Source organism: Sander lucioperca, chromosome 16 (genome assembly GCF_008315115.2).
Source record: "Sander lucioperca isolate FBNREF2018 chromosome 16, SLUC_FBN_1.2, whole genome shotgun sequence".
NCBI lineage: Eukaryota > Metazoa > Chordata > Actinopteri > Perciformes > Percidae > Sander > Sander lucioperca.
In genome coordinates, this window is record NC_050188.1 from 22,595,177 (window position 1) to 22,739,355 (window position 144,179).

Consider the following 144,179-nt stretch of genomic DNA (forward strand, 5'->3'; position numbering starts at 1 on the left):
TTGCACACCTTATTTTTCATGAGCCACTTGCTCCAAATGCTGGCGGTCCAAATTAAGAACTATCAAGTCGATACCCTATGGTTGATACACTTAATTTGATGTGATATGGATAAAAGTAGAGCAGAAACAATTAGTCAAATTCTTTAGTTGACCGACAGAAAATGAATGGTTAAGTTTCATTTTTGCAAGGTACTTACAACGTTTACATTAATCATAATCATCACAACTTTTCATTGAAATGTATGTCATATGAAAGTAAGAAGTGACAGGGCGAGCACATCTCACCCAATCATAGCTCAGTTTACTGAAACATCTTCTCACTGCAGTCACCCTGCTTTTGTTTTCAGTCGGCCATAGTTGCTTAGCATGTTTGTTTGGCGTGATATCTGAAAATCAAAACTATTTATCTCACTGTCCAAGGATAACAAATGTGTATAGTGTGCTGCCAGTTATCCTGAGAAAACCATATATTCTTGTGACATATCAAACATTGTTTTTCCTCATTATTATGGCTTACATTATTTTGAGATGTTTATATTCATATTTCTCAAGATCTGAAGTCTTTTTAAAGTCTATCTATCAGACTTACAGAATTGACACTCTCACAGCGAGATAGCATGACTGATGAACACATTCCATTTCAAATCTTAATAACTGAGATCTTACATCAGTATAAATGACATTGTGTCTTACTGTCAAGTCTCTGTTAAGAGGAAAATAGCCAAATGCAGTTAATTACATTATTTCACTATGATAAAACACTGAAGTCACAATGAATTATGCAAATCATCACAAGAAAACATCTTGTCAACATGTCTGACATCTCATTAACAATATAACTAGAATCATATCCCTTATGGGTTTAAAATTTTAACTATTGGCACCGCATAATGCTATCTCTTATGTCCAGATAATGAGATAAATAAGCAATGATTATGAGAAAACACTTTGCTATGTTAAGAATGAATGATGTGATCTTGAGATAAAGGTCCTAAACACATTGTGTTGCTCTGGGCTTTAAAACATTGGACGTTAAATATTAAACCTCCTGTGCTGTACTTAGGAGATTCAAAGGTTTCAGTACTCTTGAGGGTTTAGACACCCATGAATGAACTCTGCCTATCCTTGTGTCACAGGGCCACCCCACACATCTCACCAGGGTGGAGTTTTTGGATGTGCCGCTGAGATCTATAAACTCTGGCAGTTGACTTTATTTATTCTAACCTGATTGTTTGGGTTTGGGGATTCTGTTGCTCCTGCTGTGAAGGAAATTGCTCTCTTGCCTGCTGGTTCTGAAACGGAAAATGGTTCTTTAAAAGTGTAACAAAACAAACCTAAACGTTTCTCTGTGTTTGCGAAAGATCGCCGCTCTCATTGCCCGGTCAGGACTGGCTGGCCGAGACGAGTCTGTCAACGAAAAGGAGAAGAAAAATAGAATCTGAATCGTTGAATAGCTGGTATAGTGATGAGCTTATCAGTGGAGTACAAATCTCTGGGTGTGTTGTTTTTTTGCTGTTTGCGTACAGAAGATTGGCAGGATATTGGTTTAGTTAGTGGCCAAGGAAATTGCAGTTGCAAAGTGTTTGTCTTTGCACCTTTGAGATTGTAAATGAAAGACAAAGAGGAATAATAAAGTTGGTTTCTGGGACTCACTAAAACCTTGCATTAGCTTCATAATCTGGAAGCTTGGCTTTAACTCAAAAAGCAGACCCTATTGTTGGTTTCTTGCACATATCCAAGAAACTTGACTTGTGACACAGTACATAGATGCATATTCGCGCACACACACACACACACACACACACACACACACTGCAATGGAAGTATTTTTGTTTGAGATATAGCAGCAATGTTGCACTCTGGAAACAATTAACAGGCAATAATCTTCACATTCTTTCATCCCACCACCAGCCCAGCTGATTAGGATATCCACTGGTACGCAAGACAAACCTCAAACACGCTCACACACATGCACTGTACAGTACAGTAGGCGCTCTCGCTCCTTTGGTTACGGACCAAACCTCTCCTATTTCTCACCCACCCACCTGACATCTGATTCCAGACTGATGATTAATGACCCTCCAAGTCTTTCAGCAGGGACCACCCAGGGTCAAAATAACCTGCCACAAATACAGAAGCAGTAAAATACCATTCAGTCGCCACTCTTCTATTTACACACGCTACATCGTCTCGCATGTGTACGTGTGTGCGTGCACGTAAGTGTATGTATGTGCCAGAGCAACAAAAGGTGGACTAGTTACTGTGGAAACACTTAAAAAATGTGCAGCCCCCTCCTCCTGTCTTCAATCATTTGTGCATGTGTGTGTGAAGAAAGTGGAGGGAATTACAGTGCTAACACCTTTAAAAATGCACAACCGCCCTCCTGTTATTCTTTCCTGCAACTCTTCTTCTTCTATTTCCCCCTCTTCCTTCCTTTCTCTTTTCCCCAATCTTCTCTTACCCCGGTCCAACAGATGGAAGAATTACCCCGGCTGTCCTCTAATCTCTCCGGAGAGCTTTTTCCCAGGGTGGAAACACTGCCATCCTTTTTCTCTCCACTATCCCTCCTTCCCCCTTTTATCAGTGTCAAATGATTACCCGAGGGGAAACTGAGCTCGGCAACAATATGTGCCACGTTAGCCAGGGGGAGTCCGGCCAAAACACATCTCCTCCTCTACCTGCTCCATCTATCCATCCATCCATCCATCCATCCATCCATCTAACTCCCCTCTCCTCTCATGCCCTCCCATCACCCCACCCACACTCTCCGCCCCTGTGCCAGCTGAGGGCGGTGGCAGAGCCCCAAGCCCATCTCAGAGGAATTTCCCTGTTGAAATGCATATCAATTTCAGAGGCCTAAAGTTTTATCCACAGCGTGTGAAAAGTCTGAAACGCCCCTCTCTCTCTAGCATTCACTTTCCATTCCTTCCTCTTCTTTAAATGTGTCTCTCTGTTCCTTTCTCTGACTGTCCTCTCCACAACCTTCCCCTTTTCTTCACTTTTGTCCTGCTCCTCAACTATGTATCTCTTCAAATGTCCTTTCCTTTTGCCTTTGCCCCCTCTCCTTTACCTCCTTCCCTCACCACCCTTTTTTTCCGCTCTCCTTAACGGCCCTGTGTCGGCACAGCCTGGTGAATGCCAGGCATTCCTTTGTAAGGTTAGACAGACCAAGGTGGACCACATCACCTGAGAGAAAACTTTTGAATCGTCACCCGAGGGAAAGAGAGGCTGATAGCGAAGAAAAGAGGGACTATAAAAGCAGAGGAGAAAAGCGAGAGATGGAAGAAAGGAACACCTGTCCTCTGCTGTCCTCACGTGAACCTTCAACTCTGGCCTTTGTTACTTGATATTGATGCCTTGTTTGAATAAAAGGGGCTTAGCTAAAGGAAAGTGCATTAGGTGTAGGTGCAAACCTTCAATCCAGTATTGAAAAGTGGGAGCTTTTAAAGGCTTTTATTGTGCCTCAGAGTAATGAGATTAAACACTGTCAAAACCACATTAGCTTATGCTATCAACTCAATTACCACCATACAATACTTTACTCAGAGAGTGACCACTAACTCGAATAAACAAGCTCATATTGCAACCCAAAAGTTAATTCCAATCAAGCTCACAAACACAAACAACTCCACCCTTCAACACACTGACCATTCACACAACCCACTCACCCCACCCTAAACACACCACCTTTGAGAAGAACAGACCCCATACGTTAACACATAGTGGGTTTATGTGTGGTGACGCTGGGTGTGGTGTAGGGTGAAGTGTATCGGTGACGCCAACCTGCCCTTCACGGCTTATTTTTGGGCTTTTGACGAACATCAAGGGCAAAGCAGGTCTGTGTGATGCAATGCAACGGTTTTCCAGTCACTTAACGGCCACTGTTTGTTTTTACTCTTACTAATGGAACGGAGCGAAGGGGAAAAGTGGAGTGAAAAAAGAGAAACTTATGACGACCAGGTGTTTTTTCCCTCTTCTCGGGAATGTTTCACCTTGTAAAAGCAAGCGAGTGGGAGGGGACTTGTGTACCTTGCTGAAGTGAATGGTTTGGGGATTTTTCAAGGGGTGTGTGCCACTGACCAAAAGCCTACGAGTGAGAATGAATGTGCGTTGTGTGAGAGTATCAGAGGGTGAGCTGAGATTTCTTAGGAGCCTTAGGCAAAATTCTTCAGTGGAACTATAGCATAGCCATGACTGGAAGAGGAGGGGGCTTTCTCGTGTTTGTGTGCAAGTCTCCACCGACCAATTTTTTGCCTCATTGAACTACAGAAAGCTATTGCTTTTGTGGTAGGGTGTGATCAACAACACACATGCACGCATGCTCACGCAGAAACACACACACCTGGGGGATGAATGAATGAATGGCAGGCCCTGACTACCACACAGGGCTCCTATTGATGACATCATTGCTGGGCATCTGGTCACTCCACCCTTTCCAGAGAGCCATTCAGTCAGCTTCAATTGCACCATGGCTCTTTCACAGACATGACGCCTATTGCTTATTTTCAAGTGATTATTCAATTTAGCCGGCTCCAGTCGTGAACTAAATACTTTTCTGACGGCACAATCAACAATTGGCCAGTTTATGCCCTTCCTTCAGTACAGTCGTCTATGAATAGAAAGAAATGAAGTCTATTCCTCCAATGCATGTTTAATCACTTTGCTATCTTGATATTGAGGGATTTGCCAAAAGAGAGCAAAAGAAACACATAAAACCCCATCTGCGTCATAAATTTCACCATATTGACAATCTTCAAACAGCGGGTCCAATTTAATATAATAGACATTACCCAAATATGCCCTTGTTGAGACGTTGCCTATAGTTTCTCATGCAAGGAAAGGCTGAGTTCAGTCTGACTTTGGTTCTAATGTTTGGAAGATTACACAGTCTGGGGACGTTTATTACTCTACATGAGCGAAACATGAATGGCAGAAGTGCAGCAGGACTGCCAGCTTTTGGTAAATAAATGGAATTTAAACAGTGATTGAAGTAATAAATGAGTTGATGTTGCTGAAATGACGGGCCTTTTAATAAATCAATCCCAACTGGCACGACGTGATGATGAATAAAACCACACAAAAAATACTTGGACAAATGTTGGAAAACAGGGTTTTCTTGATTCTCTTTCCTCTCGCTATAGCGTTTCAAGATCGAATTGGAATCACAGTCTTTATCTGATATCTTACTCAGCCAATGGCTTAAGTCCCAGAAGGTCTTTCAGGAAAAGGCTAGGCCAGCTTTTCTCTGGCTCGTCCAATCACAAGCACGGAGCAGTTTTCTCTTCAAGGTCCACTAGCATAGCACAGGGCCAGCCAAAACTGTGCCAATTAAACACTGAATGCTAAGCCTGTACTGTTCTTACTAAACCTCTGTTGGAAGTCGCCTGGTGAATGATAAGGAACAAATGTAGTTCATCCAGATTGTTAGCTAACATCCAAACCATGATTTCCAAGTACCCATGTTTATGAGTATTTATGCATTCTCCCTGCAAATGCTTGGCACATTTTAAATGTAAGGCCTATTTGATACTCGGAATACATCTTATAGCAATGAATAGCCGTGCTGTAGTAGCGAAATGTGAACCGTGATTAACCCCAAGAGAGTGCTATCATGTAATGATTATACCCTAAGAGCAGCTGGTTTTAAGCGGCAAAACAATGCCCCTTTATGAATTACACTTATCCAGTGTTATGTCTTGCATAGAGATTATTAATTGGCCGTTGGAGCTAAGAGAGTCGTTTTATGGTATTAAAATCTCTTGGTGTGTTTAATCCAGGGTTTCCGCGGAGTCTTAAAAAGTCTTAAAAAGTCTAAAATTTCAAAATCTCAATGTAAGGCCTTAAAAAGTCTTAAATTTAGTGCAGTATTACTTTATTCTTTATTTCAGACCCAGGTGGATCCATATCATATTGTGTTTAGTGTAATTTTCCTACTTCCATGTAACGCTACATCTAATGCTCATTGACATGCTCCCGCAGCGCTTTAGAATGTTTTTTTTATTTTGATTCCGTTGTGTTGTCGTTCTTTCTTTCGCTATTCAAACTATAATCTGCTGTATTACGACCACAAATAAGACGAACATGCAACTTACATTGCAGCCAATCAGCTTTCGTGGTATTATTACGAGACTGTACCACAGATATACCACATACATAAAACGGATTTTATTCTTCAGCTATGGGGAAGTGCAAGTTTAGCGATACTTGTCTTGAAAAAATGTTTCAGACGATGTTTCAGGACTCTGACATCTGACTTTTTTTTGTATAATGTCGTGATATAGGTCTTAAATTCCATTCATAATGGTCTTAAAAAGTCTTAAATTTGACTTGGTAAAACCTGCAGAAACCCTGTTAATCCCAATATCTACATGTTGAGATTGATTTTATTTGATTTGTGTGTTTGAATAGCAAATTGATAAAGGACAGGGTGATTTCTTGGAAGTTAAGTTTTGGAGGGAGAGGAGGGTTGGAGGGAGGCAGAACATGAGCAAGAAGAGACGCCTCCGAATTCCCCTCTTCTCGTCTCTTTTCGTTCCCTTCCCTCCTCTTCATCCTACCCCACCCCTCTGTGCGCGGTTGCCACCCCACCCCATCCTGCTCACTCCCCTCCTTCCTCAGTGCAGCCAGCCACAGACACTTGCTGTTTGTATGAAGGGGTTTAACCCAATGAACAATTCGGTCTGTCTTTCCCAAAATAAGCCAGTAGGAGAGGGATCGCAGAGTAAGCCAGGGAGATTGGAGCAGCGAGGTGCACAGCCCCTGGTTATAAGTCCTGGGAGTGCTGCTTGGACCCACAGCCTTTAGCTCAATATACACTGCCTTGCTGCCTGCCTGACTGCCTGACTGACTTGACTGACTGACTGAGAGTCTCACTCTCTCTCCCTCTCCTGTCCTGCTCCCTCGCTCCTTCCCTCCTACTTCCCACCCTGGAGAGCGAGAGCACACAGATTGGGAAGGTGCTCCTCAGACCTGCTTCTGGACAGCTTGAAGACGGCACAGAGAGGACGTTTCACTCTTCTCTCACTTGCTCTTTCATCCTCCCTCTCAATTTCACCATCTCTGCCACAAAGCACATGGATGGACTTTTTTGCTTTTTGCCAGAGGCAGAAAAATAAAAGTTAAACAGATTATTTACTTCACCTGCAGTTGAAAATATCTTTTTTTTTTTTTTTTTTACTTTTTTTTGTTGTTTCCCCCCTGTACTTGTGAGTAGCACTGGACCAGGGTGCAAGCTCTTTGTCCAGGAGGGCACCATTCCTCTTTTTTGGCTGCATGTTCATTGAATATCTGATGCCATCGCATCCCATGGGAGACACGCGTGGCTGAAGCAAGGAGGGAGGTAGAAGAGAGACCCACCTGAAGCTCACACCTACTGCTGCCCTTACCCAGTGTGACTCCCCTGCCCCTTATCACTCTGAGGAGAGAAAGGTAAGCCATACCTGCCCTCACGTTTCTCTGGGGCTCTGTTAGCATCCTCATGTCCTGCCATCTCTTGTTTTTCTCACTTTTCTCACATGTGGCTGCAGTGGCCGTAGCCAAAAGAAAAACGAAAGGAAAAAAAAACAAAAAACAGACGGAGCAATATCTTAGTCATGGGACTTGCATATTTCTCCTCAGTCCTAAGCTAGTTCACAGAGTAATGGCTTGCAGATTAAAAGGAACCGGTGCAGTTTGTTCAACAAGCTCCAATAATACTAACTAAATGGACACTGATTGCAATATTAAAGTAGTAGCGGTGCATCATATATTAATCTACTTTGAGTGTCCTCACTTTTATTGTAGTCATATTAGCAATTTTCTGTGTGTTTTTGACCTGATGAGCGATGGTATTGATTATTGATTCAGGTGTAGGGCTAAGACATCGCTGATGCATCCATACAGTACATCTGGGACTTTTGCTGATGATGTTGAAGTGGGCGTGGTGTATATTCGGAGTGTGTTTCGGGGTGGGGCAGTGTGGTAGTGGAATATGTACACTGGGTTTGGCTCAATAACAGATATTCTGAGTATCATCTTAAGAGGAGTGTCCTCCATGTTGATGGTTCTTGTGTTTGTGTATGTGTATGTGAATGTAACTGCTAATCATATCCTACGTTCGGTTGGCATGGACTGCAGCTTGTTTGATGCTTTTTGATAGATGTGTTAGTCTGGGAGGTTAAGGTCATATTGTGAGTGTAATGTATTAAGGTGAAGGAATACTGCAAATGGACATATGGTCCTATAATTTTTCATCTTCTCTTCTCTCTTCTCCTCATCCCCCTGTTGCTTCACTCTGTCCATCCACTGTGACGCCTCTGGCAAGCGACGCTGCATTCCATTGTAACGACATCCCTCCGTCGTGCACAGAAAGAGGACAGATAGCCGTGACTCTGAGTCTCCAGGTATCCCGCATGAAAAACTAACACAGAAAAAGGAAAAAGATGAGCAAAAATGAAAAGGGAAAAGACCAAGAGGAACACATTAGAGAAGATTCCAAAATGCATGCTTTGCTGAGGAGATACATTTTTCGATCACATGTGTTTCAATGCACCAACGCCAGGCTTTCTAAGCAAAGGAAAGAGGGAGTCACTGAGAGAGAGGTGTAGAGAGAGAGTCAGAGAAAGAGAGAGGGGGGAGAGAGTCTGGAAAAGACAGTGTGCTGGAGCTATGAAATCCAAAAACATTTGGCAACATTTGTATATTTCGTTGGCTTACGGCAAGAAAGGTCAACTGGATATGTACCTGTGTGTGTGTGTGTGTGTGTGTGTGTGTGTTGGTGCACGTGCAGCCACACATGCATGCTCCTAGGTGACCAAATCTGTGTGAGTATCAAAGTTTGGTACACAATCCTTCACGGGGAGTGGGTGAATGAATACACACTAAAGCGTGAAGTCTCCCTCCTGGCAGTGAGGTACAGCAGGAGTTCTCAGGTCTGCAAAGCTGCTGGTGCGCAGCAGCAGCAGCAACAGCAGCAGTGTCTGCTTAACTGTTCAAAGTAGTATTTGCTCATAAAGTTCAGGGCCTCTCATATTTAGTGGTTTCCAGTCAGCTTCACACCCTCTCTTCGTTTCTATTAAAGTACCTGTAGGTCAGGGGATTTATGCCCCTCCTTGCTTCACTAGCCTTTTTTTCTTGGCATGTACTTCCATGCCTGGCACATCCATGGTGGCAATATTGTGCTGTAACCATGGCAACCCCATGCCACTGACTGAGACTGTTCTCCAGTGGGTGGTAACCGGTCACTTACTTTGTCACTGGTGGCTACGAGCGGTTCAAGTGTGTTTGTGGTACATTTTTCAACCACAACTAACAGCCTCCAACCAACTGCCCATTCAGGCTTTTGATACAAAGTGCCGAAGCGCGACCAACCATACACCAACAACAGTCACGCTGAATGCACTGCGGCACACACAGCACATTTTATGCCCTGTGCAATACAAACACCTACATGGAATCAAAACACACACATTTCAAACATACTTACGCTGTCCGCTGCCAAACCGCCCGCTCGTATAGCGCTGAGACTCTCACGCCCCACTGCAGTTACTTTATAGGCCAGAATGTGTTGAAGTTGGGACTTTTAAGACTTGTTCTGATGTCAAGTGTAAAGGAACAGGGTCTTCTCTGTAACCTTTTGGTGAGATTTCATCCTCATTAGAGCAGCACAAAACATCTCTCGCTCCTGCTTCATCAAAGAGACACAGGTAGAGTGGATGCATACTTCCACCGGGGATTTAAGATGATTTTTTTCTGAGAGCAGAGAGCAAAAGAGAAAACCTTTTTCTTTTTTTAAAGAATGAAAAGTAATAGGAGCTGTCTCTGCCTTGATGCCTTCTGTTACTCACCCCTCATGGTTTGTACATTTGTTTTTACACTTTGTTGCCACAAGGGGGCAGAATACAAGGCAGTTCACTGTCGCACACAGACACAAACACATGGCATCTTGTAGTAAAGAGAAAACCTTTTACTTTGCTCTGACTGCTTTGTTGAATAATTTTGAGTCTCTCACAAATCTCACAAATCTAATCCTACAACAAATGATGTCATAACACCCAATATATTAAAGGTAGTTTCTTATTCCTCTTATTAATCTCTGATCATCATAATTTAGAGATTCAGTATCTACAAACTTAGCCAAAGACCTCTGTGTCTGTAGTCTTCTTTAATAAAGCCAAATCACTTTCAAATTTCTCTAAACACATTCATCTATAATTTGAATTGTATTCCCTGCATGTTTGCTTTTGCGTGTGTGTGTATGTGTGTGTGTGTGTGTGTGTGTGTGTGTGTGTGTGTGTGTGTGTGTGTGTGTGTGTGTGTGTGCGTGTGTATGAGAGTGCACATGTGCTTCTATTTCTCTCAGTCTAATGCCCGTGCTAGCAGGAAATGAAGGAGAATGCCAATCATTCTCAAGGAATAGTAAACGCCCACTTATTCCTTTACTTCCATGGAACCCAAACACCAGAACACACACGCATACACACACACACACACACACACACACACACACACACACACACACACACACACAAATTTCCCCTTTTGTTTCATAGGTACTTCAGCATAAAGAGGAAAGAGTGTGAAAACAGGGCACTCCTTTATGGCTTCACCAACAAAAAGTGTGTTTTCTTTTCAGCCAGAAGACCATGTCTGTAATTACAGCAATACACACACACAGACATACCGTACGTGCACACACTCTTCAGCACCTATTATAAGGCATGCTAACTGATGCTGCTGATATAATGAATGAAGAATTGCAGTGAAGGGCGGTGGAAACAGAATACAGGCCCTGGTCTTAATCACAGCCTGGACCATAACATTCAAGATTAATAGGCTGCATTTGTTTTACAGCTAAAAGCAGGAGAAGAAAAAGACAGAAACAGTATGAGACAGAAACATTGCTGCGTGCAGATGTATGAAGATTTGCATTGTGTCTCCCTCTACTTGCCTTTGCCTCATCACCAGTAGCCATCTTGGCCTGGACACGCAGCTTAGTAAATGTGAAAGTCACTCAGCTATATGGCAGATTGTGAATCTGTACAAACATACAGCCCTCCAGAGTGGATAGAGCAGCACGTTATTAATCAGCCCCTTGTATTGAAGGACATTGGTTTGGCTCTCAGTCTGTATAAGCAGATCACAGGACAAAAGGAAGAGGAGGAAAACAAAAAACAGTAGAGAGCTTTCTATTATTCTAATTCTGTTTCAAGTGTATTCAAACTCAATTTATTTATTTTTCTCTGTCACTCTCTAATTCGTTTGTCTGTCTCCCTTCCTTTATTTGTGTTTATCTGTCTCCCACTTGCTCTTTCGTTCTCTCATAACTTTGTCTGGACCAGAGGGAGTTTTTCCACTGGGCTGGCAGCAACAGGGGGACAGAGAAAGAGAGACAGGGAGAGCAAGCAGTGGGGAAGCTTGGCAGACGCCCCTTGTTATTTTTCCTGCGCCTCCCATTGACTCTGTCAGCAGTGGCTCAGTCTGAGCAGGGCCTCCAAGCTCAGAAGGGCTCGACAACATGCCCTCTTCGGCTATCAGGGAAAGGAACATATCACAGGCACGCTTAGGAGACAGAAGCACTTTCATCGCATTGGTACTTTTTCCCCTTTTAACGTTTACCTTCTTGACTTTGTTCCAGTTGTCCCAGTTTGTCCCCTTATTTCCATCCTCTCCATCATTCTTTTACTGTTACAGACTGCAAATGCTCTTGAATCAAACCCTGACTCTTTACTGGGCTCAAACTAAAACCCCTGAGGTAAAGCGAACCTTGTTCTCCAACATCAGACATTGCTTTCAGTCAGTGAGGCCTGAACAAGGCGCAATAACCAAGCCGTGGACAAAACATGTATTGAGCAATGCTTCCTGGAGTCAAATCTATATTTTTCCAATGGTGTGCCGGAGCTTTTTTGGGACGCCAGTGCGTGTTTTCAAAGAGACAGGAACAAATGGGAATGAGAGCCTCAGTGCTCATCCAGCAACAGTGCTGTTCCTAGTTAATGGGATGTGACATATTGAGTTTTCCCTGCTTCAATGCTGGATATAAGGAAGCAAGAGTTTCCCCTTGTGTCCTGAGGATATGTGTGTCCTCAGTTGTTTTTTTGTTTGTTTTTTTTTTTTTTGGGGGGGGGGAGTTAAATCCATAACAGTGAGTGAAGCTAAATGAATATTGTTTGATGTTTGGTTGGTTGAGGTAGCTGTACAAATGAGCATGAGTGTACAGTACATGCAGGAACGTTTATTTGCCTTTTGTTTTTTTTCTCTGCTCCCCCTCATTCATTGCCCCTCAGTTCACCGTCTGGCAAGAACATTGTTTGGGGCTTCCAAAAGCAGGACATTTGGGCCAACTCTTAACAGGGGTCACCTCCTCTGTATAAAACTCATATTATCCCTCTTTTCATCTTGTTACAGACATACTTCCCAAGCCAACTGTTTATTTTTATTATTTCATTTCAAATGCAGGATGGATATATCTCTCTCTGATGGGTCAATATTGAGTAAGGGATTAGAAACAGCTCTTCTGAGACCATTTGAAAAGCTCCAGACTTTGTTATTGTTCAGTCTGAGCTTGATTTAGATGTGTGCGTAGGTGTTCGTAAAAAGAGAAAAGAGACTGGGGTTATTGTGGCGTTATGGATCCCTCGGAGCAGGATAATAAAAAGCATTTTATTTCCCAGGGTCAGATTTTCTGGAGTAGGAAATGGATGCTTACTAAGTGACAAATGTATTGTGCTGTGTGCTCACACACAGTGGAGTTTCCCCCCCTCCCACTCTTCAGTAGCAGACAGCAACCTAATATCTACCATCTATCAACGAGTTTTGTTCCACCAGTTACCTCATAGTTAAACTTGCAACAAGGAATAGTTCCACTTTTTTAAAGAAATAAGCTTATGCGCTTTTTTTTGCCGAGTGTGAAGAGAAGATCTATTCCAGCCTACCAGAACCTCCTAATCTCACTAATATATAAGAAATAGTCCGACACATTTGAAGCTTTAACACTTAAAGGTGCTCTAAGCGATGTCACGCGTTTTTTAGGCTACAACATTTTTTGTCACATACAGCAAACATCTCCTCACTATCCACTAGCTGCCTGTCCCCTGAACACACTGTAAAAAAAAAAAAAATGCGGTCTCTGTAGACAGCCCAGGCTCCACAAATGGCGACAAAAACAAACTGCGCCAACCTGCACCACCAAACATAACAAACAGTGTTCCAGCCAATAACCAACTAGAAGGATTTGGGGGTGGGGGTGGGGGTTAGTGCGCGGAAGGGAGGGGAAGGGGACGGGATGAGGAGGAGGGAGGGGCGAGCTAGCCTCCGTTTTGTTTGACAATACTTCAAATGTCAACAAGAAGTGACATCACCCAACATCAGCTTAGAGCACCTTTTAAAAGTTGTACTAATTAATCAAACAAGATATAATGTGACAATTGGTGAGGTTTAGAGGTGCTAATGTTTCAACATAGCCATGCTGTTTTTGCGATAAGCTAACTGACTGCTATTGGTAGCTTCATAATCATCATATTCATATCTCATCTAACTTGGCAAGAAAGCGAATAACTGTATTTCCCAAAATGTGGTATGTACCAACAAAAACCTGTTCTTCTCTTTCAACGAGTTTGATTTCTTTATGCAAATTATGTTGTTGCAGAAAATGGAAGTTGGTCAATATAAAAATAACTGCAACATACATTTTAATTCTGATATTTCTAAACATGGCATATTTAAAACAGCGTTCATATTTTTTGGCCACTTGGGGGCAGCAGAACAAGCTGTAAACACAACATTGACACATTATCACCTTATAAAGTTCATGTGGTGAACAAGCAAACAGTTTAGAATTCATTCTAGCTTTGTGTTTCTGGCCACCTGGTGAATTGAATTGAAGTCCAATATTCACTTTCTTTTTAGCTCTGTTTTCCTAAAGGGAAATATCAGCTGCTAAATGTTGGCGGTGCAGTCACTAGAACTTAATCCAACATATGCTCTAAAAGTTATCAGTGGGAGGTTATTAAAAAAATTATAGAGACAGTTGTTTTAACATTTTATTGTAGCACATGATGATGTCAAAGTGAGTGAGCATAATATGAAATGAAAGCACACAGCACTGTCAATGTTTCTGATGTCCTTTCATATATAAATCACTCTGTGGCCTTTCAATAGCAGGTGACCACAGGTGCCCACCACATGGCCACAAACATCTGTGAGCCCTCATTCTTCCAGCCTTAAACAAACCGGCACAGTTGCCACTTTCTGCCTGGATAAACACCTCAAATTTAGCTTGGCTCACAGTGTTCCTCAAAGAGATGGATTTAAGACATACAGTGGACCAACCAAGGCTCCTGAGTTCTTTTTGGAATTTATTTTCATGTCACACTGTATTATGCATCTCAAGAGCACAAATTACGCCTCCATACAGTCTTTGGTGTACACTGATATATATTTACCATGGCTCTAATGTCATGTAAAGACAACAAATAAAAAAACAAAAAACAACTAATCAGACAAAACACAAATGTAGCTTGAGCCATTACAGTATCCCAGTGCTGGTTCTCTCAGACTTTATGTTTAAATGGCCTTGGCTTAGAGACTTAATCCTTTCTGTTCAGACTTTGAGCCCGTTGAGTAACATGTTTCATAATGAAACGCTGAAAGGCATTAGGCAGCCCAAACACAACCAGCCCTTCAAAGCTTTTCATTTTCGTAATCAGCAGTAAAGCAGTGGAACGATAAAATGAAAAAAGCAACTTTGTGCTCATTCCAGCTTGTTTGAGGTGAACGCTGTGTGAGCGTTGCTTTACTGAGTGCATTCCACATTTTGTGTATGTGTGTGTACGTGGTCTACAGTTCTCTTGTTTCTGTTTATGTGTACAATATATGTAATACTTCCTGGAGTTAGACAGGAAAAGCAATGCAGTTTGGCAGCATGCCTAAGTGCTTAAAGAAACTGTTGAAGAAGAATTATTTCATGCTCACAAGACAGGAAGGGTTGTTGCTTTGCCTTACAATTTAGGAAGGATAAAAGCGGAGTAGAGTTTCATGGAGAACATTTGAGATGCTGCACAGTGAAGACTAAAATAAACAAACACTACTAATTGGATGACAGCCTCACCGTTTGCCTCTCCATCACGCATTTGCTCCGTTTTGTTTGTGGGTAACATAAGCAAGCATGCAAGCATGTATGGACAGATTTTCTTTATAAAAACTGGCATTTCAGTACATGTCCCCCATCACGAGACATATGTACAGTGTATATTTCTGCAGATCAAATACAATATTCAGCTCATGCTAATTTACCCATATACAGTAGGTCACCCTTTTCCATGTATGAGAACAAGATTAGGGAGATTAGGAGTTGCTGTTGGCTGTAGGAACACAGCTGTAGTTGCATAAAGCAACACAGAAGTGAACTGTTTTATTAAAAGGTCAAAGATTTACATGACCTAAGTTGAAATCTGGATGTTCAATAGATGAGAGATTGCAGAATGAGTGGACGGAAATAAAACATCTTCTACCTGACGTTAACCATGCAAGTCTGCAATTGGTTGGACAGCGAAAGCTACAGAAGTACAACCACTTCTGGGAGGATGTTCTTTGGCCAACTAACAAAATACTTAATTACGGAGGGTTTTGAATCAATTACCACTCACTTTCATGTGGTTTGCAGATGGCCACGCACTCTCCCTCCCCACTTTTCCTTCTCTTTCCTTTGCGAGCCGCCAGCAAAAAAGGCCTGCTGTGTTGCCTCATTGCTAATTTGAACCAGAGAAGTGGTCATTTCCTAACAGTGGGCCCCGGCCTGCTCCGCAAGCCGAACCAACAACCAGCCCAATGGAGCCTGAGCTGGACCGCTCCCAAAGTAGGGTAGAAACCACACAAACCCAAGTCTTCCTGACATGTGGTGAAAGTGTGATATGGATATGGGAAACATTGTGAAGGGTTAGGAATGAGGGATGGCGATGGATCTGTTTGGAAGAGAAAGAAAGATCGAAGTGGGACATGATGAAAATTTGGGATAGGAGAAAGGGGTGGTATTTGTGGGAAAGAGGCAAAGAGAGGTGAAAGTACAAGAAAAGATTTGAAGTTAGAAGAAGCAGAAAAGAGAAAATAAGCTTGGTCTGAGGAGCACTCAGTTTGTAGCAACCATATGGCGTCTTTGATCTGGCCGAAGATTTGAACCAGTGTCAGCAGAAACATGCAGGGGCCGCCTGTTTGCTCCCAGACACAGATCATTCCTCCATGAATTACTCTGCCTTAGTTCGCCGCAACCTCTTTACTACTCCAATGTTTGTTTACCCTGTCGGAAACACCCGGCCCATTCCTCAACTTGAGCAACAAGCTCAGTAATACCCCAAAACTCCTGCAATCAGCTAAACCTTCTATGCCGTTAATCTCTAGAGGGAAGCAGAAATCTCGGTAGTTTTGAAGATTTAAAAGATACATTTGAGTCAAACAGTGCTGCCTTTATTCTGTAGGTTATTCAGTAACAGAGTAATTTCTCATTTAGTCCTATAATCCATTCATTCTACTCCAGTCACTGTCTTCCATTATCGGGACGAGGCATGTTCTGTATCCCTGGTAGTCTGGAAGGAAGAGGGAGGGATAACAAGGAGGCGGAGGAGGAATATGAGGATGCAGACATGATCGTTACAGTGAGAGGATGTGTCCTGAATGCTGTGTCCCTGCCTTATGACAGCCTGCTGATTCAAACCTCATGTTTGGAGGCTTGTTCATGGTTGGACTGCAAAAGATGTCCATCTACTAAAGGGCTTTAGTAGCATCAAGAAATCTTGTTTTTCTCAAAACTGCACTTAACAATATTTTAACATGAACTATTGACTATTCTTTTTTTAATTGCAATCTCTTGCAAGTCCCCACCTTTAGCACTTCTTTAATAATATTGTGTATTTTACAATATTAGATAGAATACTATACAAAAAAATAGATAGTTGGACTCTCAATGGGAAAGACTATATTGCATACCCAGATTGAGAGGATATATGTAAATTACTCTTTTACAAATGACTTTACCGATGACTTATGATGGGCATTATTCTGTGAAACCTGCTAGCAGGAAGGCATGCAGATATGTAGAAATTCAATTTCAAAGCTTGAACCTTGTCTTCATTTGGAGTAAAAACAGACATCTGCGTTGTGTGGAAATGGTTAAAATATCCAAAACATAAGGAGAACCATAGATCTGTGTGCTTTATCCCTCTCTGGGAGTGAATCAGTCAGGACATCTCGTCTTGAGGGATGCTTGGAAAGGACAGCTCAGACAAGCCAGGCATAACACAGCAGGGAAACGCACAAGCAGCCATCCACTCTCATGTGGAGACAATGACAAATCCAGACCCCATCAACACTTATGGGGAATGTGCGGAGATACCCCCTCCAAGTCAGTGCAGTACACACTAACAGCGCCCTAATGAATTGAGGGCCTTTCCCTGGTGGGCTGTATACGTGTGTGATCTGAAAACCAGGTTCGCTGACATTTCTCTCTGTGTTGTATCTCTTTCTGTTCCCATGCAGAATTCTGTTGATCACAAGTGTCTTGCGGTTTCCTCTAGAGTTTTGCTTGTCGAATGGCTTCTCTCAGCGAGCAGAAAGTGATGATAGTCAGATTCCAAAAGAAAGATAATGCTCCTGTTGCACAATATGTTACTATTGTGGTCCAGTTGCTCCTGATAATAAGGAAGATTATTCACTATTTAAATGACCATGTTATGTAATGTTGACATCTAAATGTAACATTATATTAAGATCCAGACCTCAGAAACGCTCTACCTGCAGAGATTTTGTAAGCAGGAAGTGGTCCATTTTGATGATGGAAAAAGTGTAAAATGAGAGAAATGCATTTTATTTTTCTTAGCTAAGCAATTAAGATTGATATTCTGAAGACTATGGGCTATGTTGTGTCACTGACTTGGTTACTTTGAAGTAGTGTAAAACTCTAAAGCTGCAATTATTGGACAGATCTATTCCTTTCCTGGAATCAAACTAGACACGTTTTTGTTTGCAGCAACTATGTTAAGAAAGAAACAGCCCAGTATCCCAAGGAATTATGTCCATTTTGAACAATTCCACACCTCACGATTTATGTCCCTTTCCAACATTCATTGCCAAAGCAGAATGTAGTGTGCCCTTTATGTAGAGGGCGAGGCTGAGAGTATGTAGTTTTGCAGAATCATCCATTATTGAGGTTCTTGTCTGGTGTTAGGGTTGGAAGAAAATGGGAATTAGTTCAAGAATCTGATTGGCAGGTTTGCTGTTATCTTTACACACAAACACCATTGATTGTCAAAGAACTACTGTTTGGTGAATCTACGGGGTTTCTCACTGCGGCTTTCCTTCTTGTTCAGTGATACAAAATCAAACAAATGTGTGAACGTTAAGGAATGCACCGCATGGAGTCTGCATTGATTAATCTGCAAATCTCCTCCATGTGACACTCCTCCTGCATCATACCCATTACATTGCTCTCAATGCGATTGTTCAGCGAGGAGGGGAAAAAGAAAAGCTGCAATGCTGCCAGGGTCCAAAATTGTCCAAATAGTTCTCAGCCCTGCCAGACACAACAGCATATTCACAGTCTTGCCTGTCTGTAGATTAAATTCAGTCTGGCACATTTTGATCCCATCCTCTGTTGTGTTCTTTAGCAGTTTTGGCATTTTGCTAAGATACTGCCTACATGTCTTTTTTGTCTATTGTCAAGAGTCGGCATGGCAGCGTGGTTGTTCGTCGTCTGCAAAACACATATAAGCCCTGCTCTCTGCTCAGGAGCTGAAACCTTATGTATCCTCTTTCTTATTGATAGTCTAAGATCCAGGGAGGAAGGAGTGTTGTAATGACTGATCTGTAATCTCAGCTACACCTCATTCTATGTCCTCCCCGCATCTTCTCTCTACGTTTCTCCACTGGTCCATCATTCACTCCATAGAGGGCGTCTGGAATGTGTCTGTAATCACTTTCACTGCATTTTTCTGCAACAAGAGGGGAGCTCAGACAGTAACACAAAGTGTCTATGGTGGGTGGATGCATTTGCAGAGATGCAGACAGGCAGACAAAGTAATGGATGGTGGCATTTGTTCAGTGGCGTAACGAGCCAACACTGGGCCCTTAAGCAGGATTATCAAGGCGGGCCCCCCTACTACAGCACGTGATGACAGCGAAATGTCCAGGAGTAGGCTACCATCAATAGGACAGGATAGGATCATAGAGACACAGCATATAAGAGATGAGATGATAATCAGGAGTAGCCTACGCGCACCACAACAACAACAAAAACACTGGTGAATGCGCACCATAACACATGAAAAAACACACAAGGGCAGTCCCTCCAGGATTTCGCGGCCTTTTTTTTAGATTGTTGCGGCCCAAAATGCTTGATTTCGCGGGAGCGTTTGTAAAAAATTGCGATAAAAGTTGTGATGTGATGAGTTTTGTATGTTTGTTGCAATGAAGTTTTGGAAGACAGTGAAAGTTGCAAAAAAAGTTTTTGTACAGTTCTTTTAAAAAAAAAAGGAAACTTGTTTTGGGGAGAATAATAATTATTAGGCTACTATTAATTAATTACTCTGGGCTGAGATTTCCTAGGTACCTTACCAAAAAGGCTCAGGATGCTGCAAATGTTGGAATAATATAAAAATGGCTAGTGGATTTAAGACAAAAAGTAATAATTCATTGAATGAATCAAATTTGAACATGTGTCAGTGGCTTGTTGATCTTTACATTGTTAGTTAATTTCCTATCCTGGGCTGGGACACACATTCGGTTTGATAAAGTACTTATTGGACTTTAACTTAGCATTGCACTTACAATAACGAGCGTAGCTGTCCTCAATTTAGGTCATCCTGTACGTCTCATCTCTGGTTTTTCCTGCATCCACCGTGTGTGATTGTGAGTGTTTGTGTGTGTGTGTGTCAGTCGCGGGGGGAACTCAGCAGATTGAAACAGCAGCAGCTTTCAGCAACTTTATAGTGAGTTAATAGTTAAAAAATTGTTACAGCGTACATTGATGTTAAAATGTTTACAGGTTGGCAGGACGGTCTGAAATGTTTTGCACCGTCTTTCGCTGTACGTTTTGTTGGTAAATATGAGATGTTCGAGTCACACACGTGAAGAGAACGGTCTCTGAAACAAGGAAATTAATTTGACTCGTTCTCACTCCCGCTTGGTCAGTGGCCAAATGCGATAGGGGGCCCCGGCTGTCAATCAATATCTTCCGGTCACGCGGGCCCCTGATTGGTCCGGGCCCGTAAGCACCGCTTACCCTGCTTAGCGATAGTTATGCGTCTGCATTTGTTGGCTGAGAAAATCATCTGATCTACAGATATAGAAATTAAGACTGGACCGTTTATTTCAAAAGTGTCTTGGAACAAAAAACATCTTTGTTTTGATGACCTATGATGCTTTGGGAAACCCACTTTTAAACCCAGATGGAAGGGTTTTGTCTCCACTGTCAGTCTAGACTGTATTTATTTTCACATCTGTGCTTGTGCGATAAGCAAATTGTTGCCATTACCTTATGAGTGTGAGAGGGCAATTGTGTTGTTGTTGTTGTTGTTGTGTGTGTGTGTGTGTGTGTGTGTGTGTGTGTGTGTGTGTGTGTGTGTGTGTGTGTGTGTGTGTGTGTAGGGGACTCTCGCACACAAGCAAAAATGAGGGTTACCACTGTACGAGATGTGGTGAACATCAAGAGGTGGAGGTGGAGGGATGGGAGGGGAGTGGGTGGGTGAAAGAAATTTGGCATGGCTGATGGAAACGGGGCCTGGAGCCCGCACACACTTGCGCATAAACACACACACGCAGAGGACAGACACCAGCAACCATCATTCAAACAGCATTTTAAGGGCTATTTAAGTCATTCCAATAAAAACTGCAGCCGTTATAATACGTTGTCCAGGGGAGACAGAGGGAAAGGAAAGTTATGGCATGGGTAGGCTCAGGGTAAGGAGTGGTAGAAAGAAAATTGCAGGGAGAGTTAGTCAGACAATGTTTGTTTTTAAGTCTGCAATCTTTTTAATGCCATTCTCCCTCCCTGCTTTTCTCTGTGAGAGGGAGGTGAGTTTTCCAGTCTGGGAAAATGATTTAGTGACAGCAGGAAGGTGCAAAGGGTTTATATTCCTGCCAGTCTTATCAGTAACCAGTTCAGTTCTTCCCGCAGCTAAACGTGATATTTCCTATTGGTGTAGTTCTGTAGCCTTGAAGGCAGTGATGCAACACTGATGCAACTTTGTCCACTGTTCCCAAATACTGACCCCATTGTTGGCAATTTGTTGTCAGGAAACATTTCATGGGACGTTTGACCCCTGTGATGCACCTTACCACCTTTTGCTAGTGCTAATATCGACCTCATGTGTCACCCATCACCTATATGCTGCTGTTGTTTGACTCACCTACCCAGCGCCCTTCCACTTAAGACCGTAGACTACCTCAGACACAGAGATCCTCACCCGAAAAACATGACAGACCAGGCTGACATGTAACAGGAAAGTGTGTGTGTGTGTGTGTGTGTGTGTGTGTGTGTGTGTGTGTGTGTGTGTTTGTGTGTGTGTGTGTGTGTGTGTGTGTGTGTGTGTGTGTGTGTGTGTGTGTGTGTGTTTGTGTGCGTGCGTGCGTGCATGTGTGTGTGTGTGTGTGTTTGGGTGTTTGGGGGGGGTATCTGTCTGCCTCACAACTTTAAATCTCCGTCCAGGACCAACAACCGCACATGCAGCGTTGCATTCCGACGACTGTTATTTTCGGCATTATGTCTATTTGCACTGTTCTCAACTGAAGGTCTGTGAAAAGCCATCTAAACACAGCTCTCATACCACGCAATCCTGGCCAATGTTAGCACAGCGGACTGAGTGCAAATATGGAGCAGGGTGATGGAGATGTCGGATAATCTGTGCTCCTTGACTTCGTGGTGTGTTCTTCTTTTTGGTGTCCTTAATCCTTTTTCGTTTTCACCAAGACAGCAGCATGTGAAGAATGCAAATCCTCATATCTCTTCACCCAAATTACAAAAGACATTTTCTTACTTACCTCTAGTGGTACAGTATCTAGCTATGCAGATAGTAATGGTTTCATTTGTCAATGTTTTGAGATATCCATCTCTGAGATTTTTGCCTCCACTCTAAAAATACAATGCTGGTGAATATAATTTTACTGTATTTGTGATGTTCACAGCAATAATCCACCACATTAACTGTCTACATAGCTAAAATCCACCACACATACGTGAGAAAATTTGTTTTTATAAATAAAATAAATTAAATTTGTAATTTGGGTGAACTTACCCTTTAAACAGCCATGCCCCATTGATGTTGTACTGTATTACGATGGACTTCTTGATGCTTTTTGTGCCCTGTAGCAACAGTATTGCATGCAGATCTATATATATATATATACTGTATATGTACATGCACACACACACATACAGACATGTGCATACACCTACATGCATGTATACAAACCCACCCTCTCAAATGTTCTGAGGCTCAGACCACAGAACATTTTTACAGACCATTTAAAAGCCAATACCTTTGATTTACAGAAGACATATAAGCTTGTTCTCCTTTATACCCATTTACCACAAACCTCACTCTCAACACGCACCACCTCCACCTCCAACATACATAAAGTTTTTATGAACTCATGCTTTGAGCAGGAGTTGATGTCTCCTGTCCCCATCTCGTTTTGTTTTGCATAGTAAAAAAAAAGTGTTGGGGTTTTCAGTCCTACCTCTCCAAACCTAAGTAAACATGCTGCCTTCCAAACCATACAGCGTCACGCTAAAGAGACGCGTCAGACTGGGCCCGGGGAAATGCTTTCTCAGCAGCAGATGAGTGATGAGGAAGGAGAGGTTTTGTGGGCAATTTACATACGTGGGACTTTGAGTCATTTTGGGGTCGTTTGTGGGCTGCAAGCAGCCATGCCTTTAGCTCTGGACAGACCATCATATCTCTGTTTGATGGACTTTATTCACACATGTTCTTTTAGTAACATTCGAGCAAAATCTCACACTTTTAAAAGGGGAAAATGAGAGAAATGTGTTTGGTGTTTCTCATTTGCAAGAGGAGCGAAGAGGGGAGACAATAGACAGAAATACTAGACATACAATCCATTGCCCTCAGAGCACAGATTTCAGATTTGGTCGATGACATCCACCTCGCTCCCTCCCTCTGCGTTGCCTGCTAGCATGGTGCTGCTTAACTGGAAAACAATGGCAGAAGTCCTCCATCTGGTTGCAGTTTGTATCCCTTGCCAGTTTGAGTGGGAGTGATAGAGAGACCTCCAAGGGGCTTAAAACAACAACAACTCGCAGTCGAGAAGGCTGGTTGCATATTTCCAGCTACTGTAGCAATAAATACACTCACACACATATTCATACACACAGAGAGACCCAAGCAAGTAACTATTAAACTGATATAATTCTGAAATCTGGTGACTGATTTCATTCAAGGAAATGGCAGAATGAACAGGTGTTGGAAAGATGTTAAAATGATGAACTGTATGATGAGACAGAGGGAGAAAAAGTATGACATGTATTGGGCCCATGGCAAGTGCAATGGTGGAATGTCCCAGGGTGTTTTAATGGAGTTTGTCTCTCCACACCTGTGGAACTAATAGCCAGCCACTGAAGTCAGATGTCCTATGAAAATATTTAGTGGAATAAGAGAGGGGGAGAAGGGGGCGTCGATCAGATGGAAGGTTCATACCTAAAGGCAGGCGTGTAGTTTGGCTAACGCCTAGGATTTCCATTAAATAGTAGGTTTGAGGAACAAGATAATTGCTCTAGCAGAGTCTGCAGCCTGAACCCCATCTCCTTCTCCATCCCTTTCCTCCTTTCCTCCGTTTCTCATAGACGCACTCTTGCCCATGTGCTGCAGAATCTCTTAGAGGAAAACACAGTGTATATGCATGCTGTTACTGTTTTGATGCTGCACACTTTTCAGATACGGCCATTCTTATGTGTGTGTTAGTGGAAACCACATGTCTAGTCATTTTGATGTGGGCATATTGTCATTGTCAGACAGAAATGTCAATATTCCAAATAACATATTTTAAGTTCAAAGCACTTGATTGAGCAATATGTCTCCTCTGTTGTATAGCCAATTCCATATAAATGCAAAGATTTAAGGCTAAAAACCTTTTTTTTCTTCTTTTTGTTTTCACTCGACTACTGTGATGTGCTTACAAAAGTTGTATGAGGTCAGTGAGGATAAGAAGCCAGAATGCGGTATGGAAATAGTCCTGGTAGTATTAGAGGATTGGTTGAGGGTTTCCACTGATGCAAACACTCCCCCTGTTGCTCCTTTCTTCTGTATTTGAAGTCAGTGATGACAGTAGTTATCACAAATGATGATGTTCCCAAGTCTCTTTTGCAACTGAGGAGTGAGTTTTAGTGGTTACCCTGGGTCTTTTTCAGTGCAAAACACACACATGCTATTATTTATTCTTCTAAATATCTGCCAGTGGGGTGAGATATTTTTCATGTGCATTTCTAGTTGTTTTGAAGGAGATTCTTTGATCAGATGTCATTTCATTGCAGCCAGTGGTGTCAGATAATCTGCCTTTTAAGCCATGCTAGCAACATAGCTCTAGGGATGGCAATGTTGGTCGGTAGTTCGGTCCACCAATTTGGTCCAGATTAAATCTCAACAACTATTGGATGGATTTCCATGACATTTAGTACAAAGTACATATATCCAAGTTGCCCAGTCATTGAATCCTTATGGCTTTGGTGATCTGCTGACTTTTCCCTCTAGCCCCACCATGGGATGGACTTTTGTAGTTTTGACATATGTGATATGTCTCGACACAGATTAATTGTAATAGCGTTGGTGATCCATCCACCATCACCTGGCTGTAGACTCTTATAGCCTTGTTCAAGTGCAAATATACTTTGTCACGTTACTTTGTTGAAGCCAGTGATGTTATCCTGCATTCAGTAGAATTATTACACCTACTTGGGATTTTTTTACGTGTGGAAAAGTACCTTCTAAAGTTACACAGTTTAGGACCTTTTCTCAATTTGTATGGATTTTCTGGAACCCATTTTGAATCCTCTAGCCCTGGCATTGAGGAAAAATGCAGTAAAAAGGGAAGGAATGGGAAGAAACCTTAACATTTGCCTACTGTGTGAAGAATTAAAACATTAACAGATTTTCTACAACAATAAATAACCATTAGGGCATGTTGTGTATTCTCTGGGTGTCAGCTTTAAGGAGTGGTCGTATGTTAATTATCCCCACTTTTAAAATTCCAATCCCTAATTAGCGTAACGCACTCAAAACATACCATAAATGGAAATGGGAATGCTGTGTACATAAATTTTTTGGTGACAGAACCTCAAATCATATGACTAAGAAAGACTTACTTAAAGTGCTCATATTGTGCTTTTTGGCTTTTCCATTTTCCTTTATTGTGTTATATATCTTTTTGTGCATGTTACAGGTTTACAAAGTGAAAAAGCCCAAAGTCCACCCCAAAGGGACTTACCATCTCCAACAGAAAACACTGTTCACAAACTGCTCCAAACAGCTCTATTGTAGTCCAGTCTTTACTTCCATGACGAACGTGCGTCACTTTGTAACACACGTTATAATGCTCGCCTAGCTGCTAGTGTGGCATGCCCTCATACTCTGCAACTGACAAGCTAGCAGTACTTACTGCGCATGTGCGACTCCCAACAAAGATGAAATAGAAGTGCGATGCCTCACTCTGTAGCTAAAACAGAGAGCTCAACACACAGGGTGAAAAGAGGAGCTGCAGCAATGTGCAGTACAACAAAATATGGTGTTTTCTGAAAATTAAACCACATAAACCTATTCTGGTATGCAATGGTGCAATGGTTTAAACTTGCAATCTTGCAACCAGAGAAGACTCAATAAAGATAAATTATGATGAGGATGATTTCACTTCACTTGTGTTGTCAAATACACTTAAACACTGACATGAAAGCTTCACAGTCTCCGTCGTAGTCATACAAAACTATTCTAAAATATGTAAGGCAGTTCCTACTGTAAATACCACTCTTGTACTATGTGATATAGAACCTGCATAGACGAGCTGAGTGACAAGGGTAACAAACATCCTTAAAAATGACCGACGTGGCATTTGACTCTCTGACCGTTCCAACTGCTTTATAATTGGTGACATTTCCTAGGTCACGTGTGGTCACAGTGCATGCTCAGTTGGAAGTGGTTCGAATGTAATGATGCGTCTGGTGGGGATTTGACTGACAGGTGCTTAGCTGGTGGGCAGATGCCGGTTGATAAATGTAAAAATGGAGAGCAGGCTGGAGGTTCAAAGGAAAGCTTAGCTATTGCTTGCTTTTACAGCGCTACAGGGTCACAATCCTTCCAGACACAGACTTTTAAATCGTGAGGTGTGACTGGATAACGGAGTATGCCGCGTATTTATTGAGTATGTCAGCTTGGATGAGAGGAAACAAAAGCCCTCCTTCATTTCCCAGCCATCTTCGGTCACTAGAAAAGAGCGTACGGTGGGCAGACAGAGGGCGAATAACTCTGTGGATCAAACCCCATCTAAAGCTGTGGCAATGTGCCGAGCTGCCCCATACCACGCAACTCTTCCCCTCACCCAGACTTTAATCTTCATTCCACTTTGATATCAAAGACAGAATTGCTAATGTGGGAGGAATGGAAGGAGCGAGGTAGAAAGAAGGGATGGCGGGGTAATGGGGGAATAATTGGGGAATATGGTTTCCAAAGCTGTGTTATTTTTTTATGAAGCTGAGAGACGTATTCAAGTCTGGAGATCAAACGGTGTGGTGCTTTTTATGTTCTCAGACCACAGTGAATGAAGGAGCTGAGGTTTCCCGCAGCGGCCTGCTCTTTGTCACACAAGGAACTCAAACAGCTTTCCCTCTCTCTGTCTACCTATTTTCTTCTTTCTCTCTACTGTCTCTCCCACTCTTGCCATCAAGCTGCTGCGCCAGTTGTTGGAAGTCAGTCTGGACTTCGCTTGGTTCAGTCAAAGCCGTTCAAGTCCCTTAATCAGCCTGCAGATGATATCTTTTGCTGTGACAGTTAAAATGGCACACTGTTAAAACCTGTCTACCATGTAGGTCTGTACATTTTATTTCAGAATAAAATAAAAAAGACTGCCTCCAGAAAGCATCAGAAGAATCACTGAAGAACTGACTGAGTCGTATTCTGTAGCTGTTAAAGTATCAGGTGTTTAACAGAACATAAAGTCTGCTGTGTGTAAAATTTGACAGATCATTAACAAGGGTGTATCCCAGAGGAAATGACACATGTTCTCATCTATGATCTCACTCGCACATTTGCACGTAGATTGGAGGCATCTGCAAAATCACATAGTCGACCTAATCTGAGTCACCGTTACCAACCGGTGTTCTGACCGCACTTGGCCCGGTGTCCCTTCACTCCACTTTGCGCTTATTTGCTAAATGATAACTTGTAAACAAACTCTGTGAAAGAGGTCGCTCAACACCCACTTCTCCTTCTCAAATCCCCTCTTCATCCCTGTCATTCCTTATTTTGGCGGGTCCTTCAGGTTTGTTTGGAGTAATAACACAGCAGAGACTCCCTCCCTTGGAGAGGTTTAGTTCATTGGAAGGACTGAATATGACTTCATGGAGGTATACCTTTCACTCTTTATTAATGTTCCATATTAGACCCTTTATGTGTCACACTGCACAGAAGTTTACTTGTGCTGGAATGAATGTACAGTAATTACGCTTTTTCTGACTTCTTAAACCTGCAAAAACAGATTTTTGGCCACTTGGGGGCAGCAGACCAAGCTGTGAACACAACAGTGACATATTACTTCACTTTTAAATTTGGCTAACCAGCATTAGCATTCATTCGAAATTGTGTTTCTGGCACCTGGTAAATTTAAGTCCAATATTGACTCTCCTTTTAGCTCTGTTTTTGGTCTCCACCAACTCCTGAGGAAAACATCTGGCTGTTTAGCTGCTAAATGCTCCACTATGTTCACCAGCTGCTGTTTGGTGATGAGCAATTCCAGAGTTGGGTGTATAGCAGCTTTAAATATGAAAACTTGTAAAGTTAAGAACAACAGCTGCATCACCCAGATGTTTCAAAGGTCAAACTTTGTTTTGAAGAACTCTTGCACCTTGTGCCTGTAAAGACAACAGTGTCAGTCTCTGCGTCTGTTTTGATTTATTTGCTCTGGATAAGGCTCTTGTTTAAGGAGCCTGGCCTCCACCGCCTCTTAGCATCGCTCCATCCTCCCCCACAGCTCCTCTAGTGTCCAAGGATGTGTCTCATTCTCATGTCTGTGGTGTAAGTTTTATTCCTCTCTAACTCTCATATTCCTCCCACCAATCCGCCCGTCCCCTCCAGCTGCCAAGTGGAGACAAAGAAGCTGCTTCAGCCCTCCTTTGGTCGGGTGATTATCTAAGCGAGGGCCCATCAATCTAAACTAACTCCAGACTCTCAAGAATGTCCCCTTCTTCTGGCTGCCAGGTTGGAGATAAACACATATCAGATCTTGAGAATCAGCCCTTAATGAACCATTAGATGCATGCAGACTGATGTAGCCTCCCTCAGTCTTCATAACCTTCCAAACTGCTGCTCCATCATGCTAGATAGACTGATATGATCTGATTACAGCAGCGAGCACAGATCCCACCATTCAAAAACAGACAAAAATAATTCTTTAGCGTTTTTTTATTTCCACTTAATTTCAGCCATTTGCCACATAATGCATAATGAGAAGGTTATTATTGCGTCTGGCCCTGCAAAGGTTGAATGTGCCGTTTTATTGGCTCTTGGCAGCAATGCAGGAATTCCATGAGGCAGGTGAACAAGGAAATGGAGTTCATTCAACACTACACAATTATCGGAATGTTTGTTGTCATTAAAAGCTCCTTTTTTTTCCCTCCTTCCTGATGAACAGCGCTCAAACTCGACATTCCGGGGAGCAGACCAGACACTTTTACAGCCCATTAACCATAAATGTGTCCTGATTTTTTGGTGTTTACAGCACTAACAGATGTGCAAATAATTCCTTTTCACTAAATTGAATCATACTTATACAGTCGCTCATGTAGCATGCAGGCATTTCAGAGGACTTCATAAGTTATATTCATATTATATAAGTTTAAAATATTGTTGTGCAGCCCCCTTTCGGTCCCCATAAACTGTCACAGATTGACCATGTCGACTCCCGCCGCCTTTGATCGTCGCCGTTATATCTTGTCTCGTAGCAACTGGAACATTCCATCGTGTGTCTCTGATCACCTCCTGATGACTGCACTATGGAGATAAGAGACAGGGAATGAGCAGATCTGGTTTTAATATAAAAAGGAGCCCCGATGAAAATCAATCACACACAAGGGAACTGAGCAGGGAGTCACCCCGATCACGATTAGCGTCAAGAGAGCGGAGGGGTGTTGACAGGACGGGAGGCAGAAGGTCAGAGGGAGATACAGTGTCAGAGAGGGAGAGAGCGAGAGAGAGACACGTTTTTAGGGAGGAAATATAGAGTAAACCCCTGTATCTACAAGGCACGCTTCTCCTGTCCTGCCCCAAGCTTGAACTGATTTATTTGTCTTCTTTTTCTCTGCCTCACCTCCCACACTGCACTGTCCAATTGCTATGCTTTGTCCTCAGTCTCTCATTCTCCTGGGTTTGGTTTAACAAACCAGATAATGCACAGGACACGACAGATGAGAGGGACAGCCAAGACAGTTGCTGCAGTTGTTTTATCTTTACACCATTGTGTGGAGTTGATATAACATATTATGTGGTAAAACGTGCAAGTAAACTTCATTATTATGGCCTGTGTTCGCCAATGTGGGTTGTATCGCTGCCTTTATTTTTTACAACAGTGAGTCCATTATACTGGCGCTGGTCTTTCTGTTGTCTTGGCCCGGCTGCAGATCTGCAGCATCTCATTCCTCCTCTTCAGTGTACAAAGTGTGATTATTGAAACAAGACGCTGTGCTTTTGGCAAACCAACATGTTTCTGTATTGGATCACAAGTAAATTAGCAAACAGCACACCCAATTTGTCTTCTGCCTAAAATCAGGAATATCTCAGCTAATGAATATAAATAATCCAAATATGATTTCAGATATTTTAATGAATATGTTGGCTGTTGCTTGCGTTTTTTCAAATTTTCTTTTGGAGGATTATTGTCACGTTACTGCCAAGATAACATGTCGGCCTGTTTCTAATTGACTAACCTGGAGGTTGTGTTTTACTTCCACATGGAAATGTCTTTATTACTTCTGTGAGGTAGCTACTTGTAGCATTTTTAGTGTGCAGGGGTTATTGAATGAGCCAGAAACCTCATGAGCCTTTGTTTGGTTATTCTTTTTTTCAGATTGTACTTAGTTATTCATTTTATTAATCATTGGGCAGTTGCACTGGGTGACTTTGAGTCAATCCCACATACACCGTCCTGCTGCCGTAAATGCTTACCACTGCACCAAATGTGTATTAATCCGCAACTAAAAATAGTCCCCAACAAATGCACAGGTTCCTCCTGTTTGAGTGACGCTTGGTGAAACTACAGTGCCCAGCTTTTCTATTACATTTTTGAGCCTTTTTAAAAATTAAAGTATATTTTTGTGACCTGTTTTTTAAAGGATTTACGTCTTCAGAGGCTGAGTAGCAACATCCACGGATTGCTAGTACTATGAAAAGCTACATTAATATAACCATGTAATATATGTTATGTCATATTAGATGAGATGTTCATGTTTTCGGTCATTGTCGACATTTTCAAACAGAACACCCTGTTGTAAAAATATATATATAGCCAGTAACATTAGTACCAGTATTAGCAGGAGTGTGAAATAGGACTGGGAATGATCCCAGCCCCTCTTCTTGTCATCCTTCCCTCCCGAGTATTTCACACTTCCCAGAGCTAATACGGTCTGGTCTGACCTGTGCTGCTCTCTGGTGGCTCTTATAGCCTTCATAAGGCCTGGCGTGGGTCCACTGTACACTACTCCAACGGGACGTATTCACTCGATTTTCTCACAGTTTTGACATGGCCCTGTGGGTGCATGTCAGCAGCCAAATAGCTTATTTTATGTGTTTCATACTAGAAAAGCAGACTGATTATGACTGCACAGATGTAGCCATCGTAAAAGTCCCACTTATCACATGCTTGCTCCACTAACACTGCGCCGTTGTTTCAACAACCGTGCTAGAAACTGTTTGGAAATGATTGCATTATATGGGAGAGATGCCTGGACATCAAGAATGTGTTTCCTGTCTTGTACAGCAAGTTGTGTTGGTGGCTCTTTTTTGTTTGTCCAAATTTTTATTACATATTTACAGCTATATAGACAGACATACACATTTAATAGACACACACACACACACACACACACACACACACACACACACTCACAGAACCATGTTTATACAGCCCAGCAATGGATTTGGGAGGTGTGAGGCCAGAACTGGCAGAGTCCTCTTACACAGCCAGCACTATTAGCCAGCAGTTTATAAAGAATTGCATTGATCCTGATGGGTGAGGTAGGCTTCAGCGAGGACCACAGTCAGAGGGGGCTATGCACTGTATGCTGGTGGTCTGGCACGTGTGTGTGTGTGTGTGTGTGTGTGTGTGTGTGTGTGTGTGTGTGTGTGTGTGTGTGTGTGTGTGTGTGTGTGTGTGTTTGAGGTGCTTTGTGGTTTCTTTGCAGCTAGTTAGGTCTGGAGACTGAACCACCCTGTTGGGGTCAGCAGCGTTTTAAGTAAGTGATCAATCAAACAGGGGCCAATGAACAGTTAATGGTCCTCAACTGGGATTCAAACCATCCAATGAATTTCCATTTAAGACATAGTGTGAGGTGGAAGGGGGGACAAGTGATTTCTGAGCAGAGAGGGATTCAGCACATTTCCTTCTGCCCTTGAGAGCAGAGAAAAAGGACGTAGAAGAGTGATGGAGCTGCCCTAATAACCTCAACTATGTTAGGTGTTATATAAAGACTCCCAAGTGAAAATACACACACTACACTAACCCCTGCCTTCACACACTATACTAGGAAAGACAGCAACATAAGAGCTCACAGCATCACTTTATGTCATCCCATCCCACATCCTCATCCTCTGATGGCCCTGCGTCACACTGTCTGAGTCCTCGAGCAACAACAGCTCACTTGCTAGCTCATTTCCTCGTAGTGGCTTTCTTTAAAGCCCACATTGCATTTAGTCAATCCTTTTTATTGTAGACTGTCAAGAGGAAGCTTCGGGTTTCACATTGGCCTGAGTAATTGCAGCTACTCAAATCTTTTCTTGTGTCATTTACTAAGTAATTTCCTCAGTGTGTCTTTTTTTCTTCTGGTTGTGAAGTAATGCTATGTAACTTTTGATAGACAAAAAACACAATCTTCATCTTAAAAATGAAAGGGAGAATTCACAAGTAATAAGATGCACTCTTGCTTATTTGCCATCACGTGTTGACCTTGCACGGCAGCTGGATTCTCGCAGTATCAACAGATCACACGAAAATCCATCTTTTCAGGCTTCAGGTAATGCGCTTGTGTCCGAACAGCAGCGGACCGAACCAATCAATGTCCGGTGAGGAGCTACTAGCAGCTACGGCCGTGGTTTAGGTGTATGTGACGGTTGCGTGTGGCCACAGCGGCAGCTTTTCAACAAAGTTTACATAGAGTTTTAGTAGTCAAGCCAACAGTGGGCCTGTGTTGTGACATCATTTCTTTTTTGGGTGCTGCTTACTTCATGGTGGCTATGGCTACATATATTAACTACCCTTTTACAAATAATCTCAAAAGTGTCACACTTAAAAGATTGGTCCTGATAAAAACAGGTGTTTTTTTATGTACAAGGTTAGGACTTATGTTAAACCTCAGTGCGTCTTTAGTACAGACCAAAATGTGTCTGTATCGAAACACTTCATGTTCTTAAAGTTAGCATCAAATGCTTTGTCTGGTCATGTTAACATATATTTAACGCAGATATGTCTTAATTAAAGTCATAATCTTGTCATGGTGTGTGAATATTTGCCAGTATAGTATAGTATACTTTTTCTTTCTTTCTTTCTTTTCTTTTGAGCAAAAATTGAAAATTAAATATAAAACACAATAAGTGTGTTGCAACACACCAAAATAAAAAAAACATCAACATCTATATAACAATATGTTCAACATGTCCGAAAAGGAGCGGGACGAAGCTGAAGCTTGTTATTTCTCACCCTCACACACCCCTCGTATTATCAAATTAGAAATAGAGAGAAGAGAAACTAATATACAGTATATGAATGAGTCATTGGACATTGAGGTTCACTGACTTACATGCTAACCGCAAAATTCATCAGCGTGGATCCAGCAGAAATCCTGCAGCTGATACTATGGATTAACAAATTGCTGGTTCAATATTTTATGTAGGAATATAGCTCCAAACCATTGTATAGTGGGATTTCTCTCTTCCTGGTCTATTGTCTGCTTTTTTGGTTGTCTGCCCTGCTGCCTGTGCCAGAGAAGCCCATTCAGATGGAGCCCAGTCAGTGGATAGTCCAGTAGCCTCCAGCACGGAGGCATTTCAGCTCCTTCAGGGGGATTTGACCAAGATTTCCTGCCCCTTATTAAATTATAATCTCCCTTCTACCTCTCTTTCTTTCTCCCCTTCTCTCCATTTCGGACAGAAAAAAGGCCTCCCTCTCTGTTTTGCTGCCAACTGATGTGTGTGTTTGTGTGTGCACGACACGGCATGTACGTGTGAAGCTGTTTCGGCTGTCAGCGAAAGGAGTGTGAGAGATGATTGGCGGGGCACGCATCTGAAGTGGGTCAACAGGGAGATCAAGAGCTAAAGCTTTTACTTTCAGCTCTCCTTTCATTTTTTCCCCATCCGTCTCCCTGTCTTTCTTTTTGCCTGTCGTAATGACTTCACATCTCCTTCATGGGTTCTCACTTTCTCTTCCCCTTCCGTTGCTTCAGTTTCGTTTACGGTCAATAGAGTGCTTTCCTCTTTTTCTTCCTCTTCTCCCCATCCCTTGTCACAAGTTTCCATCTCCCTCCATCTCCACCAGTGGCAGCCTTTGACAATGTGATCTGTATTAGCTTTGTGTGTTCATGAAGTGTCAAACTGTGGAATCCTTTGTTAAAAACAGACTACGAGAGGACTTTTCTGGGCTTTTCCCTCCTGGAAGTTAGCTCCAGCTACGTGCAGCTTGGGATTTTTTCCAGTCTTGGCAAAAAGAACGGAACAATTGATGGTGTGCAATTGTTCCGGGTTTAGTCGCCTTATTTAAGCGCCCCAGAACATTTCTCACCTTCAGAGCACTGAATCGTAAATAAACCCATGCACTCACTCTCCACATGGGTTTGACTCCTCGCCACAACCAGCTTTGCCTTTGGATGAACTGCCACCATGAATAGTTTGACACACAGTCAGGAACTAACAAAGCTACGTTGCGGAAAAAACAACAACACACAATTCATTTGTCGTGGCTTGATTGAGCTCTATTCTTTGTCTCACTTTTGTCAGTTTTCTGTGTGCCTGTGTGTCTACTGCACATTTCAGGGGCCCCATTCTGGAAAAAGCAAAGCCACCCACCCAGTGAAAAGAAGAAAGGTAACAGCTACTTGGAGACATGGCACAGAAACACAAGACATAACACAGACCAAGCCCAACCCATTACATTAGAGCCATGCATCCAAGTCCTGCATCCAATCCCTGATCCTGCACCATCCAATCCAGCTCCTGAATAACTGACTCCCAACTCTGTCCCTGAACAGGGATTGTCCGATCATAGCTTTTGTACTGTATCAAGGCACATCAGGTATGTTAAGCATTGGATATCTCCAAATGCCTAGGCTATAATAAGATCAATATACAAAGAGTTTGGGGTATGGTGTCTTTTTCTTAGCAAACACAAAATATAAACAAACAAAAATACAAACAGTAAAGATTGTGTACTCGCCATTCAGAACACAAATATAGCAGCAAACAAATATTTGCTATTTAAATATATAGTGGAGTATTGGCATTCTGAGCAGAGAATGAATTTACACTCCCTTTGTGTGTTGAAATCTTAGCTTCTCTGTTCTTTGTTTTGGTCACTGGTCCGGCCGCACATGCATGTTAGTGAATGTTAGTGCATGTGTGTCCCCTCCGTTTGGCGTCGTTTTGACAATCTGGGAATAACAATGGGTTGTTAAAACTGTTGGCCCCTCGCTTCGTGTTCATGTCCCGCTGGCTGGGCCGGGCTTCTGCAGGAGATCGGTGCTCATCAAAGGTTACCCGCTGATAATGCTGGCCTCCTGGTCGGGATGGTTAACGTTACCGCGGACGAGCACCGCTCTCCCGAGGAAGCCAGGTTGCCCCGGTGAGTGTGTTTTCATGTCTTCTACATGGATCATCAACTGATGATGATTCTGACTTTTTGTCAGCTAGAATGAATAGCTCTGGATGCGGGAAGGGGCCCATAGAGAATGCCTTTCTACAAGGCCCAGAATTTTCGTGCTACGCCTCTGACTGTGATAGAGTGGAAACCGAAGCGTCAGGTTTTACTTCCTGTTGCCTTTGCTGTACCTCACTTCTCCTTTCTCCCATTTTTTCTTTCCTGTTCGTTTCCCTAGACATTTGCTGTTATATTAATTAAGAATAACAGAGACTTGAGTATATGTCAGTACCGGTGGACTTACAGGGAAAAAAGAAACGCCTTGCTTGGTCAGCCCTTGGCAGCACACAATAAAAGTATTCACACCAGCAATGAGCGGTGCGGAGAGCGGGAGGCTTAAGGAGTAGAGAATAAGAGGAACAGGAGAGGGAGAGAGAAGAGCTGAGGTTGCCAGTGGAGACCTACGAGACAGGGAGAGACAGAGTGATCGTTCTGATTTGCAGGAGATTCTATTACTGGGTGTCCTCAAAGTTTTCCTTCTGAGGCAAGGCCATCTCCAGAGTGCCCTTATGGTTATATATTCCAATCCATAAATCTCTATCTTTGTTTGAATTTCTCATTTTTCACATGATGAGTAAATGATAGCCAGTAATGTCAGTTTTTGAGATGTTTGCTTTCAATGACCTGTCTTGCTGAACATGTATTGCTCTGGAAAGGTGGTAGCAGATCACCTTTTATGAGATTATTTTTTTACTCTTTTACCTAGTCAGCCACTCATATTGAGTTAGGTGCACCGAATGGTCAGCCGGAGAGGTATAGCTGTGTCTGTCTGCCTAGACACTCTCTCTTCCTCAGCTCCCCCATACTGTAACTGGCTTCTTAGCAGATCAGGGGTTAGTCTGAATGTTTTACAGACTTTCAATCCATCTTCCTTAGCTATATCTTGATCTGAAATGCTTCACTGAAAGATGAGGTGATAGAGCATGACTCTAAAACAGCTGGGGAGCCAGACTGGCTAATATATTTTAATGAATGCCCTCTCTCTCTGTCCCAAAACTGTTCCTGCTAGGGGCTCAAGAGCAAATAAAGGTCCTATTTAAAACTCACATGCAACTGTACATGTGTGAGGTCCTACAGGTTAATAATTCTGTGACTAATTAGCCTCACTGCTTTACGCTTTGCCCCTGACTACACACACACATACGCTTCCATATGCACGATACATAACCCCCCCATCTTATGATTAGCACGTCTGCTTCTGCACTTAGATAAGTGCCCAGGGGTATTTAACGTGTTCCTCTGAATGAAGTCATCAAGAAATGGAAACCCTCTGCTGACCTCTTCACTCATTTCCCCTCCGCATGGTTTCTTCACAACCTGTCTCAGCCCCCCACACACTTACCTACATTCCCAATTTCCTTTTTACTCTCACTCGATTCCTCTTAAACCACTCCATCAGCATAAACTCACCCCTCTCCGACTGTCTCTCAGCCCTTTCTTCACCCACTTCACCTTCAGGGATATTAGGAAAATGCAGCCCTGCTCCACGGGTGCCAATTCCTGAATTGATGAGACTCTTTTGCTTTTACTTTTACTGTTTAATGAGGGTTAGGATTTTTCTTTACTCCTCTGAAGCGAAGCAAGACCTTTTTCAATCCTGTCTTCAGTTCACCCGTGGTAAATCTTTGACTGTCATCTTTTATTTTGCTTCTTCCCATTCAACTTAGAACGAATACATTTGAAAACCCAGGGTGCTCCATCCTTTATGCTGTAGTATGTTGAAAAAGTAATAAAAACATCTTAATATCGTACAGTATGTAGAAAAAAGTAAAAAAAAAACCCATCATAGTACAGTATGTTGAAATAAGTCAGCTGACTTCCAATTAATTGATGGGGGAAACCAGAGCGCCTGGAGAAAACCCCATGCAGACACTGAGAGAACATGCAAACTCCACACAGAAAGGACCGGGACTACCTTGGTTCGAACCCTGTACTTTCTGGCTGTGAGGCCACAGTGCCAACCATTGGGCGCCCGTAAAATAGTCATCCTCAGGTTGCAACAGAAGACAACAAGCAAGACAGATAACAGACATATAGGCAGCCGTGACAGATTCACAAAAAAAAAAAAACGAGGATGTGATTGTATGCACATGCACCTGCGCTTAAGCATGCATGTGTAAAGTGAAAGAGTGCCATCTGCAGTGTCATCTGCAGTGTAGATATACATCATCATTATTGCTACCCAGAGAGAGAAAGATGGATGAGGTCTGTGTGCTGCGCTGGATGATGACTCTTTGACTCTCATCATCTTCTCATCTTCTGTTTTTTCTCTGATAGTTTCAACAGTTTTCACAAGTTAACTATAACTATTATAACTATTATACTAACTATTGTCTAAAATATTGTATGTTGTAGTTAGTCAATTGACAGAAAACATTTCCTAGTTCCAGATTTGAATTTGTAAGAATTTGCTGCTTTTCTTTGTCTAATGTGATAGTCAACTTAATATCTTTGGGTGTTGGTCAGATAACAAACAAGTCTTTTGAACACGTCACCTTCAAAACTTGTGACATTTTTGTCACAATTTTCTGACATTCTGTGGACCAACAGTTAATTGATCAATTGAGAAAATAAGCAAGTCATAGGCAGCAGCGGTTGTAGCATTAAGATTTCCCTTAACTCAAACTTAAAGCCCTAGCCCAAACCATAAACAACATCAGAGCAGTGGAGTCATACTTGTGGTAAGAGCCCATTTGAAGTTGAATAAAGAATGGACATTTTGGTGTGTATATACTGTATAAGTGAGTTAGTATACTGTATAGTATATTTGTATGTGAATAAGTCACAAACGTGTATGCATCAGCATGTTACAGTAGAAACATAAACAGTGTACATCATGTCTCGACATTAAAAATAATAATTTATAGTATTCCTATTGACTGTTCTATAATTGACTAATGACTCAGTGCAAACACTACTGAGCGAACATAGGAGCTTTTATTGTGGTGGTGCAGAAGTGACAATATTTTCATGAGAAGCAACCAAACAAAACCTTCAACACACACTTTCCAGCTGGTTGCAACTGAAGTAACAGATGTTAATGTCACACTATATATGCATTAGCGTTGTGGCCACTTTTATACACACACACACACACACACACACACACACACACACACGGACACACGGACACGTTATGTCAACAGCCATACTGTTTCCCCAGTGCTTATTTGCACAGTGTTGAGTAATACAGGGTGCATTCAAAGCTGTGACCACTTCTCAAATATTACGCAGTGAGCTGACACCGGAAAGGCGTAATGGTCAAAGTGCCACTGAATGAGGGATTACCTCATTCAAAAGAAGGTGATTCTCTAAATAAAACCCCACACACTCAATTTCCTCTCCCCCTCACACATATATACACACACACACACACACACACACACACACACACAAACACACCCTCAGGCTTAGTAAGAGCTGGGTTGCTTTGGCCGCCAGCATGTTGTGTCACGGCTGTGCTCACTTTCCCTCTTCTCTGTCTTTCCCTCCATCTCTTATGTAGGTATAGAAGAGGGCGTTCACGCAGGTCAATGGACCTCTGTGTTGTCTGGAAGTGATACCTTAGCCTCATTTGGGCCTGTTTGTGTGTATTTTAAGAGTTTTCTTTATGTTTGCAGGTGCATGTGTTTTCACTGCGAATCTGTAAAATCCGTTAATACTCATATGTCTAGACTACAGATTGAATAATAGACCACAGATGTGTAAATTTATTTCATTTTTAGTGTGCCTTTCTTCCTCTCTAGTGCTGGAAATCCATTCTTGCTGTGAAAGGGAAGTTTCCAACATTTGCTTGTTGAATTTACAAGAGGAGAGTTTGATAAAGGAAGATGGTTGTGGTTGAATAAAAGCTGACCACCCATGTGGGTTCATGGTAACAGTCAGGAATGGTTATGGTCATGGTTGTGGCTAAGGTTTGTCAGAATTGTATGAATCAGCGAAAATATGTGGTTTAGGTTTTAAGTGCAGTTCCCTGTGAGACCTGTGGTCTTAACCAAACTATTATGGACCTTGGTTTTTGTTGAACCATTTGGTGTTTTTATAAAAGCTGGTACATGATGTTCAGGTGATGATTCCTTTACTTAGGGAGCGGCTCAAATGTTCACCAGAAAAACAACCGCCCCCTCTTCTCTCCATGACACAGAATCCTCACAATTGGTGTACCTATAATCTCTCTGTGGCACATGGTTTAGGAAATGCCTGGCAGTCTGGATCCACACATGTACTGCTTAAGGGAAGTGGAGGCAGAGCACCTTCAACCTCACCTCCCCAGCGCTGTTGATTGCATTAGCGGGTAAACGGAGCAGTTAGGGAAGTGTGTGCTTGGCTTGAACTCAGCCGCGGTGTCTGTGTCTCTTCTGCCTGTCTGAGCAGGCCACTTGAGAGGCTGCTGAGTTTGGGTTTGGAGGCTGTTGAGTCTGCTTTGGCGGCCCGAAGCCTTCGCAGATTAGCATTTTGTCTCTGTTAAACTGGCATCCAACATATGTTTGAGAAAGACTGAAAGCTTCGGGCATGTGTCTGTGACTCAGATTACCAGGTGGTTTGGAGACAGATCTGTGAGGTGTACTGGTTATGGCAAAGTGGGATGTCTGTCTATGTTCATTATGTACACTTGCCAACATTTGTCTTTGTCTTTGATGTGGGGATGGATGAATCTCTGAATGGGACCAGTAGGCCTTTTTGCTCCTGATCTTTATCAGGGTTTTTTAGTATTGAGTATCTGCAAATCAAATACAATCTAGTGTTTGTTATTAAAATACAGTAACATTAGTAAAGCAATTTTAATCAGTTTTCAGAAGAATAGCTCTGCTTTAAGAAAATAGAACCTGCATCTCAGGCCGTATTTGATGGTTTCCTATAATATTTTGTATAATGGGCTGTAGTATTTTGTGAAATATCTGTGCAGAGGAGTGTCATTGTGGATCTGTTGTGGCAGGACACTTTGGACAGGAGTAAGACAGCCTTCAAGTGCTGTGTGAATAAAATACTGATGCAGTATTTTAACCAACAGCAATACCTGAGTGTATGGTTCACCAGCAAGAAAGAGATGCAAAACAACTACAAAGAGACAAAAAACAACTTTGAAGTGACACAAAATTACTACAAAGAGATACAAATTTTCCACAAACCGACACAAAACAACCACAAAGTGACGCAAAACAACTACAAAACAACTACAAAGAGGCACTAAATGACTACAAAGTGACGCAAAATAACTACAAAGACACGCAAAGTGACCAAAAAGAGACACAAAGCAACTACAAAGACATGCTGACTACAAATCAACCCAAAAGAGTCACAAAACAACCAAAAAGAGACGCAATACAACCTAAAAAATATGCAAAACAACCCAAAAGAGACGCAAAACAACCCAAACGAGACACAAAATCATAACAAACAACTACAGAGACACAAAACAACTATAACAAGACGCAAAATGACCAAAAACGTAAGCAAAACAAGACAAAAGTCCAAAGAGAGACTTTCCTTCAGTCTGGGTGTCTTGCTCTTATGTAGGAGGGGTGGGGGGCCTTACATGTCTTTGTCCATGGGCTCATTTTACCATAATCTGTCCATGGTGTGGCTGTCAGACATAGCACAGTTATTTAACAGCTGTCTGGAAGTGGAAACCGCATAGTGATGACAATAAGAATGTTATGATGGAGTTGGCGGTGCCCTTTTACACCTAAGGGTCAGACTCTCCCTTACCTCCTCAATAATGCTACTTTTCTGTTCTGCTTTTTCTTTCTTTGTGTATTTTCGGATCTTTTACCGTAATGTGTGTGGCGATTTCTTTTCTCAGCTAAATCTGTTTTATATAAAGTGTCACTCGGCCTGCCAGACAAGGTTTTTTTGCTGTAACTCTGGATGCTGCTCATGTTTAATGACGGAGGCTTTGATTCACCATTAGCTCTCCTCTCCTCTCAAACCCGGGGTTTTGTTATGGTTTGTTTTGAATGGACCGATTTTATGTGAAAATGGGGGAAAGTTAACGAGTTTTTGCATTTTCAAGACACCCGGCATAACCACTTACCAGAGCTATATTGTGTTCTCATGCATACCAAGAGTGTGTGTTTTGTTATGTGGGTGCTCTTGTGTGCGAGAGCATGTACTAGTCTCGGTCCAGCAGTGGCTCATGGTGGCCAGCCAGAGAGGATTGCGTGAGATTTTTTAACAACGTCTGCAGAGCTTTTTGACCAAAAACATTTGATAAACAGATTGTGTAGGTCTGTGACCTGCCTGTCTGTGTCTAATCCCTGTTCATGCACGGCTTCTGGGTTTGATGGTGTGTCGCTCTGGTTCTTAAGAGAGTTTGACGCCTGCAGAATGGCACCAAAACCACAGACCCCCATACCAGACGAGCTTCACTGCCAGCCAGCCAGCAAGTCAGCCAACGACCAAACACTGCCCTACCAATACTGCTCTCTCTTTCTCCTGTGTATGTCTTTTAACATTTTTGTCTTGCTTTCTTTATTTTTCAAAGATTAAGCTTTGGTGTGAACATTTGAGAGGTGATCTTTGATTTTTCCTGGCAAAGACTGCAACGACACACGACGGCACCATAAACAAGCATAAACAGATACCGCAGACACACACGCACTTATGACTAATAACAAAAAAACTTCCTCAAAAACCCAGAGAAACACTTTGGTAAATGACTGTAAAACAGGAATTTGACTACACAGCTATGTGGTAGCTAAACAATCACAGACGTCGGTAAAAGCAAAGCTGTAAAACAGACCTCATCTCTCTGCACACACACATCGTGGCAGTGAACATGCCTTTTTCTAAGTACGTGTGAGTTGAAGTCTGCTGTGAACTCCCAGATTACTCCCAGTCCCTGCTTCCAATTAACTGCAGTGTATAATTGAATATAATTTCCAAATTAGAAAAATGTCAGATCATTTTCGAATTAGAAAATGTCAACTCATGTTTGAATAACTGCTGTTACTCACTGTAAACTGAGTCCATGAGTCTGCAGAGAAAAGCAAGCGTTCACACACCCACAATGACAAAATGAGTATTATATGAAGCAGGAGCATAATGTTGGGAGAGATATGAGGAACTAGAGACCTACAGCACCCTCTTCCACCCCTTTTGGCACTGAAGAGTGGCACTTATAATACTGCTGTATATTAAGGACCCACAATAAGTAAGAGGTGATAATCAGAAATTACATTTGCCAGAGTGATGAAGTGTGTCTCTCTTGTGTGTCATTTTGTTTGCCAAATGCCACCTATGCCTGCTATTTCTGTGGCTTTGCTGCATGGTCCTGGAAGTGTGTGATACTGTATCTTAGTTAAATCAAAAAACTCCTGGCAGGCTAATAGAGAGAAACTTGCAGAACGCTTTTCACAACTATACACCCTTTTCTCTCATCCTCACGCAATTTGTATTTTAATATTTGTTATAAATGTGGCATTGTTGGCATTTGGCATGAACCTGAGACTACATTTTGCATCCCACATTATCACAAAATAACCCCTGACAGTCATCAGTCCAAAGATAGCTGACGGAATTTTCAATTCAATCATTTGACCAGTTCTGGACACCTACAGTTGCTCACTTATGACATACAAACACACTAACCATCCTCTGGTGGTTTCCTGTTCGCACCTGACCACGGTTGTAAAAATATTTGGAAGAAGGCGATGTGGTCATTTCTTCCTGAAGTGAATTAAAGTCAACAAATCTGCCTGTCACATGTTCTGAGGGCCATATAGGCCAAATATTAACCCAACCAAATACTGGCTGCATACAGTTCAGCAGCTGAGAGCAACATATGCGTACAAGGTACAGTACATTTGTACGTGTTTGCACCTCATGTTTGGGCATTTATGTATAGGACCACTCTAGTGTAACGTATCCTTTACCAGTGCTGGAGATAGTGTCTGTCTTTAATATATTTGTGCATAGCACATAAAGTAATGTGTGCTTTAGTAGGTGTCAGCCAACCTTTACTCTGTTTATATTTGGCCATTAGTATCTCTCTGCTTTCCGTACTTCTAAGCAAGACACATGTTTCCCTGGCTTCCTTGGTTTCCTTTGGCCAAAATGTATGTGGCTCGCTTGACCATGACACACTATGCTTGTAGACAGACAAACTAATACAACAAAAAACTAATCTTCACAGCAAAAGAGATTTAATATCAGTGCATTACTTCAAATTGCTTGTAGTAGAGTCATTTGCTAATTTTAGCCAATAAGCAGTAAATGCATGTTTCACAATAGTAAATTACTGTGTCATGCAACTTGCAGTATAGTTCCGTATTTCACTAACAGGCCCACACATAATCTGCAGATGCAGAATTACGCAGAATTTCTCTGCAGATTTTAAACAAAAAATGATAACAAAACTTAACACAGCTCCACCCCGAACAGAAAAACGGTCCGCTAAATTCTGCACATTTTCATTCTGCATCGCCGCTGAAAACTGTAAAACAAAATCTACAGATTCCGTTTGGGTCTGCTCATTATCACTGTAGGTGTAAAACGACCTTTGCTTTATCATTCTCTTGTGATGATGCTGCTCATTGATTTAAAAAAAATATATATATACAGGTATATAAATATATATATATACAAAATCATTGCACTGCCATTTCTTCTTGAGTTGCTGTGAACTCTGTCCTCTTTCCTCTTCTGTTTATTCCTCCAGTTCTTTGTGTGTGACATCTGAAGCCTGGGATGCTGTTGACCATGCTGTTGGCTCCTGCCTGTGTGCTACTGATGCTGGGGACGCTTGCTCTTGCTGGAGGCTATCCCCCCATGCACAACATTAAGTACATGCAGCCCATGATGAAAGGGCCTATTGGACCCCCATTCAGAGAAGGCAAGGGACATTACGTTGGTGAGTAATCCCTGTGGGTGTGGTATATGTGTGTCTCTTTTACTTGTATGTCTTACTCTACCCCGCATAAGCTGTTCAACTCAGCAGGTCTATAGGTCATTTTAAACTGATTTTACTTTAGGAAAGTCTTCGTGTTTGTGTCAGTTGTTTCAAATTAAATAGTTCCTGACTCAATCTTATTTTCTACAGACTGTATACTTCCTTTACAGCATCTCCTTGGCACTAAGAATTTGAACTTTTTTCATGCCTATCTAAACCACACAAGTCCAAAACTACACAGTAAAGAACAGAGTCATACACATAAAAAACAACTCCCTCAAAACAAAACAAGTCTCCAACATTGCAGTTAAAGCTGTGATTGATATGGAGACCCTCCCAGAACAGACCTGTATACTAAAGCCACTTGTTTAGTGGCTCTCTTCAGGCAGTTAAAGGGCTCAGTGAAGTGTGTGTGTGCGTGTGTGTGTGCGTGTGCGTGTGCGTGTGTGTGTGTGTGTGTGTCTCCTTGCCTTGCGGGTCCTGCAGCATTTGGCAGGTCCTCAGTTGGGGCCTAATGGAGGCCTGATTGCCCACTGTTTGCTGAGCTCCACTGGCCAGTTGTTTCTCCTGCCATCTGGATGCTGTTACCTCACTGTTTATCACAGATTCTTCAGCAGTGGGATGAAGGAGAGAGTGTGAAAGAAATAAAAATAGATTATATAAAAGGCTCAGGCAAGGGGAACTGGGAAGGGAGGGGGTGATAATCGTCCTGAAAAAATGTGCATGCTGTCATTGCCATCATTATCACATTTGAATTGAACTACCAATACAAGTTCTGGATCACATAAGACGTGCCTTGTGTTAACAGAGGCCCCTTCTTCAAAGCAAATTTCAAAGCAAATGCCGAGCACATTTTCATTTCAGTTCCATAATATAATGTTCGACAAAGACAGACTCCAGAAGTTGTATTCAGAGCACATTTTATGTTGAAATGTTGCGTTTAAATCCCTGACAGAAACATCAAAGACTTTCTAAAAGAGGTTATGCTTTCTATAAATGGGAATTCAAAGAGTAGTAGAAACAAGATTTAGATTTGGAGGAGTGAAACTAATGCTCCCTGTTGCTCATGTGAATACAATGCCTCTACTGCCACCCAGTGGTCATACGTCCACAATGCATCACCATTGTAACAATTTATCAATTACTAATAACTAAATACTATAATTATCATAGTGAAGAAATTACAAATAATTTCAATGTTGTTTTTTGTGATTTGTGATTATATACAGGTTTAGAGTATTTGTATAGTACTAAATATATCAAGAAAAAACTGACCACAGCTACAAATTCCCACAACTAAGCATGAGTGTAATAACTTGAAGAGTCCTTTCTGTAGGTCAGCGAGGAGAATGAAAATAAAAAAAATAGATGCTCAGGTAAAAAATAAAAGGTTAAAGACTATATAATTAACGAACTTGTCATGTTTCTATGCAAAACATGTAATGTGCAAAAGGGCTACCAGTTATGTATCTAGGTTTTCTGGTGCATTCACAAGCATTGAGCTTTGGGTTATGTATCAGTCTTAGCTGGACAGGAGTCAATACTGCTCTCGAGCTTGGTTGGATATTCCTTTAGGTTTGCTCTTACAAGAGCAGAGTTCAATACATTTCTTGACTCTGTCAGTTCAAATGTATTTGAAAGCACAACTTGGAAAACATCGCAACAAGTAATGAAGAAGCCATTATAGTGTGAAGCAACTTATTTCATCTGTCCAGGTGATATATTAAAGTCGTCTACAGTAGAGCTGTAGCTAAACAAACAAAGCTGAGGCTATAATGCTTATTACACACCTGAACGCAATGTTCCGAACAGGGTGGCACCCTTACTGACATTGACAAACCTCAAGACTAGAGATATTATCTAAACCATTTATTTGGGTTTTAAACCTAAACTGAGCTCACCTGAAATCTTCCTGTTGTACAAAACCTGTACAGTGTGGTAAATACCTGGAAGTCAGACAGTAAGCAATATCATAGCATCGGGGCGACTTCTAGCACACACACACACCTATTTCCCAGGCTTCAAACTACATGATGCAGGCCTATTGGATGATATGCTGAACATTGGAACAATCACCACGTACATGACTGTTACAACACGCATAACTGGAATCATACAATACTATAACCCATGCTTATTCGCATCATTAAGCTTTTTCGGTAACACTTTACTTGAAGGTATCGACATAATTGTGACATGTCATAACTATGACATGACACTGTCATGAATGTGTCATAAACGTTATAAATAAACTTTTATGACTTCTGTCATTAAGTGTAATCATTCGGTTTTTGTCATGACAAGTTGACATTGTTTGGGTTGTCTTGATTGTGACAACTTCATATTAATCAAAGTGATATTGCCAGAAGTTGTCTTGGTCATGACAAGTTAACATTAAATTTGTTTGGGATGTCTTTGTAATGACAACTTGACATAATGTCATTCTGTTTAATGTGAAGTTGTCTTAATAAGGACACTCCAAAGAAATTTAATGTCAAGTTGTCATGACAAATGCATCTTCTGTTAATGTCATCCTGGTTAATGTCAAGTTGTCATGACAAAGACATCCCAAACAAATTTAATGTCAACTTGTCATGACCAAGACAACTTCTGGTAATGTCACTTTGATTAATGTCAAGTTGTCATAATCAAGACAACCCAAACAATGTCAACTTGTCATGACAAAAACCAAATGACACTTAATGACAGAAGTCATAAACGTTATGACTTGTTTATAACGTTTCTGACACGTTCATGATAGTGTCATGTCATAGTTATGACAGTGTCATATCACGATTATGTCGATACCTTCAAGTAAAGTGTTACCGCTTTTTCTCATCATTGTGTTTTATTTCAAATACTGACCTTAAAAATCTGCATTCTTGTTAACTGCCAGCAGGGGGAAGGAGTGGTCGATGGTTACATTAGTGGATGTACTGTACATGGAATTCCAACTGCCTTGCATACTTGTTAAAAGGAAGGGGAAATATACTATTTCCCCTATCTCATTTATTGCTGTTTTAGAGGCAGGTGTATTGACAAATCCCAGATTTGGAAGGCCATGCTTCACATAACACTTTCTTTAGATATGATTTAAAGTGCTCATTTTATGCTCATTTAAAGGTTCATAATTGTATTTAGAGGTTGTACCAGAATAGGTTTATGTGGTTTAATTTAAAAAAAACACTATATTTTTGTTGTACTGCACATTGCTGCAGCTCCTCTTTTCACCCTGTGTGTTGAACTCTCTGTTTTAGCTACAGAGTGAGGCATCACACTTCTATTCAATCTTTGTTGGGAGTCACACATGCGCAGTAGCTAGGTAAGCACTACTAGCTAGTCAGTTGCAGAGTATGAGGGCGTACCATGCTAGCAGCTAGGCGAGCATTATAACGTGTGTTACAAAGTAACACACGTTATAATGTACACGTTTGTCACGGAAGTAAAGGCTGGACTACAACAGAGCTGTTTGGAGCTGTTTGTGAACAGTGTTTTCTGTAGGAGATGGTAAGTCCCTTTGGGGTGGACTTTGGGCTTTTTCACTTTGTAAACCTATAACATGCACAAAAAGATATATAACACAATAAAGGAAAGGGAAAAAGGCAAAACGCATAATATAAGCACTTTAAAAATAGGGAGAAAGTATTCACATTACTAAAAAAATACACTGGCTTGAATTGTATTCACAACTGAATATTAGCTTTCAGTAGGGTAGGCTGGCTGAAGTATGAGTTGGTTCTTTGTACATTGCAATTTTATTTGAAAGAGAACCACAAATATACAATGCATTTTAAAATATGGATAGTTGTCATATGTGCTTTCTTATAACAACAGATTCAAGGTGAGCTGCAGTCTGGCCATGTGACCTACCAATACCAGTAACATACAAGCAAAGTGTTGCTAAAATGTTCTACGGACTAAGCTTGTGTTTCTGTTCTGTGTGGCCTGGCTGTGTTCTGCTTCACTCTGCTAAGAAAGAATAATGAGTCATTTTACTGTATGACATATGGAATACTTTTTCAGTCTAGTTTCCTCTTTGTTACATAATCAAAAATATGCATTTTCCAGACACTCTCAAACCCAATATTAAACCCTAAGTCAGTCAGCTGGAAAACAGAAAAGTGCAATTGTACTTTTACACAATAACGGCTAAACTCAGGAGCATATATAAAATACTGTTTTATATATGGATCAGAGACCTGTCCAGAATGTTCCGGGCCTTCTGCTCAATCTGAGCTGAGATAGGCTTTAGCCCTTCATGACACTGAACAAGCAGTTAACAAAACAACTGATTAATGACCTGAATAGTCAGAAAATGACATGCCTTTGATGGATGGAAAAGGCCATCAGATCACAAAAAGATATAAAAGTGAATTCAGAGGAGTCTTTCCAACAGACTAGATGCCCTCTGACATAATGTTTTAAAATTCAAGGTGTCAACAATTTCTAGGTTTTTGTTTTATTTAATTTCCCAGGCAATGATGTTGTGATGTCAGATGTTTCTTGTATGTAGCTACTTAATTCATGATTAATTCCTTCTGCCATGCATTGTTGTTTTTCCTTGACAATGGACATGCACTCAGACACCCCCAAGTGTATTTTTATCTTTTCCTTTTAGTAGTTGTTTCTATATTGACAATGACATTTTAAACTTCAGTGGCTTTAAAACATATTTATTTACTGATAATTACTGATATTAAAACAAAAATAGGATCTACTCTGTCAATCTGTTCATTGGTGCATGCTTTGCTGCGACGACGCTGTCGTCTAGTCAACTTGTTTGACCAAGACATTCTTTTTAACAGTCTGGATCGTTATAGCTTAACTTAGTGCAGACTTTAAATGATTGATGATTTTCTACAACACATGAAGGGTTTGTTGATTGTCTTTTTCTTTTTTTTTTTTAAATTATTTTACAAGCCTGACACTATCCATATGACACCCTTACCACTAAGTGGCAGTAATGTGTAAAGTCCAGTGTTCCACCCATTCATACATGATGATGAAGCAGTTGCCTTCTGAGTAGAAAACAGGTGGTTACCTGAATTTACCGCTAATAGTGCAGCAGCTGCGGGATGCAGTTGGCTGCAATGTAGATAAGACAATTTTTTTTAATCTCCTTGACCTAAAGCAATTTGAAAGATTTGTTTTTGTTTTGCTAAACATTTATTCAGTACACTACACACAAACGCTTTGGTATTGTTCAGTTTTCTACTTTTCTTTTGTTTTAAAATACATCATTGTACTAACAACATGATCTTCTCTTTTTCTAGATATGCCACCCATGGTTGAAGTGAAGGGGGAACCAGGCCCCCAAGGGAAACCTGGACCAAGAGGCCCTCCTGGGCCAGCAGGACTTCCAGGTAAACCTGGACTGGGAAAGCCAGGTCTCAATGGCCAGCCAGGTCCTCAGGGGCCTCCTGGCTTTCCAGGAATGGGTAAGCCTGGACTTCCGGGTCTCCCAGGAAAGATTGGGCCAAAGGGGATGCCAGGGCTTAATGGCGAGGTTGGCCCTCGTGGTGAACCAGGTTCCAGAGGTTCTCCAGGGCAGCCAGGCCTCCCTGGCCCAGCAGGCCTGTCTCTGAATGGGAAACCTGGACTTCCAGGCATCAGAGGCCCCTCTGGGGCTCGGGGTGAACCGGGATTAAAGGGTCTTGCTGGCCCACCAGGTGAACGTGGGCTGAAAGGCGAGAATGGAAACGGGAAGCCAGGGCCTTCAGGTATAAGGGGACCACCTGGGCTAAAAGGCAGTCCAGGACCACCAGGTCTTCCAGGTATAGGCAAACCAGGACTAAAAGGTTTACCTGGACTGCCTGGTCCTAAAGGTGATCAAGGACTCTCAGGGGAACGAGGCGAACCAGGAGAGGCTGGGGCTCCAGGTCTGCAAGGTCTACCAGGGCCAGTTGGGTTAGGGAAGCCTGGACTAGATGGACTGCCTGGAGGACCAGGTCCACTAGGTCCAAAAGGTGAGCCAGGGCCCAGGGGTTCTCCTGGATTTCCTGGGACTCCTGGCTATGGAAAACCTGGTCTGAGTGGCCCAAAAGGAGAAAAGGGCTATGATGGGTTGCCTGGTGTCCCAGGGGACAAAGGAGAGCAAGGAATGGTGGGCCAAATTGGGGAACCAGGCCTTGATGGTCAACAAGGACCACCAGGACTTCAAGGCCCAATGGGACTTCCTGGAAAACATGGAATGCTAGGACAGAAGGGAGAGCTGGGGCCCCAGGGCCCTCCAGGACTGCCTGGCCTCAGAGGTGACCAAGGACCGAGTGGATCCTTTGGAAAACCTGGCATCCCTGGAGAGAAAGGCATCCCTGGGCCTAATGGTCCTATTGGAAAACCTGGACCCAAAGGTGAGGCAGGGCATATTGGCCTACCTGGCAATCCAGGGGCAACAGGTGCTCCAGGGTCTAAAGGTGAGACAGGGTTTATAGGGACTCCAGGCCCCAGGGGCCAGTCAGGCATTCCTGGTCTACAGGGTCCCATGGGTCCCATGGGGCCACAGGGTGTCCCTGGCCTAAAGGGTGAACCTGGACTTCCAGGGGCTCCAGGACTGGGTAAGTTTGGAGAGAAGGGAACAATAGGTCCCCAGGGTCCTCCAGGGAAACCTGGCACTCCTGGGCTTAATGGTAACCCCGGCGTTCCTGGTCCTCCAGGGCCCCCCGGTCCTCCAGGAAATGGTCAAACAGTTGTTGCAGGGCCAACAGATTCACAGTTGGAAGGGGATGAAGTACCAGGGGACAGGAAAGGGCCTGCATACAGTCAAGTCCCACTCTCTGCCTCTGTGGCACCAGCCTTCACAGCCATCCTCACCACACCTTTCCCTCCCTCTGCCATGCCAATCAAATTTGACAGGACCCTGTACAATGGGCAAAATGCCTACAGCACTGCTACTGGCATGTTCACTGCTCCTTTATCTGGTGTCTACTATTTTGCGTACCACATGCATGTAAAGGGAACAAGCCTGTGGGTGGCACTGTACAAGAACAATGTACCAGCCACTTACACTTATGATGAATACAAGAAAGGCTACATGGACCAGGCGTCTGGTAGTGCTGTCCTAGAGCTGAAGGAGGGTGACCAGGTATGGGTTCAGATGCCCTCGGATCAGGCAAATGGCCTCTATTCCACCGAGTACATCCACTCCTCCTTCTCAGGATTCCTGCTCTGTCCCACATAACCCTGTCCTTTTATTCAAACATGTTCCTGTATAGGCACCTCAGAGGAGCCCTTAACCTAAAATACCTGCAGCCATAACAGAAACACAAAACCCATAGGATTCTCAATATTATTGCCATCATCTTTATCTGTCTCACCCTCAGCAACATCAGCGGAAAAAAACAAACTTTGTGAATGAAATATTGAAAGTTTTAAAAGGCAGGGGAAGGAATTTCATACTGTGTTCTTTGTTTCAATGTACTTTAAATGTGTGTTTTGGGTTGTATTTTATGTTGGTGTTTTTAGCTTATATTATTTTAATTATTATATTGTCATAATTTTATTATTTGGTCCTTGTCATCAATGTTGTTGTTGTTGTTTATCAGATTTAGACTATTAAGTGCCTTACTTTGTAATGTGCTAGTAACAGACCTTCCCATGTGACTGCACATCCTGCCCACATGCTCTGACATCACCAGACCCTTGGGGGTGATTGGTTCCTCTGGCTGCAGTCACATCCCCAATGTGTTCTTATTTAAACCGAATGGCAATACTGAGCAACAATAAAACATAGAAAATAGAGACAAACAATAGCAAAACAAGGCATTTTGTACTGTAATACCAATTTCTTTTGTTTGGCCGTTTTGGTACTCTAAGCAATTTCTTGTCAAAAGTCTTTCTTTTTAGATTTGACAATTAGTTGGCATCTGTAGGATGCTTATTTCTCTGCTCTTTTCTAAATTTAATAGGCGACCATTAAAACTAATCTTTATCTTTCTTATAATTTATTGAACTGTCCATAAATGCAATCCAAGAAATACAATCCAAGAATAAATATGACCTCACAGTATTATAATTTTAAAATGTAACTACCCTTTTAAAGAGGAAAATGCCTTTTTTTTTTTTTTTTACTTTTAGGACAATAATAATTAAGGATGATATGTATGCATACAGTTGATGTTTACATAGATACTGAGAGCAACTGCAAAATGGACAGTAAGGACACAACTCTAGCTGGATCAATGGCCTGTTTACTTGTATCAATCTGATTTTTCCCATGTGCACTGCAAATCTCATCACAGTGTCACATTAATTCTCTTTAGATGCTCTAACAATGACATTACTGCTTTCTAATGATATACTACCTATTAACAAATATGTATCACAATAACATTCCAAGTAAGCAATCTGTACTGACATACTATAGGCCCCATTTTGACCACATATTGCTGTGAATACGCTATAATTGTTTTGGACAATAGGGATGACAAACAAAATACATCCACTTCTTTCTTCAATGCCAGTTTCTATGTTACTTTTTGCTGGGGAAATAAGAGCAATTCTGTATCATTTGTGAATGAAAAGAGTTTCTATAAATTCTCAACACCATTGTAAAATAGCTGAATTATTGTTTTTCCTAATGTAACATCCGTGGCTACAAGGACAAGATATTTCAGAACCGAATAATGTCAAAAGTATACAGCTGGAAATGAGAATCAATCTGCATATACTTCATGAATAAGTAAAGGGACTGACTGAGGCCCACGGGTTGTGAAATACAGGTTGTGTAACATTTAACAAACCCCTGCCAGATTTCTGGAAGAGTGTTGGGCCAGAGGTGAGAGTGGTGTATTTACTCATTTATGTTGGATGAGGCATTACAAAATACATGCTGTGTGTGTATATGCATGTGTATGTATGTAGGTGTACCCTTCTGTTGTCACTGTGTCAATGTGTGTGTGTGTGTGTGTGTGTGTGTGTGTGTGTGTGTGTTTTTGTGTGTGTGTGTGTGTGTGTGTGTGTGTGTGTGTGTGTGTGTGTGTGTGTTTGTGTGTGTGGTTCACATTGTCGCCCTGGAATTCAGGTCATGAAAACTTCTGTGAGGATAATACCAAAGTTGAATGAAGTTACAAAACCTTAGGAAGAGCTGCGACACAGTCCTGTTAATGTTCCACAAGTAATCTGACTCCAAAATCTTTCAGCCTGCTTTGGGTTTTTAAGAGAAATTCACATACTCAAATGTTGCCTTTGCAAAGTAAGGAAACAAGTTTATAAATCAGGTAAATGTTAAGATGGTAGACAGAGAAAAATGACATAAAATTTACATGAGATAAGAAGACAATGTTTACTACACCAAAAATTACTGGTTAACACTGAACACTTTTGACAATTTTGCATATTGGTTCAATGAGTGAAATAATGGTGTGCAATAACGTTTGTGTTGCACCAAGTCATGAACAAAAAACTACATTCTGGTGAAGTGTGCAAGGTCTTTAATCAATGGTTGCAGTTACAGAAAAGAGGAGGTTTGAGCAAAATTGAGAAACTTAGCTTATATTACCGATTTTGTGCCTTTACTAATGACACCCAAACACTATCATTACACTGAATTTAGGACTACCTTACACCTTGATGGAGGGATGTCAATGTACAGGAGGATTGTGCCAAATATTGAGCTTTGCAATCAGAATGAATGTATACTGTTTGACTGATTTACAATAGTTTCTATAAGTCATCTACCATGCTGTGTCACTATACATAAACAGTAACTCTTCTGGAAAAGCAGTGCTAGGATACGGCCTAATCAGTATTTTAAGTCTATGCAATGCAAACAATGCACTTGCTCTTGCCCTTTCCGTCTCATAACATAAACACACCTACATCTGCTACGTAGCATTATTGTTATGTAAGTCTACAAGACAGTCCAAGGCTTGTTATGTACTGTATGTTGCCTTTTTTTGTTGCCTTCTATTTTTTGTACATTTGGAAATAGTGATGTGAGTTACATGTGGCTATAACTCTCTGTCCTTGTGTTTTCATACACAATGTCACTTGCTTGCAGAGTTTGCCCTGTGTGCAAATCATTTAAAAAACAAACAAAAAAAAGATTTAAAAAAGCCTTGCTTCCGTTCTTAAGGGATATTTGTTTGTTTTAGTTTCAATAAATACAAATGGCCATTCCCATTTGCACATGAAATTAATGAAGATGTATTTATACATTTATGATAATTTAATAGGGATGCCAAAACTGACCACCGAAGCCTAGAACATATAAATGGTATTTAACAGCATTGATGAGTTAAGAGCATTTACAACATATAGTTAGCATTCTAGAGTTGTTTGTGAAGGATTATTTGTGGACTTTTATTTTCTATTTGCGTAATGTACAATGTATCAACTTATAGGATGTTTTTCATATAAGGCTATTGCGTGCACTCTATGCAATAGAATTTGGGTATAAAATGCACTCTTTTTGATTGAAAATGTTTGTCTGCTTATACAAAATCTACAGTACTTGATTGTATTGATACCACATCAATAAAAAAACCTTCTTGTATATTGGTGTCACGTCCTTTCTTTCAGTCTACTGTATCTGCATGTGGACATAAAGAAAATGTAAAGTCACTGGAACACATAAGAGTCACTGCCATATCTCTAATATTTGTATCATTAGTAGTAGTATAGTAGTAGTAGTAGTTACATTACTAGTATATTTAGTGTGGAAATTTGTTGCAGGTAAAAGGAAGGAACACTAGAGGGAGTTATACAATAGAGTAAAAACAGAGTATCAGGCTTCTAGATTTCAAAGATCCTTGTCTGATCTGCCAGTAGAGATGCATTGATAGGCTTTTGCTTGTCATTTCAGGTCACTTGGTTAACAAGTGTGGATTAGTTAGTTACTTGGAATGTCCATATTGATAACACAAAAAGAGTTGACTTCAAATGAAAATATACAAACAATATCCATATTTGTCTTAGATTGTGCTGTATTAAGATGCCATCCTAACGCACACTCAAAGAGTCCTAGTGGCAAATAATCTAAGGGAGATTTAGGAACAGAAGGACATGTGTCTAACTTTTTCATGCTGTGATACTGGTGTCAGTCTAAAATATATGGTCTAAACATGAATAATGTGACGAATAATGTATAGCCTAAATATGATTACTACGATTACTGTGGACCCACCCTGATTTTGGCCCCATAGACTTTCTGATGGCCTATAATATGCTTTTCTCAAGTGGCTATTAGAGCTACTTGAGATGTGCTTGGATGAAGACATTAGATACATCAATGTTGCAAAACAACCCGTGAGCGCAGGCATGATATTGTGCGGTTATTTTCTGGAACTGTCGTCACCATGGTGAGCTATCATCGTGCACTCGGATTCTTCTTACGTAGCACTGACGCCAGACCTTCCATGCTGCATTCGTGTGATCCCGGTAAACTCGTAGCCTACATCTAATCTCTGTATTTCAGAATACGATTTGACGACCTTCACACACGTGCTCTCGTAGCCAGAAGTAACAGATGCTGCTTTAATTTACCTATCGTTATAATGAATATATTTTGTGTGGTACTGAGCCACATTGTGCCACAGCAGAGAAGCAACGAGAAAAACGCGCATTAAACTAATTTGATGCAAATGTATGTCACCTAAAAAGTTCCAGTTCCAGTTTGTATGCTTCCGTCCAAACGACATAGATCCCACAACTCTTCTCCAATATACTATGCTTGTTCTCCACACGTTTAAAACAACCACAAACACAGATCTGATGAAGACAATGCAGTCAAAACGTTTGTTTATTCATTTGTTTGTTTTAATCGAAATGCATTGCTTGTGCTCACTAGTCTGCACCTCGCTGTGTGCGCGTTCTCAAAATTGCAAAGCACACGTACATTCGTGTGTCAAAGCAAGAGACAGATTTACAAGGTGTTTCCCCAGTGTTGACTTGCCATTAACTTGGGCTGACTCGTCAGTCATTTTTCCGAAAGTCCCTGAAGGTGTCGACAAACGGAGGAGGCTCCTCCCCAACAACAGTTCCCGACCTCCGACGAGAATTCAAGCTGCCACATTGAAGAGGAACAAAAAGGCAACCTGGCACACTCCCTCCACTTTCTCCGGGGTAGTCACGGGATTTCAATGTTCAGCCTGCTCTTTGTAAGTACCATATAACATAACTAAGTTTAACTGATCCAATTGAAATTGTTTCTGATATGATCGTACACGATCGCAACAACACAGATCCACAAGAGCCTGATTAAAAGTTGGGCTACATAATGTTAACGTTAGATGATTAGCACAACACAAGGGAGCTTAAGTAAGTTGCATGATGATACGAACCAGTATGTAGCCAGCTCGCAGAGCAAAGCTTAAGCGGCTAGAATATTGGCTACTTAACGTTACACTGTTCAAAATTGTGTTGTCGTGTATTAATATCAACCCTCATTGTTTTGCTAATCGGCGTTATCCACCCTCAAGTAAGTTAACGTTCCCATTAGCTAATATAGGGAGTCTTGAGTCTATCTCTGGACTGCCAAACGTTGCTGGGAAAAGCAAAGTGACGGAGCTGAGCTAGGCTGCTAGCTAGCTAATGTAGCTACGTTAGCTTGCTGCTAAGGCTATTTCTAGAATAATAATAACAACCTTTGACGTTGCTACTGCCTCTATCAGTGTTGGGCCACTGGGTTTTATTTTTTATTTTGAAGTACTGCATATTAGGCGTTGTATAAGACCATGTTATTGTCCAAACTGCACGAATTGTCGTTTTCAATTTCATGAAATAAGGGCTAACCTAAATGTTACGCTTAACGTTAGCTGTACAATGAGCTCTTTGCGTTTCAGTAAACGTAGCTTTTCACTTGGACAACATGTAGCTTAACGCCAACGAAGCTTTGGTTAAGTGCTGTCTTTGCGTTCACGAAAGAAGCGTCATTGATTTCCAGTATTTTCAGGTTCTTTAGGTGTTTAGCGGTGGACTCGACAGACGTCAGTATTTGTGAGAAGCTTGGCTAGAGGTATAGATGGCGACTGAGCTAACTGCCTTCCGCCCTTTGTGACAAATCGTGACCCAAAGCATGGTTGAACCATTTATTTAAAGCCACATGCTAAGCTAACATTTTAATAACAAAACGAAATCGTCGACAACCCAATGTTTCCTTCCTGTTAATGTCGTGTCTTGTGTTCCCTACTGTATTGTGTCCTGTCAAACTGCTGTCTTTATTGTCAACTAGCCGGTTTGACTCTTCAGCCTTTCATGCAAAATATAGCTAGCACTGGGGTTATGTGTGTCTATAATTTAGTCTTGTCTGGGTTCTTAAAACAGAAAGCCCCCAACCATTTAGCCATGTTGCATGAAGTGAAATGCGGAAATGCACTTGGGGAGGAAGTTGACTGAGCAGCTGTGACACTAAAGGCCGCACATTCCCATGCCTCTCAGTTTTCATTTTATGACCTTCCTATGGTTTCAGTCTCTTCTCTGTAATAATAATTCTAGTGGGTGGCTAATACAAGTGAAACTCTTTGGACACTGCTACCAACATGGGTGGATGAGTCAATGAGTAACTGGTGTAACAGGTAAGCTAATTACATTCCTGCTTATGAGTCACTACAAGGTGACCTATATTCCCTGCAGAGAGTATAGAAGATGAGTTATCAAAACAAACTAAGGGCATGGTAATGTATAGCCTAGTAGAATTAACAATATATCCCTGTTATAACTCTATTTGTATGCAAATCACATAATTGTACAACGTTGGATAATGCTAGCAACAATGACAGACTTGAGCACTGTGCGTGTTAATGCTCTATTCACATTTTATTGTGAAATTGGGTCACTCATACTGGTGACCTGTTTCATGTCATAGTTAATTGACACATGATGTGCAGCCCAATCTAGAAATAGCATATCTCCTCGGTCCACTGAGCACAGCCTGTAGGTAAAGGCAGGCCTATACAGTGGAAATCCCTTATTCATGAGATACCACACTTCAAGTCAAACTACCATTACCTTATTTTTGTGCATGTTTGTAAACTATAAAAATGCAAGGCTATTCCTAGCCTTAATTTTGCTGCAGCATTGTCAGATTTGGAGGAAACATTTCTTCATTTTGCATTGTCGTGTTCTCCTTACAAATCGTTTGGTGTACGTGAAGATTGAAGTGTGTCTGCATGACATTTTACACCAACAGATGGTTCCTCTGTCTATAGGCAGCATAAAAAAGGCAATGTGACAAGTGGGGAAGTTCTCAGCCTTGGTTACCGTAACTGAGAAAGGCGAGCCCAGTGTACAGTTATATGACACCAACTTACCAAGGAGGTTACTGGGGGAGAAGAACACCTATGCTGTAGCCTGCTGGCATTCAGCCCATCTAGCCACATGGTGGCTGTGAGTGTTGAAAATTAGGGTTGAAGAGGTTATATCCACAGTGACTAGTTGAACGGATTTAAAGTTTAGTTATGTCCCTGGGTGTCTGGCTGTGGTCAGGATGGAACACAAGCTTTGGTTTTACTACGTGTTAGCTTGCTAAGATCCCTGGCTCTAGAGCAGTTATATAATTATAAAAATGATATTAATAATAATAATAATAATACATTATATTTGTATAGTGCTTTTCATGGACTCAAAGTCGCTTATATGTTGTAATCAGCCCAGGATTAGATGCCTGCACTTGTTTCTTCTCATTTCTAGTCGTTTAGTGAAAATCCATATATAATTATGCATTAGTAGCCATGGGCGCCTTGTGTGTTTTTTTTTGCTGTGTGTTGGTTAATGAATCCTGCCTTGGTTGGCACAGCGTTCGTTTACTGTTGTTGCCACAGCGCTGGGATAAAGCGAAGGCACCGTATCTGTAGTACTGGCAGTGACAGATTGACACCTCTTCTAGATGCTCCTGCAAGGCTGCCTACTGAAACTATAGCAACAGGTAGGAATAGGATCTTCCTTTGTTTTTGTGTTTACAGCTACCTTGTCTAGCTACAGCTGCCAGAGCTGTTAGCAGGGGAAAAACACTGTCCTTTGCCAAAACATGCTATAGTGAGTGTTATTGTTATTAGCGCTGTTGTTTGTAGGCATATGTAGCTGCGCACCTTTACTGATCCAGAAAGTGTTCTATTTTTGAAGCAACTATTGTGTAGAAAATGCTGGGATATTGCACATAAACAAGCTTGCTGTTTGTTTCCTATTCCCTGGGCACTATTTTGCTTCTCACTGGAATTTGGCTTTTTCTTCATTTCCTTAGGCAGCTTATTAAATGCATGAAATGTGGGACTGCCTCTAGCAAAATTACGTCAAACTAATTCATTGTGGCCATAATCTGAAAAAGATGGGTTTTTTTTTTCTTGGAGCTGATTTTTAGATCACAGGGTATATTTGATGCATGTGGTAAGGGAGTTGGATTTTATCGGTTAAAAAGTTCCTAGATCAGAGTCTATGGCTGCCCATATACTCTGAACCCTAACCCTATGCTGCTCCCCCTACTGCGTCTTCAGCTTTGCTCTGTGAACGTTTAAAGAGAGCACCATTGCTCTTCTCTGATCTCTTCACAAGGGACACCAGAATTCCCAACAGGAGCACTTGTTGCTACTGCTGAGATAATCGTTGATATGGCAACAGGCATCCCCTGATGCTGCTGTCAGAAGGCCAACTTAGTTTCCAAATGTCAGAAGAATTGTTGTCACAGTGGGACTCTACACCTCTTGGCAAAAATGTGAGCGGACGTTCTCCTGTCTGGGTCTGTCTGTTGCGGAGTGTCGGCCTCCTGAAACGTATTTTTATTTTAGATTAGAAACTGCTTTCTTACTAATTACTAAGATTGTAGTCATAGCAGTTGTGTCCTACATTGACTCTGGTATATATTTCTGACATCCAAATATTTAGATGAACCACAATCCAGACACACACAAAAACCTTTTGTTTCTATAAAACTAGTTTAGCTCAACAGGAAGCGGCTTCCAGTTATTTGTCAGAATGGAAGGAATTGTGAGCTGAGATGTAGAAGGAACGCCTTGTATTCTGATTGACTTATCAGCACTTTAGCTATGCAGATTTTTGCTCCACAGTTTTAGTACTAACTATCCGTTCCTTGATGTGTTGGCTAACAGGTAGAGGCATGGCTAACTGCTGTGATGAAGGCGTCTGTTTGAAGCGTGATTTCTGGTTCTGCGGAGGCTCCACGCCGAGCTTTCGCTGTGGCCTGAAGTTTACACTTGTGCGTTGGTGTGTGCGTCGATCTCTTTTCAGGAAATAGCAGTGCCAGCATTTATGTGCGCGTGGGCACTGGAGTGTGTGGTAGAGCGAGGGAGAGAGTGACGGTGATTAGCTTCGGAGCGAGTGCGCTCAAACTGGGAGTTGTCGTCCTGGAACAGATTTTGAGGATTGTGACATGAGATTATGACTTATCAAAGGAGCTCAGAGATGGCTGGATATAGTCCCTCAACCCATATGCAGCAGTATCGAAAAACAATCAATAATCATGATGCACATTAATATAGACAAATATGTTAGTAGCACAATTAAAACAAATTGGTAAAAGCACAGGTGGTTATTTCAAGCAATTGTATGCTGGTGAAAAGTGATACTTTACAGATGTATCTTTCATCCCATCTGCTGACTTAACTTAAACTTCATTGCGACATCATATCCGCAGTTGTTCTGAACGGATGAGTTTCCAGTCTTTTAGTGATCCATTGAAACATTAGGAAAATGTTCAAACGACATCATCATTTAGACTCTAACTAGGGATGTCCCAATTATGTTTATTTATTTTTAAATGTAACTTAATGTAATCCTGAATGTAAACAAATTGTTTCATACTAGATCAATTCTATAGGCATAGCATGAAATAGATGGCTTTCCCCATATCACAGTGCAAATGTTTTTCCTCTTCCTCCTCTGTCTTTTTAAGGCTTACTGTCAGTAACGTCTATCATGCAGGTGTTTGATTTTGTAAAAAGTGTGGCCACAGCGAGGACAGAACAGGCCTTTGTTTGGATAGGTTTTCCTCTTTTCATTCCCATTTCTAAGGTACTGAGCCCTGGTCTCTTTCAGTCCTTTCCAGAGACAGATCAGTCCTTGCCCCCCCCCCTCCCCCTAAGCACTATCGGAGGCCTTTGATCGTCACACTGTTTATCTGTGCTCACTCAGAGGCTGCAAAGCTGTGTGATAAGTGGGCTTTGCCATGTGCGAGTACGGAGTGTTTGTCTGTTCATGGAAATAGGCGGGTTACATATTCTTTTACCTCATCTCTCCAGCCCTGTTTACACGGACACAAGAAGACAGAACAACAAGTACTCTGCGGGAAGATTTGCTCCTGTCCTCTGGGAGCAGAGAGAGAGGTAACCTGTTGTGCTGAATAGGGGACAGAATGAGGATGTCCATTTACCAAAATGTCAACAACATTTAGATAAGCAAAAAAAAAAAAAAAAAACTGCCATCAAATTCTTTTTATTTAGTCATTCTAATCTTGTTAGACTTTTTTTTTAAATTTGTTTTTCTAAATTTGTTCAGAAACATGGACCACAAATGGTCTAAGGACCCACTAAATATATGCTTGGCACAGCATCACGAGCATTAAAAGCCAATAACACAGCAAATAATATATACATTGTTAAGGTGCACACCCATTTACAACATGGCATGATGAATTCAGTAAGTGATAAGTGGATCTAATCAAGAAGTGCACATCATTGCAGTGTTTCACAGCCTCTATCTTGCAGATGTTCTGACAAACCACAGAACAGGACTTTGCATAATACGCAGATGGCATGGTTTTTAAAAAAATGTTTAAAGATTGTTTTTTTTTTTATGCTTTTCCGCCTTTAATTTTTGACAGGACAGCTAGGTGAGAAAGGGGAGAAAGAGGGGGAAGACATGCAGGAAATTGTCATAGGTCGGATTGGAACCTTGGACCTCTGCGTCGAGGCATAAACCTCTCAGCATATGTGCGCCTGCTCTACCACTGAACCAACCCAGCCACAGATTGCATGTTTTAAGACCTAACAGAAAGGTTGCACAAATGTCACCAAAATAATACCAACAGTGCTGGAGCTCAACGTAAACCATGTGACATGTGCTTTATTGTCTGTCCATGTGTTAGGCAGTACAACACCTAAAAAAAACTTTGTTAAATAGCTGCAGGTTCATCATTTTTAACCAGCAATTGTTTCTCTGAATGAAATGAAAGCCGTTACTTGCAAATGTAATCCGCTGTAACATATTACAATTAAATTCTGTAAATTGGCCAAAGGAAGTCTTGACTTATGTCTAGTTCCTGTGCTCTCTATAGAGCGGTGTCTGTACCGATATTTGCTTGACCAAATGGTTTTTTTTCGAATGAAAGCAAGTGGACTGTCTTTTTATTGTTCAGACAGACCAGAAGAGTCGTGAGTCATTCTTGGGGAAGCGACCTAGCATATGAACTACCAGTAAACTTAAAAGCATATCAATATTTTAAGCGTATCAACGTAAAAGCTCTGCATCGGTACATCAGAGTCAAAGTTATTCTGGTCAGAGCATCTTGTTGTATCATAGCTTCTACCGTCTTTACGTGCAGCCATTCGTTTACTTGTAACCTTTTATATTAAGTTGGCTTTCATTTTTTTATTAACTTCAATGAGTCTTCTGCTTTTTGTTTTGTCTGTAGCGAAATAAAAAATGTAATTTGAGCACTAATAAACGTGGAAAATACACCATCAATTTTACCCTTCATCGCAGTAAAGCATTTCATTTCTGTCAGTGGGCACACTAGTGCTAAGACATTAGTCAGTACAGTTACCTTTGATGTTTCTCTCTTTTATTGCATGCCCTCTTTACAGACTTCCACTATTGTTTTGAGCAGATTAAAAGCTTGTGAGCAATGGTAGGTGAGACATTGTGGTGAATCTAAAAGCCCTTCAAGAGGTCTGTCATGGCTGGAGGAATCTTACTTGTAGGCAGCCTTGAGGATTTTTAATGCGTCTTTTTGGGTTGGAGAGTTGCATTCATGGAGGGTCATTCTGTACCCCCAACCTATGTATTTCTAGGCTTAGGCCTAATCAAACAGTCTACCCACCTACAGGCTATAACGGGAGAGTTGCTTTTTTTTTCCTTACAAGCAAGTGCAAAGGGAAGTTCTTAATAAAAGTTTTATATTTTAGTGTTGCTATCTTGGTTTTCATTTAGTCAACAATACAAGATCTTTGTGGTGTTCATTGTCATACTCTGACACCAAACCTTTTTGTTTACAGGTTTTTGTTTCCTAAGCACACGGTTGAACATTTGTGGCTCTATTACCACATTTGAATTTTGGACTGAGAGTACCATGCTGTGACCAAGGAGACGTCTTGTAGTGTGGTTTTCTTTTTGAAGCCATGTTCAAATACTACTGTCCAAAGTAGGTGTGTGGTAATCACCCTGTGAAAAACACAGGCTTATTATATTTTAAAACTGAGACGACCACAAGCAGGAGTCAGACTGTCTGTGCATGGTTCTGCCTTGACACAGGGAAACAGACATGACCACTTGTTACTCATGTCCCAATTATAATGCTCTGATTAGGTGACTGGGTCCAAAGGGCAGGTAGCCTATTATTTTTGCTCATTCAGTGATTATCACTGATTTTTTTTTTTTGCTGTGTTTTATTTCATCCATCTAATCAAAAAACAGCCATATTCCTTTTTCATTAATATCTCAAGTGGAAACACTTTATTTAATTAAGAACTGACATGTTATAAGCTACTGTTGCTTAAAAAAAGTCATTGTGATATAAACCCAACCGTGAGTCTTGTGAACCGTTCCACCCATAATAGATGTACAAAGATACTAAAACTTCCCTCCAATGCTAATTGCACACATTTTCAGTTTTAGGGTCTCTGCACAACCACATTAATTTAGTCCTGGATGAGAAGTTACTGAATTTGTCTTTGGAATTTATAAATTGACCCACTAACATATAGAAAAAGCCTGACTGCTCCATTAGGCATATAAGGTAGGATTGACCCAATATTTATGAAGAGATGGGATATTTTCTACATGACATGGTAAATTTCACCAATTTATTTTTATTAGGTCTTATTAATGAAGCTCTGTCAACAGTGGCCTTTCCAAGACATATGCACGTGATGTAACTTAAACAATATAAAAATGTCTATCATATATATTTATTTCTATATCGTTTCTATCGGGATGTCAAAAAACCAGCGGCTTAACAGCGTTATGGCACTATTTTGACAGCACTTTACGTTTTGCTCCTTGCATGTTATGTTCATTTTGCACTAAAGTTCTTAATAAAATAAGAAAATGCTCCGCACCTTAATTTGTCAAATATTTAATCCACACAGGAATATACAAAATAGGGCTATGTATTTATTGAATTACCAGAAAAGGTGCTATATTGTTATCTCAATATGAATGACCTTATCGAGATAGAAGATTTTGGCCATATCGCCCAGTCCTAATGTATGGCCTCAAAGTATTCTGGAGTCGGATGTTTGGTCATGGTGCTGAGAGCTGGCACCACTTCTCACGCAGCTATATTCAACCTTTGCCACACCCATCCTATCCCTACCCTCATGGCATGTGATGTAAAGGTGCTGTTCTCAGAAAGGTTTTAAAAGGACATGCACCAGTTCTTCCATGCTCCATGACTACATTCTCAGAAATCCACGGGCGGGGAGGTTATCAGAATTCAGTCAACAAAGCATGAGGCCATACATAATCTACTGAGTTGGAAGTCTCACTTTCAGCCCGAGGCTCCTGTTTGCACAACCAAAGGGTTTGCACCTAATGGGGAGGTACAGCAACAGTTAATGATCCCTGTTGGAGTTTTGCATATAAGTCAATGTCATCTTGTCCTGGCATGCCTGGAGATTGTAGTCTTTCTTGTTACACGAGATAAACTAGTGAGGCTCATAAAAAGGATTAGAAGCGTAACTAGTGTAGCTTATTGTAGTTGTATGTGTGTGTTTTCTTTCTTGCTAGCACATCTGTTTGTCTTTGTGTGTTTTCTAGCATGACTGATGACGAGGGGGGAGTTCCGTGCACTACTTTCTTTGTGCGTACTGTTTGCTGAATGGTGTGGTGACCTGTCACCATACCCAATATTGACAAGCCCCTTCAGTCTTGGACTGTGTTCCGAAAGTCTATGGCATTCTTTTTGCTTTTATGGAGCATGAAGTTAATTTCTTAAGTGGTGATCAACTAAGGGCTTTGACACATGAACATTTTTAACCCAAATACTTGAGTTTAAACCGATTTGTTTGGTGTGGGTGTGTAGCTGCACCTTCACTCTAGGCTAATTTTAAGATGTTTGTGCTGGTATCAAACTGAAAGTAAATGAATTGCAGTGATCATACTGAGAGTGTTTTTTCTAATTGTTTGATGCTGTACTGTAGGACAGATGATTGTAGTTTGAAACTTTCAACCAATCATGTTAATTAGCTTTCAGTGTGTGCAGCGGTTGTCTTGAGACTGCTTGTCTGGCCCAAACCCAAGTTTGACACCAACTTTGACACAAAGTGTGAAACAAGCCCTAAAAGCAGGCATATACTGTATCTGTCAGTAGAGCTGTTTGTGTAAAGTTGGTCCAAGCACTCATTTGAAATGAACGGAAAGTGGTTTCTTCATCTCTTGTTGGTGTGAGCACACTGTTGAGAACAGCTCCAATTTGAGGTGAGAGCCGCCCACCCAGCCTAACAGCACTGACGTCACTGCAAGGAACCAGCTGGACCTTTTTGGAAGGTGTGATCCTCTGTTTTCTTTCAGCCGTACATAGTCACTGCCAAGCTCTTGACTTGCTTGTCTGGCTTTACTTTTTTGTTGTTAGGGCTGTGCAGTTAATTGAAATTTAATCGTGATTATGATTTCGGTTTCCAATGATCACACAAACAGAATAATCGAGAAAAACAATTATCTCGTGTTAAGCATATCTTGTGTTCTGAATGAAAAAATAAAGTTTCAATAGGAAAAGTTTTAAGGCAAATTTCACAGTTGTATGTGTTTTTTTTTTTTTTTTTTACTGTTGATTTATTTAACTTTTTCCACTGTTTTTTGAAGTTCAATAATTGCAACATCTTTCCAGAAGTCAACGAGTGACCGTGTTAAATTATGGCGATTTCAATATTGAATAATCGGGATTATATTTTTTTCCATAATCGAGCAGCCCTATTTGTTGTTGTTGTTGCTTTCTTCCTCACTTGTTTAATTTGGCTTTTCCATTGCTATGTCATCTTGGTTAATGTTCTTCACATCTTACCAGCTTTCTTTGTTACTATTCCTTTGTCCCTGTCCTCCTTGACATTTCCAAGCATATCTGTTATCTTTTATTTGGCTTTCACGGAGGCCACAGGAATGAAGACATGCCCCTGTTACTTTTGGCCCCCTTTCTATTCCCACTGATTGACGGTTTCTGTGAGTTTGATTGCGATTGTCGAATGGTTTCTCCCCACTTCTTGCTAGCTATATTGGACAGTTAAAAGGAGAATGCAATATTTCCCTGTCACCTTGTTTCCATGCGTCTGTGTGTTTGTGAAAGCGTGTAGTCAGTAAAGGGTCTGAATGAGACACTAAAAAGAGTGTAGCAAGCAGGTGGGTATGTAGGGCAAGAGTGTCAGTGCCTTATCTTTCTCGTGCCGTCCGTGCTGCTCTCACCCCATGGAGAGCAGTCCTTTTTCCCTTCTCCCCTCACTGTCTATCCTGTCATGGATGACAGGCCCTCCCCCTGCGTTTTTACTCCACTCCCACCCCACACAGCAAAGTAGCCCTCCAGCTGCTTCAAAGCAGTACAGTGTGGTCATATCCAGTCTGGCTCCAGACAAAATACCAGCGAGACTCAGGCACAACCTCAGACCACCAGACAGGGTTGAGTGTAATACTAACATCTTTCACAAGGGGGGACGAAGATGGATTCAGACATTCCACATTTTGTGTAAAAGTCTGTTTGTCACCGTGCCCTTCTGGTCCGTATATTTCGTGTCCAGACATTTTGGGTTTATTTGTTGTGTGTGTTTTTCTTTCTAATTTTAGAACAACCCCCTCGCCCTTGTGGCAAATGTATTGCCCCAGCCAGCTTGTGACTATTTACACTTTGTACATGGTGTACGTAGTGTGGTGTGTGAATGATGAGGATTGGCCACCTGACAGCTATCGGGTGTCAGCAAGAGCTGCCCACGACCTTAGCTCTACAATTCCCAGGCAGTAAAATTCTTTACAAGGCTTTCAATTAGGACTTCCACTGTAACATTTGTCTCCCTGCAATTTAGCTGCGATAACAGTGCCTGTGGAAGGTGTAATCTATTGCTGATATTATGAGCTTTGTCAATGGAAAATATTAAGTCATATAACCTGCTACTGTAAAATGCTGCCCGTGTCTCTTCCACTTAAATCACACTACAATTGAGTTTTTTTTAATTAATTAATTTATTTTTTATTCAGTTTGCCAGACAGACTGATGAATCATCCTAAACTGATGAGTAAGCAGTTGCAGGATACCCATGCCCCAATTCTCGTTCTTTTGCGACTTTATCACCTGTTTAGGTTTGCGTGGCATTTTCTGTTCTGAGATACCGTGGTCCTTATCAGCTAGTACTGCTACTCACTGCTCTCTCACACTTCCCATCATACTCTCTCTCACACTTCTTCTGTTCTTTCTCCTTAGTCACTGTAGGAGATTTCTGGGTGCATAGACGTTGGAAGTAGGGTTGCAGGGGCTGCTGCCGACAGCACCAAACTTTAAAATTTAAAATTTTTAAAATAAATAAATAAATGACTTTTTGTCTTTCATATTTCCTTACAACATAAAAATAGTTGCTTTCGTAGCCTATGTGATATTCAGAAATGATAAGCCTATCTCCTCATGTGCACATGCACTTTTTTATGAAAGGATGTTATTAAGGTTTCATGATTGATATGAGCAGAACTTTCCAAAAGCGTTGGCTTTCGGCCAAACAGCCGACTACTCATTTAAGTTTATAGCCCACTACTTTATTGTATTAATTTTTGATTCCTATAAAATACCCTACTTTTGATTTAACAAGTTGCGATTCACTATGAGTGTACATTTTATGACTGCTATAGCCGCTGCTTCATAACAATGTGAGCCTGATGATAGAACGAGCCTGTCTGTCTGTAGTCAGCTGAGACGCTGTGTGTCCTGCCGATTAGAGAGCGCCGAGTCGTCTTCAATGTTTGACAAATATTAGCAAAATAATTGATGACCAAACGCTCATCATGATGACAGAACATCCTCATTAGACGGGCTATTTCGGCAAACAGCGGAACACACCGGTGGCAACAACTTTGCGATTGCGCGGTAAGCATTAAAAAGTCCTCTGAAAGCACTGCATGTTCCATAGGCCTATATGTCACAGGGTGTTTGTAGTTTGAAAGAATTAATGAATGAGCCTTTTATTTACATCTTTTTACAGCAGAACCATCTCTAAGACACATTGCAAACACACAATCTCGACAAAGTGACAGAACTGTCATATAAGGCAAATGGCAGCTTCACTGTAATTTACAGTTTAAAACACTCATTAATGTTTCTAGTAAAACAATACATTAACATTGTGACATGTCTTGATAAAACTCACATTGAATCAATCAAAATAAATAATAGGCTAAATAAGGTCTAATGATTCTTAATGAACCTACAAAAGTTCTGATCGGAAAAGGCGTGGTTTTAAATATGAAGTTATTTACAGACTGTGTGGACACACGCAGCCTAACTCTCCTTTACAATCATTTACCACATTTACAATCAGGTAGGCAAACTATAAAAAAATCTGCAATAATTAAGACCAGTGTATATGATGGATGTGACATCAGAACGTGCCAGAGGCCACCAAATTTGGCCTTTTACAGCCAAATATGTCTCCGGGCATGCCCCCGGACCACCAACCCCACAGGCACACATTTACAGCACCACCTAGCAGAAAATGGTTCCAACATCCCTGTCTGGGTGAGATATTAATCATTCAATTTTGAGATGCTGCTTTGTGCAGCTACTAAGATGATCAATACAATGACCGTAGTTCTTAAATGACCATTGAAAAATGACAGTTTGGTTAACCTTTTAAGTATTTTTTTAAAGCAAAAATGCCAAACGTTTTTTGGTTCCAGCTTCTCAAATGTGAATATTTGCTGGATTTCTGAGTTATAGTAAACTATCTCCCAGTTATGGACTGTTGGTAAAAATGGTAACTTTGGGCAACTGTGTAGCATTTTCGCTATTTTTAGACATTTATGACCAGCTGATTAATCAATAAAGTAATTGGCAGATTAATCTTTAATGAAAATAATCGACAGTTGCTGCTGCAAATGACTGAATGATTTGGCATACATGGTCCGTGTTAATTCAAAACAAGTAATGGCATATCACCCATTCATCTTGAGGCTGCACAGTTTCAATGCTTTTTTTTTTTTTAATGCACTACTTCTTGTTTCCTGTGTGGTTAAACATGTTTTGGCTTCACTTACTGATTGGGTGTCCGTGTATGTGTGTTTGATTTGTTCTTCCTGCATCTGTGCAGTGTGGAACTGCAGAAGCAGTTTGCAAAGTTCAGATGTGATTTGCATGTGTTCCCAGCAGCGCAGGCCTAATGTTACCACAGTTTACCCACTTCTCTATTGACAAGCTCACCAAAGAATAATGGCATTTTTTCATTACATGGTACCTGCTCGACTTGCCTCGACTCTACTCGCCTTTTTTAGTTTTCCATTATGAAAAAAAAGTCCCTGGTACCTGCCAACAGGTACTTCTTTTAGTATTCCCTCCGTCGAGGTTCCAAGCGAGCTGAGGCGATACCAAAAGGTGACGTGAAAACCTGCAGACTACTGATTGGACCAGTAACCTAGATATGCATATTGGCACGTGTATTGTTTCCACTGTCTCTATCAGATCAGTGCGGGAGAAGTATGTTGGTCTTAAATCATGTTAAACACGGTGAGGGAATGGCAACCAACACAGATAGCCTAGATCATTCACACTGCATGCAGCCCAAATGTTCTTCGGTTCATATACCAGTGTGAACTTTGAAATGGTCTTTTGGTCTGCCTTTTCGCTTTTGGTAACCCTATTATTGGCAGGATTTAAAATGCTGTATGCAGTCACTTAGTGAGCATCTGGGCATCCATCCACAAACCAGCTGCTTTTCATCTTTTAGCATAGGCTGTCATTTTGGTGTCCTTGGTGCGTCTGTTGGCTCTTTTGTTCTCAGTGTTTCCTCCATGTTTCAGTCTCTCTTTACCGTCTGCTTTGCTTTCCACAGTCAGGTTTCACAGGTGAAAAGCCCCTAGGCTTGCCGCGGTAGTCAGCTTTTCCGGTGTTACAGAGGTCGGGGATACACCGAATACATTACTTGCCCAGAAAAATAAACCCCATTTTGAGTTTATTTCCGGGTACTAGTGCCCACTAAAATACTAAACGTGTTATCAAAGTCGGACGACAGACGCCACAATTATAAACTGAAAACGTCTGCTCCACACAGCAGCAGCACAGAGTAGCGGGAGTCACGTAGTAAGGAGAGTTTGCCGACAAGACGATGGCGGAGGATTTGTTGTGGTAGCCAAAAGCAAAAGTGCCTATTTGGCAGTGTTTAATAGGGGAAAAAAGAAAATCCTGCACTCTGCTCTGGCTATAGCATCACCATTTATTGATGAAAACTAATGTGTCGGCCCCTCTATAAATGCTATAGCAAGAGCAGAATGCAGGATTTTCCTTTTTTCCAAGTTTGTGATATTTACCAATGCACCTACACAGAAGAACTGTTTGGTGTGCAAATTGTTTCTTCGAATAGCAATATTTAGGGACACCTGGGTAGCTCACCTGGTGGAGCGTGTGCCCCAGGTGCATAGTCTCAGTCCTTGACGCAGCGGCGCCGGGTTCGATTCCGACCTGAGCCCTTTGCTGCATGTCATTCCCCCTCTCTCTCCCCTTTCAAGTCTTTGACAAGCTATCCTGTCAAATAAAGGCCTAAAATGCCTCCCAAAAAAGGAAAAAGAAAAGCAATATTTAATAGGAAAACTGATAACGGTAATGAGGCAATCTGTAAACTTTAAACTCCTCGCAGGCAGAGCGCGCTGCATCTGTGCCTGGCTCCGAAGCGGAAGCTCGACCGGACAGGCCAGAGATCAAAGTAAGAGCTCTGTGAGCGCCATCGACGAATATCTTTTTCTTGTAAAAATGTCTGATGTAATCAGTAACACCGGTGTTGTCACAAGTTTATTAACCGGTGGGAAAATTTCCTCTGCCCCTTTTCCTTTCTGGAGGATTAGGAGCCAACAAGTCTGGTTAGCCTTTTTTTAAGCTTCAGTGGTCTGCATGCAGTACTGCCACATTGTGTTCAGCATTGCTCAGAGGCGGTAATTAAAGGCGTCACGGAGGATCTCTGCCATCACGCAAGAAAAAAAACTCAAGTCTATTTTGAGTGCCCTCGTGGCTGTTTCCAAGTATAAAAGACTGAAGGGAGGAAATAAACTTATGGAGGAGAGTGGGTTGAAACATCCTCTTGACAGTGGCTCTGCGGTTGGCAGTCAACTGAGAGGATAAGTGACACTGGGGTAGGGGGTGGGAGCAAGATGAAAAAAAGGGGAGAGTTGGTGTGGTTTTGAAGAGTGGCTCTGGGTTGCAAAAATGGATGACTCTAACTGGCTCTTTTAAAAACACTAGAATACTAGAAATCACTGAGGTGGGGTTAAGAGAGACCATATAAAGTTGTCCTTACAGTTAAGTTTAATATTCTGAGTAAATTGTGACTGAGTGAAATAAGAAGGGAGAGAGAGAGAGAGAGAGTCAGAAAAAGTCAGTCTCAAGGAGGTGAAAAGAGGGAGCGTGGGACTGAAATGCTGGGGCTGTTTGAAGCTTTGCCCACCCACCCTGCAATCCTCACCTTGGGACTACTGCCTGTGACACGGTGCTGAAGTCCAAGCCCTTTCTCTCCGTTTCCCGCCCACCACTTGTGTGTACGTACGCAGTCAGCGTAGTGATAGCCAGCTCTCGTCATCCACTTTTCCCTACTCTCCTTTCCACCCCCCCCCTCCCTTCCTACCTCTCTCCCTCCTATGTTGCTCAGAGACGGTTCCAGCCAGTTTGTGGCGGCTGGGTTTAGACTGTCAAGGACTTGGCACAGTTTGACTGAGTGCTGCCTGGCTAGTTGCAAACCAGACATTACCTGTTCTGTAAGACACCCGTTTGAAGTGTGTGTGTGTGTGTGTGTGTGTGTGTGTCATACTGAGCATATTATTAGATTCCATTTTGGTGGCAGGTGGTGATTTGACAGGGTTATGTAATCCAAAGGTGTAGTCAGTTCACAGCACTGAACATAATGCAGGCTGGAAGGTAGAAACGTTCATGATGGTACCATTTTTATGAGTTTCTGGACTTGAAATGACATGCAGAAAGCTAAATTCCAGAGGTTCAGAGGTCTAATGAAACTTTTTAAGTTTTAGATGCAACTGTCTTCTCCCATTCTGACCACAACTTTAAGCATCATACAGATACAGTGTTAGTAATAAAGAAGAAATATAAAAGGTTGGGATTGTGGAAATCAAGATTATGTTGTAAACGGTCTGGGTAGAGCTGAACTGTTTGAGGAAAATATATCATTGGGATTTTTCTTCTCTTCACAAGAGAGGCGTCATCAAATAGGACGACGATTGAAGCTTCGAATGTAAAAAAAAAAAAAAAAGACATTCGGTACAGCCCTACTATACGCTTAAGCTAACGCTAATAATGGGCTTTAAAGTTTGACAGGAAGGACCACTCTCTTCACCAGCTGTCGTTAACTCAAACTACCGAAAACCTGCATTTATATGCAAAAAGGCTCCTCGCACTGTACTTTTATGAAGAGCAAAAAGACAGCTTATTCATCGTAGGTGTGTGTGATGTCATGTAACCTAATGTCGTCTTTCTCCTCTTTGGCAGGCTTTCTGTGTCGACTTGAGCCGTACCTATATGGCGTGTGTGAGCGGAGAATTTTGCCAGGCACAGCACCTCACCTCCGCGGAGAAGTGAATCGGCCGCCCCCCAAGGGACTACGCTACCCAGAAACCCCCCTGACCGCCAGCACACTAGGAACTGCTGACTCATCCAAAGGCCCCCTGGGATACTGCGTAGTCCTTGGCCCGACTGCCCTGCCCTGTCCCAACCAATACGACAAATCTTTGCCCTCCACTTTCTTCTTGAACAGCCAATCACAAACAGCTCTCCTGAATGGGGTAAACTGATTGGATGACTCCTGGATAGTCTCTCCATCTTTTTTCTTTTCTTTTTTTTTTTTTTTTTCTATTCTTTTACATTTTTTTGGTTTTGTATGAATTCATTTTTTACATCCCGGCGTACTGTGGACTAGTTTATCCTTTTTGTTACCCTTTTCTGTGTACATCATCCCGTATTTGAATACCTGTTGTCCTCCTGACCCATCCTCCATCACATGTTTTTATTTATTCTACCCTGTACTGAATACATAAATCTCCTAGCAGTCTTTGCTGACTTCTGAGCCAAAAGTCGATTTTGTTTTGTAAGAGTATTGTATTGTAATTGTTTTTTAAGCCGTCTCGCCAACATGAACCGCCCCGCTGCAGTCGAGATTGCCTACGAGTGCATGAGGTTCGTCATCACCCACAACCCCACCAATGCCACGCTCAACAAGTTCACCGAGGTATGCCCACATCTGGATATGTTTGTATCTGTGCGCGTTTGTTTGCAAATCCTGTATCTAAAATTCTCTCTCTCTCTCTCTCTCTCTCTCTCTCTCTCTCTCTCTCTCTCTCTCTCTCTCTCTCTCTCTCTCTCTCTTTCTCTTTCTCGATGTCTGCCAGGAGCTGAAAAAGTGTGATGTGAACACACTGGTGAGAGTTTGTGATGCCACTTATGATAAGACTCCGGTAGAGAAAGAGGGGATTCAGGTCCTGGTAAGATTGGACACGCACACATTTTTTGGCAGCCTTTTTCGTTGTACGTCTGTCCTTTTCAAACTACACACTCGCACTCTCTTCTTTTGTCTTCTCTAGGACTGGCCCTTCGATGATGGTGCCCCTCCTCCCACCCAGATTGTGGACGACTGGCTCAAGCTGCTCAACACCAAGTTTCGAGAGGAACCTGGCTGCTGCATCGCTGTGCACTGCGTGGCAGGGCTTGGCCGGTAAGTGGCCAGCTACATTGTTTTGTCTAGAGATGTGACAATAACTTGAGAGGCAGCGCATGGATACAACAACTCCTAGTGGCAGATATGCCAGGTGTAAGGGAAAGCTGGTGTGTGGACGTTTCATCCCAAACTCTTCCATCCATTTATTTCCTACTTATTATCCGGTCAGTGGCACGATGGCAGCAGGCTAGTCTAGACATTTTACTAATTATGTGTTCAGTCACCTTATTATACTAGGAATTGATTGTGGACCCAATCTATAGTTTTCAATAAAACAAATGATTTCACTTTTTGCAGAAATGTTTTTTTCCATTATTTCTTTCCCCCATAAATCTGTGGAAAAAAAAATGCATTCCCTGCTACACCACTCCCCAAAACTACGAGGCACGTCACATGTCTGTGTTGCTACTCTCCTTGTTAGTCAAATATGCTTTGCTGCGGGTCGCACCAGCACTAGCCATTACCGGCCAGTGTAGACGTTGGTTAGACGAGAATGGCTGAAAATGTGTAGCAAGCAAAACACCAATCACTATTTACTATATAGCTATATTTGATTAATGTTATACTTTGAGGTCTGAAACACCATTTGAAAGGCAGAAACTCAAATTATAAGCTTCTCTGTTCCCTGGTGTAATGCCACCCCTTTGACCTAATATGTTTCCTCTTCATCTTAGTATTGTGTGATGATGCTGTTTGAGTGCATTTCATCTCCCCTGCATTAAAGGGACTCTGGGCTACCTGCAAGAGTCAGCACACATGCAGGGCCACAAAATGAATGAATTAGTTAATGTTACAAGTGTCTAAATAAGTCTGTTATTCTCCTAACCGTCCTATCGTCCAGCCTTTTTATCAACCCTCCTCTGGTCATTAAAACAGTATCTTGACAGTATCTCTTCCTGCTCATGTTAGTGCTCTGTAAATAGACATTCAGCTGGTTATCTATCATTAATGACTACAGTCCAGTCTTACACAAAAAAAACACTCTTACTTACATTTCCATGTGATCTGCCTGTTGGTCATGAGGTTGCGCAGGCGATGTGCAGATATTTTATTCACAGACCAATGTGACCGTGAATTGCAGACAAGTTATGCCGAACAACACAAGTGTGAAAACAAAGAAGGCAGAAGTACATGATGTGGGCGAACTAGTGTGAAAATGTCTTTCCTGACCATAAACGCACAATAAGTCAATCAGTTCTCAATGGCTTCCAGCATTTTGCATGTCTGTGGCATTCCAGAGGTTGTATAATTACCAGTATTGGTTAGGATGGCATTTTCTGAATTCATCTCCTCTTCTTCCTTGACCTGTGTTTACTGCAGTCATCTGGGTTTTCCCATAGCCTTACGGTCTCATCTTCTTTACACCAGCCAACATTCTCTTAAGGCCCTTAGTGTGGGAGGCTGCTGCAATGTGCCTTGTTGTTTGTCCTTTCTTTCATTCTCATCCCTCGTTTCACACTATCACACTGTATTTACTTTTAATCCCTCCCTTCTCATACTGTCCCTCGTGATTTTTTTGTGAGAGAAAAACCACTGAAGGAAATGCTCTGTCAACACTCTGAGGTTTGATCTGCCAAGTGGTCTAGAAAGTTTTTTATATTTATTTTTTTCTCATCTGGTGAGAAACGAGAAGCTTGGTGTGTGTGTGTGTGTGTGTGTGTGTGTGTCAGGGTGGGTGGGTGGGTGTGTGTGTGTGTGTGTGTGTGTGTCAGGGTGGGTGTGTGTGTGTGTCAGTGTGGGTGGGTGGGGGGGGGGTGTGTGTGTGTGTGTGTGTGTGTGTGTGTCAGGGTGTGAGCACCATGCCCCAGCAGGGCAACAGTGAACTTGTGCACCCCTGTTGATTTCCCAGGCCTGTTTCCCAGGTTTAAACCCCCTCCCTACTCCTCCACCATATTACTATGGAACCATGTGAACCTTAGCATTTAATCTTCTGTTCTTTTTCTCTCCTTCTTTGATTCTCTCACTGTCTCCTTGAACTGGTCCATTGGATTTCTATACCTCTCAGAGCTCCAGTCTTGGTGGCCTTAGCCCTTATTGAAAGTGGGATGAAGTATGAGGATGCTGTGCAGTTCATAAGGCAGTAAGTACCCTCCCTACTTCTGTACTTTTAAGGTTTTAATAAAGTTTTAGTCTTAAATCTGTAAATTGTGCAATTTGTGGGAATGGAAACAGGGTGCATGTGAAATCAACAGCCCCTTATGGTTATTAGCCCAACTAATTTAAGATTTAAACTGTAATTGAAGGTTGTCAATGAGGTAAATTAGGTATGCATGTTCTTTCTTTGGTTTAGTTAACATCATTGACAGCCTATGGATTTTGGCATTTGTCTATCGTCTGCAATATACTAGGAACTGATGATTCTAGAGTCTGGTACTACAACTAAAATCAAAGGTTTACGGTATTAAGGAATAGTTCAACATTTTGGGAATTACCTGCCTCCTGGCTGGCTGAGACCCCAGGAAGTTACTGCTCCCAGCCAAGAAATATGATATTGATATTGTACAGATTAAACAAATAATATATTTATATTATGTTTGATGAGCTTTAGAGGTGCTGGCAGGTGGATTTCTTTTGACTTTGGAGAGAGCCAGGCTAGCTGTTTCTGCCCGTTTCCAGTCTTTATTTTAAGCTAAGATAACAGGCTGCTATGTTTAATAGATGGATATAAGAGTGGTATTAATCTTCTCCTTACTCTCTGCCAGAAACTGAACAGAGTGAAAGAGAATTTGCCAAAAACTTAAAAACAATTTCTTTGATCAGAATTAGAAACGGGGTTATTGCCAAGTAGGATTTCACATACAAGGAATGAGCCTTACTGTTTGGTGAATAACAATAAACAGTAGAGAAAATACAAGATAAATGGAAGCACTGCAAACAGTCAAGAATCATAAATACAATAAAAGAATTAACAAAAATATGAAAAAAATGTTATAAGAAATATGTTCAATGTATGTGTTTTTTTTTTTTTTTTATGAAAAGCTGAACAGTTTTGTGCAGGAATGTGCAAAAGGTCACAGTATAGTGTATAATACTACAGTAATGACCTTAGTGTTGCTATGGTGTGCTCTTTTGTGTAGATATATTTTGATCTTCTGCCCTCCTTTTTTTCCTCTGCTCTTCATAGGAAGAGACGTGGAGCCTTCAACTCCAAACAGCTTCTCTACCTCGAGAAATACAGACCCAAAATGCGTCTGCGGTTCAAGGATACCAACAGCCACAACTGCTGTGTGCAGTAGGCTGCCTGTCAGTGCATTTTTCTTATGCGCATCTAGTGGGGAATCTTCCAACAAGGGGAGATAAAAAAAAAAAAAAAAAAAGAAAAAATGAAGAGAGTGCTATCAGTAATTATTGTAATGAATTGTTAACACTGAGTCTTGGTTAATTGATCAGAGAGCTAGCGAGTGATCGAATGAATGAATCCAGATCTGGGGATCCACCAGCCGAACCAATGAATGGAAGGTCAAAGCACACAGATAGGCCCGCCTCCCGGTTATACTGTTCAACCACGGGTCAGAATTTTTTTCAACTCGAGTCCATCCTGTTTCTTTTCTTTTTGTTTTTTGTTTCAGTCGTAATCATGGGATAACATTTTCCATTTTTTGTGAATTTTTATTTTTACACAAACAAAGGTGATGAAAAGATGACATGTTAAATGATATTCAGATTTTTATTTCCGCTAATTATTGATAATATAATTAAGCCAGAATAATGTACCTTTTTTAAAAACATTTTTAAACTTTGAAACATATTGTGACTGTCCATTTTGGTATTGTCCATTGTTTGTTTTTTTTTTTGCACAAAAACTCAAAAGGTTCACCTGAAAAATGCAGTAATGTTTTCCTTTTACCCTTCACTTGCTTAAAGTCACTTTCAGTTTAGGGGTTCACTCAGTTTGAATATGTCTGCAATATTTATTCACAAGATATGATATGTGTGGCAGTTATGAGTTTGGCAAGGGCAAGGACACTTTGTTATCCAATAGTTTTGTTGTTTTTTTATCCTTTGAGAGCCATGTCTTTTCTTTTTTTTATCTTGTTGGAGTGCAATAATCAGTCCACCTCAGATAAGCCCCCCAAACCTTGCTGAGCATCCTACATTCGCACACACACACTTCAGACCACCTCATCCAGGCAGTTTAACAGGAAAATATGAAACAACTTCTAGAACAGGTACTTCTCCTGCTTTCATTCATTCTCCTTAATGGGGCTACAATAGGATTTCCCTAAATATGCATATTTAACACACATGGAGCCTAAGATTCAATCTGAAAGACAAGGTGGAGAAGAATGAAAATGGTCAGTTTTTTATCATTGTACCCATTTTGAAAACATCCCCAATTCGTATTGGTTCTTAAAAGATAAATGAATTGAAATAAAAAGCATACATGTGTCTTTTTTTCTGCCTTTGACAGTTTGAATGTTGGTTGTTCTTGTGGTTTACAGTTCTAAAGAGGGGATGGTAGGTGTGGATTGACTTTTTAACTTATGTAGGCAGGTAGTTAGAGTTAACATTGACACTTAAAACATTACTGGTTGATATCGCTGGATATATGGCTGTGAACCCTCTGTCTAGGATACCAGCTGCTCTGTTGTATTCAAGTAGAAATGTCTTTGTTGGTCTTCACATTTAGACCATAAATCAATATACCTATCTTATAAAAGTCAAAGTAAGGTGTGGGAATTTGTTGTACCAGTATCTCCATAACAAATGTCATTTTGTATCCTCTTGAAAATGAGGCTTCACCTTGCACTTGGTGATTAACACTCCTAGTATCTCATAGACTGTGCGGCATGTCAGTCAAAGCCTGCCCTACATGTCCTTTCCCCCAGCAGAGAGTGAGTCAGCACCACGTGGAAGGCACAGGACACCATGGTACTGAGAAATGACTCAACTCTTACTAGTAAGCACTTCACCAGCCAGTAACTGAACCAATTGAAAGTGCCCCCTCTGCTGCACATATCCTGTCATGGCCAAAGCTAGGCATACCAAGTATATGTACAAAATGTATAAACTCATGATTTTTGTTTTGTTTTTTGTATTTATCTCATTTATTAAGTCACTAATTCACCCTTTTGGACTATTTGATGAAAAATAATTTTATATGACAATGAAGACTTTTTGACTTCATAAGCACAGGAATGTTTGTTATTGTCACTGCCTACAACAATGCAGCGGAACCACAAACAAATGAGTGTGTGTTCAGTGCCGCACAGCCTACTTGGAATAATATGAATGTCATCACAACAGTGAAATATTATGACAAACAATCTAACTTTGTATTCATTGTTCCAGTTAAGAAGCTGTATTCCTTGTACTGACACCATCTCACGGTGTTATTCAGTCTATTACACTACAATGAATACAACTGGCCCTACATTTTCCAGTTGACTTCCTTTGGTCTATGATTGTGATCATGTGAGTTCTTGAGAAACATATTGCCTAACTGGTCACATTATGTTACAGAACGGTAGTATAGTACCAGCTAGTTTCGTCTGAGACAATAAAGGTAATAAGTAATAAAGGGGATGTGTTTACAGATGCACTTCACAGTGTAGGCCCTACTGCAGACTGTCACTATGGGCCGTGCTCCCCATCAAAGGTGTCACTTATAACTAAGAGCTAACAGGATCTTTGTGGTGCTGTAACTGATGCCAGCCTCCCTCCCTCAGCAGGTTTAGAAGACTCACCTTATATTTTCACCTCAAATTATCCTAATGCTTGGATAGTGGAATGGGAATAACCTTGTACTGGTGGTTTACAATCATTCCTATCCAAGGTCTTAAATAAAATACTTTCAGTTAGGTTGATTTCACAGATCTATAAGTATAAAGGTCTGTTACAGGCACCAAGCTGTCACACTCACTGACACTTAGTTTGTACGGCTGGGATAATAAGACATTTCATTTAAAACTGTGAGGCTTTGTGAGTGTGGTGTTGTTTCCAGCTGTATATCCACGTTTATTTACAATTAATTAAAAAAGAAAAAAAAATAAGATGGTTGCATTTGTTGCCTGACAGAACTAAGCCATTGTTAATATAAGCAACACCTGTGCTTTTCCTGCTATGACAAATCAAACATATATTAAAGGCTGTGTGAATGAAAAAAGAAAGATAATACTAATTAAGCTATGCGTTTTGGTGAAGCAAAAAAATAAATATATATGAGTTCAGGACATAGCCTATCACTTCCGGCAACCATCTTGGAAAAAGATTGAGTATTTTGTTATGGCAATCCATGGAGTGTTTTCTGCTTTGGTGCCGAAAAGAAAATAAAGAAATGAAGAAAAAAAAAAATCATAGACTTGATTTAAAAAAAGATTTTAACCTTGACACTTTGATACGGAAGACCCACAGCTCAATCCGACCGGCGTCTGTGTCGCCAGGACATTGATAGCTAAGGTTAGCCTAGCTGTTGGGACAAACCAATTCAGGGACCGGTTGTAGAGTTTTATCTGCAGTTTGACACCAGCAACAGCCTTTGGATGCAAGTCGGATACTGTAACCAGTGAGTGGACATTTCAACGACAAAAACGGATGGATTCAGGAGCAAAGAACATACAAATGTGGACGTAACTTCTCTCTATGTTGTATAAAAGCCAAGGGAGGAGGACTTCTTCAGCAGCCATAAAGAGACGGGGACCTTTACGTCTTGAGATCAACGCACGGACTTTCAAGTGAAGATAAATCAACTAATCGTAAGTGCAAATTATTCTTCATTCGCAATGTTTTGTTTGGCTGTGTGGTGTGATGGCCGCCGTGCCGGCCAAGGCCTGTGTTTGAACTTGTGTCTTTTCAGCTGTGTTTAAGTGTCTTGTCAGTCATTATCTAGCTAGGTCTTATAGTGTTAAGAGTATTTTAGGAATTTGCAGCTGCTTAAAATTTAAAAACCTAAAATTAATAAACACTCTCGGCTGGTAGTATATCGGGTACATTTAGCTAAAAACAAAAGTCTTGTAAGTTGAACAACAGACCTGCTTTCACTTCTATCTTCTTAAAAAATGTCAGCTATTTTAGAAATGGATATGTTGGTCAATAAAAAAAATTCCCATGAGCACAAGTTTGCACATTTAAATCTTGTTTTGTGCTACTAAAAGTCCAAAACCCCAAAATAATCAGTTTACAGGAGACTAAGAAAACTTAGAAATATTCATATTGTAGAAGATGTGTTTTTAGGGAGTTTTACTTAAATTGACTAAGATTATAAATTGAATGTCAAAATGATTGCCATTTAATTTTATGTTCAACTTTATTGTCATTTTGGAGGCTGTAGTTTGTGGTGCTGTTGAATTATATGTGCTTTACTGACAGGTATTTCTAAATTTGCCATTCTTTTTTTTTTTTATAAATTAGATGGAAAAAATATGCTATATATTAACCCAAACTGAATGTATTGGTTTTAGCTAGGTGGATTTAACAAACTGTCAACTGAGTATATCCACAGTCATTTTAGAGCATTACAACACTTGGACAAATGCAAACCCTGCCAATTCATTGGCCCAAAGCTTCTCTTAACTCTCTTCTCGCTGTGTGAATCGTTTGTAATTGGATATCAAGAGCCCAAGAGCTACTTTTATGTCTGCTGTAAAGGACTTAGGGGAAAAAGGCCAAGATGATTGATTCTTCACAAGAAGACCTTGATCTAATGCAACACTCAACCCTCTGCATAGCTGATCTAGGCCACACTACTAAGCAGCCAACTCTGCCATACGCCATTGTGAATCCGGGCCCTTTTAAAAATGCATGTTCCCTCTTGGCTCTGTATCTTTAATGAGGTGTGTCTGAAATATTTGATAGCCTTGTGCTCATTTGAAAAACAAATACGTTTATTTCCATTAATATTTGATACAGAAATGAATATATGTAAAACACATACATTAATTTGTCTGTTTTGATCAATTGTCTCTGTCTAATGCAGAGCGAGTATTTCCGCACAGTAACTCCCCACAGGCTACACTGGTGCATACCATTCTCTGGTGCTTCAGAGCAAAACCATTTAATTTCAAAGTGGGACTTAGCATCTTTTAAGACTATGCACACTCAAAGAAATTATCAGCTTTCACTCGGCATTGAGGCACATTTGTAAAATGGATGTTTGTCCCATTAAAATGTGTTGCTTGAATGATGAATGAATAGGGATTGCAGATACTGATAAAACTGAAAACTGACTTGGCTTTGGGGGCATATGCTGGTTATTTTATTGGTGGGTAAGGAACACACTACCAGTTAACTCAACTGCCAGTTATGTTTCATATTGCATATTAAAGACATTCAAAGTTTTTAACATCCGCTGATATACAGAATCTTATGTTCTGACATTCAAAAATGTTTTCTAAATTGGGATTTGTTCTTAGGTAAGTTTTATTTTTAAGAGTATTTTTTGGACTTTATTGCCTTCATTGGATAGTACAGCTGAAGTCAGACAGGAAAAAGGGGAGAGAGAAAGAGAGTGGACGACATGCATCAAAAAGCCACAGGTCAGGATCGAACCCGGGCCGCTGCAGTAAGGACTCAGCCTCAGCACACCCTCACCATTTGTGCGGTTGAGGAACCCCTTCATGAAACGGATGGACTTTTTTTTTGGAACACCTAAGAACAAATTTGAGAAAAGAACTTTCCACAGTCAAGCACACAAGGTCTGTAAGATTAAAAAAAGTGTAATGTCTCCCTTCACCACAAGATGGTGATAAGAGACCTATATGAACAGTGCAGTAATACATGTAATGACCACTAGAGGGCAGTGCTTATACACCAATCCCTCCGATGCTACTGGTGGGGTGCAGTGTTGAGAAGTGTGATGTATTTGCTCTGGCAGTACCTTGGACAGCGCCAATCTGGTGAGTCATACTGCCACTGTACTCAGGATGTTTGGATTCGGCAGCAGAGGCTGTGCAGTAATTAATAACCACATATTTACTGTTTGTGGAACAAGGAAAAGGGTGGAAAATGGAGGTTGTTAACTTCCCTGTAACTCGCCCATACCTTACCCACTGCAACACGTACAAGGTGTTTCTGATTGTGCCCATAGAAGCTGATGTCAGCTTGACTTGGCACGTGGAAGTATTCTTTTTCTTTTTATTTTATTTATTTAAACAAATAAATAATGTAGCCAATTTCTTTCAAACTCTTTCCCTGACGTGACGGCTAATTTAATGGTGTTTGTTTATATCAGAAATGGTTGACGCAGCTCTCAGATGTCTTGCCAGAATAACATGGATGTTTATTGAAAAAGAGCTGAGGACGGGGAATCGCATATTTTAAAAGCTCATTTCATGCAGCACAGTCGTCTGGCATAGAGAACCGCTTTATGCTGGTGAATCGTATTGTGTAGTGCTGCTTTTCTGCCCTTGGCTCCGTCGCAGGGAGCCCAGCCAGTGTTGATGAGTGTGAGTGGATGGTGAATGACAGGCCAAGACACTGCCAGTCAATCAGCAGGTTGTCTGGCCCCTCTCCTTCACTCCCTAGGGGATGAAATATGTGTCATCCTCCCATGAGGCATCTCACCACGGCACTGCCTCCATCCTCTTCTCAACTGTGCCAAGTCCTCCCCGCCCTACTCTGCTTCTCCGTGCTAGTTTGTCTCTGGAAGCCCTCTGGCTTATCTCTATTGTTATAATACTCAAGTGTCTTCCCTTCTGTACCTTCTTCTTCCCATCTTCTTTTACCTGTTTGCTTATCAGCCCAGCTCTCATGTTCAACCCCAGCTGTTTATTTCCATCTTCTCCTTTTCCTGTGGATTTGTGCCTCTGCAGTACCTCGCAGCTTCACCTCCATAACCCGGTCTTGCTCCCATGCGTTCTTCGTTCTTTCCCTTCCTCTCAAAGCTGGTAAAAGACAGAAACTGAAGCAAGTAAACAGGACATGAGTGGTTTGTGGTTGCTGTTTAGCCAGCTGATCCTTATTTATTTGCTCACTAAGGATGAAATGGTTATCCACTAGAGCAGAAGCATTTTTTTTCTCTCTTAATGCACTCGTAAGTAGCCATATCAATAGCCCCAAAGCAGCCACGAAAGGCCAACCTATCCTGACACAGCATGCGTTAAGTGGCCGGCTTAACAAGAACCTCTACTAATTGGCTGTGTATGAGCCCTCTATTCATTAGCAGTTAGGGAGGGTCAAGCCATTCCAGCAGACAGGTGTGTGCATTCCATTGTTTTTAATCTTTGTCTTATCTCTCCCTGACTTTTTTTTTTTTTTTTTTTTTTTTTTCTTCCCGTTGGAACTTTAGCTCTGTGGCTTTCTGTGATGAGCAAGAGCTGTCTTGCCTGGGCATTTCCTCCACTTCAGCACGTATCTGATTAGCTTCGGAAACCAACAATGTGCAAAAAGTGGCATGTGGACACACACACTAGGGCTGCAAAATATATCGACTCAATATAAAGTGTCGCAATAAGTATGCAATATTTAGTTGATTTTGTGGAGCGCTGCGTCCCGTCCGTTAGCTGTGTGGCTTAGTTGTGTTCGATTTAGAGCCCACTTGAAACGCTATAATGATCATGTTTCATTGGCCAGTTACCGTGCCACTTGCACATGTTAGTGCACGTCAGCGCACGGGTCCACTACGTGACAAACCCTATGTAGTGCACCACGTGTGTGCATATTTCAACAGAGTGACAGTGTAAGTGAAGAAATTGATAGACAACAAAACGGAACAATCGGAGAAAAAGAAAAGTTGTGTCCTGTTCTCTCTTTTATATATATTTTATACTGTACAACCAGTAAAACATGTCCTGTTCTGTAGACATGGTCCTTATTTATTTATTCATGTTGGACCAGTCCAATATGACAGTCAGATGAAATAAACCTTGTGTTGTATTTGTTATGAATCTATTTTGGTGCGTTTTGCTGTAACTTTTGTAATTTTACATATGTTTAAAAATATCAAATTGATATCGCAATATCACATTTTGTCAATATCGTGCAACACACACACACACACACACACACACACACTCACTCACTCACTCACTCACTCACTCACTCACTCACTCACTCACTCACTCACTCACTCTACATACGGTACCTAATTAGCAACCATTCTTTATTCCTTTTCCACCTGTAAACAAATAAGAAAGCGGCAAAGCAGGTCTGAGATCCCAGGCCTACACTATAGCCTGAATCACCACGACATCGCGCTAACTCAACAAGCACTCCCGGGTAGACAAATGGCAGTTGACTTGAATTTTTGGAGATATGTGTAATCTGCAAACTGGTTTATTTCTGTTGTCATTTTTTTCAGCCCTAACTGTAACATTTATAGGTATAGTTAAACACAGAGGTCCGGCCTATCTGATGTTTCTGCTGTACTGTGTTGCTTGGCGAGCGTCTTTTGATAAACCAAATCTAGTGTTAGGATTAGCGACATCTCACCGCCGGCGACGACGAACCGCTAGTTTGGGTGGTGTCATTTTCTTTAGCCTGTGGTCCAACAGGTAAATTAGGTCTCCAACCTAACGTTAGTGACAGTGTTGATTTAGGGCGTTTTCACACATACCTCATTTGGTCCGGACTTTCAGACTTTTCAGTTTGATCCGAACCAAAATTACAGGTGTGAAACCTCCCCCGGACCACGGTCCGGATCAAAAGACCAAATTTTGGTCTGATAAAAAGAGGTGGTCTCGGTCTGGACTAAACTGAATCATGGTCCGGTTCGTTTATAGTGTGAAAGCATTTTTTTGGATAGTTCGGACTTTTGGACCAAATACAAGAAGCTCTGGCAGGCTCTCCTTGTGTTACGAGACCGGGGAAGCTCCTTTTTAAAGAATAGCTCGGTGCTTAGTGTGTAGGCTACATGAGAGAGTGACGGTGAATGTGTTCAGAGCAGACAGCTGTCGGCTATCAGAGCAGAGAATACATCTGCAGTTTATTTATTAAGTGGTAGTAAATGTACAGTGTAGGTTTCCGTTTGTCTCTGAATAAATTCTCCAGAAAGAAAGTTCTAGTGTTTGCTTCTCAACAACACAACAAAACAAAAAGAGCCGCGGCAGTAGGGGAGAGCAGCAGTCAGTTGAAAAAACTCCGACACAGAGAGAGGATACGAGAGGACGGGGAAGCCCGTCAACAAACCAATCAATTAGAAGTATCTGGAGACGCAGCTCACGTATGTCATGACGGCAGGACGTAGTTTTGTCACGTATAGATCTTTAGTGCGCTTGCATAACTGCAGTGTGAAACCAAAACTTACTGGATCAAATGTATACAATGTAACAAAAACATGAACCTTGGTCCGGACCTTGGTTCGGACTTTCATGTGTGAAAACGCCCATAGGCTATGAAGCATCAAACATGCATTTTAGATTCTGAGATGAGAGTACATCCAGTTGTTCCTCGTCCCTGTTTGCTCAACACCTTATTTTAAACAAACACAATAATATTGTATGTATCAATTCAAACAGCCATTTAAATATACGGAGGAATATTGTTTACAGGGATGTAGATCCACCAACAACTTATTTACCCATCTTTTTATTTGCTAAGTAGACCCCTTTTTTGCACTGGTCAGGCTTTATGAGGTAAATAATTAACATTTTAATATACTGTAAATCTGACGTAACACATGTAGGCTAAGATTTGTAAAAGATAAATAATGCTTTTTGGAGAATGTAAAACATAAGGTTTGTCTATTGCCACAAACTCTTTGAAGCACCTACATGATTTGATGTCAATGCCCAGTAAATATTCAAGGGTGGGTTCCATGCTTCAATCCTATTGGATGCATTTGTATGCAATCCCCACACTTCAACCAATGTTAAACCTATTATGTATTAAGTCTGTTCCTCTGGGATACACTTGTGTTTCCATGAGAGATGACTTTTTTTTTTTTTTTTTTCAGGGTCAGCTGTCAAAACACTCTCCGGAGACAGCGTCAGTATCCCAGGTGTAATCTGTTCTGGCAGACAGCTGATCCCTGCTGAGTGAAATGGCTGCCAAGGAATCTGGTTTGAATGCCAACGCTCCCCTCCAGTCTCTCACTGACAGCAAGCGCGCCAAGTCCATCTCTGGGGTCAAACTGCTAATCAAAACAAAGGCATTAGCTATTCTTTTGCAGCGTACAACAAATGCTCCACCCGCTGATTTACAACCTTGCTTCACAAGCGCACGTGTCTCCGAGATTGTCCTGGTTTAGACTCAGCACTGAACCACGTAGTTCAAGTAATGCTAATCTCACAGTAATCAACTCTTTGACTCAATAATGCTTCCTTTTCACTGTTGCCCTTTTCCACGATTGACTCTTGGTACAAAGCTTTGCTCAATGACTACTGCCAGAGTGATATTCCAGGGAGTGGATGAGAGGGGGTTGGAGAGGTGATCTCACCATTATCCCTAAGCTACTCTTCTATTGTGGGTAAATCAAAGTGGTATTTATGCTAGGCCTCTGGATATGTGCCGCGTTGCTGTGGAGAAGTACTAATGTAGTAGGAAAGGCTCTCCATTAAAGAATGAAAGGTTGTTGGCCCAAATCGTCAGATGGAAGTTCAAAAGGGCTAATCGGGCCCAGAGCAATCCAACAAAATGCTATTATTGCAGAGTATCAGCGACATGTAAAAGGCGTAGTTTGACATTTTGGAAAAGCTTATTTCCTTACTTGCCGAGAGTTAGATGAGCAAATTGAAACCACTCTCAGGTCTGTGTGGTAAACATGTCGCTGAAGCTAGCAGCCGGTTAGCTTAGCTTAGTCAGATTTGCTTACAAAAACTACTTATGCTTACAAGTGTAAGAATGACAAGTCGTAGTTTTAAGGCGGGTTATGTACCAGACTTTTTCTTAGCCAGGCACAGTAACTTCCTGGAGTCACCACCAGTTGCCTGACAACCTGGTGATGGTGACAATAATACAGGAAATGACCCTACGTGGCCAAGAAATGGTTCCACACATAAACCCTCTTTTTTTTTTTTTTGTACAGATTAAACAAATGAGATAATGTTTTAATTGGTGCTGGTAGGCAGATTTCATTGTCTTTCGACAGAGCCAGCTTAGCTATTTCCACCAGTTTCCAGTCTTCATGCTAAGCTAAGGTAACCAGCTGCTGGCGGTTGCTTTGTATTTACTGCAGACATATGAGTGGTGGCAGTCTTCTCAACTAAATCTCAGCAAGGAAGAAAATGTATTTATTTCCCGAAATGTCCACTTATACCTTTTACTTTATCTACACTTTTTGATTTAAAGCAAATATCCATCACCAGCATCTCATTTTCAATGCTTTTGCTCAGATACTTTTCATCTTGTGTACTTTACTTGCTTAGAGAAACACACGCAGTGAATGAATCACTTAAAGAACAAAGTACACTAACCTACTCAACTGTGCAACTTTGAAGCAAAGTTATTTAAATGCAGGCAGTTGGGAGGTACACGCTGAGCTCATCAGTGTGTGAGATTGAGGCATCTGTAGGTGCTCCGCAGCTTCTTGTGGTAGCTGTGATCATCAGTGACTTCTGCCTGTTCAGAAGATAAAAGTGCAGGCGCTGACGTTTTTATTAAATGACAACATGCATCTGTCTGAAAAAATGCCTTTTAATCTCCACAAACCACCAGGATCTCTCTCTTCGTGGCATTACGTTTCCTAAAAAGTGGTTAGACCGCAACCTTGTAAACCTGTCAAGAACCACTCCACTGCTTTTCTGTAATTCTGCATGGTTTGTTAAGAAAATGTCCAAAAGGCTGTTAAATTTCAATAATACAGACTTGTCTTTAACCATTTAAAAAATGTGTAAGCCAGGTTTGGCAAAGTCAAACGTTCATTAGTGCAGACCACCTGTTACACTAGCAGTAGTGGAAGATTATAAAGGTCATGTAAAAGTGAAGATAGTGAGGTAACCGGGGATTCTTCATTGTAACGGGGTTTTTCCTGCACAGAGGAATTTTTGGCGCCCCCCAAAGAGGTTTTAGCCAGTGCCAATATTTGGCTTCCAGCAGTCTACTCCCCTCTCAACCACAGCCGCTATATTTTACACATGCAGCTGGCGCTGATAAGCCAGCTAAACTGCATTGTATTGACTGGACCTGAACGCTCTGCTGTGAAACTAGCGCTAATGGGATCTCAACTTTACCGTCCACAGTCAGGCTGTACCGGACTCTCCCGGTGGTTTTAATGGTAGTATTTCATCTCAGTTTTACCATCCAGAGTCAGGCTATCTAGCTTTTTGGGCTGTTAAACTGCATTAGCCGTCTCCTTCTCCGGCATCTCCACATAGCTAGTGGAACATAGGTTGCAGAGAAGCGGCTGTGAGCTGCACTTTATCGGAGGTGGTGAAGTAACATTTGTGTGGACAATAAGCCACTACCATACTGGGATACTACCATATCAGCTGAGCAATAATACTCATTTTTAAAATAAATTAACGTATCATTGATTTGAATAGGTGCCACATGCACATTTAAAGAGGTTACTTCCCTAAACAAAAGACACAAAAGAGGAGGGAAGACTAAATCATACATGTGTGATGACTTAGCAGGGATAAAATAAATACATGAAGTCATACAGAATACCTGAGAGCCTTACTGCATTACTTTCTAATAGTTTTTTTTTATAATTGTCACCTGCCACGTGAATTTTGTTTTCCTTTACATAAATAAAGACATTTTCACCATAAATTGGTGCATACAAATGACAGGTGTGTGTGCCCGCGTAATTGCGTGCCTCCATGTCCGCATTCATCGACATGCATAGGTTTCTATTTTTTCCCATGTCAGCATGCAGTTTTCTGTCTGTTTGCATGTGTGAGGTTTTCTTTCATCCCATCTGTAGGAAAAAGGCAAGAGGCGGTGGCATTTGCTGATTGCTGATAGTGAATGCACCGCATGCAGCAGGGTTTGCATACTTAATGCCGGAAGGCTGAAACTCCGATTGCAATCAGGGGGACCGAGCGAGGTGGTGGGAGGGAACAAACATACATACATCCAAATCCAAGTGCAGTAGACAGAGGGCACCAGAGACAGGGAGTGGAGTGGGTTTATATGAGGCCAGCGTAATTGACAGCTGATTCTCAATACCGGACCTCCGACCTTTGCTGCTTTGTTTTTATCTCCGTATCTCCCTCTTCACACACATACTCACGGTGATCTCCAAATACATGTATTATTCAACCCTGTTCAAGCCCATATAGAGACATTGTATAAACCTATTTAGTATTCCAACCATTTACTGTGCTGACACACAGGGAAACACCCACCACTGTCAAGATGTATAACAGGTTTCCTGTTGGCGGAGGTAACCGGAGTGGCTGGGAAGGAAATCAGAGGGTGACGAGAGGTTGAGGAACTGATGAACTTGTCTTCATGCAAATGCGCTAGTGAACTATTCAGCATGTGTTTCCTACAATGTGTTTGTAGAGCACCACCTTGATGGTAATGCGCACAGGCTAAGACTTGGAGGCAATCTTCCTCGCAAATAAACGGCAGGGCATAGAAATGAACTGAGGAGGGAGGGCAAATCAGGGAAGTCATGCCTTTCGGTCTGTTTGTTTGCATACATATATATGGAAAAATGCGATGCAACGTCTTTGCTAAATAAACTCCATAGTCCCACAGTGTTTACTGTTGGATGACTATTCTATATTCCGGGCCAGGCACCTTAGGCTTTGTCTTCAGCTGTCACCAGTAGTGAGAAGAGGAAGACCGGAAAAGGTCTTGGGGAAAGGTCTGCCGAGGGCTTGGCCTCTTGTAGCTAATCAGACTCTCTCTCCAGGCTGCTTGTCCATTCAAGGCCTTTGCCTCAATCTGACTACAGACAAAGACGTTTTAGGACATAAACTCCTGGTGACAAAACTGTGTCGTCACCCTAGGCAAGCGCACATGGAGGGTTATGCACGCTGTACACTCACTCATGCAGAAAGGCAACAGTATAATCAGTGTACTTGTTTTTTTTTTTACCCACCTTTTTCTTTTTCACTACTTTTTTTTTTTTTTTTTTTTTTTTTTTTTTTGTATTGCATTCCTAACTCTGGCTGCAAAGACTAAATTCTCCATTCTCTTTACCCATTTTCCTCCCTGAGTCATGTAGTATATCATCCTGCCCCATCAGAAGCTAGAGTGGCATGGATTAACCGTAAGTGACAGGATTCAGAGGGTCTTAAGTCCTGAAATGCCCTTTGCAGGACACTCACAAAAGGTTGGCGTAGTGTGGACATTCACTTGATCGAGTCAATGTACTGTACAACTGTAATGTACAAATTTGTATCCTTAAGGGACAGACTTTTTAAAGGAGAATGTTTAACTCAAGCTTGCAATATGATTACATTTTTTGCAAGGAAATATTGCTGAGAGTATCGTGTTGCTGGGCATCACACAAGGGTTATCTTCGTTTCATCAAGCTGTGTGAAAGAAGTCCAATCAAATACATGTTTTGAATCATGAAAACACAAAGCATGAAAGTTTTCTTTGCTGCTTGCAGCGCCCCTACTACTTCCACAAGCGCTGCAGTCAATAAATATCTGAGACAATCTCCCCCTTTCCACCCTTATATCAGGCTGACTCTAAATCCAGTCTGGGATGCATTCACTGCTATCTGATCCCGGCTGTCACATTCCCTGCAACACACGCACATACACACACATTTCACTGCCAACACAGTACCTACCCAGCTTGCATGGTTGACTCTATATTTCATAATGCGTCACGTACCAATGTGAGATATTGTCCCTGATTTCATTTATGTGGAGCAATGGTGGCTCTCTTATCTGTGCTGAAGTGAAATAGCTGTGGATCACCATCGTTAATATGTCAGTCTCAAACTGATGGAGAGTTTACATGCTGCGGAGAGCTACAGTGGAGCATTGGGAAGCTGCGGCAATACAGGAAAGTTCAGATAAATGTAGGCATTTCTTGAGTTTGACATGCCGCCAATGTTTGCTCTGAATTAGATTTTTGACTCTAGTTCTTCATTCAGTGTCAAGCCAGGACTTCTGGGTTTGATTTCCTGGTGTCAACACTAAGATTATGTGAGAGGATTTAATCAGTGATTGATTTTCACATAGGCCAGCATTACTTACCGAAGTCCATTTACATCATCCTGACATGTCCCTCCCCTCTTGCTGTTGTTTCTATCGGGGCTTAGCGCCACCCAGGGCGGTTGTGATTGGTTTAAAGAAATACAATCCCAGAATCCCAGAATGGCGGTGTAGGGTAAGGGTTAGCCAGACCATACTCCCATGCTGATACAGTACTGTGACCATAAGTCTTGCAATGCGAGACTATGTTTTGCCTAAACAATTAGCTTTATTTTATTTTTGTTTGACAATTTATATTTAGCCTTTGCTATAGGCAAGGCTTTCTCCTTTTTTTTCCATAAAGGAGAAAACGGCGTGCAGCCTACCATTTGTTCTTACGGCGCCTCATTGCCCTTCTGTGTTCTGCATTCATCATTAAATAAGTACTTAATTTGTTTTACAACTGTGTCACCTTTTTCATTTAAAAAGCTACAATAAACCTCATAATAGGCAACAATAAAGCTTATTTATAAAGCACTAAAATCAGGATGAATCAAGTTATTTGCAAAAACAAATATGGTGCTTATACCACATCGCACTGTTGAGCCACCCTAAATCAACGCAGGGGATATTCATTCACCGCGACAGCACTAGCTCCGTCTGTAAGTCAGAGCCTGTCTTTATTCTTTCAGGTCTTTAGACTGCTTCAAATCAAACAAAAATTAAATTAGGTAGAAAGATGGATGGAAAGCTATCAGTTGATATTTTTTAATCAAAATACCTCATGAGCCAATTCCACTATCTTTGTGCTCCCTTTTCTTTTTATATAAAGCATTTGATTTATTTCCATCTGTTATTGAATGGTGCAGGTTTTGTGCTGCTGTGGGCTTTGTGCTCAGTAATTGATTCTGATGGTCTGGTCCAGATGGAAACTTTGTATTCTGAGGAATAACGAACTGAGCTGTTGGCTTATGGAGATAGCGAAAAGAAAGCACAGATCTAGCCAGCCATCCCAACCCCACACGCATAGCTTACTGCCCTTCATCAAAGCAGAAGAAACATGTATGGATATTTAAGTTCACTGTACTTTAAGTGTAACTCTATGACATGTGCAAGCATCAGTGTGAATATAGACCGGCACAGCGTATACTAAATCGATTAGCTATCTCCAGTCTGAGCTGGAGCGTCATGCTGTGAATATAAACATCTGGGCATGTGCTATCTGCAGGAACCAGCAGTAAGCTAACAACTGGATCAGAATCTTTCCAGTGTTTGCAATATGACAACATGTCAGTGTATGTTGATGTAAATCATCAAACTCCGTCATAGCTCAACTTAAAAGACCTTTCACAGCTGCTTCTTGGTTTCTTGGCATTATAAACCCCCCTCCATTCACTAGTTGTTGTTTTTGTTCTACATAAGCAGTCCACTCATTCCCTAAGGTTCAAGCAAACCGTATAATAATGACACTGAATACCAGATATGAAGTTTTAACATTTGAAAATGTTCCATAATTTCCGACTAATGCGTGACTAATAGCTTTCTTGCTCTTTCCGTCTTCTAGCCTATCTCGTCCCCTCCGTCCTCCCTCACTTAGCTCTTAGTTTCTAATAGCCTGCTCTTCTCTCCTTCTTTGCTGCAGTTTGTTAAGCGATATGGCGAAACAACATTGAGAAAGCGAGGGATGTAAAAGCTGCCACTTTGCCAAAGGAAGTTTTAATTGGGGCCCAGGGGAAAAGAGCTCCTCCCGTTTTTGCTAATTCTCTCTGCTCTTTATGGAAGAGATGAGCAGTAATCCGATGCCCTATAGGGAAATGGGATGCAGTTGCGTTGACAAAAATTCAAAAGAGGATGTGCTTGCGCATGTTCATAAGACACCCGCTTGTGTTTGTATTTATAAAACAGCAGGGCTTTCTTTCTCTCCCTAAATGATGCAGCGCTTTTGAAATAAGCCATGGTGTTCCACTGTCAGTCAAAATTTCATCATACAATCTGAGATGTCTCGGAGGACTTGGACGGGGCTAACTGTGGAATGATATGTTATGCATGTAAATAGAAATTAAGAGATTGGCATGAATAAACCATGGCTGGATTTCACTACAACTTCTGAAGAAAGATTATTTCAGGAGTAATTTTTAAAATCTGTCTCTCTCCCTCTGTGTCACTTCTAAAGCTGTTGTCTCACTCCCTCGCCCTCCAATGCGTTCTTTCTGCCTCCCTTCGTCTCTTCTTCCAAGTTCATTCATACAAATACTGGCGCATATTGAGTTTCTGTCCAGGCGCAGCCACAAACTGCCGGCAACGCTCGGCCTAAACTCTAAAGAAATGTCTATCAAAAGTCGAGCGTACGGGAGGAGCAGCGCATACAAACAATGGCGGCGGGAGTGACCCTTTGACGGAGTGACATCACCAAGAGTAATTGCCTGTCATGTGCCGTACTGTTTCAAATTGCACATAAAAACCCCCTCTGTTATTCATTTAAAGTTCAGCTGGGGTGGCCAAGGTTGCCACACTCGTCCTTTTTAAAGAGAGGGATAATTGAACACCACACCTTCTCTCCAGACTGCCAGAGGATGGAGTGACGGCAGTGTCAAGAATGACTGGAGGTTAAGAAGAGAGGCATTTGAATTTGAATACAGCTTGCGAGATGTGTTGGGTTTGCTGGGGTGTTTACACATTTGCGCGTGGGCCCAGGTTGACTCTTCTGCTTGTCATTTTCTCTAACTCTCCCTCTCTGTCCCTCATCTTCCTCCTCTTTCCCTCCCGCCCTGCTAGCGGTGAACACCCAAAAAACCCTTAACTTTTTTACAGAGAATTTACCAATGCACATGAAAGGAAATCCATTATACTTCTCATATTCCTCTTTGGATCAATGCCCCAACCAAAAAGAGGCCAATGCCTAATCAATACACCATATTCCTATTCAGATTTTTTAAAAGCAGTATAAAATGTTCATGGCACACAGCTGCATCACCTCTTCATTGGAGGTACGTTTTCTTTGGTTGTTTTCGCCGAGCTTTGTTTTGCTGAAATGATGTGTTGCACATCCCGTGTTGTATTTATTGTACAGTGTGTGTATATATATCTGTGAACTCACAGCTACACTTATTTGGTATTCATCTTTCATTTATGCACCATTTTATGTGGTTATTTTCTGCAGTGTGATGCTGAAAAGGAAGCATAGAAGGGGGTAAAGGGCAGAGTGAAGAGCAACGGTTGCAGAGGTGATGTGATAAAAGATTCATAGCACAGCAGAGTCCAAGTCAGCTGGGGCCTCTGCAGCCTCTCTACATCACCAGCAGCAGCTTACCCAGCTCTCAATGCAGAGGCAGGGAATTTGTGTACATGTGTGTGTCAAAAAAATATAGACCAACAGAGACGGAGACGGATACAGATAGAAAGATAGAGCTGGTCTGATGGTAATCTGTGCATGCCAGCAGCGAGAGAGTTCGATCAGCTTTAACACTTTAAACAACCTTAATGTGTGTTTGCATCTGAATCTGCTTTGAAAACATCAATATTGTTGGAATGCACAAATGTTATATCAACACCCCAGTAACATGAAAGCCTGTATGAACATCCTGTACAGCACTCTGTGTGTGCTGTATGGAAATGGACAAAAGTTGCACATGGGGCTGTATAGATAAGAGCATGTGGCAACAGTTCCCACCTTTAGCCCCTAAAGCAGTGTGTCTGACAGTGCCAATGAATATGTTACCAAGTCTGTGAGATTAAGAGGGACAGGCAGAGCATTCCATATCAAATCAGGTGGAAACCATTTCCATATATTTATCAGGCCATGTCAGGAGTCGTCCCCATCCCCCCCCTCCCCCCAATCTATTGGATTTAATATAATATTACTCTTTATTCACTCTCTAGAGAGAAGCAGAGAGTTTGAGTAGGGAGAGAAATGAGGGATCTTGTGATCAGTTAGGTGTGATTTATAATGAGGTGTTCCAGAGTGAAAGTGCAAAAAAAGAAGTTTCATTATTACATAAAAATTCTGTAATGATGATGTATCACTGGCTTTAGGCCTACCTCCCTGCTCTGATTTTGACGCTGGCAAAAGCAACCATATTGAATTTTTGTTTTCAGTTTTTTTTTTTTTTTTTTTTTTTTCTTTCCTCCTGGTGGTAGAGATTGGAGAAAATGTGCTTTACCGCCGGTGAATTCTTCACACCTAGGCATTATTTTTAGGATGACAGAAGCTTGGTGGAAAGCAGGAGAAAATGTCACAGGATTTTTTTATTTTTTTTTGTTGCTATTTTTCCAGGAGGAAAAATACAACTACAGGCTTTACTGCACGGCAGCATAGCATGGAGAAGAGTTAAGTTTGACACATTTTGATTAGAGGGAGCTTGAATACTGCTGACACTGTGCAAAAATGTGTATCAAAATGTTTCAAAATGTGCCTAGAGATTTTCTTTTTTTCCCCATCCTCACTTTTTTTTTTTTTTTAAGGGGGGGGGTGGTGTTGTAGATACAGCGCACCAGAAATAGAATTTATGGTAAAACGACACTTTTGAATATTACAGAAAATGTGTGTGTATGCACGTGCACCTGCATGTATTTGTACACTTGAATTCATTTGTGTGTGTTCCCGTGAGCCTGTGCATATTGCATCTCTGGTCGTGATCAAATATCCATAATGCAGGTGTTGTGCTGTCACTTTGGATTATGTCGAGAGCTCCTAATGTTGCCTGAAGCCGTGTGTGTTTTCACCATCGCTCTCTGGTTCTTTTGTTGCCTGCTCCAACTCATTCTTTCTCTCCGTTATTTTTCTAATGGTTAGCATTTCTCGGTGGCTCTGACATCACTCCTGTTATTCCAGTCTCTGGTATCAGAGTGTGAAGGAATAAAGATCGAGAGAAGGTGTAGAGAGGAGAAGTTTGCGTCGCCTCGTCGAGGAGAGGAAGGATTTTAATGTTCAGGATGAGGGATACGAGGGAAACGTGGACAAACGCTTTACCACCCAAACGCAGACAGACAGTGTTTAATCATCCCGGCCACATTAGCTGTATATATGTCTGGTACAGGCTTTTAAAACGATTGCTTCTGTAGACACAAGATGGCTAGACAGTCAAATGAAAGAGAGTATATGAATTGTTAGAGGTTTACAAGACAATGTTATTGGATGAAGCTTAGGGCAGTTTTCGGAGGGAAATGTACTAACTGGGAATAACACAGAGGCACTGCTGAAGAAAGACCTGGCATTACACAAGTTCAAGAACACAGCTTCTTATTTGTGTGTATTGTGTATACATTCTGTGATATTTTGGAATTGAATTATTGAGCAGTGGCCTTAAAAAAAAATAACACAAATGTTTTTGAATTGAAATGGGACAAAAGGAAATGGTTCAGATCCAGTAGGAGAGCAACATATCTTTGTCAAACTGAAGTGGTTTCATGATATCACATTCATATCAGTCAATATCAATATAAAATTTTCTTTAGCAGAAGCTTACGTCACACTTTGTTTGCTTGCTTGTAAACTACATATATAGGGCTGAAACTGATGGTAAAAATGAATTCCTAAAGTCTGAGGTGATGTCCTCACACTGATAATTTATCTGATCAAAGATAATTATTTCACTTAATCTACCTTGTGAATGCCCTATTGCATAGTTTAGAATCTGGTCTCAAATAATACAAATGCAAATCTTCAACACACACTGAAGGGCTGGTAAAGAAATTAAAATGCCTTTATTTTACATGGCAATATGCATTTCGAAAGAGCAACACGCTGCGACCCACATAGGTAATCATCAGGGTCATAGTCAGCAGTAACCTTGCTATACTGTTTTACACTAATCAGTGGAGTGGGAATGCGTTTTCTCAAACATCTTGCCGTGCAAAATAAAGGCATTTTAATTTTTTCACACACCCTACAGTGTACCTTGGATAGTTTTTGAAGGAGACTTCAGATTCTACCCATGCAATGAGCCCTTCACAAGATTCAATAAGCATCATTTCTGATTCTCATTTAATTATCAAAATTGTTGTCGAGGAATTGTCTTTTAGCTGACAATTATTATTTTTTTTGTCGATAAAGCCAAGCATTTAAATGTTTTGAGTTATTTTTGCACGTATGGGGGACACACATACTGAATTTTAAAAAGTGTTTACTGCTTTGGATGGAGGAAGAAGGGAGAAAGGAACTGCTTATCTTGTTTCAAGACTTGGGAGTATGTACAATTTAATACTTGGGCAAAAGTCTAAGCAGCATCCTCTGTAAGCACAGCCTTTAGGGGAACATTAAAAACTAGCATCCATGTTCACACCAACAAGTAAGGATCAAATACACATGCAAGCACCTTTTTAATTTGCTCCACTATTGAGACATAAAAACCCGTTTTATGTGTAGCTTTGACAGTGAATAGAAACATTAACAACTGCAGCATGTTTCCCCTGTAATACAGAATCACACTGTCCTCTAGATGTGCCTATGGTAATTACTCTTCATGAGACAGAAAAAAACACTTTGATATTGATTACGCTCATATTTCATTTTCATCTTATGAGACCTCTCTAGAGGGAGGGAGTAAAATATGCTGGCAGATGAGCAGTGCGTCTTGAGCAGGATGTTTTTCCCAGCAGGCTTTGAGGTAATAGATCCCTGCTGCAATGATTAGTGTAAAGGACCAGGCCTTATGGCAATGTTCACAGTAATGCACACAGACTCAAACTTAGACATGCACCCACATCTGTGAAAAAAATAAAATAAATCTAAGGATTCTTCAGACAAGAGGGGCTACCTTTCAGTCTTTGTATCTCACCTCTTCTGTGAATCAGAAGAAATAGTGTAATACATGTGATTGTTTGACATGTTATTGTTGGATCTGTTGTGGGCATGTTGTTGTTTGATCTGTCTGGGATGATCAGGCAAAGCAGTTGCCTCTGTTCACAATACTGAACAAGGCAAACATTTCTGAGGACAGGAGGAGTTTAAAGGGTTAAAAAATAGCTTTCTTTTTTAGAAAAATAATTTTGACATTTGTCAATGAAATCATTTTAGTTCATAGCACCAGCTGTATTCTAAGTCTTCTATGATAACAAACTGTATACATTTGGGTTTTAGACTGTTGGTTGGAAAAAACATGTGACTTAATGGTACATTCATTTGCACCTTGTAAGCTCATGGTGCATTCATGTGCACCTCCAGAAACTCAAGCTGTTGTTGTAAAGTACCCTTCTTCCATCTAGTGGTTCTCTTTGTGTTGTTGACAAGAATTGACTGGTGGAATTAGTAATTGTTATTACATTTGAAATTAATTATTTAAATTTGACTATATGACCTTAGCAATAAACAAGCCATTCTTTAATGTCGGCAACCGTCGTTTTGTGCTCTTTTTTATTTTGAGTATCAGTTCAGGCACCATAGGCACCGGCACTGTTTTTAAAGTATCGTTGTAGCACCGGTATTGTTAAAAAACCCTCCATGTACTAATGCAGTGGTCCTCAACCTGGGGGTCGCAAGATCATTTCTGGGGGTTGCCAGATGGTTGGGGAGAAATGATGTATTCTAGACTGGGGAATGGTTTCTACATTACTGTGTGAGTTTGGTACATTTCGTGAACACAGAAAGGGGTCTGAAGGTGGGTCAGGGGAAAGAGAAAAAGTCACAAATGCATCAGAAATCCACAGAGCCTTGAGCACATTGGCCAATGCTAGGGGCTAGCTGCTAAAACTAAACTGTAAAGCAAAGCATTATTTGCGAACACCAACCATATTATTCTGGGGGGTCGCGACTCAAAAAGGTTGAGAACCACTGTACTAATAAACACCGTGAGATGTGGTTTGAAAGTCTAAACTCTAAAATCAGTCTTTAATAAACACTGTTTAACCTTGGCCCCGTCATAACCTCCTCCCTCTACAGATGTAGATATTTTATTCATTCAATACTTGTGCAGAGATCACAGTGGCTCCAATGACCTACAGTTGAATGAAAGAACCTCATCTAACTCTCTTCTGTCTTTTATTTCTCACACGCATATTCACATCATAGACAAAATGATAAAATGTGATCATCTAAAACTTCCAGACATTTTTGAAAAGGGTTATTTTATACGAGTTGAGACTTAGAGGAACTTGGTGTAAAATCCATGGGCAGGGATTAGTGGCATGTTTGATCCTCAAACCCAAATCTCTGCATTATTACCAACACAAGTGACCTTTTCCACAAGTGCTTTTTCATTAGTTGTGTTATAACTGGAGTTTAAAACATTTACACTGAATGACATTCTGGAAATGTCATGTCACTCAAGATTTCCAAGGGTTTACTTTAAGATATTGGTTTAATCATAGTAATGCATTTTATTGAGACAGTCCTGCTGAAAACACAGTTTCATAGTACCTTACAGGTTTTAAGAATGGACTTAATACATAGTAGTGTATGACACCTAAACGTTTGGAGCCCCATATCTAAATCAAAGTAATAAAAATAACTACAAATTGAATCTTCATTCTCATTCTTTGTGAGTGGTATTTTTTAAATTTCAAACCAAAATCAACCAGCTCAGTAACAGCATTTGGTTAAATCTGGCACATTCACATCACAGGAAGGACGTTAAAGCGTAACTCTCGCCAAAATGCAACCTAGGGTCTTTTTGTGAATGTACCTGAGTCAAACTTTCGTTTTAAAACCATATTTAGGACGGAAGCGTCACTTTTAAGATTTACCGTATTCTCGTTTTTTGGTCAAATGGCCTTTTGAATGGGAGTGCTAGGGGCACTTTTATGCTAGCCTCAAAATAGCTATTTTTAAAACACTAAGAAGGCTCGACACAACATGAAACTTTGCTCAAAGTATCGCCAGGGGCTCTACACCTTAACGAAAGCATTGACAACATTGTTTGTGTACACAGTTTACTAAAAAAAGATTTTGAGCAGCTCACATTAGCAGTTGTTGTTTACACTATCTGCCATTTTCCCATTCCAAAATAGGCGATCTCTGAATGCGAATGAACGGACTCCATAGGAGGAAATGTCATTCTTATATGAGGCTTCTCTTTCAACTACAAGGTCAATATTGTGTTTCACTAACGACAAAACAACGAATTATCCGTGCATTTATATGGAACTAATAGGGGTGGAACGGTAGACATGTATTCGAATTGAACCAAAACGGTACGGGCGTCTCGGTTCGGTACATGAATTTACACGGAGAATACACGGTATAAAAATAAATAAAACTCGCATGCAAATTAATTAATCTAATCCGGAACTACTGTTACATACGCGTTTCTTAGGGACGCCTAATCTGTAGCCCTGCCTTAGCTCTGAAGCTCCCAAGGGGGTAAGCTTCTCCTCGAACCGCCATTTTAATGCTACAAAGCCACTTTGACAGCGAATAACTTTACATCTGAAGCGTTTAAAGACTCTATTTGTCCATTGTTTATTTCTAAAGAAACACGACAATGTATAAAAGGCTCCATAACCTTGTACCTCACGTTATGGCTCCGTAGCAGACGTTTTTGTAAACGTTGTAACGATTGTGTCATAACCACGCGACTTACTGTCGCATAGTAGAGGAATTACCGTATAGTACAGGAGAAGCGCGTAGGCAGTTTCGTCTCACATTAGCTGTTTAAGTGTAATTACTAATGTTAACTAGCATTTTAGTTAGCAATAATTAGCCTGTGCCTGTGTTATCTCCTTACATATACCTACGCTCTCCGTCTCTGCAAGATTGAGATTTCTCTTAGCACAGCTACCAGAAGACTTACAACTTTCAGACACGTTGCTCATGGCATATTTACGTCGTCTCTCTCAGTTGGAGGCTGCGCAGTAACCCTAGCCATAACCAGAAAAGTGCTTCTATTGGCCTTCACTGGTCTTCGCCCAGAGCAACGGGATCTGTTGGTCCATTCTTATATACAGTCTATGGAAGCTCCCAAGCTCCGCCTACATCATGTTGAGTCGGTCCCTTCTTATATAGCCTACTGTCTATGGTCGGTCCAGTGAGTCCACCGAAGCAACTAGTCCCTTCCATATACAACCAAACACGGATGTACTGTAGCTGTATCCTTTCTTGCCTCGACCACAAATGGCTTCCAGGCCCATTTGCTTCGCTGTTTGCTCCACTTTTAGCTCCGCTGTTAGCTGTTAGCTCCGCCGTTAGCTTTTAACTCAGTCATTAGCTGTTAGCTCCGCCGTTAGCTTCGCTGTTTGCTGCTAGCTCCGCTGTTAGCGTGTGAAGCTAACGCCACAATTCGCCAACTGCTGTGTAACCGAAGCTGCTCTTTTAACACCCCTGCTCTGTGCATTCACATATGAGAGCAGCGCTTGTCTCCCATATCACACTAGCCTACTAGCTGATTGTCTTATTTTGTTTACAAGTTCCAGATGGAGTCTGGAGATGATGTGGGGTAGCCTACTTATTGTTTACTGTTTACATCTTACTTTATATGCTTCAGGCTGTTGCAGCTAGCTCAGGGGAGAGACTGGATGACACTAGGTAGTACAGCCTGAGACATGCACAATAAAAAAAATTCCCTTCTGCATTTTTGTTATGCTTTTCCCTCCATTTTACCGAACCGTGATGTCTGAACCGAGGTATGAACCGAACCGTGACTTCAGTGTACCGTTCCACCCCTAGGAACTAAGCTTTTGGAGCTTTCCATCTTTACTCTCCTCCCTCGACTATTTTTGACTGGCTCGATAGACGGCGACCGGAAGAACAACTACTACAGTGAGTTGCTCAAAACCTTTTTTAGTAAACTCTGTGAACATAAACAATGTTCTCAATGTTTGCGTTCATGTGTAGAGCCCCTGGCGATACTTCGTTCACAATGTCAACCTCATGGTGGCATTACAGGTAAAGGTAAGGGATCACCGAAGTCGGTAGGATTCATCCTATAGGGACGAAGAATGTATGTAAATTAGGGATAGACCAATTATCGGGCCGTTTTTTTGCCAGTTTGCAGATTATCTGTATCGGCGTTTTATTTGCCTGATAACCGATAATTAATTCACAAGTGTGCTACTTTGGCTCCGCTACAGCTCTGTGTCTGTCTCTCTGATTCAGATTCACTCACCACTGAGTCTGACTTAATGTCCCGCCCACAACACCATCTGACTATCTTTAACTGTCTAATATGTTGAAAGTTTCTAATTTTATTAAATAATTGCTTAAAGCATTTAAACAAAGTTTTGCGTTGGAGTTTGTAACATTCCAAAATCTTAATTTTGACTTAAAGATTTTAATTTTCACTGTAAATGCATATCTGTTCCAAATATCAGTTTCATTAACTACTAATAATTGGTATCAGCCTTGAAAAACCTGTATCGGTCGATCCCTAATGTAAATGTCATTGCAATCCATGCAATTGTCGCTGAGATATTTCAGTCTCTGCGAAAATGGTGGCGTGACTGTAGGGATGACGGACTGACATTGCCGCCCCGAGAGGCTCGCCGCTAACATCACTAAAACCTCACTATGAATCATTTCCTGACTCTGAATAAACAAATCACCGTAAAGTGTCCAACTGCCCGGCACTATGTCAGACCAGATGAATCATCCAGACATGAAGTTAGTCCTCATTACAAACCCCCAGTTACAAAATGCCATGCGGTTGTAATTGAAGCATTTGGCTGCACACTTATGAAAACCCATGTTTTTCAATGAGACACTTGTAATCAAATGGGTTCCATGATTAGTCTGCCACAAAACAACCAGGGAAGATAAGACCATGTGTCGAATCTACGGAGTGGCTGCTCCCTCTCTTTTCCTCTTTATCTTCGATTCTCTCTCTCATTCTTCCTTTCCCTCTCTATCAATCTTTTTCTCTCCAATCATTTTCTCATTTTGCCTCTCATAATGAGCTTCTCTTAATGTCTCCAGCTAATCTCTGATCCATGTTTCTCTTTCCTGTCCGTCTCTCTGCAGCCCTCTGCCCTCCCTCTTCCCCTCTTCCTATCTCTCCTTCCATTCATCATTAATTCATGTGGTGCAGCACAGCAGAACCTCAGTGAATGATACACTTCAACCATAACAAAAAAGCCCAAACATCTGCACTCAGCAGGAATGATCTGCATCGACGAGGACCGACTGTCAAAAGTTTTTTCCCTTTTTCATCAGAACTTGTGTTTGATTTTTAGATGAACGCTCGGTTTGATGAGAGAATGTTTTGGCACATTTGAATTTGCCAGAGCTAGAAAGAATATTCAAATTTTTTACTGTGTACTGAAAGCCTAAACATCACTACTGCTATTAAAGTAACTTTGCTGCTTTTTGAAAAAGGAATTATGCACTTTGTTAGTTTCACATGAAGTTCAGAATTGTTCTCCCTATCTACTCCAATACGTACAGGATCTTTTGTCTAAAACCTGCAGCTTGATTAATCAACTAAATACTTAAAAAATATATTAAAATGCATTAATTACAGTGATGAATAAATATCAACTTCTGGTATTTTTAGTGAATCATATTTCCTTTTTAAATAAAACCTGCAGCTACAGTTGGAACTAAAAAATGTTTTCTTTTCCCCATTTACATGAATCGTGCCTCTACTCTATTTTGTCATGGCAACCAGCATGCCCTTTCATCTTTCCATTTTTAAGTCAAAATTTAAAATGCTTGTTAGCTTAAAAGGTGTTGACACACACACACACACACACACACACACACACACACACGTACACACACGCACACACGTACACACAGTACATTCAGGTCATCATAGAGTTGGACGGCACTCTATGAAACACAGCAGCCTTCCCAGGTTCGCTATTAGCAGCTCATGTAAAATTATAGCTCAAATAAAAAGCCCTATTTTTCTGCCTCATCAGCTAATCACTTACACTCCCAACGGCCAACTCTAATTTTGGCTCCCGGATTTGTTCACAACAATCTTGAAAGTTGGGCTCGACAGGAACAGCCCGGTACTCATTGTGCTCCGACGGATGCTTGTCCTTGAAGTTGTGCAGCCTTCCAGGACATTGAGCAGATTTCATCCCCAGAGGAGAGCACTGCCTCTGAGCATTTTCTGCCGACTCCTTTCCCCCCTCTGTGGACAGACCAGTTCTGGCAGGCTGTTTGTCAAAATGCCACAGTATTGAGTGTGCCTATAGGAATGTATTCACCCAAACCGAGTGCTTCGTCATGCTCATGAATAAGTCTGTTGGATTTGTGAGTTTGTCTGCGTTGTCTGTTTGTATATTTTTTGTATTAGTAAGTGCTGTTTGTGCCTGCGTCACGCTTACACAGAGCCCTTTTTTGAGGAGTCACTAAAAGGATTTACTTTCTTCACAAACTCATGCTGCCCTGATTTACCATCTACAGCCACCTTATGTATAAGACACCCTGCTGCCCACAACCATTAATATTGCATGCCATTTTTATAACATTACCCCCACCTAACCCCAGGCTCATGCTCTCGATAATATAGAAGCCAGCCCTTAGAATGCCCTTCCACACATAAGCCTTTAGAGACAGACACAATGTAAGCCTGTGATCACAAAAATATTGCTTTTGAATGTGGCTGCACATTTTCTCTGCCATTGTTTTCGACTTTGACTCAAACAACTTTTATGTTATTAGGTGTTTTCATGCACTCTGTTGGATTTTTTAAAAACTCCAGCTACATCACATATTATGTCAGTGTCATTCAAAGGAAATCATTTCAGTTTTCCTGTGGAGTAATGCTAAGTTTGACTGCACTCTTGTTGGAATACTTCAACGTTTTAGAAAATATGTGTTTTTCCTTATGCTTATTATATTAATCAGTTGACTGTTCCAATATCTGAACAGTTAATATGTAGCTACCAGCAGCAGACACTTATCTTAGATTAACATAAAGACAACAAACAGGAAAACTGCTAATCTGGCTCTTTATGAAAGTAACAAAATCCAACTACTAGCACCTCTAAAGCTTGTCAATTAACACGTTATATTTCTTTTGTTTAATCTGTTCAAAAATCAAGGCGGTTTGTGACAGATTAGTTCTTGTCTCAGCTGGTTGCCTGCAGAGTTCAAAATGAACACCATTGACCAGCCAAATGCTGGTTAAATATGCAAGTGGCTGGTAGATTTGCTTCACTTTCCAACCAAAAATCAGTTTTGTTGTTGTTGTGAGATGTAACTTGAGATGTAAATGAGATGTAACTTGTTAACTAGTAAGCTTTAGAAGTGCTGGTAGGCTAGCTGTTTTACAGCAATGTAGAGTATATAGTTCAGAGATCGGCAAACATTGGAAGAGAGCGACAGAATGCAATATGGGATAAGAATAGGACCTGTAGTTAAGCTCGCAAGTACTATTCCCCCCGAAGTGTATAAATACTAGGGATGCAAGATATATTGACTCAATATTGTTATCACAATATCATGTTGCACAATATTATATCTAGGGGTGCAAGATATATTGACTCAATATCGTTATCGCAATATATATCGAAAGTGTTGCAATAAATATGCACTATTTAGTTGATTTTGTGGAGCGCTGCGTCCCGTCCGTTAGCTGTGTGGCTTAGTTGTGTTCGATTTAGAGCCCACTTGAAACGCTATAATGATCACGTTTCATTGGCCAGTTACCGTGTCACTTGCACATGTTAGTGCACGTCAGCGCACGGGTCTATTACGTGACAAACCCTATGTAGCGTACCACGTGTGTGCATATTTCAACAGAGTGACAGTGTAAGTGAAGAAATTGATAGAGACAACAAAACGGAACGAATCGGAGAAGCGAAAGTAAAGTTGTGTCCTGTTCTCTTTATATATTTTATACAGTACAACCAGTAAAACATGTCCTGTTCTGTAGACATGGTCCTTATTTATTTATTCATGTTGGACCAGTCCAACATGACCGTCAGATGAAATAAACCTTGTGTTGTAAGAAAACGTGTTTAATTTTTTATGAATCTATTATTATTATTATTATTATTATTATTATTATTATTATTATTATTATCGATACCATTTTCGACACTTTTAGATTATTTGGTAGAAAGACAAGATGACAAATTCTTAAACTTAACAGAACTGTTATTGCTTTTATTGCAAACAAATGGAGTCTGTGACTGTTTGATTTCTTGTGTCTCTGTTGCTGTTTTTGTTTTAACGAGCGGCCCACAGAGCGGTGCTCTTTGTAGCCAGTCCGACTATGTTTTGAATGACTTGAGGTGGGGAGGCTAGTCTTTACCTATGGTCTTCACGAACACACACTGTGCTTGTAAATAATTTTTCCGTTTCACGCACGTATCTATTTTTAGATAACGTTATTTGATCCACTAGTCTCGATAGCAGTATCGATAAGCTCGGACCTTATTGATTTTCGGGTTTTGAGAAATGTAAAAACCGTGTCCTTAATAGAACTGGGTCCCATCCCTAAACAACACTGCCTCCTTTTTTTCCACGAGGTTACCTAACTTGATAGTTTGATGACAACCTCAATAACGTAACACTCTGCATCATTTGAGATCTGGCCTTCTCTGCACACAGCTGCACCCTGAGTTTCCACAGGAGGATAATGCGCTCTATGATTGGTTCCCAAGGTAACACAGTTGACACCTCCAATCCTTTTAAAATACTGATACAATCTGAATAATTGCCTCTACATATTTTTAAGCCTTCAAGCATGTTCTTTGTTTGATTTTGATAATAACAGGGACTGTTCGTAGATATAATCTCAAGGCATGTTTTATTTTCCACTGGCATTTGTTTGAAGTACCATAAAACATGACTTGCAGGCTGAAGAGGGAAACGCTCTAAAGCTTCAGAGGTGTTGACAGACATATTTCACTACTGTTGGACAGAGCCAGGCTTGCTCTTCACCCTGTTTTCAGTCTTTTTGCTAAGCTAAGCTAACCAGCTGCTGGCGGGAGCTTCAGACAGCGAGTGTGGTATCAATATTCTCTTCCAACTCTCCTCCAAATGTCTAACCATTCCTTTAAAGTGCTGATGAAAAATAATATTGATCACTACAGTAAAGTGAATAATATGGCTTTGGTATTTGACAAGTCTACCCATAATATCAGATTAACTACACTGACAATTATGATTTAAGATGCATTTCACACTTGATGCATTGTAGTTTCTTCATGGATTTGTGTAAGACTGCAGTTGTATGTTTTAGTAGTGCGTTCCATTTACCTCGGAACTCGGAAGCTGAAGCTGGGAATGACGTCACACCCGAGTTGAATGCGTTCCATTTACAAGTCGGATTTTCATTGTTTTCATTAGCTCTAGCCAGGTTATCCGTTGTTAGCAATGCCAGTTTATAAGAACGCAACACATTGTTTTTTGTGTGCATACAAACAGCGTAACATGTCCATGGGCGTGTTTCCGACTTTGACCTCGGAAAATCCGAGTTCCGAGTACAAATGGAACGCACTATAAGCACTGAAACACGTTTGAAGGAGTGTGCTCGTATGTATTTTAGTTGTGCTGAATGTGTTGACCTTGTTTGTGGAGGTGTGAGAACTTTTAGCAGTGAAGTTTTGCCAATGGAGATTACCCTGGGATTGATTTAGTCATCCTTCAGCCAATTAGAGATGAGCTGCTTTTCCTACTGGAACGTCTAGGCCAAATAAAGAACTTAATTTGTACTTTGTTTATTAAATAATGCTGACCTCATCATTAACTAAATGCTGGCAAGAGAGATTTGGAAGTCAGAGTTGTGGGCTGACCTGCTATCTTTAAGACATTTGTCTTCAGGTTCATTTAATACTCTTAGGATTGTTAATGGGAAATTGCCAACGGGAAAGTGTGCCTGAACAACTCCATTAGTCTTCTTCCACCTTTTTTTGTTCCTAAACACACACTGTATTTTTAGTTAGCAATTTGCCTAATCGCCTGTAAACAATCATTGTACGGTCCCATAGGAGGGTTGGACCCTGCGCACTGTTTGACCTGTTATTGTTATGGCGTAGCTCCAAAAAGAAATGCTCAATTATCCAATCTGCACTTTACCCCTTCCTCCCTCTGTTTTTATCCTTTCTTTTTATCCTTTTTCAAACGGCATGCACAGGCGCCCTCCCACATCCCGTCCTCTTACTACCCCTTCACCGCATATCACATTCAGTGCCACATTACACTTGCAAATAATCACATTATTGCCAAAGACACCCTCTGATAAACCGAGCATGTGTGCATGTCAGTGAGTTGGTGCGTAAACAGCGTTATTATTTTAATGAAGATATGTCCCTGTTGTCAACGTTGCTGAAGTGTGCATGTTTTTTTGCAAACTGCCTTTAATTTGCCACAGCCGTGTCTCTGGGGCCAGTGACAGAATAATTGAATGAGATATAAATAATGAATATAAATGCATTAAAAAGATCCTTCTGGGGAGAAAAATAAATAAAAATTTAACAGCTTGATTAGTCAGGACTAATTTGATTGAAGGGAAACTGTAGGTTATGGCAATTAATACAGTCTTACAACTTTTACAAACAAAGTTTTTTGCCACTGTATGCAAAGCCAGTGACGCCCCCGATTAAACACCCATCACACAGCCACAATGGTAATGAGGAACAAGCCAGCTAAATCTGATTTCTACTTCAGTCAAGTTCAGCCAATGACACATGAGAAAGAAAGAATGTGTAATGGTTGGTGAAATGGTGGGCTAAGAGTCATAAACGAGTTGTGACAACTAATTGGTAAGTAATATTCTACAGAAATAGGTGGGATTCATACAGAGTCATGTGAAAGTACAAAAGTAACACATGCTATAGACAGTTTTATGCTGATTTGGATTTACACCACAACAAAAACAAATTCATTAAGGGAGCCCCACTCCAAATTCCATTCTCAATTTAGCACTTTAAAGTTTCTTTAACTATTCATCAGTTACTTTTTGAAATCCACAGGAACCACTCGTCACATTGGCATGAATTAGATCAACCGCACAGAACTTAATTAAAAAGAAAATGTTTTTAAAGCTGGTTTGCCTGTTACTCTCGTTATTTTCTTACAAGCAATGTAGCATTCAAAAGGCTATTTTTTAAGTGCAGTGCTTGCCCCACATAAAACGCTCCACATTACATCTCTTACAGTTTTTCTCAATTGCTAAAACATTTTTGAAAATTGCTCCATTTTCTGAAAACATTAAACCCACAACCTCATCTCCAAGCACTATTTAGAAAACCTCTGACTCCTCTTGCAAAATGAAACTTTCGCCTCAAAACAGTTTTACCTGTGTTCAAAATCAAACACTGCTCTCAAATCATAAACAAAGTGATCAAAATGATATACACTATCAAGCAGTCAGTACACAATACACCAACAAATAGAAAACACATTGTTCAAAACAAAGTTCTCAGGGAGAAGTACATTTTTAATCTCAAAACAAATTTCATATTTTTCAGTCATTGTCTTTAGATGAACAAAAACATGTTCTATCATAGTAGCTCAAAATTGATCAGCAATTACTACTCTGCTTTGCTCTTTGTAATTTTTTTTGTTCTTCCTCCTCCTTGTAGCCCTATTTTTACAGTACTGTACTGCTGCAGAATGGATATTTAGCGTTATTTTTTTCTGGCCTGGCGCCTGTACAATTACAGTGGAAACTCTGGTATATGTTATTTGCTCCATTTCATGAAGTTGCCTTTTTGAATCCACATGTTGCATGAAAGGAGAGTCAGATTTCAACCACCCAACTGAAATACATTACAGGTAATGACGTTAACACTGTGTTCTGGCTCTAACTATACTACAATAAAGGGCGCTCCTATGCTTATTTGTGGGATTATAAAGACAAAAAAAACTGTAATACACTATAAGGCTGAACGATACATTGAATTTTCATCGTCATCGCGATATGAACTAGCGCGATGAACACATCGCAACAGACAGCCTGGCACGATGAATAAGGGAAAACAGTTTACACACTGAGACGACGCGAAGCGTAATACGTCTCCATAGCAGCAGGCGGCGCTGCTCTGTATTGTTTCCATTAACAGTCTGATTATTTCACAGAAAATGAAAACCGGCAGCTGATTGGACGAACGCGTCACGTGGTTCTTTTTTCTCCGGAAATTCACAGCCAGACTGTCATGGCGTCTCGTTCAAAATACGATCTCATATTGTACTAAAATAGTTCACCGAAACGTGTTTCTGAAAACATTTTAAGCGAGAAATAGGCCATGCAGTTGCTGAATCTGTCTTCATTTCAGATCAACAAAGGTCAGTTTAAAAGATTTTCGTCGAACGTTAATTTCTTATAGTTATAATGCCTCATTTATGTGTAATTTGTTCAATAAAAGCATGTCAAAAATTATCTATTTGATTTCTTTATTCCATGGGAATAGGCTATTCAATGTTTAGGTTCGCAAAGAACCTATTAAAGCACTAAGACATGGGAACAGTATAGCTAACATTCACATTTGAATATTTATCGCAAGTCATATCGTCATCGCAATATTAAACAATGTTATCGCACATCGCAGCTTTTCCTCATATCGTTCAGCCCTAATACACTATAACAATATCTGCCTGGAAGAGTCGGAGGTGCTCAGAAGTCACAACATGATTCTAGGTCTCAAGCACACATCACAGTAACCAGTGCAAGGATTAAGAACTTTGTCAAAAATGTTGTGATTGGGTCAACAGGCAGTGAGGTCCTTTTTAATCACTCAAGTCATTTTATTGCCTCATCAAAATCAGAGGTTTTAAAATCCTGTGTTCAGTGGGGTGGACAGAAAGACATGCATTCTTTTGTGAGACTTAAATTCCCTTTGGCTTTTTCTAGATACTGTGAGGCTTCCAAAGAGAGGATTGTTTCTCAACTCTGAAAGACACTGAACTCTCACAGGAAGTAAAGCGGAGTTTGACCTGGCTATAAATCCTGAGCTTGACCAAGCTTATTCTGCGCCTTGGGTCAACCCTTTCACACTGACAGTTAATCCACATATTTTTTAGGTGGGGTCACTATTCCTGTGTGAGGTGTGTTTACACAGGAAAAAAGACAACTTGAACAGTCTCTGTGACAGCTATAACAATACAGTAATGGGTAAAAATGAACCATGTAATTGTAGCAAATGGCCATTGTTGCATATCATCTTACTCCGTCTGTTTATTTCCTGTTACTTTCTACTGTGGCTGCCTATCTAATAAAATGGACAAATAAGAAAAGAATACGTACTGTAATAAGCACATACACAAAACTGAAAAAGTAATGTTGAGAAATGGGATTTTGTCAAACCTGTTTGCCTAGGTGCCCTTGTGAAGTGGATGTTCTTGAAATATCAAAGGATTGAGAGCTGTTTCCTAATTGATGGATAGAATCTCAAACCAATACAAGTGCATCACTCGTAGAAAAGAAAAGGACATAAAAGGGGACTGAGGTTGAATGTATCTGAGGTTTCTGTGACATTGGATGTGTTTAGAGAACTTTGTCACTGCTACCTATTTGTCACCAGAATCACACAAAGCCCTGAGTGTGCCTGGACCGAGCAGGGAATCAAAACCTGAAAACGGACTGGGATAAAGAGCTGAAGGCTACAAAGGGCTCAGGACTGACAGAATTTTTTTTTTCCGCAGGCAACAATACCAAGACATCTCAGTGTCAGAATTATTTGTTGTTTAATAGCATTGCCATTGCAGTAGCTTAGGGTGTAGGCCTATTTGTGTTTGCGTTCTTATGCACGGTTGCTTGTTTTCCTATATATTCAGAGCACAGTATGACATTGAGTCAATGGTATGTGTGACTGTGCATAGACACTGCAGGTTTGTCAGTGTGGCCACGTAGGTGAGGGGAAAGAGGGTCGGGAGCACAGAAGGGGGGGGCAGTGAGCGAGTATTTGTGTCTCAGGTGCACTACAGGAAATGAAAAATGAAAATGACAAAGAAAAAAAAATGGAATGGGGGCAGAACTTGTCATAGGAGGCGACTGCCATTTCTTACGGGAAATTAATAACGTATTCTTACAAATTTACCGTGTTATTCTGGGCGGGAGGCTTTGGTGAGATCTGCTGCGGACTGGAAGCATGGAAGAATGCTGATCAACTGAGGCAAAGAACACAGAAATATTAAAATCTAAAGTACACATATGCGTACAAAGTAACATAATATAGGCTAATTTAAATGCATTCATATATAAAAACTAGTGCTGTCAAATGATTAAAATATTTAATCGGGATTAATCGCATTAATGGCATAGTTAACTCGCAATTAATCACGCATTTTTATCTATTCTAAATGTCTCTTGATTTCTTTTGTCCCATTATTTCTTCTCATTTAAATGCTCTTATCAACATGGAAAAGTGGATCGGCTTGCTTTGTGCAAATGTTTTTTTTTATTGAAAACATTGGCATACCATAGTGTTCAATTTCACACTAACATTCTCACTTGGAGCAGTCACTCACACTTGGAGCAAATAATCTCTCACACAATGTAACTGCTTTGACGAGGGGGCGGAGAATTCGCATCAGCTGTGTGCTTGGCCATCAAGTGGTATTTCAGACTGGACGTGCTGCGATGATAGCTCAGTTCACAACGACAAAACGCAGATCACTTTGGTCTTGTCAATGGAACCATTTGGCAACTTTTTAAAAGTAAACTTTCCATTCAGAATCTTATTGGCATCCATTTCGGCGTCTCACGCTCGCCATCCACTCAAAACGTAACGTTAGCCTACTACTCTTTGGCCGGCTCGCAAGCCCAAACAAATGTGTGCGGCGTGCCTGTTTTGTTTCCGGTCTAGCTAGATCCGGTGTGGTGTTGTAGTTTTTCTAACGTTACTAGTTGTTGCAACAGCATGTGAAAAAAAACTACAAAGTTTGCTAGGCCAAAAAGAACGTTAATCTCGCAATAAAAAAATTGACACCGTTAAAATGGGTTTGCGTTAACGCTTTTAATAAACGCGTTTAACTGACAGCACTAAAAAAAACACATGAGCTGTAATTGCTATGTGCACAGATGTGTATGTCCTGTAAACTACTTAACATTAATTGACTGATGGCTTACATGTTTTGTGAGTAATTACAGTCAATAGACAATATTGATTTGCCAAATGCAGCAGGTCTCCAAGGATAAGTGAAGATATTTAGTGGGTTGCAAGAAACTTGCAAGAGAAAATTGCAGGAGAAATTGATTGAGAGAGACGTGTAAATTATTTCCTTCATTTAGCCTAAAGCAGCATGATATCTATTGAGTTAAACCATCTCTTACAGTTGCATTGAAATTGACATTTGAACACTTTATCCTCTCCAGCACACAAATTGGAAAAATATTGTCTGAAAAGAATATCTCAAGAATGAATGCACATTAGGAAAGCTGCACACACACGTGAACAATCATTGGATATATTGCACTTTCATTAGCTCCTAAAATGTGTCTGGCAACCATCAGCTGCATGCAGGCAGCAGTGAAGTACAACCAAATCAGTCTTAAAATAGACGCCTGAATAAATGGGAGTGCATATATAAGCTAATAGCACACAGCTGAAGCTGCCTAGTTATTACCAAGGCTGTGGATTTACATTCTGCTCTGTGTCAGTTGGATATTGCTTTCCTTAGCGTGGAAGGTCAGCTCTCATTGCTTTACTAATATCCTCAGGTCCTCTTTTTATCTCCTAAGGCATTCTCTTGTCCCTCTGACTGTATTTGTGTGTGTGTGTGCTCTTAAGGCCTCTATATTCAGATCAATTTCATGGCTGGCTTCATCGCGGCGCCACGTCTCTTTCATACATCAGCTACGCCGCAATGTAGTCGTATGAACACACCGGTCGTCGCAGACACCAGTGCACAGCCGTCGACTTTTGCAGTCTCTCATATGGTTGTACAGTTTTCACCCCATGCCTCAAACATGCAGGCTCATGTTCGCTGTGACTCTTTTCATTAGCAAGTGTCTGCTTCTTTTTGATTGTTTTTTTTTTTCTTCTGTTCCTCTCCCCTTTCACTCCCTCAGATGACTGCAGAGGTGTTGAAACTTTAGTCTTACTGTCAGAGATGTGTTTGTTTCGGCACAGCGAGTCAAGCCTCCCTTTCGCTTTCAGCTAATTCTTCTAACAAAATCAGACATCTGTGATTTAGAAAAAAAAGCAGAATGAGATGGAAAGAGCAAACAAGACAGATGAAAGGGGTTACAACATCGTATCACTCTTGCACTAAATGGAGACATCCATTAATTATTGACAGACGCGGTGTCTGACATTTTATAGTCTCTTACGTGTCATAAGGGATGACTCAATCCGCTAGTCGAAGAGAGCTCAAGGACGGGGCGAAGTGTGACACTTACTTTGATATCACCATCAACAAAGTCATGTAGAGGGAAAGTATGGAGCTCAACCATCACATAGGGTTTCAGATAAGAACTTTTAGATCATTTAGTTTAAGTTTGTTCGTTTACAAATGAGAGAGTGAGAGTGTGAGAGAGATACTTTTTTGAGCACAAATGCTGGCATTGTTATGCATATTTGATAAATGGGGGGCCATCCCATACAGCTAACTATGCTAGCAAGAGCAGGTACATGCACTTTAATAATCAGGCATAGCACAGACCAGGCCGAAACTCCCTAATTAATCTGCTCCCACTGTTTGTGCTGTCAAAACAACACAACAAGCCTGATATCTCCAGACAGTGGCTAGCTAGCATTAGCTACCCGTTTATGTGGCGGGGACTGATTGAGCTACTTGAAGTAGAATCCACTCACAGGGCTTCACCTCTCGTAACCAGAGGTACTATTTCCTCTGAGATCTGATCAGTGTGAAGAGTTCGTTTTAAGGCTTTTCCTCATGTAAATGTGATTGTTAAATTTTCCATTGTGATAGGCAAAACCAGTTGGCCAACTTACATCAAGACAGTTCTGTGAAGCCAGGCAGACACTACGGTTTTGCCTACTTTAGCCTTGAATTAGTCACCCCTAACTAATTTTAGTATTGGTGTGTATTTCTTCCAGATCATTTGGTGTGCAGTTTGACGGGGGTCACAATGCCTGGATGCCCGATTTCCCTCCTTCCATCGGACTTTTGGACTATTAGTTGTATGTCTGGCATGTCAGAAACTTTGGTCAGTTTGAGCAGTTCCAGTCTAATTCCCCTCATGGCTGCTGTCAACAGATCCATTATAAACTGTAGTGGTCTTGTTTTAATATTGCTGGAGTAGTGTTTGACATCTTGTGGCTAGAACTGTAGTCTTGACTCAGACTGAGCTGTGATATAAAACTGAACTTAGCTTCAGAACAGACTTTTTACTTTTATCTGCATCTTCTCAGACATCTCTGGCTCCTTTTTTTTATTGCGGATCTCAGCCTTGCAATCTTATTATTTGCAAATCAGGTAAAAAACAAATGCCCATTCTTCAATTTAATTCATGAGTTTTATTTATTCTATAGGAAGTTTGGTTAAACGTGTGTATATCTCATCAAAAATGAACTCAGAACCACACCACCAGAGATAAAAGGTGTCAAACCAAAGGCCAGCTGTATTAATGCTACTTCTCTGGAATCTTTTTACTGGCTCCATTAGCCTGCAACCCATTGGTTTCATTTCACCTCCCATGCATGGAGTGCATCCCAAGGTCACATGTGGCATTTGCCCTTGAAATATGCAACCGGTTTTACAGGCTGAGGAGGTTTGCCCCTTCGCTTGCACATGGTTCCTGCAAAGAGAAAAGGAGGAGAAAAAAGTGGCCATGGGTGATTGGTTTGGTAATTTACAGCGAGGATTGCGATATGGAACAAATTGAGTTCGAAATGTCATGTGTCATTTTCTGTGATTGCATGGCTGGAGCTGCTTTTGCTTTTTCACACATACTGTATTCTTAACCTCTCTCTTGCTCTGTCTTTCTCTCTCTGTCTCTCTCTCTCTCTGTCACTCTCTCCGTCACTCTCTTTGTCTCTCTCTCCCTGTCTCTCTCTGTCACTCTCTTTCTCTCTCTCTCTCTCTCTCTCTCTCTCTCTCTGTCTGTCACTCTCTTTGTCTCTCTCTCTCCCTGTATCTCTCTCTCTCTCTCTCTCTCTCTCTCTCTCTCTCTCTCTCTCTCTCTGTCTCTCTCTCCGTCTCTCTCTCTCTCTCTCTCTCTCTGTCTCTCTCTCTCTCTCTCTCATTTCAATTCAATTCAAAGGGGCTTTATTGGTATTACAGTTTCAAATAACAATGTTGCCAAAACGCAATAAACAGTAATATAAACATTAACACAATATTGTGATGATTTATATTAATTATAAAAATCTGTCTGTATGGCAAATATGAAACACAAATATGAAAACTAAAGTTATTAAGCAATATGCAGGGATTACAAAAATCAATAAAAATCCAACAGTACCAACTGACATAGGGTACTCTTTTCTGGGCTCAGCTCTTGAGTTCGGAGGGTTTTGGAGTGAAGGGTGTCTTGGGGGCTGAATTTCAGGTGGTTAAAAAAAAGTTGAGTGAACACCATGCACAGAAAATTGTGTTGCCTGTGTCTTTTCACGGCAAACGCACGTGTGTGGAAAGCAGTCACACAACAGCTGAAATGTTGTGTTGCGCACGAACGTAGTGTTTAAACTGTAACCAAATAAAATATTGACTTCTTTTGAAATAACATTTACCAGTTCTGTAAGTTTTGATTTGTTTTTATATATAAAAACAAATCAAATATTGAACAGGTGGTTGCCAAAGGGGGCAACCGGAGGCCATGAAACGGTTGCCAATTGACTCAATCTGGTTGCCAATGCAACCGTTGCTGTTGAGCCCTGTGGACCCCATGCTTTCACCCAGAATCAGATTTTATATCAGTAGGCTACTTTAGATCTGACCATGACTGCAACAATCCTCTGTTCCTTTTGAAACTAAACTTCAAAGCTTTCCTGAACTCTCAGACTGTCACTCATCATACATAACCTTGTGATTTATCTAATCTTTTCTCCACTTACATTCAAATGCCCCATAGGACGACTACCTATTCTGTCTCTGTCTGTCTGTCTGTCTGTCTGTCTGTCTTCCAGACAAGCAGACCCACATACTCCCTTTTGAATAAATTTATTTTTTAGTGCTGTCAGTTAAACGCGTTATTAACGGCGTTAATGCAAACCCATTTTAACGGCGTAAATTTTTTTAACGCAAGATTAACGTTCTTTTTGGCCTAGAAAACTTTGTATATATGCCTTTTTGGCTGCCTTTTGATTAAGATATCACAGATCCTGTTCGTGCCTTGCTTATGTTTTTTTTTTTTTTTTTTTTTTGCAAACCCAGGAGTACATTTAATTGAACACATACAGTAGGTCCTTGACTTTCATCAAATACACCTGGGATAAAAAACAAATTAAAGGAAATGTGACATCTATAGTCACTTGATTTTTACTTGCATATCCAAAGACTGTGCAGGGTGTTGATCATATTCAAACAACAAAGGAGCGAAACATTATTAAAAATGAAAAACAAACTGCTACATGCAGTTTTAGTGTGTTTTTGTTTGTCATTTTGAATGTGTAAAGTCATGTTTGAAGTCACTCAGAGCCATTCCGGCAGAGGAGACAGAGCACAGCGTTCCCATGTGTGTGCTCTGCAAACCTTACGACATGACTTGAAGAAAATGGAAAGTTTTGTAACTCATAGGCACAACTTTGTGTTAGAGCCACAGATATACAGAAATAAATGCCTTCATAAAACATAGCCTGCAGTCAGTTTTGCCAACACTTATACTCAGCGTGGTCTCACAGCTATTGTGCAGTGGCACTGACAGCATTTCTGGTATTAATTTCAGCATCCTTATAAGCTTCAGGTATGAGTTATAATGTGTTGTCACAAGAATCTCTGCAGTTACTAAATTCTACCAGACTTCTGCTGAAATGTAAACTTTATTGTTTAGGGGAGACAGTTGAAAGTATAGCCCCGATTTGATCAAATTTATGATAGATGAACAAAGAAAAATATATATTTAGATTTTAAAGTATAACAGCGGGTCATAAATCAATCATCTTGTGCTTTCACCCAGAATCAGATTTTATATTAGTAGGCTACTTTAGATCTGGCCATGACTGCAACAATCCTCTGTTCCTTTGAAACTAAACTTCAAAGCTTTCCTGAACTCTCAGACTGGACCTCAAATCAGTGTCACTCATCATTCAAAACCTCGTGATTTATCTAATCTTTTCTCCACTTACATTCCAATGCCTCATAGGACGACTACCTATTATGCATTAGCAAAATTCATTGTGGTGGAAATGTCCTTCTTGATTTACTTGAATTTTACATAAAGGATGTATCCTTTTGGCCAAAAGCATCCCATAATCACTAATCCAGTTTGTTGACATTTACCTTTTCTGCCGTTGAAAGCAACCTTCTGGAGAAAGAATTGGAAAAGTTTTGACTTGATGGGTTCCATTGAAATACCCATTAGATAAAGAATTTCTCCAAATTGAAAGTACAAAATATGTTGTTTGTCCATGCCCTCTAGAAGGACACAAAGAAGCGTTTCATTTATCTGTACCTTCCAAAACCATTAAAATGAATTGTTGAAAATAAATAAATTTCATGATGACATTATGGTTAAGGTTTGATTAGGTTTCAGCACAAAAATGGCATTGTCAGGTTTAAAGCGAAATTATGGTTTGGGTTAAAATAAGTACTTTGTTAAGGTTTGGGCAAAATGCTGGTTTGCCTTGAAACGTCGCTAAGGTTAGGAGAGCTTTGTCGTCATGGTTACGTTAACACTTTGTTAAGGTTAGAGAATGGTTGTGGTCATCCTTTAAAAAACCCATTGACTGTCGATTGGAAACGGGAAACAAACAGCGCTCTCCTGTCAATGTTTTGGCATGGGTTAATGATGTTGTTTTTCTTGGGAGGACAGTCTCAGACTTTTGTGGAAAAGGCACAGGTTAAACATGGTCTTTGCGCCCTCTACAACAGTGGTTCTCAAACGTTTTTCAATAATGTACCCCTTTTGAATTGTTTCTTTAAGCCATGTACCCCCTGACCAGCGCTAATAATTTTTTGGTAGAAAAAAAGTCTATATAAAGAGAAACAGTACAGCACTGTCAGCGATAGATTTACTAAACGACAGCCTTGTAACATAAAAAACATTTAAATGCTAATGAGAAAAGGAGACAAAAACTGTAAAAAAGACAAAACCTTGGAAAAAGATGGAAGAAGGAAGGAAGTAAGGCAAGAATAGGTCGAAATAGTATGAAAAACTTCAAAAACAGTGACCATAAATTGTAAAAGCGAGAAAAAGTAGAAGGAAGGAAGGCAAGAATAGGTCCAAAGAAGGCGACACACATGTCACATTTTTTGGTAGGAAAAAAAAGTCTACATAAAGAGGAACAATGTTCTGGACAACAGCCTTGTAACTATTAAACATTATGTTAAATATGTCATGTAGGGCTGCAACAACGAATCGATAAAATCGATAAAATTTGATTAAAAAAAAAGTTGGCAACGAATTTCATTATCGATTCGTTGTATCAATATGCCACTCAGTCGTGGAGATAAAAAAAAAAAAATTGAGTTGAGCGCAGAGCGGAGCAGCGCAGAGCAGCACAGCGCGAAAGAAAAGAAAAAAGAGCAGAGCGGGGGTAGAGGAAATGCGGAGAGAGACCGGAGAGACCCTTAACGTTGTTCTGAAACACATGGCGGAGGCAGAGAAATCAATATGACCTAAGTCATCCAAGGTGTGGGAGCATTTCACACTAAATAAATCGAAAACGTGTTAATTGCAAGATAAGCAAAAGCGACACGGCATGGCACGGGCGCACCACGGTGATGATTCAGCACCTAAAACGTAAACATGTTGGAGTCCTTGATGAGGAGGAAGGGAGTTCAACAGCAGGGTAAAGTCACTACACAATCCTACTTTTGTTCCGTTTTGAAGTGAGGAACGTAACGTCCCTCTTCTGGTGCTGGTGTGGTGTTTACTCATTAATGACAGTAGTAAAGCAGGGGTAGTATAATTTGCAAGACTAAAGACACATTTTTATTCACTCGCCTTTTTTGGCTCATTCATTTTTCAATCTATTGTCATGTATATATTCTGTGCTTTGTCCCATATCAGTTATTGTTGACAAATATATTTGTGTGTGTTGTACTTTTTCATTTCATTTTAGAGTTCTTTTTATAGCACTTGGTCATCTTAAGCTGTGTTTAAATGTGGTGTACAAATGAACTTAACTTGCACTTACTACAATGATGGTAATAATTTAATGAATAAGCTTCAAGTGTGTGTGTGTGTGTGTGTGTGTGTGTGTGTGTGTGTGTGTGTGTGTGTTGTCTGTATCTGCTCTTTGGGTTACTTACCTTTTACACAACTATTAACTAAAACAACAGGTATGTAAGTTTGTATTGAGTTGATGTAAATTAATGCTTTTTTGTTTTTTTATCCGATTAATCAAAAAAACAATCAACATATTAATCGATTATTAAAATAATCACTAGTTGCAGCCCTAATCTCATGTACCCCCTGCAGTCCTCCAAAGTACCCCTAGAGGTACACATACCCCCATTTGAGAAACACTGCTCTATAAGACCCAACCTTTGTGGGCCACAACATTTGGAAGATCGGGTCCCTCATATTGGAAACATATATCATGTCGGCAGATGGTTCTTTTCACCAGTTAACAAGGTGGGTCTAACATGCGTATAGTAAAGTTTAAAGTTTATTTATATACCACTCATCACAGACAGTCACAAAGCGTTTCACTGGCCAAATACATTAAAACTCATCGATAATCAATACAAATCACAATAAATCAAATATATAGTATAGGTCTATGCCATCACCCTAGATTCTATCCCCCTGAGTTGCCAGTGCAGTGACATCCATATAATCCCTCACCAGCTTCCCACCCCACAAACACTGCCAATTATGTTTATATACCAAAGCCAGAGGCACAACTGTTAGGAATTGAACACTAATCTTTGTGGTAAAGGGGGTCACAGTTTTGCCTATACCCCCGATTATGATTTTGAAGATACATAAGTTCATAAACTCCTCTTCTATCACTCTAGTAAAATTACTATTTCCTCACTACAATATATTAAACCCTTCACTATTTTCACAAGTTTGTGTCCATTCTTTACAGTTTTCTTTAAAAAAATGAAAAAACGCAGCATTACTTAAGATTATGGCTGTCAAACGATTAAACATTTTTAATCGCGATTAATCGCTGAATGTCTATAGTTAATCGCGATTAATGACATATTTCATCACGATTAAAATTTTATTATTTTGCTTTTCAGAACAGTTTTTAAGTACATATTAACAATTGAAAGCAATTCTTACCAGTGTATCTTCATTGGGAATCAAATGAATGCAAAGAAAGTTACTTTATGAACTTGATTTTAAGATTTATAATTATTTATTTACTCTAAACAAAAGAAAAATGTGTGAATCTGTCATTATTGCACAATTCCTCCAAGTACCTAACTAAAAAACTAAAAATCCCTAGCCTTACTAGAGTCAATATAGTGTTTAGTAACTCCTAAATAATGTTGATTACTCACTGACGTCCAGTGATCACCGGTTAATGAGACAGCGTTTGCAGCACCTTGCAGCAGTTCCAGTGTGGCTGCTTTCTCTGTGTGGTATGTGTATGGTGAAACTACTGTCTCCCTCGACGGCAACGAGACAGGTCAACCGTAGTACGTCTTTAAGACCTGAGTCCTCTACGATGCTGACAGGTCTGCAATTAGTTGCCACCCATTTAGGTGTGAATAGTAGTACATTAACTGTACTACTATGCTTAGCTCGTAGGTGGTAGCTCAAGCTTGACGTGCTTCGGTGATATTTTAATTCGGCTTTATACAATGTGCATATGGCTTTCGACTTGTCTATGAGCTGTCCGGGAGTTTTGGAAAATAAAAAGCTCCAGCTCGAGTTATTTCTGCTGTCTTTTTCCATCATGCCTGCAGCCTGCAACAGCAGGATGTGTTAGGAGGAAGTGGCAGCTTGATGATAAGTAACGGTGCTGCAAAGGGTCAAAATAGTAGCCTACGCAAAGCCGAGTGAAGTGTAAAATAAATGAATAAATGCTGGCATGCGATTTAAAAAAAAAAAAAAAATTAATCGCGTCGCGTCGGCCCTTAATCGCATCGCGATTAACGCGTTAACGCTGACAGCCCTACTTAAGATACATTGTGACAGTGAAGGAGGTAATGATGAGTATTACCTGTTACCAGCATATACTAGGGCTGTGTATTGACAAGAATCTGGCGATACGATACGTATCACCATTCAATATATTGCAATATATTTCGATACTGTGCGTAAGGCGATATATTGGGATTTTTTTAAAGTATAATTTTAGAAAAACTAATATTTTAAAAAAGTAGAGATGCATCGATTACAACTTTCTAGGCCGCTTCTGATTTTCTTTGAGTTAGGCCAGCCGATACCGATTTTAGCCGATTCCGATTTCATTTTTTCTAACCACTTTACAGCACACACAAATATTTATTTTCTATCTTTTCTTTAATAGAACATTTTGCACAGAACACAGAAACTTTTTTGAACAGATAATGGATCACTATAAAATAGAACTATTTAAATTACTCCTGGTGTGGGAAACTCACATACCTCTAAAGTGCAATGTTAGAACCATTTCCTTCTTTTCACATCCAATATCCAACTAAAAAATGTGATATTTAGCAAACTAAACCTCTGTATGAAAACAGGGAAAACCGGTAATGGCAATAATATAAATAACTAATAAAAATAAAATAAATATAGCCTTGCTGTACAAATATATTTCTCAAGTCAACACCCACACACACACACACACACACACACACACACACACACACACACACACACACACACACACAGGCCTATTGCAATCACTTGTACATCAATGGCAAGTTTTTCTTCACAAACAGAAGCATTTCTGCTTTGTCACCAGATAGTCTGTTTCTTCTCTCATCTGCCACATGTCCAGCCAGGCTAAACAAGCACTCACTGTCAACACTTGTACATGGTGCAGAGAGGTAAGCTTGGGCAAGTGGAGCAAGTACAGGGAAATGATCTTTGTTGATATACATTTTTTAATAAATAACCAACCATCCTCGGGTCAAGAACTGTTCCCTGTAAAGGGGCTCCTTCTCGACGTCACTAAACCTTCTCTGGACTGCCTCCAACAAGGTTGCTTTTGTGGTGCGCACTCCAACGTCTGTATCAGCTTTTTTCTCCAAAAGCCGTTTCAGCACACTGATTGCTGGAATGACGTCTGCAGCTGTTGCTGTCGATGAGCTTATTTCTTTTGTAAATTCTTCGAAAGGAGCGAGGAGAGTTCTCAGTTAACCCCCACTGGTGCATAGTGAGAGTGGCCGGTAGGTCATGCTCCGTAGCAATTGCACCTAGCGCACATCTCTGCTCAATCAGTGATTCTAGCATATAGAAAGTACTGTTCCATCTTGTGATGACATCTTGCTGCAGGCATTTCCTTGGTTGGCCGAGCTCTTCCTGGATATCATGAAATCGCGAGTAGGCCTGTGGTGAGTGTTTAAAATGTCCAACAATTTTCCTCCCAGTTTTCACCATGTCAGTGATGCTTCGTTGTGACAGCAGAGCCTCGTTCACTGCCAACTGTAATGTGTGCGCCATGCAGGGCAAACTAGCCAAGTTGGCGTCATTCAGTGCTTTGACCATGTTCCTTGCATTGTCACGCAACACCACATGCACTCTACACCTGTCGATTCCCCAATGTTGTAACATTCTGTCGAATGCAAAGGCCAGATTGGCAGCAGTGTGGGACCTGACCATCTCTTGACATGGTAACATGACTTGGTGTAGTTGGAAGTCATCATCCACCTACTGTGCATTTAGGCTTAGCATGGACTTCAGGCTCTCATTTGACGTCCAAATGTCAGTTGTAAAAGTAATCACTGCATTGTGGTTGGCATGTAAGATGCTGCGAGTGTGTTTTGACACGTTGTCAAACATGTCTCTCAGTGAAACATCTGAGAAATACCGTCAACTTGGTATGACATATTTTGGGCTCAGATAGTTTATGAGATTTTTGAAACCCAGATTTTCAACCTCAGAAAACGGCTGGTCATCCAGCGCAATGAATTCCATTATCTTTCCGGTTATGCCTTTGCTCCTTTCCTTGCTTAAAAAAGCAAACAAAGGTTGCTGACTTGTGGATGGCTCAGTGCTAGCTTGGTGTTTAACTTTAGCCCCGGAGTGTTGCCCTTTGCTAGCTTCGTCAAACTTCGAAAATTCAGCTAGGTGATGTCTCAAGTGTCGTAGATTCGTTGTGCCAAAGTTTTTTGGTGTCGTCCCTCCACGCCTTACTTTTTCCTTGCAGGTGTTGCATATTGCAAACGTGTTATCTTCTTCACACGCTGAAGAATTTCCAAACAGCTTGACATGTTGCAGATTAATTTACGAGGTTCCCTACATGTGCGAGAATAGTGCGGACACACCCAAAATATGGACGCTTGGTCAGGTGCCTTTGTCGTTCCTATTGACGCTAAAAGTCTCCTTTAGCGCTTTAAATAACGCGCTTTGTCGGGACTATTGCCGACCCTTTAGCGTTTTAATTAAACGTGCTTGGTCGGGACTCTTCCCGTCCCTTTTGACGCAGTTATGTTAAGGAAAAGGTCGTGGTTGGGCTTACGGTTCTGTGACACACCGGAACTACGGGACGGTTGGGTTTAGGAAAGGGTCGTGGGTAGGCGTACGGTTCTGTGACACGCAGGAAAATCGGGTCGGTTAAACAAAAAAACGACTATAGCAAGCGTGACAAGCGGGATGCGAACACCGGTCTCCTGGGTGACAGTTCTGTGTTTGACCCATCCACCACCCCAACCAGCCTCCTTACGCAGATATTCGCCCTTACATACTACTCGCTAAATCCTATCTAACTGCTGCTCTCCCCAGTGCCTTTTCCGTCGCATCAGACGCTGACAGCCACTGTCCAAACATCCTTATTTTACGAGTTCGGAATGAGAACAGGTTGTTTTCTTACACCCCGAATACATACACACACATCAATCAAGACTATAGAAATGAATAGAGGTTGATAACTCCAGTACAACCCCAAATGTTAACATTAGACAAAAAAAGCGTGTTGTGTATGAAGCATTGGCACTGCTTGATTTAGTCTTTGACCAATCAGATTGCTTGGTTGAAACTGCACACTACACAAGTCCCCTGGCAGTTTCTCTATGAAGACCTAGAACACGTCAAGGATCCTGCTGAGTTATTGGAGGTGCAGCACTTAAATCAACTCAATAGCAACAGTGTCACAGTGTATTCAGAAATGCTGGTTTCTTTGATCGGTGTCTCTCTCATTTCTCTCTTCCTCTCCTTGTATGGTTGTAATGAAAGTAGAATTTCTTGTCTTAAGCATAGCTCATGATGGATGCTGTAAAATAATCTCCCACATTATAAGATCCATCAAGTAGATTTAGACTTTTAGATTTCACATTTCAGCCGTTTATCTGATGCTCTTATCACGGATGAGCTACTGCAGCAATTGAATTCCTACATCACCAATTTTACCAGCAATCTGCAGTAGAGCCACACAGTAATGCAGCAGTGCCTTAATGATAAAACATTTTTGAGAAGTGGTGCCAAATTTTGAAATAAGCGTTAGTCAGAGGGTAGGTAATACTATAACTATAATGTTGCAGATAGTAAAAGCTAGTCACACCTCAAAGGAGAGGCTGTTGTGATTGGTTTAACAGGGGCACACCACTGTGAGCAGCAGGGAAATATGCCATGCTAAAGGTTAAAGGGGTACAAGATAGTTGCAGGGAGCCATTACGCAGTCTGAGGAAGGTTAACCTTTGCTTCTCCCTATTGATCCAACGACCAAAGAATCCATATCGATTTAGCCTGTGGATCCCCCTGGAATCAGTGACTTTTCAGTAAACAGTCAGGATGCATCACGCACACATACACCCAAGCAGAATCTAATTTTATAGTGTTACATGATCGCTCCAGCATGTGATTATTACCCACAGAAAATGAGGAGGCGTTTCTCCTGACACGTCCTATTCATTTTTGTGGAAGGGATGAGGTGATGCTGTTCTTGTGGGGGGGGCGAGACGTTGACGAAGATTGGCGGTGTGAGTGGTTGCCTGAGCTGCTATGTCTCTTACTTTTCTTGGTCTGATGCAACTTGTGGCTCACTGTGGGGAAAAGATTTAGAAAAATACAATAAAAAAGAGGCCAGAAAAGCTTGGTATCTCATGTTAGCAGCTTCTGTTTTTTATGTCACCTACCGCAACAAAATTGTCTGTATTTGAGCTTGGTCTATTTTGGAGCAGTACGTGTTTTTGGCTTTAGTCTATGAAAAATGTATTACTGTATGTGGAGATTCAATGCTGAGGTGACACTAGATTCTCATGGGCCCAAAATCTCTACAGATAGGTGTTTTATGCTAATTGTGACAGGTTTTAACTTAGGGCTGGACGATTAATCGAAAATGTATAGACATCAAAATTCTGAAGCTGTTATCGACATATTTTTCCCATGACGATAATTTCGATCATTTATTTCTGTTGATAGGCCTACTTTCTCCTTAAAAACATTCTACCGCGTGTGCAGGGTCCGAAATTAACACTCACCTGTCGCCAAATGCTGGGGCGGGCCGACACACACACACACACACACACACACACACACACACACACACACACACACACACACACACACACACACACACACACACACACACACACACACACACACACACACACACAAACACTGGCACACACACCAGACACCAGCCACTACCTTCTGTTTACTGATAGCTAGCGTTTAACTCAGGCTTATTAATTAGCTACTAAGTGGCGATTTTTGGAAGACAGCCATCCAAAAGAAAGCACAATGAAATGAAATGTTAACCGATCATTAACCATTGACCGACAAGAGGGAAACGGAGTCTCAGTTCACCCGTCCAGGAGGCTCTGACGCACTTTTCGCACTCCGTGTCCGCAGACAGCTGTAGGCTTGTACCGGTGTTGATGTTCTGTGCATTGTCGGACACATGCACCACTTTCCTGAAAGTGTATGTCCGAGCCTGTCTCCAGCGCCTCCACCTGCAGGTTGTCAGCTGCGTGTCTGCCTGGTATACTCTCGGACGGCTGATTTAACTCGCCGGTCCTCATCAATACGGTTTTCATGTGTCACGTAGCTCTCCCTAAGCAGAAAAAAGAGAAGCTTAAAACACAACTTGCTGGTTCAAAGTTAGGACTAACAAGTTAATTAGCAGTTTAGAAATATATTTTATAGCCTATTTTCATTTTTATCATGCAAAAGACGTTTTTTTAAAACTTTATACAAAAAAATTTAAAACCGCAGCGTCCGTTGTCGAATCACAAAAAAAAATAATTAATTATCGTTCATTTATCGTTATCGAGGTAAAATGTGCAATTAATCGTGATTTAGATTTTAGGTCATATCGTGCATCCCTATTTTAACTGCATTTACCCATTATGCTTTTCTGCTTTTTCTGTTTTTGGGGGCGGGTTCCATTTCATATTGATTTTTAGTTTTAATTCAACCCGATGAATCACTTTAGTGAATTTCTCTAATTACAAAATGAGTTTGCAAGGTGCATTTAATGTTTGTTTTTTTAGAGCAGTAACGATTAGTTGATCAGTTGGTTAGTTGATTGGCACAACATTAATCAGCAACTGTTTTGATAATAGATTAACAGTTTTAAGTAATTTTTAAGCAAAAACGCCAAACATTTGACTGTTAAAGCTTCTCAAATGGGAGAATCAACTGCTTACCTCGTCTTACGTTATACTAAGTTGAATATCTTTGGATTTTGGACTACTCGATTGGATTTTGGTCGGACAAAACAAGACATCTGCTGAAGCCACCATTCACCAGCATTCACATGCATTTTTTCACAATTTGTTTTATGCTTTTATAAGTCTCAGGTTCTAGGGTTCGGTTAGACACTTGAAGACGTCTATAACACATTGTCATTAGGGCTAATGCTGGGATGAAAAGTATTGATTAGTGCAGCTTTACAAAGAAGATGGCAACAATCATTTCTGAGAAAAACACCCAATAAAGGATACACCCATCCACAACTTCTGCCAACCACGACGCAAAGCAGCAACTGTATGTGCTGCCTGGTGATGAAATGGAGAACACCATGCACTCCCTTCAAAGCACCACTGAAGTATTTGGCAATTTAATAGATTAATGTTATTAGTCCTACTTACTATAAAGTGTTAGGAGGACATTTGAGAGTAATCTGTTATCCAATTTCACAGGCGGTCTAAAAACGGCTTTTGGAATCTCTCTAGTGACTAAATCTGCTCCTCCCTCTAATCTCCTCTCCTCCAGCTGGAGCCCAGGGAACAGGGGAGTTCCAGTGTCACTCGGAGGAGGGGCTAATCTGGGCACAGGCCGCCCAGGATTGCTGCTCTGGTCCTGGGCCAGTGCTCTTGGCTAGCTCCCTGACCCAATCATTAGGCCCACTCGGCTGGAAGCTTGCTTCGCTGAGTGCCATGGTAACGCAGTGGTGAATTGAGGGGTCAAGAAGGGAGATGAGGTGGAGGATGGGTGGGAGGTGGTAAGGAAATAATAGATTGATGATGAGGAGAGACGGGAATATTAATATTAGGGAAAATGTGAACGATGCTGTTCAGTTGGTTTGGTGAGTGCTTGAAATGGAGCCATTGGCAGGGAGAGCATGGGTCGTCATGATGGTGTAGGGGAGAGAAGAATAAATGACTAAAGAAAAAAACTGGTTTAGAGACAAAAAGGTTGACAGGCAACCTCTGGTTTTGCTGGCTGAGATGACAACCATCACATTTATATTCCGTCCAGTTGATGTCTGACCATTACAAAGTGAAGCCCTTGGCTGCTGTTTGGTGAATGTGCTCTGCACTCTGCCTCTAGAAACACAACCCCCCCCCCATGTGTCTATTATTGGAATTTGAAGATAGAATGTCTTTATTTCTTTTGAAAAAACAGAGTAGAGTGGCCTTTCTTCTTGCAGACAAACTCAGACTCCCTTAGTTTATGGCAGATATATCATTGAATGTGGTGACCCACATGTGTGAAAAACATCGCCAAAGGCCACCATGTACTATGTTCGACATGCTTTAGTGTGAATAAACTAGGGCTGCCACTGACCGCGGCACTTTGAATATTAATAAACTGTGAATAAAACTAGGCAAACACACAACGCTGTGTACATCTGCAGCCGTGGAGCTCAGGGCTGCATGTCTCTCAGTCAAACAAAAAAAAACTTATTTTCGTCGCCTTTCTTCCCCTCTTGGTCTCCTCTCTCTCTCTCTCTCTCTCTCTCTCTCTCGATCCCACTCACACTGCACCCGTTCGGGTGGTGGGTGGCGCATGCCGCACCGAGTCCGTGAATGAGGCAAATGTCTTCTCTAAACTGCGTAAGACAGTTGGGTAACGTCGGTGGGCTGCACCTGTGTTTTTCATCAGATAATGAGAAAAGATATATCAGATTAAAATCTTAGGTGAAATCAGTTTGACTAAAATTACAAAATAATTTGTTTTGGCGTGACTAGATTACCTGAAAAGTTCAATATAATAATATAGGCTAAGGATTTTGTGGCCCCAGGCAAACAGTGCCTTGTTTACTTGTTACCCTTTTTCTAACTGGTAATGTTGGTAGAAGTACTCAAAACGTATTTATTTTTTCTGAAGTAAAGCTATTAACTATTAATAGTAAAACTATTGATACAGTACAAGTCTGTTCAAGATGGAGCGTCCAACTTTAATATAATTTAATGAACAATAATGCATCATATTATAATTGTGATATTGTGAGAGTAAAATCTGAATCTGCAACGTAACCAGTAACATTTCTGTCAGGTAAATGTAGTCGTACCTTGTTTTCCGTCATATGAAGTGCTTTGAGGGCCTTCTGTAAGTTGTTTTGTGGTACATTAGTAGTTCTAGAGAAACAATCCAGGCGGCCAAGCAATCTCCTTATTCCAAGCGGGGCACGTTTTGAACGAGCACTGCACTAGTTACTTAAAAAGAAAACAAATATTTTTCTTTTCAATTCTCATATTGTAACACCATTGTTTTACCTTTCAGAATTGTAGTATTTTTATTCTCAGCTATGCTATGCTGGTAAATGATCACAGTAGAATTTCTTTAAATTGTATGCCCTGAGCTTGATTCAAAATCTGAAAGTAATCATTAATGAAAGGCTTTGAGGCATATATGAAGTCTTAGTGGAATCAGAAATTATTTTCGATCTATCCTTAACTTACACTTGTCCCATTAATTGCAATTAATCAACTAATGGGGATTTCTAATCTCTCTATAAATTGCAGGGACATCTTTCTGTCTGTCTGTGTGTTATGCGAATATCTCTCGAACCGTTAGTCCGATGGATTTCAAACTTGACAGGTGTCTTGCTACGGGCACAAGTAAGCAGTGCCAAGTTTGAAGTTGTTTGGATTATAAATGCAAAAGATATCGTAAATTTATATCGCTAAAAGAAGCACACATTGGCTTTTGCCGCTCTAGCTGCTGGCCACTCCCCCTCTCACCCTGAGGACCAGAGACAGAGAGCAGCGGAGCTTTGGCAGCTACAATGTGACATACACCTCAGACCCACAAAAATGTGCAAAGTTGCACTACTTTGGATTGTCTTTGACTTTGAATAAACAAACGACAATTCACGAATTTAAGGACGTATCAGAATCAGAAAAATAACTCGCGAATCAAATCCCATACTTCCCCGTTAACCGTCAAGCCACTAAACCTGTATGAAAATGAACACCTCTGCTGAAATGTTAATTTCGTTAACGAGCTCTCTCTCTCTCTCTCTCTCTCTCTCTCTCTCTCTCTCTCTCTCTCTCTCTCTCTCTCTCTCTCTCTCTCTCTCTCTCACTCTGCGCGCACACCCACACACGCATGCACACACACACGGTCCGGTTCTGGTGGTTGATGAACGCAGATATGTGCTGATAAGCATTCATAACGGGCCGGGTGGGTAGCGCACTGCCATGAGTCCATGACGCTAATGTCTGATTACTCCACATTGTCATTGTGATATTTTGTGATTACATTCTGAATCTGCAGCGTTCTCTGTCAGGTAAATACAGTAGTACAACGTCTTCCTCTGATGTAGACGTAGCATACACTGTAAGTCAGTATAGGCTATACAGTGGAGTTGCATATTAAGTTGTTTGGGGTCCTTCTGTAAGTCATTTTGGGGTACAATTTGGTTTTGATGAATTCTACAAGCAGCAATACCACAGGCCAAGCAATCGCCCGTTCCAAATGGGCACTGTACTAGTTATTATATAATTAGAAAGACAGATAGTGGTATGGTATGCTGACTTTTGGGTGCTGACTGTTTGGGTTTTCCAAGGGCAAAGAGGAGTGGCGAGTGATAGAATGGAAAACAAATCACAGGGAGAAAGGGGATGCTAGAGATCTAAATAGAAAGTGAATCATTGCCTCGGCATAGCGAAAAAAAAAATAGAGAAAAGAAGAGACGCACAGAGAGGTGACAGAGAAACAGGAGGAAGAATAGGAGGAGGGGCGCAAACAGATGAGAAAAGTTTCAGGACTAAAATAAGAGGACAGAACAAGGAATAATGAAGAGGCGCAGATAGTGAGGTGGGGCGGGGGATTGCAGTAAATGGAGAATACGAACATGGATGGATTCCCTTTTTTAAAGCAGAATTAGGGGAATAATCATGTTTTTCTGAAGAAAAAGTAATTACTCGCCATCTACCTCAAAGGGGGCTGCATAATAAAGGATTTTTTTAAACAAGTGGTCCTGTTTGAACACACATGCATTCGGCCAGCTTTAAATGTGTCTCTGTGAGGCGGCATTGTAGATTATCCCAGGCACTGACACTGTGAGCTTGGGCTGGCTGGGGAGCTGGCAATGCTTAAAAACCTCTACAGGTGTGTGCGTGTGTGCGCGTGTATGTGCGCATGTTTGTTATCTGGGTGTGAGGCAGCATGCATTTCCTGTATTACGATGAGATTGCAGCAGGCAGTCTGTAGCGAGGAATCATCACACATTCTGCGATATGCACAAACACGCTTTCATCATAATGTGGGCTAATATGGTAATAAAAGCGAGCACTTCTCAGAAAAAATACGTTAGTCAAGCAGAACTGGAAAGACACTGCACTTGAGAATGTGAATGTTCTTGAATATATTCCAGCAATGATCAACGAATAAGTACATCATTTCAGATTTTTGCTTATGCCTTATTTATTTATTTATTTATTTATTTATTTATTTATTTAGTCACTTAGGCAGTGCTGTGCTTTCCTCATACAATCAATAGCAAGCAGCATCTCCTGGTGTGTCCCTGAGATCAGGCCAACATGAATATCAATACGCTCCTTCACAGATGGCATTAGAGATGCTGTTACTCATCTCTGCATCAAAGAGTACCTGTCAGAGTAAACTACACACTCAGCCTGCATGAGAATACACTATAATTCACTAAAATCCATAAATTGTATTTAAAAAAAACTACCTAGGTTTTGTTTGTTCATAATTTTAACTTTGTGCACTCAAAGTAACTGTGAAATGTAAACTAACTGAAATGTAAGATTATATCAGCTTTTGCCAAAATATAACTACCGTGATTGCTATATAGTAAAACATTTTCTTTTTTTGTCTGTAAATGTTTGTCTATGTAAACGTGGGGTTAAACCAGGAGTAGGTCTTAATCTAGAACACCTAATCCTGTTTTAGAAGCGAATATCTGCAATGGATTTTAAATTAGGATTAGTTACTGCTTAACTATTGAGTCCTGGACTGAGTTGTACAAGATTCATTTGAATCGTTGTTCGGCAATAGTAAAAGTATTTAAATAGTGAAAGAGATGACAAAAAGAGAATTTAAAACATGCTTGTGAAAACTTTGCCAAAAAGTGACCAATACTTAAAGAAAGGAAAACCTTAATTCGAGGTTGGGCTTGAGCAGGGAAAATAACTATTACTGTCATATTAACTGGACAAACTCCATTTGCTTAGAAATATTGTTTAATACTCTAGACTCAACATTTGCTTACCAGGTTTTTATGGAGCTTTCGATCATATCCCACAGACTCTTTAGCTAATGGAAACTGATCAGTTGTAATCACATGACCTAAATATGGACCTTAGGCCATATACTGTACGTGGTTGCTGAAGAAGGTCATGGGATGTAATAAAATGCTCCGAAAAAAGATGGCAACTGAACCCATTATTTTTTTCTCCACGTATATTTGTTCCTTAGGTCAAGGATGTACCTCCACGTTCAAAAAGGTGACATTTCCATCTCATATTGTTTCATTTGAATAGTTCTAAAGGGGCTGAAGAGTCAAAATGATCAGGTATTTCACAGTAAAACAAAAAGCAAATTGGATCATCTTTCAACCCCTCAGATGTATTATATGACCCTTGGAGGAGTCCCTACCCCCAAGTTTAGAAAGGGAAAGCTGCATTGACATGAACATCCTGTCTATGTAGAGCTGTGTACCTCTGAATTCACTTCTCTTACTGACACATTCAACTCGCTCTAGCAAGAATTCAGCATCTCCATTAGAGTCATTCATTTTCGCAATATGACTGAAAGTGTGTCATTAACAAAAGTGTCATTGTGGTCCTTCAACCATGTTCCTGTTTATTTTCTAACCAAAACCAATATTTTTAGGTCATAGACGCAGTCACGAAAGTAAACCCTTGTGACATTCAGCCCCAGCCCAGTCACCGCTCATTTTCAATATCCATAATTGTTTTGACATTTTATCACCCCGTACAGAACAGAAATCATTTACACGACTCTCCGTATATATTTTTTTCAGGTAATGTGCATATCCGGCTTTGTCACTGTCTCCACCGATAAAGGGCAAAGGAACCATGAAATCATGAATAATCTAACATTAGCTCTATTAGCTGTTCCTGTGTGATTTTCAGTCAGTAGGTTAGACACTGTTTTCTTCTTTGAAATGTTAGTGTATCATAAAAATAAATAAATAGCTTTTGGTCATCCATTATAAATATTGTGACCTGGTAGTTCTTTTATTTATCCTTAATTTTAGCAGTTGCAAATGTGTTTAATCTCCAATATTTCAACCACTAGTTCTTTTAAAATCTTATAAGACACCAGAGAAGATAGCTCAGCTACATCTTGGAATTCATTCCATATAAAGGTTTTTGAAACAATACCCCATTCAGTCCTATATCTGGGTGTTTTTAAGGTAATACAATCCTGAGATCTTGTTGTATAATTAAGTTAATCGAGAAAAGACTGGTTACATACAGTTTCTTGGGTGTTGTCATCCACATGTACATGCAGACATGTCACTTCACCTCTTGCAGGCCAATAAAGGATCCATTTAAATTGCTGATTGTGTCATTGCCTCGTAGTTTGTTTTTTTTTTTTTTTTTTTCAATTTTTTTGTTCACAATTTCTGTGGTTATTAAGCCTTCTAAGTGTCTTCGCAGGGCTGTGACAAGGTGTTGTTTTTATTCCTGTTCTGAAGTTAATACAGACCGTACAATCTGATTGGACAGAACTTAACCTGAACTATGACTTCTTCTTGCTACAAATCAATCTAATTCGCACCTTGTCAAACGTGTATTGTTTCTCTTTGTAAGGGTGACAATGTATGAACTTGGGAATTAAAAAAAGGGATGACACTGCTATACATAGCAATAGTGCAGAAGTCCATCCATTCGAACTGAAGGTGTCAAAATGTTGGAGTGGCAATGTGAAGACAGAACATAACAATAACAGAATGAACACTGACATGTCGTGAGTTGCTAATCACTGACTGATTACCATTTAGAAGCACATTCAGTGGTCAACAAACTCTTATTTTCCACCTTGTCATTAAAGTAAACTTTCCTAGGTGAATATTTGACCCTAATCAAAACACATACGAAAAGTATGATATTCTTTGAGGCGATGATTGAAATGTGAGCCCACGCATGAAAGGTGTTGATGGAACTGTCACTTTCTCTGACAATGTCTATGACATTTTTAGCATCCAATAACATTCAGCTTGTTGAATAGATTTAACTGAACTGTTTGCTCTAGAAATCACATTTTTTGCAAGGCAGTTGTAGCTGTTAAATGTCATCAATACAGTCAGTTTGATGCATGGATTGCACAACAGATGGTGGTAAATATCTCAGATTATGTTCTTAACAGTGGTGTGTGTGCAAGAGTGGGCATGTGTGGCTATATATAGATGTGTATATTTATGTGAATCCACGTCTGTCCTAGATACTTCATTTGCTACACAGGTGTGGAAGAGATGTATGCTAATCACATTGAATACAGTAAATTACCAACTGGTACCAGACACAGACCTCATTTGCATGTTTGAAAGCACATACATAGTATTCTGATGACGTCACACGAACGTGATCCGCCATATTGTATGGATAGAGCTCCACCGTCAAGCGCCAGCAACTGCACGGCAGCATTTAGGTTAATGAGTGATACAGTGTAGTAGCATTTCACGTGTTAAATGAAAACTTAATAGTTTTTAAGGAGGAAATGGTCACTACCTGTGTAATCTGTGGTTGTCACAACAAGTCTAGTGATGGCAAAACGAGACAATTCCAGTAGTGAGGGAAAACGAGGGAGATGCTACAAAAGAAGTCAGCCAAGCTAGGAGAAATGTATGGTTAGCCCGAATCAACCGGGAGAATTTTAAACCTTCCCAGAACAGTAGGGTGTGTTCAGATCACTTTATCCAAGGTAATATCTAAAGACATCACTGGTCAAGTTTACTAAAAATAAGAATTCAAAGTGAAACACCAGTATAGGCTATTAGTAACGTTATTTGGAGATAATGTTACAGTTAGCCTGCCGTTAGACTTGTCAGTGGTTTTCAACCTTGGGTCCGAGGGTTCCAAGATGTCCCACACCCCAGCAAATTGTGAAACATCACCAATATTTCCTTTAGAATTACATTAACATAATTAGAAAAAGAATAAGAATGACTTTTTTGCTTCTGGTTTCTGGGCTTAGTCATCTTTTAATCATGGAATTCAGGATGACATTTCTGACAATCAAAAAAACATTTAAAATTTGGATCAGTGAGACAAAATCTCATTTAATGGTGATCTGTGACTAATGTGGACTAAATTAGGGTCCTTGATCTAAAAACTGTTGCGAATCACTGGTCTATAGGTAGGCTTGACTTGACTCTTATGAACATTAAATAACACAGTTTAACAAACTTTACAGTTTAAAACTAACGTTTTGGTCATCATGTATCTTAACTCGGACACACTGTGAGAAACTCCCTGAAGAGATACCAGCGAGCAAAGTCTAGAAGCACCCCAACTAGTCAAGATGAGAGCAGTGCAGCAGAGGCCCTTCTTGAGTTAGCAGCACAGACTCCATCAGAGCAGGGCCAGCAACCCCTCAGCACTACAGAGGTCCAAGACAGTGAGGAGACAGATGCTTCATGCCAGTCTAAGACCTTCAGAGCCTTGCAGTCTGAATATCAAAGATTACTAACTAAAGCTATGCATTTAAAAGAAAAGTGTGACCATGCTAAAATAACAGTGGACTCATTTAGGGATGATAAAAAAGTGAACTGCTACACAGGTCTTCCAACGTTCAAAATCTTGATGGTTTCATCCAATATGCTTTTCAATATGCAGAGAGTTCAAAGAGTGTGATGACAAGATTTCAGAAATTAAACTAACAACAAACAACTTTCCTGAGCAGGACCTGGCATACAGGTTTAATGTAAAAACATTAAAATAGTTGATGTACTTGTGCCAACATATGTAAAATACTGTATGTGGAAATAGTTTGCAGTTAATGTTTTATGCAGGCTGCTCTTGACATGGTAGGCAGTGTCATTTTTTGTTCCTGTTGGGCATCCGCTTTAGACCCATGCACTGAAGATGAAGCCACTGATGACTACTGTACAGTTTTCATTCCCAGAGAGCACAACACGAGCACTTCTCTGAAACAGCTCTCTGCACACACACACACACAATATTTCCTTTAGAGATGGTGATTTGTTATTCCTAGTGGTACCTTGCTGATCAGCCTCTTTTGATTCATCTGGGGTGATTCGCTTCTGGGAAGGCTGTGGCCTTGAGTACAATTTACCAACCAATTCAGGGAGGATAGCTTCACAGAAGAAAACCTTTTGCCTTTTCTTTGATGTCACCACATAGTAGCTGGTCTGACTCAATTTTCTCTATATGATTGTCTTTTCTGTCCATACAACAAAGTCTGCATATTTCATGTTTCACACCATCAACTGAGTCTGCAATTGGTAGTAATAAGAATGGGAATGTTTGAGCTTCAAATTACCATCACTCAGTTCAAGACACACGACTCGCTGTTCAGGGATTCCTTTAGGCTGCTGTTATATGCACAAAAAGGGCACTTGATTTCTACAAGGCTACTGCCACAACAGTGTGTCAAATTTTCTTTTCAGTGTTTTGCTGGAGTGAAAATTAATATTTTGCGCCTCACTATATTGTGCCTTGGAAATACCACTTGGCAATAACCAGTAGGCTTCCTCCTGAGTTACAGTTTTTGAGTCTTATATAGTCACAGCTGACTGAATTGCAAAGAGCATTATTTTTTTATTTAACCTTTATTTAACCAGGTAGGCCGTTGAGAACAGATTCTCATTTGCAACCTGGCCAAGAATAAAGCGAAAGCGTGCAAGACAACATACAGTTTTACATTCAGTACTGTACAAAAATACAGAATACAATAGGCTACATAAATACAGATTAAAATACAGATTAGTAGGCATTACAAAGTCGGCGCAAAGTGAGGTATAAGTAAGTTGATGGATATGCAAAAGTGATATGGTAATAACACAATATAAATGACTAGGCAGTCTATATAAATGCTGAAATGTAGTAAAGAGTCAATATACAGTTGGTGAAAATTGTGGTCTAGTTAGTGTACATGACTGCATGTTTCTCCTAGGCTGGCCATGTACAATGTGCAGCAAGTATGACTCCATCTCTCTGATCAGTCACCCATAATTTCAGAGCAAACTGAGTGTGCACACACACACACACACACACACACACACACACACACACACACACACACACACACACACACACACAATGTTAATGTTCAATAATTAACAATATATCAGTTAAAAGGATTGCCAGTGACAGATTTTTAGCGAACTCCAGCAGCTGGATCTAAGTGAAGCATTGAAATACACCAATCGTGTCATCTCTGCAACGTTAGTGGCTAAACAGACTGCTGTTAGCTAACTTCACAAAAAGCTAATAAACTTAGTTAACAATTCAACATGAAGAGTAACGTTAGCTACTGTGTCGTGCTTTGATTACGATTATGTGGCTTGTGTTACGTTAACGTTGCACAATTTGTTTGAATGTTTTCTCAGTTGTTAATGTAACTAACATTAGCTACAGTAACTATGTGTTGCGTCTGATCATGAATAAATGTAACGTTACCTTCGCCTTGACCAGGATGCGGACATCTGGGTTCAAAGATTCCCTTAGTAAGTGCTGGATCTCACTCACCCATCCATCCACAGACAAAATAGTTGTAGGATTCAAGGGTTTCATATGCTTTAAATTGTTCTAACGAATAAGCACTTACGGTGTTAACTAAATAGTTAATTATATCACAGTTTGTGATTGAGGGGAGGCCAGAGTGACCAGAGTCTAGCGTAGTGTTGTCCAGCTCGTATGGGTCTAACCCATCAATAAGGCTAATTTTGTCTTCGTAACGCCTTCTTGTTAACGTGTCCAGCGTGTCAATATAAGTCCTGTTATTTTTTTGTTGTCATGTTTCGATTGTGTCTTCCTGTCCACATCGGTGTAGTTTCCAACAATCTATCCCTACCGAAGTTTAATGCGGTTAACTGAGGTTTGTCCATACAATATGGCCGACGCCCCCTTTGAATGACATCATCGAATACTATGTACACCACCCTGAACCTATCTTTGGAACAAAAAGCTACAACATTACTTGGAATACAAAGCACTCATTTCAGTGATAAGCTTTTCTTTAGATACCGTTTGTTTTAGGGATCACATCATGATAGGAATAATGTTGTTACATAAAGTTACGTGAATGCAAAACTTCATCCTGCCGTTGCATTTGTGTGGGTCGGTTAAACAGACGCTGACCGACAGCACACAGCAGAGGTCTCCTCTGGGTGCCATGTGTCTTGGTATTAGATGCCGAAGAACGTGACAAATCTGCGAGATTGGAAATGAGAAGGGGCTGCACACCCTGGATGTTGTTCTTGGCTGGGGGTTACATACCCATGTGGGGCCCAAAGGCTCTTTGCTGACGCAAATAAACACACACAGCAAAATACAGTAAGAAATGAGAAAATACAGGCAAAGGGCAGGATCTCTGCAGGTACAGACACCATGACTTACTAGTGGGTCATAAGTGATGATTGAGAGGGATTACTCTTGTATTAGTCTAGATGTTGTTTTTTAGGAAAATCCTACATGTTATACCTTTAATCGATTAACTGTTTGGACTATAACATGTCGGAAAATGATAAACACTCTCTGTCTGCCACAACTTACTTGTTTTGTCTGAAACACAAAGCTATTCAGTAAGTATTACACAAGGCAAATAAATGCGGCAAATCTTCACAATTGAGAAGTTGGAACAAGGGAATGTTTGGCATTTTTGCTTGAAAAGGCAACTTTATTTATTGATCATGTATCAAAATTGTTGTGGATTAGTTTTTTTGTTCATCAATTAGTCAACTAATCATTTAAGCTCTAAAAAAACGCTACCAGCTAATGAGTGCTGTACTTCTGGGTGCAGCCAGACCTCAACACACTGCGGACCAAACACACACACTCACACACTCACAGTGTGAGATTGTAGTTCACCTCTTTTGTTCCCTGTCAGAGGCTCCCATTGTGGTGTTATTATTTCACCACTAGCCAAGGGAGACGTGGTCTATTGTTGGAGCCCCTCAAAGTGCTGGTGGAAGGAACATTTCTGAGGAGGAAGCTCGTAGTGTCAATATCCATGGACACTTTCCTGACTGATGAACCTGCACAATGAGAAGTGTAGACTCCAGAGGAGAGTTGCTCCATCAACTTACCGGAAACCAATCGGGCCCTGTTAGAGTGCTTGCTTGATCAATAGGGTTGAACTAGGGACTGGGGTTATATTATGTAACCATCAATGTGGTGTGATTTATTTATTAATTCTTTAATTTTCTCGTATTGCAGCACTACACTGTACAGCAGGCTCAACACCACCATCTATATCCTATGATCTCCTGTAGCTACAACCACTGTAAAAGTTGTATATATATACTCATATATTATGCATTGATATACTGTATGTATTAGGGGTGGGAATCACCAGAGGCCTCACGATACGGTATCATCACAATACCTATGTCATGATACAATATTATTGCGATTTTAAACATATTGTAATATTCTGCTATATTTTCCCAATTTCAAATGATGTCCCAGAAAGGAAACTTTGTCAACATCTGTTTTATCTAAAAAGATTTCTCGGTTTGTTCATCTCACTTAAATTTTATTGACCAACACATATATAACAAGCGAGTCATTTTTGTGTGTCTGTTCACGAAACCCCTAAAATACGTGAATTTTCACCAGGCCTGATGCGACCGCCAAATTTGGTGAGTTTTTGAGTATGTGTAGGTCCCCAAAAAGAGGATTAATTTATAAGAATAATTCCTTCAGTTTCAATAGGGCCTTTGCCGACTTTGTCGGTGATCGGACCCTAATAATAGATCGATACTTGGCGTCTGTGTATCGATACGATATTGCCACGGAAAATATCGCGATACTATGCTGTATCAATTTTTTGCCCCCACCCCTAGTATGTATTTGCTTGATATCTAATTTCTTTTTTTATTCAATATCAAAACCCTTTAAAATTCTGTGAATTTCTCTCTGCTTAGTTTATTCTTTCTACCTAGCATCTTTCAGCCAAAGGGATTTGTTTTTCTTAAAATGGAAAGTGTTGCCACAGCTACAAATGCTTCTATTCCTGTAGTGTGTGGAGGATTTCACATAAGCAGAGACATCTCACACATAAGCACCATCAGAGAGGAAAAATCCGCCTGCACCTATGTGTGTGGGTGTTTGCCTCTACACAGTTGAGCAAATACTCGTCTTAAAGGGGTGATAGAATGCAAAACCGATTTAACCTTGTCATAGTTGAATAACGACAGTTCGGTGGGTAAATAGAACATACATAGAAGCTCAAAATCCCATTGATACCCCTATCCTCTGCAAATCTCACATTTTGAAACTGCCGCTGAAAACGGGCAAATCTCAACAAAGCTGGATGATGGCGTCATGATCTCAACTCCTAGTCTTTGTCACGCCCCGACATTTGCATAGGCTACACCACTGACCTGAGGTCAGCTCAGTCTTCTGAATCTAGCTAGGTCATGCAGATCTCCAGAGGTACGCTATTTAATTACTAAATTCACTTCTGAGACTTTTTTATGCGAGAAATCAACTGTGTAAAGGTCAAATATGGGCCGTTTTACGAAAATTGATGGCTAATTGCAAATTTTGTCCGACCGTGTGTCGGGAGTTCAGCGGCCGGTGCTGCCTGTGTTGCTGCCTCGCCGCCCGGCCCGCCTTCCTTCACAGACCCCGGCCTGCTGGGAGGTAGATGGAGCTCCATCACGGCTGGCAGCCCACAGTACTCCATACCCGCGCAAAGTCACCGTTTTTTGGGTTAATGGACTACCAAACGCCGCTGCCCTGACAGAGCTCCAGGGCCTGCAGCTCCCCTCTTCCTGCTAAATGGGCGCTGTGTGTGAGTGAGAGCGCGGTCAGCGAGCTTGTTACGCCAGCAATCTCTTACCACAGGTTCCAGTTAATCTTATAATGTGTGTAATTATAATATGTTGAGTTGTTTAAACAAACGATCGCGGAAATAAACGCCTCTTGTCCACGAGTTTCATTGATAAAGCCTGCGGCTGGATGGAGCTCTATCACTGAGAGCTAGCTATCCTCCTGTTAGACCTCTGAAACGAAACCCCTAATGTTCACAAAAATGCATTAAATTGAAATCGGACACCATAGTTAGCTTTATAAGACCTTGGGGTAGATGTTCTATAAGTGGCGTGACGAAATCCAAACTGTAAATATACAAAAGTTATGCCGAAAGTGTAGAAACGATCTTTTCCAATAGGATTAAATGGGACACATAGCCTAGCTAGCAGCTCCTCCTAAGGAGACCCCTCATGTTCACAAAAATGCATTAAATTGAAATTGGACACCATAGTTAGCTTTATAAGATCTTGGGGTAGCTGTTTTATAAGTGACGTGACGAAATTCAAACTGTAAATATACGAAAGTTAAGCCGGCAGCTGGCAGCCAGCCAGCTCCGGAGCTCCACGGAGCCCCGAGCCCCGGTCGTCCAGTAACCGAGAAACGGTGACTTTCACTGGGTATGGAGTTTGCCGCTTTCTCGTCAGACTGTGTGGAGCTCCTAAAGTCCGACACGTCTTACCAAATTTGCAATTAGCCATCAATTTTCGTAAAACGGCCCATATTTCAGCTTTATATAGCTGATTTCTCGCATAAAAAGTCTCAGAAGTGAATTTAATAATGAAATAGCCCGACAAACAATGTATAACTTTGCAGTGTCTGAAATATGAGACCTGTTGTCTCGTCTCCAATGTGTTTCTATGGGGTTCACTCAAACCAATCAGCGCGCAGCTCATCTAAATATTCATGAGCATACCATATTTGGAAGAAAAGCTCTTGTTCCAAATAGAGCCATATTCACAGGGTAGTTAAGGACCCATAAAATAGCATTTGAGCAATATTCAGCCAAACCAATGTTACATACCCTATTAGGAGACCTTAAGGAACAGTGTGAAATACCCCATAAAATCATTCTATCACCCCTTTAAGACAGAAAGAGATTGTATGTGTTTATAACTGGGGGCAAATTACAATGAGCTAATAGGTGCTAATGGTTCAGCCAACATCACTTGTGTGTGTCTCAGATTTTTCTCAGACTTCTTGAAATAAATATCTACACTGCGTCTTTCATCATCTGTGGTGGGGTCAGCACTTTTATTGGCCCATTACACACCAGTATATTACTTTGTTTTTGTGTGATTAAGACAACTTAGACTGCATTACACACCGCTGCTGGTGAATTACAC

At 40.9% G+C, this 144,179-nt stretch overlaps 2 protein-coding genes across 3 annotated transcripts; both read left to right on the forward strand.

Annotated features, from left to right (window-relative positions):
* Positions 1-6,618: 6,618 nt before the first annotated feature.
* Positions 6,619-54,737, forward strand: col8a2 (collagen, type VIII, alpha 2). Of its 2 annotated transcripts, none has more exons than XM_031323353.2 (3): positions 6,619-7,428; positions 44,015-44,206; positions 49,519-54,737. In XM_031323353.2, exons 2-3 carry the CDS (start codon positions 44,044-44,046, stop codon positions 51,420-51,422), a joined length of 2,067 nt encoding a protein of 688 aa, XP_031179213.1. In that variant the 5' UTR covers positions 6,619-7,428; positions 44,015-44,043; the 3' UTR covers positions 51,423-54,737. The 2 variants fall into 2 exon arrangements, with proteins under 2 accessions (XP_031179213.1, XP_035848967.1); XM_035993074.1 differs by having other exon boundaries at positions 49,540-54,737.
* A 1,433-nt stretch (positions 54,738-56,170) lies between these two features.
* ptp4a2b (protein tyrosine phosphatase 4A2b) lies at positions 56,171-78,679 on the forward strand. The gene is made up of 7 exons (XM_031323365.2): positions 56,171-56,340; positions 73,077-73,369; positions 73,704-73,812; positions 73,973-74,065; positions 74,165-74,295; positions 76,304-76,378; positions 77,423-78,679. The coding sequence occupies exons 2-7, from the start codon at positions 73,365-73,367 to the stop codon at positions 77,532-77,534; spliced, it is 525 nt and encodes a 174-aa protein (XP_031179225.1). The 5' UTR covers positions 56,171-56,340; positions 73,077-73,364; the 3' UTR covers positions 77,535-78,679.
* Positions 78,680-144,179: the final 65,500 nt, after the last annotated feature.

Excerpts from the sequence above, each read along its gene's own strand:
- col8a2 (XM_031323353.2), top strand. The coding sequence starts at position 44,044 with ATGCTGTTGACCATGCTGTTGGCTCCTGCCTGTGTGCTACTGATGCTG. Across the intron at positions 44,207-49,518 it reads AGGCAAGGGACATTACGTTG|ATATGCCACCCATGGTTGAA; the intron begins GTGAGTAATCCC and ends CTCTTTTTCTAG.
- ptp4a2b (XM_031323365.2), top strand. Across the intron at positions 73,813-73,972 it reads CGCTCAACAAGTTCACCGAG|GAGCTGAAAAAGTGTGATGT; the intron begins GTATGCCCACAT and ends GATGTCTGCCAG. Across the intron at positions 76,379-77,422 it reads GCTGTGCAGTTCATAAGGCA|GAAGAGACGTGGAGCCTTCA; the intron begins GTAAGTACCCTC and ends TGCTCTTCATAG.